The sequence below is a fragment of the Apium graveolens genome, chromosome 1 (assembly GCF_009905375.1).
Source record: "Apium graveolens cultivar Ventura chromosome 1, ASM990537v1, whole genome shotgun sequence".
NCBI lineage: Eukaryota > Viridiplantae > Streptophyta > Magnoliopsida > Apiales > Apiaceae > Apium > Apium graveolens.
Window position 1 is genome coordinate 161919136 of NC_133647.1, and position 144179 is coordinate 162063314.

At 34.5% G+C, this 144179-nt stretch overlaps 5 protein-coding genes across 21 annotated transcripts; 3 read left to right on the forward strand and 2 right to left on the reverse strand.

Annotated features, from left to right (window-relative positions):
- Positions 1–17502: 17502 nt before the first annotated feature.
- Positions 17503–30514, reverse strand: LOC141669276 (uncharacterized). 9 transcript variants are annotated; one of them, XM_074476087.1, is made up of 16 exons: positions 30258–30514; positions 28962–29049; positions 28761–28862; positions 26042–26077; positions 25764–25868; positions 25529–25612; positions 25317–25330; positions 24851–24952; positions 24492–24608; positions 24309–24371; positions 22746–22812; positions 20630–20683; positions 19528–19617; positions 18686–18712; positions 18545–18571; positions 17503–17862 (listed from the first exon to the last, which is right to left on the reverse strand). In XM_074476087.1, the coding sequence occupies exons 2-16, from the start codon at positions 29013–29015 to the stop codon at positions 17731–17733; spliced, it is 1074 nt and encodes a 357-aa protein (XP_074332188.1). In that variant the 5' UTR covers positions 29016–29049; positions 30258–30514; the 3' UTR covers positions 17503–17730. The 9 variants fall into 9 exon arrangements, 8 of the variants coding, with proteins under 8 accessions (XP_074332188.1, XP_074332184.1, XP_074332183.1 ...); XM_074476083.1 differs by having other exon boundaries at positions 19528–19602; positions 25317–25435; XM_074476082.1 differs by having other exon boundaries at positions 25317–25435.
- A 10902-nt stretch (positions 30515–41416) lies between these two features.
- LOC141709030 (uncharacterized) lies at positions 41417–43468 on the forward strand. Its single transcript, XM_074512922.1, has 2 exons — positions 41417–41534; positions 42156–43468. The coding sequence occupies exons 1-2, from the start codon at positions 41417–41419 to the stop codon at positions 43466–43468; spliced, it is 1431 nt and encodes a 476-aa protein (XP_074369023.1).
- Positions 43469–50896: 7428 nt separating this feature from the next.
- Positions 50897–55012, forward strand: LOC141669368 (ATPase 7, plasma membrane-type-like). Of its 6 annotated transcripts, XM_074476091.1 has the most exons (7): positions 50898–51179; positions 51564–51587; positions 52401–52533; positions 53458–53515; positions 53683–53749; positions 54267–54483; positions 54656–55012. In XM_074476091.1, exons 4-7 carry the CDS (start codon positions 53493–53495, stop codon positions 54694–54696), a joined length of 348 nt encoding a protein of 115 aa, XP_074332192.1. In that variant the 5' UTR covers positions 50898–51179; positions 51564–51587; positions 52401–52533; positions 53458–53492; the 3' UTR covers positions 54697–55012. The 6 variants fall into 6 exon arrangements, with proteins under 6 accessions (XP_074332197.1, XP_074332192.1, XP_074332195.1 ...); XM_074476096.1 differs by lacking the exon at positions 51564–51587 and having other exon boundaries at positions 50897–51179; positions 53476–53515; XM_074476094.1 differs by having other exon boundaries at positions 50898–51587; positions 52417–52533.
- A 22373-nt stretch (positions 55013–77385) lies between these two features.
- On the forward strand, positions 77386–79808 carry LOC141721477 (uncharacterized). The gene is made up of 3 exons (XM_074524420.1): positions 77386–78371; positions 78519–79025; positions 79150–79808. The coding sequence occupies exons 1-3, from the start codon at positions 78345–78347 to the stop codon at positions 79333–79335; spliced, it is 720 nt and encodes a 239-aa protein (XP_074380521.1). The 5' UTR covers positions 77386–78344; the 3' UTR covers positions 79336–79808.
- A 24567-nt stretch (positions 79809–104375) lies between these two features.
- LOC141669434 (cysteine synthase-like) lies at positions 104376–110059 on the reverse strand. Of its 4 annotated transcripts, none has more exons than XM_074476097.1 (11): positions 109959–110059; positions 109252–109308; positions 109067–109176; positions 108859–108916; positions 108304–108567; positions 108089–108226; positions 107944–107995; positions 107192–107271; positions 105882–105941; positions 105690–105770; positions 104376–104697 (listed from the first exon to the last, which is right to left on the reverse strand). In XM_074476097.1, exons 2-11 carry the CDS (start codon positions 109288–109290, stop codon positions 104608–104610), a joined length of 972 nt encoding a protein of 323 aa, XP_074332198.1. In that variant the 5' UTR covers positions 109291–109308; positions 109959–110059; the 3' UTR covers positions 104376–104607. The 4 variants fall into 4 exon arrangements, with proteins under 4 accessions (XP_074332198.1, XP_074332201.1, XP_074332200.1 ...); XM_074476100.1 differs by having other exon boundaries at positions 109067–109121; positions 109959–110040; XM_074476099.1 differs by lacking the exon at positions 109959–110059 and adding an exon at positions 109765–109922.
- Positions 110060–144179: the final 34120 nt, after the last annotated feature.

Here is a 144179-nt window from a genome sequence, read left to right on the forward strand (position 1 = left end):
ACTCAGGGGGAGATGCTGAAGGATCATCTAGTAGGACACAACATCACAATGAATTTCAAGGCGAATCATCAAGATCAAATCTTCCAAGACAGACTGTCTGGAATAAAGCTCACCCTTTTGAGTTGATTATTGGTGATCCAGATGTTGGAGTCAGAACTAGACGTGCTACTCAAAATGAGTGTCTGTTCTCAGGATTTCTTTCTGAGATGGAACCTAAGAAGATTGAAGAAGCACTAACTGATCCAGATTGGGTGATTGCTATGCAAGATGAGCTCAATCAGTTTGAAAGTCAACAAGTCTGGAAACTGGTACCTAGACCTACACACAAGAAAGCTGTTGGTACTAGGTGGGTATTCAGGAATAAACTAGATGAAGATGGTGTGGTTACGAGAAACAAGGCAAGACTGGTAGCAAAAGGGTATTCTCAAGCTGAAGGCATTGATTATGATGAAACCTATGCTCCAGTGGCTAGACTTGAGGCCATCAGGATATTTATGGCATTCGCAGCATTCTCAAACTTTAAAGTTTATCAAATGGATGTCAAGAGCGCCTTTCTGAATGGAAAGCTGGATGAAGAGGTATATGTAGAGCAACCTCCTGGTTTTGAAGATCCAGATCATTTGGATTTTGTCTTCTTTCTTTTCAAGGCTATTTATGGGCTAAAACAGTCTCCAAGAAAATGGTATGACACACTCTCTGAATTTCTTATTGAAAATAGCTTTATTAGAGGTGTCATAGACAAAACTCTCTTTTCTAAAAAACATAAGAATGATACTATATTAGTCCAAGTCTATGTGGATGATATAATATTTGGGTCTACTAATGATAATCTCTGTAAGAGATTTGCTAAGTTAATGCACAGCAAGTTTGAAATGAGCATGATGGGAGAGCTAAAGTTCTTTCTTGGATTATAAGTAAATCAAAGGTTAGATGGAACATTTATTTGTCAATCCAAGTATCTCAAGGAACTCCTCAAAAAGTACAATCTAGAGGATTCTGCATCAGCAAGGACTCCATCAACTACAGCTTTCAAGCTTGGACCATGTGAAAACTCCATTAAGGTAGATGTCACAAGCTACAGAGGTATGATTGGCTCGTTACTCTATCTTACTGCAAGTAGACCAGATATTATGTATGCTACATGTTTATGTGCAAGGTTCCAAGCGGATCCTAGAGATATTCATCTCGTTGCTGTTAAACGAATCTTAAGATATCTTAAGGGAACACCAAATCTAGGTATTTGGTACCCTAAAGAATCTGGTTTTAACCTTGTCGGATATACAGATTCAGATTATGCAGGAAGTGTTGTTGATAGGAAAAGCACCTCAGGGAGTTGTCAATTCCTAGGTAGCAGACTAGTCTCATGGTACAGCAAGAAACAACAAACAGTTTCCAACTCAACGGCCGAGGCTGAATATATTGCTGCTGGAAGCTGCTGTGCTCAGATCTTGTGGATTAGGAACCAACTACGAGACTATGGCTCTGTATTGAACAAAATTCCTATTTTATGTGACAATACAAGTGCAATAGCCATCACCAACAACCCTGTGCAGCACTCGAGGACAAAGCACATTGACATCAGGTATCATTTTATTAGAGAGCACGTCATGAATGGTATTGTTGAACTATTTTTTGTTCCAACAGAAGAACAAATAGCAGATATTTTCACTAAACCACTTGACGAATCCACATTTACCAGATTAGTTGGTAAATTGGGCATGTTGAATAGTTTTAGTGATTAATTTAGTTAATATCTGGGATCTGTTCTTGAATGAATTTACAAATGAATTTTTCATTTGCAAATTTATTTTATCATTTTATCATATTTCTTGCTTATTTCTATGTAATTTCTATTATCTTATCTTATTTATTTACTCAACTTGTTAATTTTAATGTCTCAGAATATTTTATTTTCTCTAAAAATATTTTTCTATGAATTTAATTTGTTAAAATTCAAAAGAAATCTATTTTTGGACTGAAAATATTATTATCTCTGAAATATTTTAATTATTTTAATTCTGTAAATATTATAGGTCTGTATTTCAGTTTTACTATTTTGTAATATAATTTCAGTACATATATAGAAGTCTGTACATTTTGACTGTATTTCTACTGAAATGACAATCGGCAAGACAATTGAAATTATCTTGCTGAAAGTCATTTCAGTATATATTTGTCATATTAGTGTTTTTCAGTATAGTTTATACTGGCAAGACAATCGGTATGACTATCAATTGTCTTGCCAGTTATAAACATTATATATATATATTATTTTATTTTATACTGGTATGACAATCGGTATGACTATCAGATTGTCATACCAGTTATATATTATCAGTTGTTTTATTCTTATTGTTTTCGGTTATTTTCTTTCTTTTGCCTGGTATGACAATCGGTATGACAATCCCGGATTGTCGTACCAGCTGTAATATAAAGGCGTTTGTTTGTTTTTTTTTAAAACCATTTCAAAAGTTCATTTCTTTTCATAAGTCGAACAGTTTTCTTCATTTTCTCTCTTCTCTCTCTTCGAACTAAAACAAACGAACTGCTTCTTTCCTTGCTCGAGTTTTTACTCAGCAAACTGAATCTTCACTCCTGTGATATATACTTACATATATATACATACAGGAGTGCTGTCAAAATTTTCAAAATTTGTTTTTTGAATCAGTTTGCCCCTTCAAATTCAATTTGTGTTTGTTGATTTTGAACATTTTTATTTTTATTTTAATTTCTGATTTGTGTCTTTTGGCTTGTTTAATCTGGGTTTGTGAGTTAAGGATTTTAACGAGATACATTCCTGTCTAAATTTTTCGATTATAATTAATTTAATTCGAATTATTGAATTAATTTAATTAATTCGAATTTTCTTAATATTATTCTTAAAATTCTGAAAGTGTGTGTCTTATTATTATTTTAAATGGCTCTCAATTTCCAAATTGTCGCGCATAATCAGGTTGGTTATTTTAATCCGGAAAAATGTGATGTTGAAAAATTTAAGCCTTGGATTAGATTTTTAAATGACCATTCGATTGTTAGCTCTGCTATAAAATCAAATGTGATTTTAAATGTCGATCTTCTTAGACTGATTTGCACAACATCTACTGTGGCCGATGATTCAAAATCTTTTTCATTCACCGTGGCAAACACACAGTATGTAGTTGATGAATCAGTCATTAATCAGGCGTTAAATTTTCCATTGGACAATTTCTGTAATTTACCCTCTGAAAATGAAATCACAAACATTTTCCATGCTATTCACTATCAGGGGGGGATCAATTTAACCAAACTTTCTAAATCCAATTTGGTGTCTGAATGGGATATTTTCTTCGATACACTTTCCAAAGTGTTTGCCAACTACACAAAATCCAATTTTCATAACATCACTTCCACTCTGCAGTATATTGGTCTTGCGGTTGTTTTCAATCAAAGGATCAATTTTGGCAAACTACTTTTTCCCATTCTCTTGAGACGTCTAACTTCTGCTTTACGTGATCATTCTACAAATCGTAGGGTATCATGTTACTATGCTCGTTTTCTCATGCTTATAGCAGATCATCTTCTCACACCTGAACACAAATCCCTTTTTGCTAACTCTGCAGTAACCGAACCCCCTCCAGTTAGCAAAAAGATTTACACTCGCCAAGACACAACCTTCAAATTCATGCAAGTTCCAGTACTTGTATCTGCTTTCATGGCCACTTATATTCCTTTACCTATTTTCAATCTTCCCGGTCATGAACAGCAACCTCAACCTCCAGTGGTTCAAGCCACTCAGGCTCCTCCAACATCAGATGCTCTTCCATTACAGGTAGTAATTCCTCACTCTCACTCCCTTCCTACTTCTGTTGAAAGACCCCCAGTGGTTGATAGGGCTGACCATGAAGTTGTAGAACCACAGCTTCAATCCCAGGTCATAGAGCCAAACACAGAGTCACATTCTATCTCAACCTCTCCCCCACTGTCTAAAATGTTACCCAGAAGATTACTAGGAAGTAGTGCATTGTTAAATATGAGTGAACCCTCAGCTCTGCCTCCTCCTAAGAAAAGAAGAACATATACTGAGGCATCTGAAAGCCCATCCTTGTCCTCCCAACAGGACATGGACTTTGAAATGGCCAATGAACAGTTACTAGAGGCATTCTCTCAACATGATGCATCTATTGAAATTCGCCATAGGGCCATGGCATCTTGTACTGAGTCAAGCACAATTCCATTACTCACAATGGAACCATACACTTCCCCAGATCATACTCAGGACACAGAACGAGGAGTGCACGTAGAGTCGGTTACAGTGCCTGCCATAGTTACGGCAGAAGAGCAGTCACATGCTTCAGAGGGAAAATCTGACTCTCCGCCATCTTTAATAGAGTCATTTTCTCCCCTCCCAGATCCAACACCTCTGGCTCCCTTATGGGATTCTCCACTCGCAGATTTATCTGGAGAAAGTGGAGGGCAACTCAGTCAATCTATCCCTGAAGAAATTCAGACATCTATTTCAAAAGATTTGATGGTATTGACTGAGGATCGGGACTCGCGAATTCCCATTGTACCACCACTGACCTCTCTTGAAGAGGCTAGGGTGATTTTAACTGCAGGTACAGAAGAACAGCAACAGGAAGACTCCTCACGAGCAATTATATTGAGAGAAACACAAGCACGTGAGGTGAGTGAACCAAACACGAGTGAAATTCAGGTGAGAGCACACACAGACACAGATACTCAAAACCTGTTAGCTCAAATTGCTGCTCTAAAAGAAGAACTTGCTAAAAGCCAAGCTGAAGCTCAAGCATTCAAAGCACAAGTGGTTGAACGGTCTTCTTCTTCCACCTGGCAATCATCAGGAATGACATCTCAGATCTCAAGACCACTGTAATACCAAAGCTCAATTCCATTCAGGACACTCCAACTTTATCAGCTGATGACATATCCAACTTCTGCTCTCTACATACAAGAATGACTTCTCTTGAAGACCTCGTTGAGATGAATCATTCACTGGACTCCTCAAGATTTCTAAAGATAGAAACGGGCATGGAACATCTCAATGAAGGGATGAAGCACCTATATTTCATGATCAAGAATTCTCATTGCCCTAATGAAGAACAAAGAGCTTATTTTGAAGGACCGTCTGGTGGAGGATCAGGCTCTGGAGGTGATGGAGGTTCCAAAGGAAGGTCAGAAGAGGATCCCTCAACTAAGGGGGAGAAGAAAGGGAGTAGTGCCAAAGGGAAGGAAAAAGATACCTCTGCTGGAGACAAAGGAAAGGCTGATGATGTCTACTACAGTGGAGAACAGGATGACTTTGATATTTTTAACATTCCCACTGAACCAGTTCAGGAAGATAAAGATGGTTTATTTGAAGCTGAAGAGGAAAGTGATTTTGGAGAATGGGAAGAAGAAGCTCAAGTGGATCCTCTATTTGAGAAAGAATTTCAGAAGGAGCAGTCAGAGATGAAAAGAAAAGAAGCTGAACTCAAGAAGGTCTCTCAGATCATTGACATGAGGAAAGACATTCAAAGAACAGAAACTCTTCAAAAGCAACGTCTTCATGACATTAAGGCTCAAGAAAGGAGAAGAGATGTCAGACTGAAGATTGGTGAAAAATGGGATGAAGCTAGGAGAGTACTTGATATGCCTCAGCTGAGCACTAACAATGATAGGCAGTTCCTACATCTTCTTGACAAGCTGGAAATCTCAAATCCTAACAATGACATGTACATGAATGCTATCAAGACTGAAGTCTCAAGGATCACAGCTGCTTTTGATAGATCCCTAAATGAGATGAGCATTTTTGTATATTGTTAGAGTGAAGGATCTTTCAAGGTGTCACTTCATCTGTTCGAGAATCGTTCTTTGTCAGAGAGTTGGGTTCTTCTCAACAAGGTAAAAAGAAGCTCAGAATTGAATGAAATTCTTCGAGAAAGGCTTAAAGAGTTTGCCAGCAGGGCTAGTCCTCAAGTGGTCAACAATCCTCATCAGGTGAGATTCTTTAAGTCTGATTGTCTTCAAATCTGTCAGCTAGATGTACAATCTCTTAAAGACTACTCAGCTAAGCATCTGGTCTGGATGGAACATCATTTAAGAACTGCTGGATATTCATCCATGTTGAAGACTCAAGCTGCTGATTTGATTCAAGCTTATTGTGAAAAGAATATTAAAAGGTACAATCAGATCAAGAATAAGCTGAAGTCAGTTGGAGTTCAACCAGTCAGACCAGCAAGCTTCACTTCAGAAAAGGATCGTGTCTTTGACAAGGAATTGCTTCAAGATTTAGAAGAAGGTGAAGTCAGAAGAGAAGACAACTGAAGTCAATTAGCTCAAAACTCAATGTAATATGATTAGAGCTTTACGAATCAAGATAGTCTAATGTAGTTATATGTTCAGACTAGAGGAACATCTATCTTGTATTCACTTGTAAATTTCATTTGGAATCTGGAAAATGTTAAATATAATCCAGAACTTTTCTGCTATTTACTTTGCATTACTGTTTATATCTTTTTCTTATTTGTTAGTTGAGTTATCCTCTAGGTATTTGTTGTTATTGTCTAACAAGCAAATAGGGGGAGATTGAAAGGCATACGTCATAGCCTATTCGTTTATTCGAGGATTTAACTCAACTCAAATAAGAATGTAATAAGTAAATAGTGGATCTATCATCAGAGAGATCTCACAAAGTAACATCTGTCAAAGGATAAAGAAACATTGTTCATCTGCAGACTTGAAGATTCACTGGAAGAAGTTCAAGAATTTGATCATGCCTCAGTGATATAAATCAAGATCGTGGATTTAATCAAGTGACAGAGATCTCGTCAGGGTATCATTTATTACAAGGATTTAATCTGAAGAAAATCAGAGTATCAAAGTCAAGACATGAAGAAACGTCACGGAAGTTAGTCACTCATGAACCAGACAGTACATCGAGTGTCAGCATTGAAGTGGCGGAATTGATTCATAAGTCTCAGTGATTTTCAGAAGATTGTCAGAAGAATGGATGCTGCTCAGGGTTAGTATTAATTCTCTATTAACTAATTAAGTCATTTAATTTAATTAAAAAAATAAATTATATCTGCAAAGATTAATTTATTGATTAATTGAATTAAATTGATTAATTAATTTAGAATTAATATTGAGGATTTACAAGATTTTAATTGGTTTAAAATCTGCTTAAATTCAAAACAAGACAATTCATTTGAACTAGTATGACAATCGGTATGACAATTGATAGTCATACCGAAAGTCATGCCAATACATTTAATTGTCTTATTAGAATTTCTGTTTAGATTAAAATCTGTTATTAATTCAGCAAGACAATTTATTTGAACTAATATGACAATCGGTATGACAATCAATAGTCATACCGAAAGTCTTGCTAGTTCATTTTGATTGTCTTGCTAGTTGTAAATATTGTCATACCGAAAGTCTTGCTGGCCAAAGAGATTGTTATGCCAGTACATTTTTCAGTTCGGTGTTTGATAAAAGAAGCAGAAGACTTTTATTGATCAACACTCTTACAGAATCCAATCTAACAGAAAATAGAACACACAAGAGAAAAAGAAGCAGAAAACAAAGGCACAACATTTTATTTTTCATCTACTTTTCTTCAAGATTAAATTTCTAGATTGTAAAGTTAAATCCAATCAACTAGAAATATTTATCTTGTTCTTGTGTATCAATCTAGCGGATTAAAATCCCTAGAACTTAATCTCAAATCGCATTTAGCATTTGATCTTTTAATTACAAAAATAGAAAAAGTTCATGTCGAATTTATTCTAGATTTGTAATAATTGATTTGAGATTAATCCCTTGTAACCGATACCGTAGTTGTAACACCTTTCAAGTTTAATAAAAGTTTTATTTAACTTGAATTTTGTTTCACAATTTTATTCCGCATTTTATTCGATTAAACAGTATTGTTTGCATTCAACCCCCCTTCTACAAACAAATTGGGACCTAACAAAATTGGAACCGGAGTCCAAACAAGGTTCCATCGTTTCGAGAGAATGCTGTTTGAAACAGCATCATGCTTCTGTAAAAGAGAGGATTTCATGAATTAGTTCATCGGTCAAGCCGCTGATTCTGTCTTCTTTATCTTCACATACTCTAACAGCCTTCTTCTAGTCACGAGACACCATTTTAATTGATTAAGTACTTACTATTCTTCAAACAGTATAACCCGGTAACATTACTATTAAACTAAGCTTTTATCATAATCTTGCAGCAATGAAGAAGAAGAAGTTAACAACTTCTAGAGAGAGAAAATAACAGAATGTATATTGAAAATATATTATCAACCACACATTGTTTTTGTTACAGGAATGACTTATATACTATCTTATATTTGCTTAGCTGGACATTAGCTGGACATAACAAACTAATCCTAGCCACACAAATACAATGATGTAATCAGTGATGTGGAGAAGTAGTAGAACTAGTAGTAGTAAATAGTGCAGGAGTAGTGTGACTTGCAGGAGGTGAAGTTGCAGCATCTGTCTTATATTCAATATCCCCCCTCAAGGTGGGAAGTGTAAACATTCCCAGCTTGGAAAGCAAATCAGTGAACTGAGCGGAAGGAGAGACCTTTGTTAGAACATCAGCCAGCTGAGAACGAGTAGGCAAATAGCTGAGTTGAATAAGACCTTCAAGAACTTTGTCACGAGTAAAGTGACAATCAAGCTCGATATGCTTGGTACGTTCGTGAAAGACGGGGTTTTTAGCAATATGCAATGCGGATTGGTTGTCACAATGAAGAATAACGGGTTTAAGATTGGATTCTCCAAGTTCAATAACTAGTCGTACTAACCAAGTGATTTCAGCAGCTGCGGAGGCCATGGCCCTGTATTCGGCCTCTGCAGATGACTTAGACACTGTATGCTGTTTTTTTGATTTCCAAGAAATAGGAGAATCACCAAATAGAACAATATAACCTGTGACAGAACGTCTAGAATCAATGCAAGAGCCCCAGTCTGCATCTGAAAAAGCCTGTAACTTCAGCTGATCTGACCCTTTTAACAGAATGCCTTGATTTATAGTCCCAGCCAAATAACGAATGGTGTGATGTAAAGCAGACAAATGAGTATTCCTTGGAGCATGCATATATTGACTAAGTGTTTGGACAGTGTATGAAAGGTCCGGACGAGTATTGGTAAGATAATTAAGCTTACCAACTAAAGATCTGTAGACCTCAGGATTTGAAATAAGAATACCATCATCATTAGAAAGTTTAAGATGAACAGGGAGAGGTGTGCAAACATGATGAGAAACATCAATGGCTGCTTCAGCAAGTAACTCTTTAGCAAATTTACGTTGACATAAAGCAATACCAGCAGCAGAATACGTCACTTCAATACCAAGAAAATAATGAAGTGTACCCAGATCTTTGATGCCAAAAAGAGTATCCAGATGAGTTTTCAGACAAGTAATAGCTTCAGTATCATTGCCAGTCAATATCACATCATCCACATAAACAGCTGCAATACAAATAAGATCAGCTGATTTCTTGACAAATAAACTATAGTCGTTTCTTGATTGAGTAAAGCCTTGACAGAGTAATTCCTCAACCAATTTCTCATGCCATTCCCGTGAGGCTTATTTTAAACCATATAAAGATTTCTTCAGTAGACAAACGAATTTATGTGGATTAGGAACCCCTTCTGGCACTTGCATATACACCTCTTCCTTCAAGTTACCATGAAGGAAGGCGTTATTCACATCAAGTTGATGTAAAATCCAGTGTTTAGAAGCAGCTAAAGCCAATAAAGTACGAACTGTACTCATCTTAACAACTGGAGAAAATGTTTCAGCATAATCAATACCAAATTTTTTATTATAGCCCTTTGCCACGAGACGTGCCTTGCAACGTTCAAGACTGCCATCAGATTTAAGTTTTACTTTGAACACCCATTTGGAACCTATAGATTTCTTATTTGGAGGAAGTCGAACTAAATCCCACGTGTGATTATCATGTAAAGCTTTGAGTTCAGCCTGCATTGCTTGAACCCAAATAGGTTGTGAAGCTGCCTCTTGATAACAACGGGGTTCAGTAATATGACACTTAGAAGTAGAAGAATCAGGAGGTGCAAGTTGAACAAGATTGCACCAATGTTTAGTAGAGCATTGGTAAGAATCAAGGTATGCAGGAGGACGATGAGTTCGACTAGACTTTCTTACAGGAACATCAACAACAGGCACAAAAGAATTGACTATATCATTAGAAATGTTAATATCCGAGGCACTAAGATCATGTAATTCAGATGGAGAATTATCATGATTGGACAAAGAGTTTGATTGTCCAAAATGACTATCACCAGAATCAGCAGCTGGTGACTCAAAAGAAGAACCATTATGATGATCATCAACAAAATCAAAACAAGAAGTTGTAACAGCTGGAAGGTATATTTGTGAAGGAAAAATAGTGGGATTGTCATGAGAGTGAAATGGAAAATGAGACTCATGAAAGATAACATCACGAGAAATAAACAAATGATGATTAACAAGACTTAACACCTTATAGCCTTTTTGTGATACTGAATAACCCAGAAATGCACATGCTACAGCCCTTTGATCAAATTTTCCTCTATGAGCAGAAACAGTAGATGCAAAACACAAACTACCAAAAACTTTCAAATGATCAAAAGAAGGTTGTGTACCAGTCAATCTATAGTAAGGAGAATCATTTTGGATACTTTGTAGAGGAAGTCTGTTGATCAAATAGGTTGCACATAGCACACTTTCATTCCAATACTGTGGAGGGAGTTTTGATTGAAAGAATAGTGCTCTTGCAGTTTCAAGTAAATACCTATGCTTTCTCTCCACTACCCCATTCTGCTGGGGAGTGTGACTACAACTAGTCTGTTGAAAAATTCCTTTACTTAAAAATAACTCTTTCATCATTCCTTGGCATAAATCAGCAGCATTATCAGATCTAACTTGTTTAACATGTGCCTTGTATTGATTTTCAATATGAGACAAGAAATCAGCCATGACTTTAACACAATCAGTCTTGAATTTAATCATATGCACCCAAGTAAAATGACTGAAATCATCTACTATAGTAAAAAACTGGTTATAACGATTATGAGATTTCACCTTATAAGGTCCCCATACATCAATGTGGAGCAATTCAAAAGGGAATTGAGTCTTGATACAACTATGAGAAAAAGGTAACTTTGTTTGCTTAGCAAGAGGACAAACTTGACAAATGATGTCTGGAGATGTATCCTTTAGATTTGACAAGGCTGGTATGAATTTGAGTCTGTTAAATGGTATATGTCCCAATCTGAGGTGCCATATGCTAGCATCTTCTTTAACACTGAGGAAACTTGATCTGTCAATCTGAACTTGAGAAGAGAGAGTATGATAGAGACCACCTTGATATTTACCAAGAAGAATTGGCTTCCTTTTCTGCAAATGGTCCTGTAATAAGCAATCAGTACCAGTGAAAACAACTGAACACTGCATATCTGCACATAACTTTTGAACTGAAATCAAATTATATTGAAACAAAGGTATATGCAAGACATTATGTAGAATCATATCTTTGACTTTCACTGATCCAATATGCAGAATTTGAATCTTTCTGCCATCAGGTACTATAATGAATTCAGATGCACCAGTGACTGGCTTATATGTAAGAAACATGCTCAAATTTGAACAAATGTGGTCAGTAGCACCACTGTCTACTAACCAAGTTGTGTTACTGACATTATCTGCTAGCATACAAAGCTTACCAGCAAGCATAGCATGATGAGATTGATCTCGGGAGGAAACAAGATTAGTTTGCTTATTGAGGAGTTCAATAAGTTGCTGATATTGAGAATTTGTAATAGGAGAATTTGCAGCAGAATCACCAGATTCAGAAGCTTCTGTACCAGTAGAATTATGAGAGACTGCAGCTATTCTCTTGTCTTTAAGATTTTTGAAGTTTGCAGGGTATCCATGAATCTTGAAGCACCTTTCAAGACTATGTCCAGGAATTTTGCAATGAGTACAGAAGTAATTATTAGACCTTTTGAAACCAGGATTAGCTCCAGCATTATTTCCAGGAACATTAGAATAGTTCCTTCCCATAGCTCCTGATTTTTGAGGATAAGAAACTCCTGGCTTATAACCTCTCTTATTATCAGCTACAAATGCTAAAGCTTCAGTTTGTGATGTTAAGTTTGACAATTCTTGATGCTTTTCTTCTTGAGAAAACATTCTAAAAGCATTTGACAATGTAGGTAATGGTTGCTGCATCAGTATATTTCCTCTAACAGTTGCAAACTTATCAGACAACTTCATCATAAACTGCAACAATCTATGATCCTGTTGCATCTGTAGCACCCTCTGTGTCACATTACATGTGCATTTGTTGCAAGTACAGCAAGGTATGGGACTGATATTACTCATAGCATCCCATAAGGCTTTAATCTCAGTAAAAAACTCTGATACACTTTTAGAACCTTGGTTTAAATCAGCAAGTTGTTGTTCAATAGAAAAAATTTGTGTCATAGATGCATAGCCAAACCTTTCTTCTAAATCCAACCAGATTTCCCTAGCAGTTTTGAAGAACAACACACTGCGAGATATAGATTCATCTAGATTGTTCAACAACCAGGAGCATACCAAATCATTACAGCGTTCCCAGGCCTTAAACTCATTAGTTCCAACATTAGGTTTTACTATCGTGCCATCTATAAAACCTAGTTTATTTTTGGCAGATAAACTCAACATAATCGAACGCTTCCAATTACTATATCATGTTCCATTGAACTTCACTGATACGAGTTGTGTAGTATTTGCATCAGACGGATGGATGTAAAATATACTAGATGAATTTGGTGGCAGATTAGAAACAAGAGGTCTAATCCATGGATTACTAGGTGACGCCATTAAAATGAACAATTATGCAGAACTGAGCTTAATCACAATTCACAGTTCTAATTAAAGCAACAAATCATAACTGAATTCCGATGAGAAAATCACAAAGTTATGATGAAATTGTGACACAGAGTTACGAAGAATGAATCATAGAGAAAACAATTACAGTAATAAGAAAAAAAAAATCAATTCTAAGAGATGAGTAGCGATGAAACACGACATCGATTAATCAACAGCAAACGACGTAATGAACAAGGATATGAATACACTTGAGTTCGTGAAGAAGAAACGAAGAAGAAACACTAAAAACACTGCAATGGAGATAAGTATGTTCCGAGAGATTGAATTGATCGCCATTACTGCTCTGATACCATATTAAACTAAGCTTTTATCATAATCTTGCAGCAATGAAGAAGAAGAAGTTAACAACTTCTAGAGAGAGAAAATAACAGAATGTATATTGAAAATGTATTATCAACCACACATTGTTTTTGTTACAGGAATGACTTATATACTATCTTATATTTGCTTAGCTGGACATTAGCTGGACATAACAAACTAATCCTAGCCACACAAATACAATGATGTAATCAGTGATGTGGAGAAGTAGTAGAACTAGTAGTAGTAAATAGTGCAGGAGTAGTGTGACTTGCAGGAGGTGAAGTTGCAGCATCTGTCTTATATTCAATAATTACTGCCTGCCCCGCTCCAAATACTCCCTCTATCTCATTCATTTATATATACTTTTTGAGATACTATCTCTATTTCATTCATTTTTATACACTTTTTGTGTGGGGATGTCCAATTTATTTATATACATTTCAAAACTAACTAAAAATAGTAAAACATTCATTTTTATACATTTCAAAACTAAACAAAAATAGTAAAACTTTATAATATAAAAATTAACTACACTCACTTACATCCACTACTTTCTTCTACTACATTAATTCTATACATTAAATATTATTTGGTACATCCACTTTTCTTACATTTTTTACAATATTCCAAGTTTTTTTAATATCCGTGCCCAAATCAAATCTGTACATCTCTATTGGACGGAGGATGAGACGGAGGGAGTATACAATAAGACCCAAAATGAGAGGAAGTGGAGATGCCTAAATTTGGCGTATTTTCACTTCAAAAATCTAATAAATGTATATTAACTTTTTTATCATTTAACTTCTTCCTTTTTAAAAATTTAGAGGATGAAAAATCAAAATATCCATCATTTGGGTATAAATGTTCAAAATATCATTTTACACGACTGTCTGCCTTAAATGCTCAATTTTTTTAAAAAATATATAAAGAGTTTCTTTTTAATTTCATTTAGAATACGCATCTTTAAGATACGTATTCCAAGTAAAGTAAAAAGGGAATATGCGTGTTTTTTATATTTTAAAATATAAATACATGTATTAGACATACGTATTTACTGGGTATTTAGGATGAAAACTTGCGTAAAACAATATTTTAAATATTTATGACTGAAAAGTAATATATTTTGGGCGTTATTTCCATTTTAAAAATATAATGAAAAGACAATAAAATGTGAGCAATTTAAGATGCAAGGGATAAAAATCCGTTAATAATGTGTCAAATGTATCATAACCTAATATTATGTAAAATTATCGGGTTAATTATTAAACATGTCACTTATCGTATTCAAATGTATTAAGTAAATCACTGATTACAAAACTGACTCAAATGAGTTACTCATTTAAAAATTTATATAAAAAATATCACTCTATCATTACTCGAAATTCATAAAAGTATTATATATTGAGTTTCGCATATTTTTTATGAATGATATTACATCCAAATGAAAGGTTTCGAGTTCTACTATTTTAGATAATTTTGTTAAATTTTTAAAATTTTATCAACTATTTATTTTTAATTTTATGATTGTTTTATTTGATTTAAATAAAAATAAATAGTAGATAAATTTTTAAAAATTTAAAAATATTATCTAAAATACTAGAACTCGGAATCTTTCATTTGTATATGATATCATTCATAAAAAATGTGTGAAACTCAATATATAATAATTTTAAGAATTTTCAGTAACGATAGAGTGATATTTTTGATACAAATTTTTAAATGAGTGACTCATTTGAATCAGTTTGTTAATCAGTGACTCACTTGATAAATTTGGACGCGGTAAATGACATACTTAATAATTAACCCAAAAATTATATGCGTCAAAGATGTTAAAAGAACATTTAGATTTGAAATTAACCATCACGTATTATCATATTAAAATAATATATTTAATTTATGTCAATTTAAAATAATCACAACATAAAATTTTTATAACATATCGAATCATTATATATAATTCCCGCAGAATAAATAATATATGTTCGACAAATTTTACATATTTCTTTCAAAAGAGCAAATTTTACGTATATATAAAATATATGAAATAATTTTGAGGTGTTTGAGTTTGACAACATCATGACAAAGGTTACAGTTAAGAAAAAATTATTCATGATGTGGAATTTCCTCATTACGAGAATTTTTTTTATTCTGGAAAATTATTAGAATGGTGTTATAATTATACCGATGATGATAAGAGTGAATACAACATTTTGGTGTGTGAAGAATGACTCGGTTAAAAGTAGATGGAGACAACCCAAATCCCAAACATGATTGTTTTAAGATTAATATTGATGCTTGTATTGGGGGATATATGATGGAGGGCTGCTGCAATTTTAAGAAACAAAGAAGGGGAATTTTCACAGAGGTTAATTATAAGTAGTTTTGCATACAAATATATTAAAGTTAATCACTTGTTACAAAACTGACTCTAATGAGTCATTTTTTTAAAAATTTATATCAAAAATATCACTTTTTTGTCGAAATTCTAAAAATATTATATATTAAATTTCGTACATTTTTTATAAATGATATTATATCCAAATAAAGAAATTTTGAGTTATAGTATTTCAGATAATATTTTTAGATTTTCAAAAATTTATCTACTATTTATTTTTATTTAAATCAAATAAAACAATCAAAAAATTAAAAATAAATAGTTTATAAAATTTTAAAAATCTAACAATATTATCTAAAATAATAGAATTCAGGATCATTCATTTGGATGTAATATCATTCATAAAAATGTGTGAAACTCAATATATAATTTTTTTAAGAATTTCAACTAACAACATAGTGATATTTTTTATACATATTTTCAAATGAGTGACTTCGTTTTGTAATCAGTGACTCAATTATACATTTGCTCGCAATAAGTGGCCTACACGATAATTAATCCATTTTCATAGAGTTTTTATTTCGTTGGTGACATAACTTTATAATAAAGGAAGGAATTCTCGTGAGATATCAAATATATACTAGTCTGAAATTTGATTGTGCAAATCCTGTAAGTTTGTTGAATCAGTCCTACTGTGGACATAGGGACCATAATGGATTAGTTAATTACATCAAATTGTTGATCTGTCAAGTAGTTTTTAAGAATTTTATTTATGTAGCTCGATTTGTTAATATTCTTGCTCATTATTTAGTCAAAATAAGCTTGTATTGTGTGGATACGAGTTACGTTTTTTGTTTTTATCAAAATAAGCTAGTATTGTATGGATACGAGTTATGTTTTTTGTTGCAGAGTTGCCAATTCCTTAATATATTTAATTTCTTGAATGAAAGTCTTTAGTTTTAAAAAAATATAGTTTAAATTTAAATTTTCTTGCATGGCTAAATATAGTGACGCATAAAAAAGATGTTTGTGTTTTCTTTATTTTTTTTCTATCGAGAAAAGATGTGTGTTGGGTATGCGAGTTATTATCTTCATACCCTGTTTTCTATCTATTTTTTATGTATTTTTTTTCCTTAATGTTGACTAGCTTAACTAGAATAAAGATCTTAATTTTAAAAAATAAGTATTTATTTTCAAAATGAAGTGTGTGAGTTATCATTTCTAAAAATTAAGCAAATGCAAAACATTGGCAAAAACCAATGATCATATTAGTACAACAAAACAAAACGTAACGGTCACATATGAAAAAGATATTAGTACTTTGGTGTTAACAAAGTAAACATGAAAATTATGAAAATAATTCGGAAAATATGATCACTAACTAACCTAAAACATTCGGGGGTCGTTAAACGGAATGAGTTTGGAATTGCAATTAGTAATCGGGTTAATATGATATATATATATATATATATATATATGAAAGTTAATTTTTGATATTATGTGTTTGGTTTAATACTGGAATGAATTTTAAAAAAAATACTAAAGTTATTAAATAAATAAATTATTAAAATATATAAAAATTGTAAAATATTTTTCTATTATTTGAAACATTTATTTGTATACAAAAAATAATTTTTAATAACTAAAATAACTATTGAATGGAATGAAATAACAATATTGAAATTGATTACTCGTACCCTTGTTCGTATATACCCACCTCCCCATAAGCTATCAAAAACTGGAATCCTTGTTGCTTTGAGGTATGAGTTTGAAAATAAAAAAAATTGATCCAAAATATGAGGTATGAATTTTGTTTATTTTAAACTCAGAAATTACATACTAGCAAATCAAACGACTCCTTATAAAAAAAATACGTTTATGTGAGAATTAAACAATTTCAACGCAGAATAAAATTAAAAATAAGACTATGCTGATGAAAAAAGTATTAATTAAACAAAAAAGTAAAAAACAATCATCTATATGAAAGAGAATTAAAAATGATATCATGAAAACAAAACTATGAGATTCTATGCTTGCAAAAATGCATCTAAGATGCATGTTAATGAACATTATGCAATATCTTTTTTCTAATTGTACTCCCTATGAACAAGCATGTAATGAGAAATATATATGATATCTATATATGTGCAGAATTGGGTTTATCCTGTCATTTTTCTTGGTAGCCCCCAATTTGTCCTTTTATAGGGATCAACCCAGTTCTTGTCCTCCTTCACAGCTTTTTCCCAGCGTTCCTTAAATTTCCGAAACTCTGTCGTGGACTGGTACCTTATCTGCTCAATCAAATTCATTTGGGTGTCATCTCAATTCAAGATATTATTAGACGATTTGAAATTGTTACAAAGCTGAAAGTAACACTAGAATCAACGTCGTTGATCTAACTCAACCAATTCACTATCTAGATTATAAAGTAAAAATACACGAAAAAATATATCTAATTTACTTCCCACATTCTGTTTTCGCTAGCACTGAAGTTGGAAAATATTTATTTGAACTAGTATTATTTATATATCATATGTGATATGTCTAAATGAAGAAATAAAAAATAAATCTCTTCATTTCAAACTAAATGGGACGCCTTCAAGCCAAGGTAAGCAAAGAACTAATATGTAAAAACATGTCTAACAAATGGTTACGGGATTTGGATGATGAAACCGAATAACATAAAAAATTCTATATATTCCGGTCAACATTTAAAAAGAGCGATCCATTGTCATGGATTTAGTACATGGTAATTTTTTTTTAATTAGTAATGGAAGATGGTATAAATTGCCTGGATATTTGTCTCATTAGAATGCGCCTTCTTCCTCTAGCGAGAAGTTGAGGATTAAACACCCACCCCTCTCCATTAAAAAAATGACTTACATTCAAAACATATGTACATATATATTTCCTTTAAAAGTGAATAATAAATGATGAAATGAAAGATGCACAAATCCAGTCCTGTCATCTCACCTGAGAGCGCACATCAATACTATGTCTCTGAAAGCAAAAATAATAAAAAATATGAAATAGCAGAGCAAAGAACTAAAATTCGTTTCAAAATCTATAAAAAATTGTTTTAGAAAAATGAAAGAATAGAAGTCAAATGAATACCTTTAGAAACTCCTTGGTTTTACGACCCTGCATTCAGCAAAAATAAAGTTGGGATTTAGGACTAGCTTGCGAAGAAAATTAAACGTATAAGGCTGGCATTAGAAGTTAAAAGAGTGCATTTATGGAAATTTACATTTAACACTCACATGGCTTCAATATCTGTGTTACCTAAATTTCTATGTAGGTATGCAAAATTTAAAATTCAACCCTCATATGGGGCTTCAATCTCTTTATCACCTAAATTTGTGTAGAAGTCAATACTGTAAACTGCTATGAAAATCCATTTGGAGTTGATATTTATGTTAAATTCACATTGCCTAGGTATCCGATCTTTAAATTTTACATTCATAATAAAATCAACCGGAAAAAAAACCTTCACCGAGTCAAAAGTAAAAAAATTGTAGATGCATCTGGACAAACAAATGTCTAACAAATGTAGCATCTCGTATCAAGTGGGTTTTCTGCAATGAGCTCATTTATATTTTATTTATAAAATAGGAAGTGAGTACATATAAAATGCAATGATGACCATATACAAGTCCACTTCTATCCTTGTATAACTTTTTTATAAATAAGAGACATAAACTTAAATTAATTATTACATCTTAATATGGGATAACGTCAAATATACAATAACAACACTTAAAGTCAAAACGTCAATTAATAACGTGGGAGTTTTTTTTTTTGAGTGTTATATCATGACAAATCATGTTGCATTTAATCTTCACTATAATTATAAAGATAACTCCAAGCCAAGGTGTGAAACAAAAATATTTACAGTAGAAAAGAAGAAAAATCAAAATTACTAAAAATTGAGCCATATATGGTAACTGGTAAGGCACCTTTTTTGCAGATCGTCCACCCAAAGTCGGTATATCCTGATGAACAAGATATTCACTATCAACAACTCCGATGTTCTGTGAACGATCCCCCTAGTGGAAGTCAATATCAATTATACAAATAAGAGGGCTACCTGAAATATATTATGATGAACGCTAAAACATCTCCTGGCACCTAAAATACAATTATTAGATAAATTTATATGTATGTGTGTCAGGAACTTGTAAGTTGCTGACCTAGTTTAAAGCTATTTTTGTTGTTTTTTGTGTTTATAAGCAGTAAAGCAGCTACATATTAGAGAAGAGAGTAGAAATTGGAGAAGATCAGAGAGAAGAGATAGAGTACATAGAATTTAGAGAGACATAGAAGAGAAATTTGGGGAAGAAGATAGAGTTTCACTATATAATAGAAACAATCCCCTTACTATCAGTACTTATACTACATCTCGACTCTAGTAAAACTTACAAGGAGTCATGATTTTTATAGTTCTACAGGATTGGGACCCAGAATGTCAAATAAGCAAGCTCCCTGCGATCTAATCAATGTGAGTAATAAAAAAATTGTGAAGAATATGTTAGAGCCAAAGGAAAAGGGCCATTCATTATCACAGTTAGATACCCTTCAAGAGCATGTCCACATTTTGGTAACCATTTAATCTCTTGCAGAAATAAGAATCCAATAAATATGAAATAAATGGTATGACAGCCAGTGGCCGAGGAGTTGAATTTTTAAAAAATAAAATAGTAACATCACAGAGAACAATTTAGTTAAAAGTACAAGTTAATTGTAATCGTTTTTCTCCAATATTCTTTTACACCGCCACCAAGTCAAAAAATTTTAATTAAAGTTTTTTTTGTGAAAAATTTCTCTATATAAAATAATTAAAACAGTGTTCTAGAAATGAGAAATACAAACAACAATGGGCTCCTGATAACATTTACCTTACTGATAATGGAATTTTTTTAATTATTTATCATGACATCCCATGCTAATGTGATAACCGGACTAGTTCGTCACCTCTTCTGAAGAGCAAAGTCTAATTAATTCTAGATTCCTAGAAAAATTATCATTATATGTTGACCAAACATATAACCATAACCTCACCTGTGCACAATAACCAAGTTTCATGTCCATACCCCATCCATGAACAAGATCATTCTGTCAAAAAATAGAATCAGATTAGGAACCATTAATATTTCAATTCTGCATACAAATTTAAGTAAAAGTGCCTCTAAATGAACTACACGACTATTCTAAAAATCCCCGATGGGTCCTCCGATTAATTGGTAGAAGACCCTTTATCAACTGCTAAGTAAATCATATTATCATTGAATATTTAATGATATCAATTATGTAATTAAAATTTTAAATGGTTCAATACTAGTGTGAACTCATATCACTTGTATACTGTCATAATACATATTAATAAATACTCCCTCCGTCCTTTTGATTTGTTATTAAAAGGATTGGACACGGAGATTAAGAAATATGTATAAATTAATGAAAAAGAGAATGAAAAGTGGGTGAAGTGGTGGGACCCATTGATTTTTAATGTATAAAAGAGAGATAGTGGGGTAAAAGTAGTGTGAAAAGGAAGAAAAAGTGGGGAAATAAGGGGACCCATTGACTATTTTTGGTAAGTTTTGAAATGTAAAGAAATGAATGGTACATCCAAAAAAGGAAAGTATAAAGAAATGAAAAAGACAGAGGGAGTAATAAATAATAAATAATATAAAGTCACCATATAAAAATTCATCTTTCAAGTATACATTCAAATAATTTTAGTAAAATATTAGAATATATCCAACAACAGCTCCAACTAATACACGCTTAAATGATGATTAGCTGGAAATTACCTACCTAAAGCCACCTAGAAATAGAATTTTGGTTAAACCTTAAAAATAAAAATTAGCTAGTTCATATGAAACAGGCCGTCACCGTAAAATATACATGCATATTTTTAATCTAAGTTTGTTTCCTAGAATATGAGTGACTTTAATGTGCAAAAGTTTAACTGTATAAGTAGGAAAAAAGGACAAAAGCAAACAAACATGAAGAAAAATAAAATGCTACAAAATATTATACAAAACCAACTTCTTAAAATCACTTATGTAACTTTGGTAACTAACTATTTATAACACTTTGACTTGTAGACACATGCCAAGCAGATTAGAAATATTTTGCACATAAATAAAAGAACAGAGGATATAGCGGAAAACACAAAAGCAAAAATAAAGTAAAAACTTCGTACTTAAACCTTGTCATGTGGATGATTTCATGAACTTTCTACTATGTCATGTCCCCAATTACATTCACTTCATTATATTCCTTTTCTTGTAATGTAAAGTTATTTTTATCATTTTTTTCCTTTATCTACCAAACCGACAGTTAAAATTGATTAATAATCTGAGCTATGTGCCATAATTGATTACGTAATTGGTAATTAAACTTTTAATCATCTTATGCTCATATATTATACATCCAAAATTTAGGGTTAAACGCCCACAAGATACTCATATAAAAAAATGTGTAAACAAATGTTATACATCTATCATCCAACTTTTAGTTCCATGTGGCATGTTCTTGGGGTCATCCTAAATCATATTCATTTCAAACATATATCTCTCTCAAGGACTCCATCTACATAACGTGAAGTTGAATAATGAATCCAAGGCACCCTAATGTGTCTTGACGGTTATTTAAAGATAATTATAATGAAGAATCCTATAATTATTCTTTTAAAACATCGCTTAAGAAAAACTATAACACTTTTGTTGTTGTTTTAAAGATGAAAAGATTAAAATAAAATGGAGAACAATGGTGCTAATATATATATAAGACTTTTATGCAACGCAAGTATCAAAGCCTATACATGGACAATGATAACTACAAAATAAAACTAATAAAGTTTATAATATTTCTATTTATCCTACAAATTTTTACTTGTTATGCTAACTACTAGATCAAAATATTGATAAAAAATCAATAAAATATCCAACCAAATTTGAATTATGCTTAACACTTTCGGATACATATTTTCAGTATCAGACATGTTAAAAAAAATATGCCCTGTCTACTTGTCCATAATCCACAGACACAAACCTGCGTGGAAGTTCTATTTTTTGGTGCTACTGCTAGATGACCCCTATGTAGTTTAGTAAACCTGAAATTCTGCAGGCTTTAAGCTGAGTAAGGGACGCTCTTGCATAAGAAAACAAACCTGAATAAGATTCCATGTGCAGTGCCAAGCAGATCTCGAAAACACCGGAGCCATTCCTTCAACAAAACTGCAGGTATAGACAAATTTAATCAACGGTAAATATTACCAATGCCCAGAGTATGTATTCCACTGAAATCAATCTTCTTTTATTCATTAGGAAAATGAATTTGATTGTCAATCAACTATTTATACTTTTAGAAACCTACCATTGAACTATGAAGTGTACTTTTCAAGTCACTAACATGACATTTAAATTATTTATTAGCATTCCGTTAAGTTTCCGTTAAAATGAGCGACCAACGTGTGTATTTTTATAACTTGTCTCACTGACGTGAGGTACCTCTACATCAATGTATATAACCCAAATGTTACATAACAATAATGGGTATGATGTTCAAATTGGGGAAAAAAGAAAAACCAGGGTTCAAGGCTTCTATCATTTCATCATCTTCAAATAATGGATTCTAGAATTTCATCCTCTTCGATTCTCAAGCTAAACTGACCGAAGTTTTCGTTGTTCTTTGGAGATCAAGCATCAATTTGGACATCTTCAAAACCTAAAACTAGCGGTAAGAAATTCTATGACTGTCCATTCTACAAAGCCAAAAGACAAGTATTGTAAGTTTCATTTATGGGTTGATGAAAGCACATTAGAGAGGAAATATAGAGTAAAAAAGTCGATTCAAGATTTAGAATTTGAGAAGGCTGCATTTGAAGGAAATGTTCAAGCTTTGGAGGATATAATAGAGTGATCGAAGAACGAAATTTGCAGCTCAAATTTAATGTTGAAATCACTTTGGTTTGTGTTTTTATCATATTTGGTTTTAATATTATTTGTAATTTATGTTAGTCTCTCACTTTTTTTTGTTTTTTTTTGTCTTAATTGCTCCACGGCCACATGTCACCAGCCCCATGTTTTAGTTTGTACATGTGGGATTAAAAATTAACCTTTGTCAACATTTTTTAATGATATGTTTGATTACTGAAAGTTAAACTAGTATGCATCTAATTTAGAGTCATTTCATAGTTTATTGGTAGGTTCCTAAAAGTGAGTAGTTTAGGATAGTAAAATTGATTTCCCTTTATATATCTGATAAAATATGGATACAGGTAGGATTTAACTATTTAAGGTTCCATCATTATCAATTTCTCATTCGAAACAACTTTGAAGGCATAACTTTAATTCTATTACAATATAACAGTTGTTAATATAAAAAATCTCTGATCAATATTCAAGGAAATTAATATAAAATGGAACTCTCCGTAGTGCACTAATAAGAATGATAAAGAAAACTTTCTACATTTTTCTATGATAATGAATATGCTAACAATGACATATATGTTCACATATACACCTTTTTCCACACAAATCTAGCAACAGAATAATAAGAATGATAAAGGAAACTTTCTAAAATTTTCTATAACAATAAATATGTTAACAATGACATATAAGTTAACATGCAACGTCTTTTTCAGAAAGATATCAATATACACCTTTTTCCACAGACAAGAATTGGTCAAATCTAGCAACATAAATAAATAGATATATTAAAACTAACATACCCGGAACATGGTGGACCTTCGGTTTCATTTGAACATCTTGTTCTTCCTCTTCCATATATTCTTCTGAATCAAGTCAGTAATTTTTAAAAGCATCAGACAAATACACATGCATCACTATTAGCAGTGAAATTACACCAAGCTAATAAGTGCTAGATTTGATATTTTGGAAACTGATGTAGTCACCTATGAAATGGTTTGTGTTTACTTCGTACGGTTATCATATGATGTATCCCACTTGAATTTGGGTCTAAAGCTGGTTGAGATATCTCAAATCCTTGAGATTTAACAATATTCAAGTAGCTGAAAACAAAAGATAATTATAAATCCAGATGATGGCAGGAAAAAGAGAGAGCGACACACTTAGACCTTTTACTTAGTCTACCCCCCCCCCTCCCCTCATAGTTCAATGTTCTCCAAAATATAAATATTATTTAATACGCAACAAATTTTCACAATGTACAATAAAAAAGAAGCATCATAAACAAAGCATCATATTGTACATGAAAGGTCAGACCACCACTCACTAGATAAATGAAATATACCTTCTTGGGTCAAAATTCTCAATGCCCAAATCTTCATCCCAGAGAAATATATAGTCATAAGGAGAAACAACTGATGGATGTAGAAAACGTTTTGCAAACCACCTAATCCAAGAAAACATCCAAGAAAACATGATCACAATATCCAGAATCGAACACCTGATGATATTAAAGGCAAATAAACACTAAACTGTTCACTGTCCAACTTATTCCTTTTATCTTACATTGGCATAGATAATAAAACTCAAAAGATTCAAACTAGAACATTGGCCCAGCATTTAATGCGCGACCCCAGAAAACCTCTATGTAAGACACGTAATATATTTACAAAGCTATCTTAATTCCTAAGCCAATTCTCTGGTTACATACATGCAAACCCTTGTGAAGTCTTTTCGCTGTTCACAAACATAAACTTATGTTCAAAAGATCTACTGCGGTTAACAAAGTGAATAACAGAGGTATGTCTTACCACTTTGTTTGGTTCTGAGCAACAATATGAATGGCATGGTTACTCCAATCAAAATTCAACCACTCATCCATTTTGCCGTCATAGTGGAACAAAATAATTGTAAAATTGACAGGAAGAAACTGAATCAAAAGATTTAGTACAAATTTTCAATGCAATTATGAGAAAGATGAATGAACAGAACTGGTTATGCCAAATTTTAAGAGAGTACAAACCTTCTGCACTATATTATCAACATTTTCCTTTTGCTTAATGCCAACAGGAATTGCCAGCAAGTAGCAAGGACTAGAAACATTTGCCTGATTCAATATTAAGATAGGCAACCAACTTTCAAAAATCAAAATCAGAAGGAACAACCAAAAGGACATAAAAAATATGTCATGACTTCTAGGCATAAATCAAATACATTATGCACATTGATGCTAGATCATATTTAACAAGGTATCCAACCTTCGACCTGCTAGTCGACCATAAAGGCTTCAAGTCAAAATCAGAGGTGGCGTGAATGATGCCACGGGGTAAACTTACTAAACTTCTCCCTGCCTCATCCACTTCCTAGACAAATAATGAAAAACACCTTATACATAATGAAAACATAATTAATAAAAAACCTGAGATGAATATAAGATTACTAAATCATTCCATTTGCTTGGAGAAGGAAGATAAATATCAGGAAAAATTACGAGAAACTAGAAACTAGTACAGGATGTAACTAGTGAGCCAGTTACCTGGGATGAGTACATAGGATGCATTTTTAAATCCAGCTGATGATGCAAAAAAAAAAAGGATTTCATTAGCTGACCCAATTGGGACGGGAAAAAAATTAGCACCCTACACCACCTAACGTCCAAAGTTCTAACCCCAATACACCCTACTACAGTGTCTCCCCTTCTAACAGGAAAGTTGGCTACCCTAATCCAATGGCACCACGAACTCCCATCTAAGAAAAGAAATAAATATAGTAAAAGAAGCAGCACTATCCACCCATCAACGAACGATGCGTAAGACAAATGCGTAGACAAACATTTCAAATATAATAATCACAAAAGCGACAAAATAACTGTAGTTCATATCTATCTACCCTAACCATTTCAGCAGATGATGCGATGAAAGTTAGATTGGAGATTTACATCTGTATTTTATAAATTTGTTCCTTGATCTAACTTTTCTGCTGCTCCGCAAGAAAGACAAAATATTAATAGCACTTCAACTTAATAGGCAGTACTAACTCTTTAGTGACTTTAATTTAGAGAACTTTGTCGGATAAAAAAAAAGAGAGCGGGAATTGGCATTTAGCCATTCTATTATAAGAATGTGTGCTGTAGCATGTAATTCAATACGAAGACATTTCTTTTTCACCCTTGAGTTTCATGACCATGAAAGCATCTTGAAAGAAGCACTCTAGGATAAGAAGTGAGGGAATAATGTAATGTATAGGTGAAAAGGACTAAATTAAGGTCCATTAAGGTTTATATGTTGAGGGTACTTACATTCTATGCAGCGAATGGGACAAAGAAAAAGAGGGCTTTTGACTCGTTGACCTATAAACGACGTCATGTATAGGTCAACGAGTCAAAAGCCCTGTTTTTCTTTGTCCCATTCGCTGCATTCTACAGATGACATATTAAGAAAAATGCCGTCAAAATAAACAAATTATACTTGTTGGTTGTGGATATTATTGGTTCTGTTTGGAGAGAATATGTTTTAGAAATATTTAGCAAAAAAATATGTTTTATAAATATGTCTTTATAGATATATTGCAACCCGGCCTTAAACCCATCTGAGTATTGAATTAGTTTATTAGTTTTTATAAAGGTCATGGAATTAAAAACCCTTTTTACCGAGCTCATAAAGAGGATACGGCTAGGTAAAACAAATGTGGGAGAGCAAGCTTCAAAATAGTTCTAGTGCCATCTTTCATCTCCCAGTAGTTTTCTGGTGGTGGTGGTGTGGTTGTGCGATATAGTCTTGAAATTTAAATTCAGCCTATATATCAGTTGTGATCTGTGGCGATTCCAGGAATTTAGAACTGGGGGTACAAATTGCATGAAAAAGAAATTACACAAATACAGTTTAATCAAATTGTCAAATAACACTTATAGTTTTCCCCTACGAGTTTTTATCGACCGAAGACCATGTATTATAACATCGTTACTAATATTAGAGGCTATATCTCTCTCAATAAAAACGCACTAAACAATCATTACGCAACTCATTCCCCATACTATTACGAACACTAGACATGCTTCATTGCCGAAATTAATCTTTCTACACTTGCAGTTGCCACATGAAGAGTCAAATTCAATGCTAACTTCAACAACATTAAGCAAATAACAAGCAACTATAGGTATCAAACAAATAAAAGATTTCCAGATTTACGAAATCACTCATTCAGGCCTTTATCAAAAACATAGAAGTATATGACATTGTATTCAATGGTGTATGAGCAAAAGAGTGTATCCTTACCTTAAGAGAATCCAAACAAGTGATAATCTGATAGAGTGAATCAAGTGATAGACTGATAAATGATTTCTACGATTGTATCTAAGCTGAGAGTCAGAGAGAGTATATAGCAGAGCATTGTTTGTTTTTTAGGTTGTTTTGTGTTGTAGGTGTCAACAGTCAAGGTGTGTGTGTAGTTAGTATACTCTGTTTCTGCCTGCTAGTTATACATGATTTGTAAATTGTAATACTTGTTTTATTAAATAACTATTATGAATTATGATAACTTATTATTTTATTATAACTATTATAATAACTAGTTTTTTTTGTATATATAATTTTAAATAACTTATTAATTTATCAATATCTTATCAATAATTTAGGATTATTAAAATGGGGTACATAAACATAGCACACTTATTTTTTTTAAATAATGGGGGACAATTGTCACCCCAGTGCACACTCTGTAATCGCGTCGGTTACTACTTCTCTACCCCAGAAGTATTTAGTTATCATTTTCAAATATTTATGAAATATTTAGAATGTTTTATTATATTAATCTAGGTAGTATTTTTTTTTTTGAGGTTCATCTATGCTAAACTGTTTATTCTTGTCACTTGAGCGGCTCTTGATGAAGAGGGCGACACGTGAGTCGTGAAGAATTGAAGAATTGACATGCTAGTGATCGTACACAAGGGAATCTGTTATGTTTGTTATAATGAAAACGTGTAAATGTAGTTGATGAAAGGTAAGCATCCAAATTTGTACTGATGAAAACAATTTAGTTTTTAATCAAGAGAATTTAAAATGTAAGATTCGAGTTTGATTCATCTGGATTAGATTTTTGGAGTGTTACAAAGAAAGTTCTTAAAAATATATTGGTAAAAAGCATATTTTATAAGAACTTTGAATGATTCTCTAAATTCCTAAGAAATTCACATACATTCATTAAGCTAACTTGGTGCACGTGAGCATCCTAATATAAACCATAAGTATGTAACACACCTCGGTCCGTTGATACTGTAATTTTGTGGTTTTATACACGACAAACAACATCACCGTGATTACAACTCCCATAAAAGGTTTCATCGTAAATTTGCAAGTGCCCTGCAGTTTACATAACATACCAGTAACAAAATTTAGTTTTTTAACTGTCTGTAAAGCAAGAAATTTCAAAACAGATAGTAAATAGTTTAAAGAATATACCCCGTCCAACAAAACATGTCTTTTTCTAAGTAGCCACCTCCACGATTTCTTCATAAACAAATATGAACATAGATATTTTCATAAGATGCTGCACCCAACAAATCATATAATTATTAAAACAATATAATACCCCAACTTATGTTGTTATTTTGAAAATGTACAGGTATCATAAAATGTAGGACAATGAAAACCAAAGAACTTAAAGAAGATGCACAATTTTAATTTGATAACATTATCCTAAATTTGAAAGCATTTCATAATACTAAAACAAAATCAAACATTGACAAGTCAAATCATCAACTTCTAAGAATGAGAATGATAACCCACCTAAAATATCGGGTTAAATATCAAGTAGGTGACTGATTGCCTCCAAAAAACTCAAGTAGGTCACTTATTGCAAATTTGATGCAAAATGATCATCAATTAACTTAATTTGATCATCCCATTAAAGTCGAAAACTAAAATTAGCCAAAATCGAAAAATGTTAACACGGGAGAGTAGGGGCCGTTCTCGGCTTCAATATGGTTATTAAAATTTATTTTTTGACTCATAAAATCATGATGAAATCTCGTTTTTAATCTTCAAAATCTTGAAAATAACTCAAGTTGGAGAATCAAAGACAAATTTCATCATGATTCTGTGAGCCAAATAGAAAGTTTTTGTAACCATATTGAAGCCCAAAACGAACTATATCATCCTATGTTACCATTTTTCAATTTTGGATAATTTCAATTTTTGACATTCCGATAAAATTTATTTTTTGACTCATAAAATCATGATGAAATCTCGTTTTTAATCTTCAAAATCTTGAAAATAACTCAAGTTGGAGAATCAAAGACAAATTTTATCATGATTCTGTGAGCCAAATAGAAAGTTTTAGTAACCATATTGAAGCCCAAAACGAACTATATCATCCTATGTTACCATTTTTCAATTTTGGATAATTTCAATTTTTGACTTTATCGGAATGATCAAATTAAGTTAATTAATGATCAAATTAGTGACATACAAGAGTTATTTGGCCGCAATCAGTCACCTACTTGATTTTAACCCCTAAAATATCCTAAAATTGATTCCTTAAAGTAGAGAAATCGGATATTAATGGATGAGATAACATTTTGCAAGCCAAGCTATTACACTGTTCTTGTTATATATTATACATAAAACAATAATATCACACGTTAATATATAAATGAAGAATAGTATGACATGTAAATAGTAAATACAATTAAACAAGTGTAAGAAACTATATCAAACGTAAAGCATGGAAAGATCTCGGAGTAATTAGATACAAACCTCTTATGTATGTGAAATGTAATGATCGGAAAGCGATCAATCGGAGCTGAAATTAACGTCGGAGCAAGTTCCGGTGCATAGGAATCAGGCGATAAAACAAACAGGGAAACGCTAAGGTAGCGGATGATTACATGCATCGAAGATATACATAAAGATATATATAGATATAAATATTATATATTAAGATGAGAGAGAGAGGTACGAGGAAGAAGAACATTGACACCTTTGAAGTTCCAACTATGTGTTATGTTTCTGGGTGTTCGGAACTTCGGGTTTGTTATATATTTTATTGATTACGAATATTTGTGCTATTCATAAATTAACTGGATTTTTGATAAAAAAAATTATTAGTTTTTTTCTCAGAAAAAAATATAATTTAAATTACTAAAATTAATTTTGAAAGTGTTTGCTTCCCTACAGAAGAGGTAATAAAGAAATTGAGTGCGGCTATTATTTAAGTTAGATAGTTAGATAATAATTTATAGAATTTGTAGCAATATTAGGTACATGATTTAATTTTTTTAATTTAATATATTTTTTTAACTTTGTTTTGAAAAGTGTTAACGTGTTTCGCTTATAATAGTATAGTATAGATATTCTCCCATTTAGGGATGACTATTTGTACCGAATCGATAGATACTTGATTCGTATCGACTTAATTGTGATTAAGTGAACCGAAATATTTTGGATTTAGATTCGGGTTTGATTTCTAAACCCGAACTATTTTCGGGTCGGTTTTGGATTTAGGGTATATCATTTTGAACGCGACCCGAATAACCCGAAATTCATTCCGTTCTAACCCGAATCCGATCCGAATATTTTGTGTTAATATATAAATTAGGATATAAAGTCGTGATACGCGCGACACCGTGTTTGTTTAAAATGCGTATTTGATTATATTATGTTAGATATAATTGATGATATCAAACAGAAACTATCAGAAATTCTTATCAGGACTTATATAAGTATTTATTGAATAGTGACGTCATCAGTACTTATATCAGTACTTGATGATCAGCAGATGATGTCATCAGGATTTGTCAAATCAATATATATTCGAGAAGGAAAAAGAAAGCAGAAATTCAAGACGGTGAAGGACTTTATCTCATAAGCAATCATACATGGATATGTAATAGGTTTCCTTATTGTAATATAATATGATTTCTTATTGATTGTGTAACTGTGTTCTATATAAAGCACAAATTAGGTTATGCTATATGCATTGTGTACATTGTTATATCATTCGTACAACCTAGAAGCTCTCAAGGATAACTGTTCATGCTTTGAGAGAATACTTTTGTAATCAGTTTTTATCTGTTAATATGAAAACTGTTGATTCTGTTAAAAGCTTTATCGAATTGTTTGCATAAACTGTATTCACCCCTCTTTACAGTTGATTACGGACCTAACAATTAGTATCAGAGTTTTTCATTTGACATACAAACAGTTTAAGATTTGAAAATCAATCTTTAATAGCATAAAAAGTAGCTCCACATAATCCACCACCACCACCCCCGACCTCATCACAGACTAGCAGCAACATGAGTAGGTATGAAGCCATCAAGGTGTCAATCATGAAGATACATGATTATGCAATCTGGAAAGTCAGGATGCCATGTGCTTAGAAGCCACAGATCATGAATATTGTTATGCCCAAAAATTGGTATAAACAATATGCAGATTGAGATTAATAAAATAGGCAAAATCGAAGGAAAAACGCCTAAAATCTAGAAAAAGATAAGATTGACTTTCTATAAAAAAGAAGGCGCGCCCTAAGAACGCGCCCAGCTGAACAACTGATGGAGTTCACTCACGTGTCAGCAGTTGTTCGCTTAGTGATAGTTGTACAAGTATCCTTAGACTTGAGGTCATCATAGTCATCTTGTGTACACTGAACTATGCTTTGGTTTAGTTCTTAGTCTCCAGGGACAATTATTAGGGCTCTTCTGGGTATAGGAATTTGTACACGAAGATAGTGTATGATCAATAAAGGATCTACCCCTTCCAGTGAAGGAAGCGAATGTTCAAGGCTGATCCACTTATGCTAGTTCAGGAATCTCTGGCCAGAGTAAATGAAATTAGAAAGGAGTTTCTAATTTGCATAGAACTACGCATAATAGATGGTAAGCAAGTGATTGAATTATATAGGCTTGACACGAGATCCATGCCTTGTATTTAATCGGGACATTGTAGGGTAGAAGGAGTTTATTGTACGGTAACTATTCACTGACAGGTTCTTGGTATTCTAAGCAGTGAATTCATATTATCCGGATAGTCGCGATATGTTGAGAAGCATCACTCACGATGTAGAATAAATGTGATTAATTAATTAATCATATTTAATAAATTAGAGAATTTATATAAATAATGATAAAATAGTTTTATTATTATTTATTTCTACTACCGGCTTAATATTGAACCTACAGGGTCACACCATAAAAAGAGAATGATTTTATGGTGGAGGAATTAATTAATAATGGTTAATAATTATTTATTTGTGAAATAAATAATTAATTAATTGATTAAATGAGATTTAATTGATTATAAATTAATTAAGAAAAGTTCTTAATATTATTAATTAAGGATTTAATTTTTGGAAATTAAACCAAGAGAGAGAATTAATTCTAAAGTGTTTAGAAAAAGAATTAATAATTAAAAGGTGTTTTAATTATTAATGAGAATAATAAATGGGATAATAATAATATTATTTATGGGAAAATTTCAGCTGAAAATTTTGCCTATAAATACACTATTATAGACCCTATTTTATTCGAACCCTAGAAACCCAAAAGTTTCAGAAAACCAAATTCTCTCCACCTCCTCCTCCTCCTAAAAGTCGTTTTCTTGGTGGATACCGGTGGAGTGCTTCACACTTGAGGAGCAACTGCTAAGGATCTCTGATCGTTGTCTCCGAATTAATTTTAAAAGGTTAGATTCGATCCCTCGAATTTTTATTCACGATTTATATATTTTTATTTGGATTTTGTATGTGTAAAAGTGTTTTGCCATGCCCCGCTGCGTTTAAAAATCCATCAATGGTATCAGAGCATAGGTTGTATGCATATAGATCTGTGGTAAAAATTTCAGAATTTTATGTGCTTGTATGAATTAATTATGATTTTTACAAGTTATATCATGGATTAATTTTGTCTGATGAGAAATCGTTTCTCATAATAATTTTGAATGTTGATATGGGTTCTACAAGTGTTGTAGATCGTCTGGGTATTTTTTTCATAATTTTAGGATGTATAGATTTTTTATTATGAATTTTTGAAGTTCTTACAATTAAATTCGTAATTAAATAAGTAAATATATGTATATATAGTATATATATATGTTTATATACATCTGCTGTGTTTATATTATCTGACTGCTGGTGCACGGAGAAAACAAACAAGACAGACATGTCAGGCGGCTGTCAGGAGATGTCACGCACGTTAATCGAGAAGAATGGCGGCTGCTGAATAAAAAAATATATATATAGGGGTGTAACGCATTCCGGGAATGCGTTACACACCTGTGGCGCATTCACGGAATGCGTTACACCCTTTAATGGCTTAAAAGGGGTGTAACGCATCACCGGAATGCGTTACAGCCCTCTGTTGATTTTAAAATTGATTTTCTGGGAGTTTCGTAACTCCGTTTTGGGCGTGCAATATACCGTTGGATTCGTTTTTCTGAGACGGATCTAATGGAGTGATCAATTTTAGTTTATATAAAAGTTTTGAACTGTTTATATTTCCATGAAGTGTTTTAATGCTTCATGTGATACATAGAGATGTATAATGCTTAGACTAATGTGCTAGATGATGTAAAATGCCTACCTTGATGTTTATTCATGTTGATATATGTGATATATGCTTAGTTTATCATGCGATGATAGATTTAAGTGAACTTAAATGAACATAAGGCGTTTGTTAGACAACCTAGTATAGTGAAATTGTTTCATAACCTTAATAACAATATTATGAATACAATCATGAGATTCTTGTGTTTGTGAAACACGTAATTGAATATGAATTTTCGATATGAGAGAAAGGATGATTCTGTCAACAACAGATTTCTATCTGTAAGAAAGGGTTATTAAGTGACGCCTCTTGACAATGCTCCACCCGATCTGGGAATCATCTGATTATTGATTATTGATTTGAAATATTTAATTTAAAAGGAAGAATCTCTTTATAATATGATTATGATTTTAACGTAATATAATCCCTCTAAAATTAAATAATATCAAGTAGTAATTGGCCAATGATACAACGGGCTTGTGTCGGTCATAGCCTTCCAACATGATAGAAAAGTAGTTCTTATTTTTGAATCATTATCGATTCGTGCTACAGCCGAGGGCTTTGATTTCGAAATAAGAAATACTTGTCTATTACATAGAGATGTGTACATTGAATAAGAATCTAAAGGTCGGTACGTGCTACAGCCGTGGGCCTTTGGGGACTGATTCAACTGTACGGAATGTTGAGTTAGACTTGACTTAGAATATTGAGTTTGTCGTGCTACAGCCGAGACTCAATTATTCAAGAGGCTAAAGTTTGATTAGGGAATAACATGAGATGTAATTGACAAGAGTTGTCTGCCTATTGAACAATACATGGCGGTTCGTGCTACAGCCGGGGTCGTGTAATGGAATGTAGGATCCCTATTCCCACTAGCATTATGAATGCTTAATTTTTCACGTAGGGGGTTGAATAAATTAGGAAAACTAGTGGGAGCCACTTATGAATAAAGACCCGATTCATATAGTGTTTTGAAATGAAATCGAATATTTGCTAAGTGTTGTTATGTGTTTATCATTTACAGATTTACTTTGTACGTTATGTCTTCTGCACTATCACTCAGGAGCATACTGGATGCTCACAAATTGACTGGTCCTAATTATGCTGACTGGCTTCGAAACTTGAGAATTGTTCTCAGGATTGAGAAGCTGGAATACGTGATTGACTCACCTAAGCCTACTGAACCTGCTAGTGATGCACATAATGATGAACACGTTGTGTATCGTAAGTGGATAGATGATGCGAATGTTGCTCAATGCATCATGCTAGCTTCCATGAACATTGAGCTACAGAAGCAACATGAGCATATGGATGCTCACACTATCCTCATGCATCTACAAGAGTTGTATGATGTGGCAGGGAGGACAGCTCGATATGAGATATCAAAGGAGTTGTTCGGGTGTAGGATGTCTGAGGGATCATCTGTGAATGACCATGTACTTAGGATGATCAATTTGATTGAACGTCTTGGACAACTTGGTTTTGCCATGGATGAGGAGCTGAGCCAAGACTTGGTCTTGCAATCGCTTCCGTGTTCGTTCTCGCAGTTTGTTGTGAACTTTCACATGAATAAGTTGGATGTCAGCCTGCCTGAACTCCACAACATGTTGAAGACTGCGGAATCGAATTTTTCCCCTAAGAAGAGTTCTGTTCTTCTAATTGGTGAAGGTTCCAATCCTAAGAAAAGGAAGAGGAATTCTTCCAAGAAGAAGAAAGTAGGTGAGAAAATGTCGGTTCCACCAAAAGCTGAAGACCCCAAGAGCAAAGTTGTTTGCTTTCACTGTAACAAGGTGGGGCACTGGAAGAGGAACTGCAAGGTTTACCTTGCAGAATTGAAGAAGAAGGGTAGTGAGACTACCGCTTCTGATTCAGGTATGTTCATGATAAAAGTGAATATGTCATTTCTACTTGGGTATTAGATACCGCCTGTGGTTCTCATATCTGTAATTTGTTGCAGGGACCAAGGAGAAGTAGGACTCTTGAGGAAGAGGAGGTGATTCTACTGATGGAACTGGAGCAAGAGTTGCTGCTGAAGATGTAGAATCATTTCATTTACATAAGCCTACGGGCAAGACTATTGTTATAAATAATTGTTATTTTGTTCCCTCGATTGTGAGGAATATTATTCCCAAGTTAGACTTGGCTGGATTTTTCATTTATTATTGAGAATAATGAATGTTCTATTCTTAGAGATAATATTCTTTATGGACGTGGTACTTTAAATAATGGTCTGAATATATATGACATAATTTACTTCAGATTGAACAAACTAATAAAAGAAAAGGGATGATGAAAATCTCACTTTATAGTGGCACTGCAGTCTCCATTTAGTGGACATGGAGAGAGGGCTGCAAATTTGCTAGGAATGGTACACACAGATGTATGTGGACCAATGTCTACGCAAGCCATGGGTAAATTTTCATACTTCATTACTTTCATAGATGTTAGATCTGGATTCGGATATGTGTTTGATGAAACACAAGTCTGAGGCCTTTGAAAAGTTCAAAGAATATAAGTATGAAGTGGAGAAACAAACCAAACATAGTATTATAATTCTTCGATTAGATCGAGATGGTGAATACTTTAATGGAGTGTTTCTAGATTATCTCAAAGTAAATAGTATAGTCTCCCAGTGGACTCCTCCAGATTGGTATCTGAAAGGAGAAATCGAACTTTGTTAGACATAGTTCGGTCCATGATGAGCTATGCAAATCTTCCGGTATTCCTATGGGGTTATGCATTGGAAACCTCAGCATATTTACTGAATAAGGTGATTTCCAAAATCTGTTCCTCAAACTTCATATGAGATATGGAAAGAAAGGAAACCGAGTCTTAAACACGTTAAGATTTGGGGATGTCCAGCTTATGTCAAGTAAGTTGACCCAGATAAGCTGGAATATCGATCCGTAAAATGTAGTTTTATGGGATATCCTAAAGAGACTATAGGGTATTTCTTAAACACCGATCATCGGGTGTTTGTCTCCAGACATGTTACCTTCTTGGAAAAGGAGTTTATCCTTGAAGGAAACAGTAGGAGTAAAATTGAACTTGATGAAGTTCAAGAAGCACAAACTACTACAGATCGAGTGGAAACACCTGTTCTGACTAAGCAACCTTTTGTGGAACAGCCCATTCATAGATCAGGGAGAGTGTCTCGCCAACCTGAGAGGTAATATGGCCTTGTCATTGAGAATGACAATGAGTTGTCGATCATTGATGACGACGACCCTGTGACCTATAATGAGGCTATGAGTAGTGTTGACTCAGAGAAATGGCAAAGTGCCATGAAATCCAGAATGGAATCTATGTATACGGTATACAAAAGATAGATTATAACAGATGGCCGGGTGGAGACCTTTAAGGCCAGGCTTTTGGGAAAAGGATTTAAACAAAGGCAATGGATTGACTTTGATGAAACCTTTTACCTGTAGCCCTGTTAAAATCAGTTCGGATTTTGCTTGCGATTAATGTGGTTTAAAGCAAGCTTCTCGTAGATGGAACATCCGTTTTGATGAGACAATCAAAGAGTTTGATTTTATCAAAAACGTGGATGAACCATGCGTCTACAAAAGGGTTAGTGGAAGCGCGGTAACATTTCTTATATTGTATTGAATTAGAGTTGACACACATGACAACATAGCAGACCCACTCACAAAGCTACTTTTTGAAAGTCACTTTGATCGTCATAAAGATGAGATGGGTATTAGATACCAGAGTGATTGGCTTTAGTACAAGTGGGAGATTGAAAAGAATATGTCCTAAGTCCAATCATGTATTAGGATTTAGAAATAACTTTTATATAATCTGTTTTGATTTCATTGATATTAATAAAGACTTGTTTTGTTTTATTACGGGCTTTATCTATTTAAGTGTTTAAATAAGATATACCATAGTTTAGAGTAAAGCTTTTTATGGATTATGATGAGATCATAATAGTGAGACCTAAAAAGATGATAACTCTAAACTTAAATAGTTCCTGGTCATAGGATTACTAACTGGTAATTAATAATCCGCAAAGATCGGTACATACTATGCTTGCTTCATTATGAAGGATGTCTGTTCTCATAGACATTTATGTGGTGACACTATAGCTAGTATGTAGGTGCTTATTATGGAATAAGTTCACTGAACATGACTCGCCCAGCTGAACAACTGATGGAGTTCACTCACGTGTCAGCAGTTGTTCGCTTAGTGATAGTTGTACAAGTATCCTTAGACTTGAGGTCATCATAGTCATCTTGTGTACACTGAACTATGCTTTGGTTTAGTTCTTAGTCTCCAGGGACAATTATTAGGGCTCTTCTGGGTATAGGAATTTGTACACGAAGATAGTGTATGATCAATAAAGGATCTACCCCTTCCAGTGAAGGAAGCGAATGTTCAAGGCTGATCCACTTATGCTAGTTCAGGAATCTCTGGCCAGAGTAAATGAAATTAGAAAGGAGTTTCTAATTTGCATAGAACTACGCATAATAGATGGTAAGCAAGTGATTGAATTAGATAGGCTTGACACGATATCCATGCCTTGTATTTAATTGGGACATTGTAGGGTAGAAGGAGTTTATTGTACGGTAACTATTCACTGACAGGTTCTTGGTATTCTAAGCAGTGAATTCATATTATCCGGATAGTCGCGATATGTTGAGAAGCATCACTCACGATGTAGAATAAATGTGATTAATTAATTAATCATATTTAATAAATTAGAGAATTTATATAAATAATGATAAAATAGTTTTATTATTATTTATTTCTACTACCGGCTTAATATTGAACCTACAGGGTCACACCATAAAAAGAGAATGATTTTATGGTGGAGGAATTAATTAATAATGGCTAATAATTATTTATTTGTGAAATAAATAATTAATTGGCAAATTTAATAATTGATTAAATGAGATTTAATTGATTATAAATTAATTAAGAAAAGTTCTTAATATTATTAATTAAGAATTTAATTTTTGGAAATTAAACCAAGAGAGAGAATTAATTCTAAAGTGTTTAGAAAAAGGATTAATAATTAAAAGGTGTTTTAATTATTAATGAGAATAATAAATGAGATAATAATAATATTATTTATGGGAAAATTTCAGCTGAAAATTTTGCCTATAAATACACTATTATAGACCCTATTTTATTCGAACCCTAGAAACCCAAAAGTTTCAGAAAACCAAATTCTCTCCACCTCCTCCTCCTCCTAAAAGTCGTTTTCTTGGTGGATACCGGTGGAGTGCTTCACACTTGAGGAGCAACTGCTAAGGATCTCTGATCGTTGTCTCCGAATTAATTTTAAAAGGTTAGATTCGATCCCTCGAATTTTTATTCACGATTTATATGCTTTTATTTGGATTTTGTATGTGTAAAAGTGTTTTGCCATGCCCCGCTGTGTTTAAAAATCCATCAAGGGGAACATCAGACGAAGCCCTGAAAAGATTCTTGATCGCAGGATTAAGGGTTGGCTCGGACTTTTAGAAGCACTTGCAAGGGAAAGACCCGGCTACTCTAGCAGATGTCTTCACTTTGGAAGAATCTTTTAAAGCTATAGAACAATCTCTGGCAGAGGTGCAACCGACTTCACAGTCAAGTCAGAGAAGCAAAGGAAGGAAGAGGGATAGGTCTCCAAGCCCAAGGTACAGAAGAAGTAGCCGAAGCCCAGACCGGGTAAATACCACAAGCACGAGGAGGGGATGGAGTCCTCCCTCAAACTATGACTACAGAACAAGCCAGTACACACCCTTGATCGCATCTATCGAGCATATCTTCGAAGTAAACAAAAACAAAGGGTTATTTAGAAAACCTGAAGCTTTATCATCATGGAAAAGCAAAGACAAGAAAAAGTATTGCGAATACCATGAATCATCTGGACATAACACGTATGAGTGCCGACATTTAAAAGATGAAATCGAAGCGCTTTTCAAGGAAGGATACCTTGGTGAATGGGTATTCAAGGAAGTAAGGAAGTACAAGGATGACAGAGCAAAAGAAGAAGAAAGACGAGCCCCGCGCGGGTCGAACAATGATACCCTGGAGGAAAATAAATTTGTGAGGGATGGCAATATCCGAACAATCTACGGGGGAGATCCCGGGATGGAATGCAGTAACGAGCCTTGGCAAGATACGCTAGGGAGGCCCGGTTCAGGCCTCTCACAGACATTCATAGGGTGGAAACTCGGCCGCCCAAAGTATTTAAGGGCGAGTCCACGGATATCACCTTCAGAGAATCAGATGCCCGATGGGTACATCATCCCCACAATGATGCGCTGGTTATTTCCATCCAAATCGGAACCAAAAATGTCCACAGAGCCTTCGTGGCTAATGGAAGCTCGGCAAATATCCTCTACTACAGCACCTTCAAGAAGATGGGACTACCTGATCAGGATATGTCGGGGGAAGACTCGTGGGTCTATGGCTTTTCAGGCGCAGGAGTTAGAGTCATGGGATCGATTCGGTTGCCATGTACTTTGGGGGAAAGCCCGTTGTCGGTAACAAAGATGTTTGAATTTAAGGTCCTGAATCAGGAATCGTCCCACAACGTGTTGTTGGGATGACCTTTTCTACGGGAGATAAGAGTTATCACCTCAATCCACCACCTAACCATCAAATTTCCAACACCAAATGGGGTGGGAAATATAAAGGGTTCTCAGTATGACTCTCGGGAGTGCTACAGGAAAGCTATGAGAGGCTTTAGAAAAGACTCCCATGCCGAAGATACTTCGGACATAGATCAAGAAAAAAGCATTGAGCAACCAATCGAGGAAATCGGAGTCCACTATTATGTTGAACAAGAAGCTGAACATCCCTCCGGGCTGCCCCCAATAATGTTGTACTTGGAAGACACAATCAGAATTGAGATGTTGGAAGAAGAGGAGGCAATGGACACCATAGTCCAAACAGATTTCAATGGGGAATGGTTAGAAGGGAGATTCGATGTCTTGCAAAGCCTCGAACAAGATGATGCCCTTCCCCTGAAGGAGCACCCTTACTCGCAAAACATACCGAGGAAGTTGATGCCCCTGCTATGCAAGGCGTGCCTTCTAAAGAAGTCGATGCTCCTCCTAAAGGGGATGCGCTTTCTCTACAAGACAATGAAATCCGTGATTCACCTGACCTGGATCCCCGGATACCAATGCCGACGGAAAAGATGGGGCCAGCAGAAGATACGATCAAAATCCCTGTCGATGAAAAAGATCCGAGTAAGGTTTTGAGAATAGGATCCCAGTTGGCACCAAGGTTGAAGGAAGGTCTTTCAATATTTCTGTTGGTAAACCTTGATGTATTTGCATGGATCCATTCTGATATGGTAGGAATTGATCCAGAGATAATGTGCCACCGATTGAATATCGACCCCAAGCATAAGGGGGTTCGACAAAAATGAAGGGCCGTAAGCGGAGAGAGAGCTATAGCCCTGGCAGAGGAAGTCGAGAGCCTCCTGGACGTCGGACTAATTCGGGAATCCTTCTACCCAGAATGGCTAGCGAACCCGGTATTGGTAAAAAAGCCCAACGGCAAATAAGAACATGCGTGGATTTCACCGATCTGAATAAGGCATGCCCGAAAGATAATTTTCTCTACTAAGAATTGATCAGTTGGTCGACGCCACGACAAGACATGCCTTGCTCAGCTTCATGGACGCATACTCCAGGTATAACCAAATCCTTATGTATGAGCCTGACCAGGAGCACACCTCTTTCATCATTGATAGATGACTCTACTGCTATATCGGAATGCCATTTGGTCTGATCAACGCCGGTGCCACTTATCAAAGATTGGTAAATAAAATGTTCAAGAAGCAGATTAGGAAGACGATGGAAGTGTATGTGGATGACATACTCGTAAAATCAAAAAGGGCGGAAGACCATATCGCCGACTTAGCTGAAATGTTCCATATTCTGAGAAAATATAAGATGAAACTAAACCCGCAGAAGTGTGTGTTCGGTGTGGAGTCTGGGAAATTCTTGGGATTCATGGTCAACCACCGGGGGATTGAGGCTAACCCGGCAAAAATCAAAGCTATGCTAGACATGAAATCTCCCACCAGCGTCAAATAAGTACAGAGTCTGACAGGAAGGATTGCGACCCTGAATCGATTTGTCTCAAAGTCATCGGATAGGTGCAAAGAATTCTTCAAGGCAATCAAAGGAAGGGGGGAGGATTTTCTGTGGCACTCCTGAGTGTGAAGAAGCTTTTCTGAAAATCAAAGAGCAGTTGGGAAATCCTCCGATGTTGGCCAAGCCAGAAGATGGAGAAACATTGATTCTTTACTTGGCGGTGTCTGAATACTCCGTCAGCGCGGTATTGGTAAAGGAAGAAGCAAGCCACCAGTGGCCCGTATACTATGTGATCAAAAGGTTGTTAGATGCAGAAACCTGGTATACCAACATGGAAAAACTGGTGTACGCACTCATTCTTGCGGCACAAAAGTTAAGACCATACTTTCAGGCTCACCGAATAGAAGTTCGCACCGCTTATCCGCTTCGGCATATTCTACATAAACCTGAATCGTCAAGGAGAATGTTAAAATGGGCAGTAGAGCTAGGACAATTGGATTTGGAGTATTGTCCTCGTACTGCAATTAAGGGACAAGCGCTGGCCGATTTCATACTTGAGTTCGATGCAGAAGTTAATGACAAGGCCATAGTTTTGGCGGAACCGTCCTCGCAAAGAAGTTCTCAGGATGAAAAGAGGCAGGAACTCCCACACCCTTGGTGGATATTACATGTTGACGGGGCCGTGAATAATAATGGATCAGGTGTCGGGATTGTCTTGATCACTCCGGAGGGGCACCGTTTGATGAGTGCTATCCATTTCAAGTTTTATGTTACTAACAATGATGATGAGTATGAAGCCCTGATCAACGGTCTGAAATTAGCTTTGGAGGTAGGGGCCATGAATCTGATAGTTCGGAGCGATTCCGAATTAGTTGTGAACCAGATCAATGGAGGTTTCCAAGCACGGGGACCGCGAACAGAGTTATATATGAGATGTGCACAATGCCTACTGAATTTTTTTTCAAATGCCAGGCTAGAAAGCATTTCGCGAGAAGAAAATAGTAATGCGGATGCCTTGGCCAAGATGGGTTCACAGATGGACAGTGTTCAACTTGGACAAATCCTTTTGGGAATCCAGGAAATCCCAAGTATTCCAGAGGTAGAGGTGCTTCTGACACAAGAAGTCCCGCGAGAAAGCTGGATGACCCCCATTCATAACTATATTCAGACAGGAGCTGTACCAAAAGACAAATTACAGGCTCTACGCCTTCGGTACCAGGCTGCAAAGTATGTGGAATATGACGGGATATTGTACAAGAGAGGATTTAATCAGCCACTGTTACGTTGTGTGGATATGGAAGAAGGAAACTATATTCTCAGAGAAGTGCACGAAGGAATTTGTGGCAACCACTCGGGGGTGGTTCGTTGGCATTAAAAGTTCTCAGACAAGGATACTACTGGCCGACTATGAGAGAAGATGCTTTCAATTTTGTCTGGGCTTGTGATCGTTGCCAGGGATTCGCCAACTATTCCAACGCCCCGGCATCCATCATTACCTCGTTGGCGAGTCCCTGGCCTTTTGCCATGTGGGGAATTGATCTCATTGGAGAGTTGCCCAAAGCAAAGGGGGGGTGTGAAATACGCCGTGGTGGCTGTGGACTACTTTACCAAATGGGCAGAGGCTATGCCACTAGCCACGATCACGACAAAGAAGATAAGGGATTTTGTGTTCAATTCCATAGTATGCAGGTTCGGTATCCCCTACAAACTCATCTCAGACAATGGAAAGCAGTTTGATAGTAAAGAGTTAAGGAAGCTTTGTGAGGACTTGAAAATTAAAAAGGACTTCACCGCGGTTTATCATCCGCAGAGTAATGGTCAGACGGAAGCCATAAACAAAATCATAAAATATACCTTGAAGGCAAAGTTAGAAGAGAAAAAAGTAGATTGGCCAGAAGAGATGCCCATGGTCCTTTGGTCTTACAATACGAACCCTAGATCGACCATAGGAGAAACCCCCATTCTGCTGACTTATGGGTATGAGGCCATGGTTCCCGTGAAGGTAGGAGCTGGATCCCTCCGGAGAGACGTGTTTTTCGAGAAAGATGCAGAAGTTAACCAGAGGCTTCACTTGGATCTGTTAGACGAAGCCCGAACGAACTCTCAATTAAAGCTTGCTGCATATCAGCAGAGGGTCGCAAGGTATTTCAATAAAAGGGTAAAATCCGTACCGTTCAAGGTTGGGGATCTTGTGTTACGAAAGGTTATGCCTAACACTAAGATAGCTCATCACGGGGTGCTTGGAGCTAATTGGGAAGGACCGTACAAGGTTAAAGCTATACTCTGGAAGGGAACCTATCGCTTAGAAGATCTGGATGGTAAACTTATTTCTCGAGCGTGGAATGCAGAACATTTACGGAAGTATTATCAGTAAGGTGTGGCTGTGTCCCCCTTATTTTCTTATTTGATTCTTATGTAATAGACTAGTAGCAAATAAATTCCTCCTAGCCTAGGGGGTAGTACATGTGACTGCGAACCTTGGAACTAGCAGAAGGAAGAAAAATTTTTCAAATAATTTCCCCATAGAGCATAGTAGCCATGGGATTGGTGTAATTTATACACCAGAGCACATTATCGCAAAGGAAGAATAAATGTACGTGGCCAGCAAAATAAGCTAAGGCAAAAGCCTCCCAAACTAAGGCGCACCCTTGGACTGATAAGTAAGTAAAATTTTGCAAAGATATTAATGATAAGAAAAAGTACGATAAAAGGGACGATAACAACTTCGAGATCACATAAAAAGAAAACACCCACAAATGTGCTAAATAAATAAGTTCTGATATCAAAGGGCGCGCCCTGTAGCAACATAAGTCATAATGAACTGACAAGATTTATGGTGATATGAGGGTGCGCCATCGTGAAAGTATGAGTCATGTTTTTATAAATGGCCAAAGAAAAAATCAAAGTGCCTTAACAAATTTTTATGCATACGGGGAAAGATAAAATTAACATTGAGCCATACAGAATGCCATGATGCAAAAGTAAAAGAGTAGCAGAAATATAAGTCATACAACTTTGCACAACATCAAAAGAAGGCTGGCTCCTCAGAAGTATTTGAAATTTAAAAACAAATCAAGGCGCGCCTTGAGACTGGTCTGTTGGAGGAATAGATTGAAGAGGAACAGTGGGATCAGCTTCAGGCGCGTCCTTGGGGACTTCCTCTTGTGGCGCGCCCTCATTTTCTACCTCCTCTAACCCCAGTTCTATCCTCCTTGCCTTGATTTCAGCAGCATGTTCCTTCTTAAATTCCACCATCCCAGCAACCGTCTCTTCCCCAAACTTCTCAAAGGTGTAATCAGGGTCATTGGCCACAAAACCAACCCTGTAGAAGTGGAAGCCATTGTCAAATGCTTTATCAGCCATTTCCCTCTTCTCATCAGGCCATCCTGTTTACTGTTGCTCCTCGAGGTACTCAATCCTCAGGTTGGCTCCACCAAGCTCAGTATGGAGAGAGGTAGCCTTTTTGTTGGCAATCTCCAACTGAGAAGTAAGATTGGCCACCTCATCCATGAGAAAAGAGATCTCAGAGTCCTTAGCTTTAATGTCCTTAGCATGCAGAAAGTCTTTATCTTTGAGGGTGTTCCTCAGAATGTTGTTGTCACCCTGCAGCCTCTCTAGGCGTGCCTCCTCTTCAAGTAGCTTGTCCACCACTCGGGTGGAGTGGATGAACAATTGGAAAGATGCCTTTATAGAAGCATGAACAGCATCTCCCAAATCCATGGCTTGCCACTGTTCCACTTCTTCATCCGAAACGTGAAGGGAACCCATGGGGCCAAGAGCGTTCAAGGCAGCAGAAGAGCCAGAAGGCGCGCCCTCTGCTCTATGCCTCTTAGGTGCGCCCTGTTTATCTGTAAGATCGATCACGGGCCTTTTCAAGACAGGAGTTGTTTGAGGAATAAGAATTGAATTAGGGACGGATGTCGGTGCTGCAGGAGCATCTTTCTTCGGCTTAGGCTTGGATTTGTCACCAGGGCGCGCCCCAAAAGACTTGGGAATTCTTGGAGGAGCCATTTCTGCATAAAATATAGAACATGTCAATTGAGCGTGACAGTTAAGTATGTTGAACAGAGCAATAAATAAAAGCAATTGATAAAGATGACATTGATAAACATGTATAAAATGTTACGCCTAGAGTAAAAGGGCGCGCCCTGAGAGGCGGAAAGATTGATTACATAAACAGGAATTTATATCCAGTATGCTAATACAAAAGTTAACTGAAAAGGAGTTAGGACGCGCCAATTGTAGGAGGGCGCGCCTTTTTAGACTCTACAAATTGTTGAACCTGAGGGATCTTGGCCTTGAAAAGAGCTGTCATCTGCTTCTTCTTCTTCTTCAGCCTCTTCCTCACTATCTAGGTCGATTATACAGGAAACAGGGGCGCCTTTCCTAAACTTTACATATTTACACTTTGTCCCTACTTGGTCAGAAAGGATTCCTACTCGCATCAGATTAGTCCGGGTGACTAAGGTCTTTAGGTTCTACCTGTCAGCAGCCACTCTGAGAAGGGCTTCAGCTCATTTTTTGGGCTCGCCCTTAAGTGGTTTGGCCACTGGTCTGTCTAAAAAAAAGTATAAAGGTGTGAAAAGGAGCAAATAACATAGAAATAATGCAAGGAAAGAAAGAAAGGGCGCGCCCTTACTTGGTGACTTGTTAAATCTTATCCTTATTCTGGGAATGTCATACAAATAAAAGAAGTTTTCCTTCCAGCCTTTTTCATGGCTAAGCTTGCCAGAGGAGAAACCCTTCTTGTTATGTTGCTTGTCTACAACCAAGTAGTAGTACCCATGGTCAGATTTTCTCAGGTTAAAGAAATAAGCAACTTCAGCCATGTAAGGTTGAGGGAAGCCCAGGTCTGTATAGAGAATGAACAGGGCCAAAATAAACTTGTAGCTGTTGGGAGAAAGTTGGAGTGGAGCCACGTCGTAAAGTTCTATTACTTCCCTAAGATAGAGGTGTAAGGGCGCGCCTATACCCAAAGATACCAGCTTTGGGCTGGTTACCATTCTAGGAATCTTAAAGTTCCTCCCATAATTAAAGATATGGGGCCGCATCATGCTTAAAGGGCGCGCCCATATGCCTTCCATATCATAAAATTCCATGAGCCATCCTAGTTGCTCATCTGAACAAGCTGAGGACAGGCCCACACAGAAAAGCTTCCCATGTTCCTTCCTGAAACGTTTCTTCACAGCTTCATTGCATGGTTCGAATTCATCCCAATCAAAGTCTAATTCACTGTCAGAAACTTGCCAGTGTTGGAAGGGGATTGGAGAAGGTTCAGGGGAGGTGGGAAATTGGAAAGAGTCCTCATCAAAGAAATTTTCTTCATCATGTAGAGGTGACACACTTACTTCAGGCGCGCCCTCAGGAACAGGAGAAGTAGGCGTGCCCTCTGTTTGTTGAGGAGATGGGCTTGGGGATACAACCCTGTAGGATACTTTAGAAGGTCCTGCACCTACGTTGACACCCCTCTCAACACCCCTATACCTATCGACATTCAAACTCTCGAACCAGTCATCGTCATCCAGTTCTATCCTATCTGGGGCTGGGGATCTGTCCTTTTGGACCAGCTTCTGCTTCCCGTGTCTACGAGATAAAGGGATGTTGTCCGTAGAAGAACTCTTTGAGGAGTCTGCCATCAAGATACCCTTTTTGGAGTCTTGAACAAGGCGCGCCACCCGATTAAGAAATTCAGGGGTATGGTGAGCGTTTGGAGGCTGAGGATCGAAGTATGTATTTAGAGGCGAATAGATTCCCAAATTTATAAGGAAATCCTTGAAAGGGTGAAAAGGAGAGGACGCGCCCTCGTCTTCCAGCTGTCAAGAAAACCAAAAGAAATGTTGAGGGCGCGCCCAACTCGAAAGGATGAGATACGAAAGTACGAAGGAAACAGAAAAAGTAGGGGTAGATTTAAGGGAATGGTATTTCATATGATATATATTAGCTCCTTTCCAAGACAGGACATACACTAAGAAGGCGCGTCCTATCAATTACAGGCTCTATAAAGGCTGCTATACAATATGAATGTTAAATAATAATGGCATTGCTAAAAATAAACAAGGACGCGCCCTATATGAATGAAAAGGCGCACCTTATTATAAATATATATTTTTAGTTGTAAGGATAAACGGTTGGGCTTCCTAGAAACATAAAATTAAAAGTTAGACCTGATAAATTTGGATCTAAAATAGCAAAAATTGGAATTACACATATATATACACAGATACATACATCATTTTATGCACATCCTTAAGAACAGGAATGAGAGATGAAAAGTTAATGAGACATGCAATGTAATTTACTTGACGAAATTCAGAGATGCAAGAAGTTGTTTGTACCTTTTTTAATGGAGAAGAAGTTGGCTGGAACAGATTTGAGAAATGGCAGCGGAAAAAGCTGATTCCAGGCAGAGCTTCTTTTCACCGGTATGGTAAGTTCTGGAAAAGGGTAAAGTAAGAGAGAGAGTAAAAGTGAAAAGTAAAAAGAAAGGGGGTGACTGGTATTTATAGTTAAAAATGATAGCTGTCAAATCAGTCACATCAATCGCGAATCCCTAATAATAAGGGGAACTCCTTCTAAACCGTTTGAACTTCTAGGACGCGCCCTATTGAAGGCACGCCTTATTTGATTATTATGAAATCATTGAAACTTAAAAAAAAGCACGCTCTGTTCAGGGCGCGCCCTGTAAAAAGTATTGGAAGATTTGTTTATACAGATTTTGATAAAGGTGAAGAAAAATTTCAATCCCATTTTCAATAGCATATGGAATTTGGGGGTAGTTGTTATGCCCAAAAATTGGTATAAACAATATTCAGATTGAGATTAATAAAATAGGCAAAATCGAAGGAGAAATGCCTAAAATCTAGGAAAAGATAAGATTGACTTTCTATATAAAAAAAGGCGCGTCCTAAGAACGCACCCCATTGACTGAATAGCTGATTGACAATTGTGGTTATTATGCCTTAAAGGCGCGCCCTCAAACATGATGGGGAGGCGCGCCCAATTACTGAAAAGGGGGAGAGGAATTCCTTGATTACTTTGACAGACTCATGCCTTGACTTTACTGAACAGAGTTGGGGCAAGCCCTAATGATGAGTAATTTAGGGCGCGCCCTATAATGTAGGATGACAAAAGAAGAGATCAAAGGCCGATGACACAGGACGGCGCCGACATATAGGAATGTTTGGGCGCGCCCTTAACTTCTACTTGGCATATAAATGCAACTTTGACATGCTACTTGGACGAACTCTCTGGAAGATTCAAGAAAGATGGAGAATGTTATTACTAACCTATTTGATGCAGGTACTCTATTGAAGAACTCCTTCCTGTAGCACATCTACAGGAAAGGCGGTGTTCGTGGTCAGAGACCTCCAGGGGTATGCCTGGACTGAAGGCCTCCTCCTATAGTCAATGGGTGTCCTTATTGGGGATGTGGGGTGAAATCTGGTGTGTTCTTTGGGAGCTCTGTCTCTGTAGTCAACGGGTGTCCTCGTTGGGAGACTTCGGAGTATCCTGCACTTTGCACCCAAAAGCTTGGGATCACTTATCCTGTAATCTGGTAGGGGCTCCTTTTCGGGGGACAAGGATGCGTCCAACATTTTGGGTGAACTACGGCTATACCTGCGTCCGTGGACTAGAGAAACAACTGGTAGCGGAGGGTTATCCTTGGCTAGGGAGATGCCTCATCCGTGAAGTCTCGAAGCCGCGGACGAGCCTTGGGCCTTTGTGGTTGGGCCTCATCGGCGGACATTCCTAAAGCTAGTAGAAGACGGTTTCCAGTGGGTTTCCTACTGGGCCTCGGGATAAGAAATCTAAGCCCATTAGGTTTCTTGTTCCCCAATAACTATGTGGGCTTGATCCCCTATAAATAGGGGTACGTAGGCAAATTGTAGGGGGTTAGAAGCGAGAGCGCAAAGGAGCCACCACTAACCCTAAGCAATCTCAGCCCCTAATAATCACCACCACCAAACACTGTTCATCTTTTCTGACGAATACTGTTCATCGGATCCGCCGGTTACTGTTCACGTTTTCGACGAAGAACCGCCATCACATATTTTGTTTCCGGCTACGAACCTCAAGTTTTGTTACTCCCAAATTCCTCCGTCAACAGATATCTAAGTAGGATTTATGATGGTCCTTATCAACCAATGAAGGTGGTTGTTTCTGTTGCATGAGAACCAGAAAAGATGGTTGACAAAGACAAAGAAGGACTACCTACACCATAAATGGCCTACTACAACTTTAAAGTTGATGTTGCCATTGATTTTGTTGGATTTGCCATCCTTAATTTGGTTAATCCAACATTGTCATTTTTCTGTTGCTATAGACATTAAAACTCTGTTGCTAAAGGTTCAAAATATGGTTATATTGCTGTAGCACTAAGAAAGTGTTGCCATATTTTTACATTAAAAAATATTTTTCCTAACGTGGAAAACTAGGGCCCACAAAAATGACGTGGTGCAAGTGCTGATGTGGCATGTGTGGACCCACAAGTGCTGAATTTATATCAGTCAAAACGGTCAAATCTTGATTTTATAAATATAAGAAATATTTTAATAAATTTTTTAATTTATCAAAAATAAGATAAACTATTAATTATTATTTTATATTTAATTGTGAATATTTAATCAATCAAAATATTAAAATATAGTATTTAATAATATAGGTAATGTTGAAAATTGCTTAAAATGGATGAGCGGCAAAAAGACCGCCCAATCCAATTTTGCCGGCCCATTCAATTTTTCACACAAAATTAAACACAAGTTCTATTTTCTCCTTTTGACCTTAGTAAGTTTTTTTCCCACAATCTCCTTCTTTTTTCTACGGTAGTTCTGTCCATTTCATCTCTTCTCTTGTCACACTCACACCCACCTTCTTTTATATGTTCTCTGTACACACAATCTCCTACTCTTCCTAATTATAACACATATTCTATGCACATACAGATGGATTGGTGCTTTTAATTTTAATTTAAATTTTTAGTCGGGTACGATTTGGAGCTTTAGTTGGGTTTGATTTTAAGATTAGGGTTTTAATTTGGGGCTTCATCCGAGTTTAATCGGGTTTACATTTTGGGTTTCGAGTTTAAGGTAGTTCTATCTCTTGTCTATTTGGTATGTGGTTTAATTTTTATGATGCTCGTATTATGTTTTTTGTTAATAGTGTGCCCTTTCCTGCTAATAGTGTTACAAGTTTCTCCGACTATATCATTTCAATGTACTGTATTAAAGTTAAGTTGCATAGAGGGTTCTATTGGTCTTGCCCCGAACATGTTTGATGAAATGCGTGACCCGTTTATTCCCCCCATGTCGAACCAATTTATTGACTTTTCGTCTCTTTGGTATTTTAATCTTTCTCGCTCTTTCTCCCTCTCCCTGCTTAAGGAAACACTTAACTCTACATATTAACGATGACCTTTCTTACACATTTGGTTGCTCTTCGTAATTGCCATGACAACAAATGGGCTTTACCAGCATATTCAGTATCTTCATGTGATGGTACGCTTTCTATATGTATCTAGTACATGTGTATCTAACGCACTTCTCTGAAATTTCTTAGTACTGGTAGCTATATTTGCAAACTGATTTATTAATCTTATGCTTCAAAAAGGGAAACCTTATCCAAACATTATTTGTCAGTGTCTCCCAAGGGAGATTTTGCTTAGGTAGGGAGCTATATGTTCAGTAATATATACGTCCAAGTGTGGACTACATGTATTAAATATGTAAAATTAACTTGAATATTTTTCTATATGTATTGAATAATTTTAAGTCTTCAACCTACAGATCGACCATCAATCTTTTAGTTACTGCCCTATTAGGCCCTCTATAATAGCCTTAATCATGACTAGTATATTGACATGAGTTTATGAACTTGGATAGCTGAAATGCACAACCTTCAGGATTACAAGCTTTAACTTCTAAAAGTAGTAATTTGCACTGTATGTCGGATAGTTGGTACAAAATGATCATTCTATCTTCACGTGCTAAATGCAGACGGTTAAATGAACTGGCACTGGCCAAGCTAGAGCTCATTTAATACATTCCTGGATAAAAAATAGATTTTCTGAAGTCTAAACTTAAACTAATGAAACAAGAATGTCCTAATCGTGTTGGTTTATATGTTTATGTTTAATCGAGTTGTATTTGTGTTTTATTTTTTATGTGGTTCAATTTTTTAAATTAATTCGAGGTGTAAAAGGGCTTTTCTTGAACGTTCCAGAGCTTGTTGCATTGCAATAGCTTGTCATATATCGCATTTCTGCCATGATGAGGTCTTAAATGGATGCTTCGTTCCGGTTATTCATATAGGTGAATGTGTCTCCAGGAAGCTGAAAGAAGCAAATCTGAGGCAACCTGAAGTTGGAAGTCCTTTACGCATTGGTGTTTCTCGATAGGCATAACTTTGTTGCCAGGGATTTATCAAGATCAACTTCACAATGAGGTATGCTAGTCTGCTCCCTGGAACTTTTCATTTGAAGCTCGTTGGCACTGATAGCCTAATTGACAAACTCTAGGATGCATATATGAAGCCGAAACCCTGTTAACAAGATAAAGAATCTGCATCAATGACTAGTAGTATACTAAATATGTTACTAGTCGTACTATGTTGCGAGCAAAATTGAGGGGCTTGAATATATCAAAGAAGTTGTTAAGGCCACTGGACTTGTTATTAATCATGTTTACATATGTTAAACTTCTGCAGATAAAAGTACATAAGCTTACTTAGCAACAAAAAAAGTTCCTGACCTCTCGTAGCCTAAATTATAGACGTGATACGTGATAATAAGTAATAACTGGTATATATATATATATAGAGAGATTTTAGATCACGAGATTATACCTCTTTTTACTGTGGCGGTGAGATGCTGAATTGTGATATTTAAACTGAAAAAGTAGATGAAACATGTGGGCATTACCAATAAGTAAAGTAACTGTGGTTGTTTCTGGAAAAAGGCTGGCGGTTGGTGCCAACAAGTTAACATAAATAGTATCGCAAAGTGGAATCTATGTAGATTGAAGATGTGCCTTTATATTTTTTCTTGGATTTTTATATTCCCTTCTCAACCGTGGAACCTACTAACACCTCACATCTATTTGCGTCTTTTTTTCCTTGCACTAGTGATTTTAGAAATAATAATTCAATTTAGTATGAAAAATGTATTTTTCCCAAATTTTGCATCAGAGGTGGTTGTTCGTTTATCTAGTCGATCTGTCATTTAATTAATATAATGAAGCTATGCGTATATTGAAAATTGTACTGTAGTTAAATTGTATTGTATCTAATTCTTATGCTCCTGATAAACACTTATAGTCTTTTTTCCATACTGATCTTGTGATTTTACGCTTGTGTCAATATCTTGTTCAGGCTATGAATTTTTTGCAGGATTATTACTGCTTCTGATGCCTGAAGAAAATGTATTCTGGTAGGTTTTAATCTTGATTGTGTTTTGCCATCTTCATACTGAAACAAACAAAAGCATCCTGAACATGATGTTAGTGATGCAAATAATGTAGTAATAATTTTGTTACCATGTTACGTATACGAAGAGCTCATATAATATATGTATTCTTAAGTTTGTTATGCTGTCAGGACTTTGATGGGAATCCTTGATGACTACTTTGATGGCTATTTCTCAGAGGAATTGAAAGAATCTGAGGTTGAAATTACCTGCTAACTGGTTTGCGTATCTCTTAGTCAAATCTGGGTTTCCTTTTCTTCATTTCACTTTTTAGTAAAGTTTCTCAGTATTCTGATAATAAAAGCTGAGTGTTGAGTAAGAAGATTATAATGTGACGTGTCATTATGTTTTTAGTTTAATCAGGTTGACCAGCATATTTTTGAGGAGTTGGTGCGAGAGAGATTTTCAATTTTTCATTGTTACCAGTACCACCTGCTCTATTTTTATTTAAAGTTTGGGGTTCTTTACCGAATCCAATCTATTGCAGTCAATCATCTTGATTACCTTGACGTACCAGTGGCATCAATCACTGGACTATGGTTTCTCATAATATTTATGAATATGATGCCATGGGAAAGTGGTCAGCTTTCCTTAAGCACTGTCGCATCGTTCTTTCTTTACCATAAAGCAAATATAATAGAGTTTTTCAAATGATACACATTAAAAAATAGCTTCCAGTCTTATAATATATCTAAGATGACTTCTACCACTGCAGATCATGACTGTCATATTTGCTCTAGTCACATGGGATGTTGCTGGAATTGTCAAGATTATATGGAAATGGGCTGCTATTATTAGGATATACAACATTTTGAGTTACCTCCTGCTTGTTCCGATCAAATTTAGTGTCCGGTATGCACTCGGTGGAAGAGCTTGGGGACTGATATTTGATAACAAAGAAAGTGAAACCGAACTTGTTTACATCACATCATGTACTTTCTCTAAAACTTACATCAATAGTATAAACTTTAACATCCACTAGTAGCTTATATGCTATCTATCCTAGCTTTAGTTCTCGTTTATGGTAATGTTTACCTATGAATTCCACATGAAATAAGCTAAGGTTTCTTATAAACATCTTCCTCTGTTCTTGGTTTTTCCCAGACTGCATTCACCACTTAAAAGGATTTTGGAAGAGAGGCTAGAGGGGAAAAATGGGCAACTGAGCAACAAACACTTCACGGTCTTCAGTCAAGAGAAACAAAGATGTTCGCTGAGAACTGCACTTTCAGGGACATAAACAATATGGCTAATTTTTCTTATGGTGGATTTTGATGTTCTGTTATGGTGGTTTATTGTAGTTTGATTATAATGGTTTGTTGTTGGGTTGAAATTATTATGTAGTTGGTGGATTTATAGTAGTTGATGGATAATTGAAGTTGGTTGAATTCATATTTTCGGTTATATATTGATTTGGTAATGGATTGGATAACTTAAGTACAAGTAATATATTTTTATTTTAGAACAGACAAGTATTGCCATTGCTATTCCAAACTGTTGGAAAAATTGAACAAATTTGCATATTATGTTGCTATTGTCATAAAAAATTATGTTACTATACCTCTGGGTGTTGGATGGCACAAATGAGCCCCACATGTGTTGATAGGAAAAGGTGGGCTCTACATGTACTAATGTGGCAGTGGTGGGTCCCTATATGCTGAGGTGGAAATAGTGGGCCCCACTTGTGCTGACGTGTCAAAGCATCTCCACATATGCTGACGTGGCAAAGGTGAGCCCCACATATGCTGATGTGGCACATGTGACATGGCATAGTTGAAAGCTTACGTGTCATGTAGGACCCGCTAATTTTTTCAGGATGTTTCAATTCAAAGGCAACATATAACTATGTTGTTATAGGATAACAATATTATTGTTGTTGCACTCTGTTTCAACACAAAAATAAATGTTGGCACAGAGAATTATGGTGTTGCTATTGACCCCAAAGGCAACATCGAAAAACCAACACCAGAAAAGTGTTGCCTTTGAATATTTTGGGCCTACAACAACATACAACATATTTTGGACCTATACCAACATTTTTTTAGTTGCAATAGTCTGTTTATGGTGTAGTGTCTCCTGAAGATCTTTCATCTAATATGAAGGATGCAAAAGTCAGACTTGCACAACAATCTTGATAGTGTTATGTCCAATAGGGTTATTGGATGTAAAATAGCAAAGGAGATACGAGATGCTTTAGAAGTAAAATGTCAAGGCACAACTGTTATCAAGAAGAACATGAGGACAATACTTACTCAAGAATATGAGCACTTTAACTCAAGAGATAATGAGTCCTTAACTGAGATCTATGACATATTTCAGAAGTTGTTGAATGAATTATCTCTTGTCAACAAGGAATATAATTAAGAGGACTCAAACTTGAAGTTTCTACTTGCACTCCCTGAAAAGTGGGAATTTAAAGTCACATTAATAAAGTATATTTATGAACTTAATGAAACACCTTTAGATGAGATCTATGGAATACTGAAAACTCATGAACTAGAGATGGAACAAAGAAGCAAAAGAAAAGGATCAAAGTCTAGACAAGTTGCACTCAAAGTTGAAGAGAAGCCAAATGAGAAAGCTAGGAGAAAAGGCTACTCCAAAGGAAAAGCTATGATTGCAAAGTCATATACTGAATCATCAAACTCTGATGATGACTCAAATACTGATAATGAATCAGATACTGACAGTGATCATGAAAACAATGAAGATATGAAACAAATGACTGCTCTACTGGTTAAAAACTTCAAGAAGATGGTCTACAAGAACTTCAAGTAAGGGAGAAGATTTTCCAGAAAAGGTTCCAGTTCCTCAAACTCTGATAAGAGGAATAAACAGAAGAAATACTGACTGGAAGGAATCAAAGTGTGGAAAACTTGACAAGTCAAAGGAAAGATGCTACAAATGTGATGGTATTGGACACTTTGCAGCTGATTGCAGTAAACCCAAAGCCGAGAAGAAACAAGCCTTGATCACAAAGAAGAAAAACTGGGATGATTCATCAGATTCAGATGATGGGGTTAATTATGTTCTCATGGAAAATGCTGATACTGAGGCTGATAATGCTGAATTAAAGGTACCTCAGACCACCCTTGCTTTTGATACTGATGATATCCATGAATTAAGATTGTTTCTTAAGTCTCTGCATGTTAGTTATAGGGATCAAACCTTAGAGAACAATAGAATCAAGAGTGAGAACTTTAAGTTAAAGAAAAGGAATGATCACCTAAAAATTGAGTTGCTTTCCATGCTAGGAATCGAAAAAGAAAGAGAGAATGTTGTTTATGTTAAAGAAAAATTGTTAGAAAAGCATGCTTATCTAGAAAAGGAGTTAGCTAGAGAGAGAGAGAGAGAGAGAGAGAGAGAGAGAGAGAGAGAGAGGTTATTAAGCTTTGGACTAACTCAAGAAAAATAACTCAGGAAATTTTAGAGAATGGATGTTGGGGATCAGGATTAGGATATGCCAATAGATCTAAATATGATAAGAAAATTGGAAAAGAAACTGAGAAGACTAAACCAGTAAATACTGATACTAAGGTCAAACTGAACAAGGTTCAGTTGAAGACCATTAAGTTTAATCCAAGTGTTGATGCTGTTAAATCAGTTAATGAGGTAGGTTCAACCTCAGCACCTAGATCAAATTTAATTACTGATAAGAGTGAACAAGTTCACACAAAATCAGTAAATTTTTGTTTAATGACTCAGAAACAGCTTAAGAAAAAGCTGAAGGATTTACACATGAAAAACAAGGAGAAAAAGCCTAGGAAAAATAGGAATGACAAAGTAGGTGTTAATAAAAATGGTAATTATATAACTGCTCCCAATGTACCTAGAAAAACATGCTTGAACTGTGGTAGTACTAGTCATCTTGTTAATTCTTGTAAGAAGAATAAAGAGATAAATATTGTTCCTCCTAAATTAGAGTTTAGGAATAAATAGTTAGATATAAACCTCAAAGTCCTTGTTTTCATTGTGGTAGTGTTTGGCACTCTATTTATACATGCAAAGAGTATCATAGTTTATATTATGATTATTATGAACTGAAACCCTCTTTAAATAAAGCAAAATTTATTTCTGCATGTGTAAATACTGATAGTAAGAATGTTAACATAAACTCTGATATGAAGTCTTCTGCTTCATATGTTAACAAACTTAAAAAGCCCAAAGGATCCAAGCAAGTCCGGGTCCTTAAAAACACTAATTAATTTCAAATACTAATTTCAAGGTAATAGGTGAAATTCTCTAATCTTGGATAGTGGATGCTTAGGACATATGACTGGTTATAAATCCCTAGTATCAGAATTTGAGGAGAAAGCTGACCCAAATATTTCTTATGGAGATGGCAAAAAAAATCTTGGAATATGGCAAATCAAAATTGGGAATGTCATCATTAAAAATGTAGCTTTGGTTGCAGGATTCAAGTATAATTTGATCAGTGTGTGTCAAATCTGTGACAGAGGTGACCATGTGAACTTTTATGAGGAATATTGTGAAATTGTCAGTAAGTCTGATGGCAAGATTGCAATGACTGGTGTAAGACATGGTAGTTTATATGAAGCCATGGTCTCCATAAATAATGATAAATAAGAAGTTTGTCTACTTACTATAGCATCTGTGAAAGACAGCTAGAACTGGCATAAAAGGCTTTCTCACCTCAACTTCAACAATATCAATTAACTTGTGAGGAAAGATCTTGTGAGAGGATTTCCCAATGCAGTGTTTACTCTTGATGGCTTATGTGATTCATGTCAGAAAGCCAAGCAAAGAAAAATATCTTTCAAGAGTAAAACTGAATCCTCCATTCTTGAACCATATCATCTACTTCATATTGATCTCTTTGGTCCAGTCAATGTTATGTTCATTTCCAAGAAGAGGTATGCACTTGTAGTTGTTGATGAATATACAAGATACACATGAGTGTATTTTCTACACACCAAGGATGAATCTCTATCCATTCTTCTTGATCATGTGAGGGAGATGGAAAAAGGATCAACATATAAAGTGAAGATCATTAGAAGTGATAATGGAATTGAATTCAAGAATAGTTCTATAGAAGAGTTCTGGAAATAAAGGGGATAAAACAAGAATTTCCTGCTCCTGGAACTCTACAACAAAATGGAGTTGTTGAAAGAAAGAATAGAACTCTCATAGAAGCTGCAAGAACCATGCTAGAGGAAGCAAGATTGCCTACCTACTTATAGGCCGAGGCTGTGCAAACTGCTTGTTTCACATAAAATGCAACGCTGATCAACAGGCATGGTAAAGCACCATTTGAGATGGTGAGGGGAAAGAAGCCAAATTTGAAGTACTTTCACATTTTTGGTTACAAGTATTTTATTCTCAAAACTCATCCGGAGCAGCTTACCAAATTTGATCTAAAAGCTGATGAAGGAATTTTTGTGGGATATCGATTGTCTACAAAAGCCTTCAGAGTCTACAACCTAAGAACAAGAACAATCATGTAATCTATACATGTATCTTTTGATGATAAAAAGTATACAGGATTAGAAGATGTAGATGACCATAACCAGTTGAGATTTGAAAATGAAGTACCATATGCTGAACAACTAAATTCTGATATATTAATAAATCCTGATACAGTAAATCCTGATATCACTCCAAGCTCTGATGATCCACATGACAGTGGAAATTCTTCAATTACTGAAGCATATGTTGAGGGGGAGCAACATGATTCAAATCCAAAGTCTTCTACTAGTAATCCAACTCAAGAAACATAAGTAAATAAGTCATCAGACTCCCATTCCTCTCATTCTGATGAGTCAATTACTGATAACAATGGGAACACTGATTCATGGAGAGCATCAGGACATGATAGTGGTACTAGTCAAAGAAATAACAGAGAGCTCATGGATCAAGGGGGAGGTTCTTCATCAAGGAGTCAACTTCCATCTGCAAGAAAATGCTCTATGTCACACACACCTTACTTAATCATTGAAAATCCTGAAAGTGGTGTAAGAACCAAGAAAGCCACTCAAAATGAATGTCTCTACCATTCTTTTCTATCTCAAACTGAACCCAAGAAGGTGTAAGAAGCTCTTTAAAATGCTGATGGGAGAATTGAGTTATTTTTCGGGGATACAAGTAAAGCAGACTGATGAAGGGATCTTCATAAATTAATCTAAATACACCAGGAATTTGCTCAAAAGGTTTGGAATGCAAGACAACTCAACTGCATCAACTCCCATGGCCACTGCAACCAATTTAGATTTAAATACTGGTTCATCAGTAGATATAACTAGCTACAGAGGTATGATTGGCTCACTCATATATTTGACTACTAGTAGACCTGATATCTTGTATGCTACTTGTCTCTGTGCAAGGTTCCAAGCTGATCCAAGGGAACCTCATCTATTAGCCGTGAAAATAATTTTTAAATATCTCAAAGGATGCGAAATAGACAGGTAAAGCACTTCTGGAAGCTTCCAATTTCTTGGCGGTAGATTGGTTTTTTGGTTTAGCAAGAAACAAAAGTCAATTTCCACATCAACTGTGGAAGCTGAATATATTGCTGCAGGAAGCTGTTGTGCTTGGATTCTATGGATGAAGAATCATTTACTGGATTATGGGTTAGATTATTCCGCTATTCCAATATATTGTGATAATCAAAATGCTATTGCAATGACAGGAAATCTAGTGCAGTATTCAATGACTAAACACATCAACATTATGTACCATTTTATAAGGGAACATGTGGAAGAAGGTATAGTAGAATTGATCTTTATTTTAACAGATCAGCAATTAGCAGATATATTCACCAAGCCTCTCTGTGAAGCTACTTTCACAAGATTGGTGAGTGAATTGGGAATGATATCAGGATATTTCTCAAACTCTGATAATTAAGGAATAACTACTGATAGTTAGAGTATGGTATCTTATAATTATGTATCAATACTTTCTAGTTATTGATAATTGTGTTAAATTCTGATGCCATGCAAGCATGCAATTAACTTCTATTAATCTCATCCAATAGCTGCATGTTAGACTCTGATTATGGATATAAGCTCTGACCTTGGTCAAACTTGTTTTGACTGATAGATCCTGACAGTAGTTGTTAAATTCTGATATTGGTCAAACTAGTGTTGACTGATAAATCCTGATAGTTGTGATTAAATACTGATAATGGTCAGACTTTGATTGACTATTATATTCTGATATTGCTTTAATCAGTATTTTAATTACAGGTTTGAAGTTAGTTGCAAGTGGGTAATTTTTCCATGATTACAGTTGTTTACACTATGGCGTGAGGATATGAAACACTTTCAGTTAATGCAAAACTTTATTCTCGAGAACTGTGCATGCAGTAACACACGTTTACATGATTACTTTTACGATCAATCATACACTTCCACGTGTCCCACTAAATTAAATTATTTCTGAATAAGTGGAGTGATGTGTTATACAAAATCAATACTTGATTTCAATGAACACTTTTACTTATCTCTATTACTTTTCTCTCTGCTACTTTACCTTCTCTCACCCGTAAAATCTGAAACCCTAAGTTCTGTTCGAACTTTTTCTTGCAAATTAACCATGACTTCACCTGTTGCTTCTAAACCATTTGATAATGACGGTGCAAAGTTTGTGACTAACAACTATTCAGCTATTCTGAATAACAACAGCGTGAATGTTGATTTTCACATTTTTCAGGACTTTCTAAGATCCAGTGAGATTGGGTTTGCTCTCATAGCTCCACCCACAATCTCTGGTGACCAGGTGCTTGCTATCTGGAGGACTGAAGTCTGTGATGATGAAGGAGCTAATGGGTCTCCAAATCTTGTGTTTGAATTTGATAATAAAACAAGGATTGTAACTCCTCAATCTGTAAGGGATGCATTGCAGTTTTCTACTCATACCTCCTACACTAGATTCATGGGAGATACTGAAATGAGGAGATTCTTCACTGAGATAGGATATGACAAGGATCTAAAGAACCTTGGTCAATTGAAAAGGAATGGAAATTGCATCACAAAGGCCTTCAATAACTAAACCTCTAATTTTGATGACTTGCCCATTATGACACAATAAATAGGGTACTCTCTAATTTATGGTTCAAATTATAATTATGGTAGAGTAGTCTTATCTTTTATAGGTGATAGGATAAATGCTGATTGAAATATAGTATTTTATGTTAGATTATGTCAGTTGATTTTCAATGTTTGTTTCCCTGATATCCCTATCCCCTCTAATCAGATAGTGTCAGTATTTAAATTGACAAAAAAGGCTTTTTCTGACTTAATTTCACAAGATAAAAAGCGGTTGAATTCAGCTCCCTTAAGGTTGCCATTAGTTGCTAGGAACTTGCTCATTGCAAGGCTCCCTGAGACTTATGGTTTGCGTAACAAACAGAGTGTTAAACTGCGGGAAATTACCATTGGGAACCCCTGTAGCTCACCCCAGCACAACACCTCAAACACAAACTCAATCTCCACTACAACAATCACAAACAGAAGCCACCTCAGGTGTTTCCCAAAAGACATTTATTGTAAAAATAAAGAAAGAATTGGCTAAGAGAGCTACAAATCCTGCTGTAGCTAAGTCAAAAGTTGAAGCAACATAAGTTTCTCATTCTTCTAAACCTTCAGAATTTGTCAAGAGGAAACTTGTGCTTGCTGGATTAGAATCCGATTCAGATGAGGACAATGTTACCTTATCTTCCAGATTTCCAAACCTTTCATCTGGTTCTTCTCCAAAACCAGTTGTACTACCCTCTGAAGAGGGCACAGCTCCTGATGCTGGTACAAGCCCAGGGCCAAAGAAACAAAGACTGGTCAAAGCATATTATAATCAGAATTTGCTCAAGATTAAATAGGAAATTGTTGAGGAGACAAAAAGTGCATATACTCCAAATCCTGAGTTCCAGACAACTGCTGAGGCACCTGTGGAACTGTGTGATTCTCCAATAAAGCAATACAGCAAGAGATCAAGAGAAATCTCTCATGAACAAGTTGAAGCTAGTGTCAAGAGGCTACAAGGGAAAGGTCTTTTCCCTGGATCAAGCACACAAGAACCTGTATCTCAAAGGGGTATGACAGTTACATCTCCTGGCCAATCCCACAAGAACCTGCACCTCAAAGTGGTGCAGTAGATTTTGAAGAACAAGAGCCTCTGAATGAAAAGTCTATTCAACAATGGCATGCTGAAGAGCCTGCTCAGGTGTCTATTACTGCAATTATGGTGAAGAATCACAAGAACCTGGGTGTCAAAGTCATTCAGCAACTCCGGATTCTCCAACCACACATGAACCATTGCATCAAAGTTTCAATGAAGGTCTCACTCCTAATGCAGTTACTCTAGTTATAGATGCTGAAGGCAGAATTCATTAGTCTCCACTATCTGCTGATATTTTATCAGTACCTCCACCGAATGTCTGCAAAGAAGCTGAATCTTTAGATTCACAAGGTATAAATAGTGATTTTGCTTTATCAGCATTTACTTCAAATACTGATTTGGTATTTTCAGCATTTATTATGCATGTTATAAATCCTGTTGGTATGATTATTTCTAGACCTGAAATTCTCCCTGTTGTTGCTGAAGATGAAGTAGCACAACAGTCCATTCATAGAGTTCTATCCATTATAGGGTCACCACAACACTCTACAAGAATTGAAGTTCTGGAAGTAAATTTTAAAGCTCTAGTTCATTTATCTATAATTCTTGAAGATGTAGAGTTCAATGGTGATTGTATGGAAGCTTCTGAAGCTGTTGGATCACATACAACACCAATTTCTGATTCCATCTTACATGCTGAAGCTGGAGATGAAGTTCAACAGATAGTTCAAGATCCAGTTGCAAATGAAGAATCTAATAATGGTAAAGAAGCTGATATTTCAAATGTTCTTATAGATCCCGAGGATGATCTTTTCTTCCCTGAAGATATGCCTAATCATGTGAGGTAACAGAAGCTAAATGAGTTGGATGCTAAAAAGAAGCAGGATTATTTTGATGAAATCTGTAGTGATAAATGGAAAGATGCTACATATCCTATTTCTAGAACAAATATTGTTGAACATCTGGAAATAGATGAACAAAGAATTCAAAATCCTGATATGCTGAATCATCTGAAAGCATCTACATTGATTGTCAGATCCTTATATACAGCTCAAGAAGCAACTACTTCTCAAATCAATCAGATCAAAGAATCTTTGCTTGCTTCACGGGTGACTGCTCATCCACTACACCATATTTGACCTATACCAACACTTTTTTTGGTGTTATAAGCAAAAATGTTGCCTTAGAACACTAAAATTTGATATGAGATAACATTTTATTTTTGTGTTGCAGCAGAGGATAAGAAATGTTACCATAGACATTATGATACTGATATTGTAACACAAAAGAGTGTTAGTATTGATATTGTAGTTAGTGTTACCATAGGACTAATGTTTTGGGGGCACTATATTGGCGGGCCAAATTTTGGCAAAATTTTAACCAAATTTTAAGCTGCCCGCTCATTTTATTTTGCATAATAAAATATACACTTAACCAGGCACTCTTATTTCTGCTTACTTCTGCCAAAACAGTCAGAGTCAAAAAAATGCTCTCAAATATTCTAATTCTAATGCTCGAAGGAATTGAGATTTCTTCTCAGTTGGGGTCTCGGGAATTTTAATTAGGGTTCATGTATTTAGGATTTGTAGAAATTGGGGTTTTCTTCTCTAATGAGTTCAACTTGGAGTTTGCAATTTAGGGCTTTCATCTTGTTCGATTCAACATACATCGTCTCTACACATACAAGTATACAGTCATTAATTAAAATATTATAATTGAAAAATGAGTACACAAGCTTCTCACCATAGTAGTTTAGTACAAAAAATTAACCCTAGAAAACCGGCTACTCAATCGGAGAACGACACTGCCGCCACCGCCACTAATGGAAGCTTCTCGAAGCCTCTTTCTCCTGTTCACTCCATGTCAGTTCATTTTATTTTTATTCTATTTAATATTACTTGTATTTGTATATATGTTTGTTTAATTTTGATTATTGTGTTTTAATTTAGTTTAATTGAATAGTTATTAGTTTAATTAGTGGATATAGTTTTGATTGTTATGAATTGTTTTGGTGTTTTTGTGTTGGTAGTGAGAGGACCGTGAAGAAGCTTTGATTGTTATATATCGGAAGGGCCTTCGCTCTCTTTTAAAAAAATGAAGATATTGCTTTTTATCCCTGATAAAGCATGAGATTTTGATAAAGTTCAGGCTTGTCCTGTAAGAGCGTATCCATTAGGGGTCGTTTCCAGTGTTGTCACATGGCTTGTCTGTGTAGTTTACTTGCTTGATTCTCAGGTTGGTTGAATTTTCTCTGTCTGGTCAATTATTCATCTTTCTTTTCCACTCAAGCTCAAATAACTACTTTTGGATATTAGTTCATGACATATGTTGCTAAGTTTATAAGTGGTTGCATGGCTTCACTGTCTGTAATGGTTCAGCTTGAACCGCCTCATGTTAACATCCTTTCCAAGATGGACCTTGTGAGAAATAAAAAGGACATTGAAGAGTACTATGTCTTTGCACAGCTTCTGTAGTTTGTATTTGTGATATGCTCTTTTACTTTGCAATGTATTAATGTTCTGTGTTTATGGGTCTCAGCTACTTGAATCCAGAGCCTCAAATTTTACTGGCAGAGTTAAATCAACGGATGGCTCCTCAGTTTAGAAAGTTGTTCTAAGACCCCTGCAAATTCCACAATCAGTCAAACAGGTCTTAGTAAACTCTGACCCAAACACCTATACTACCATATATCCTGATGTCCAACCATCCCAACCTCCATCAGCACCTACACAACCTACCACTTCTCAACCTTAACCAACTCAACCTACCATCAGAACTTACTTCCAACCAGCTCAATCCAAACAACAACAACCATCTGCTACAACATCAAGATCCAAACCTTTCAGAACAAAATCTGTTCCTAAATCTCAATAAAGGAGAAGAAGGATGATTTTAAGGGATGAATCAGATGAAGAAGAAGCACAGGTTCATGCATCAGAACCTGTGACAAAAGAAGCTGAAGGGTCAACCCATCAGATAAATACTGAAGTTGAGGGTTCTGGTAATTTGAAGAGGAAAAGAACTGTAAGTTCTGATGCAGATCAAGCAACTCCTTCACTATCAAGGATATTAAATAAAATGAGGGCAGGAAGGCACATGGCTAAGCCTCCATCTAAGGATACTACTGAAGCTGAGGAAGGGGATCAGGAATCTTTGATCTCAAAGCCAATTGTGATTGAATCTTTGCCACCTCCAAATCAAGCTGAAGACACTGTTCGGGAAACAGTGATCACACCTCTTGTCTCTCCTCTTCATGACAAAGTTACAGTTGAAGATTCAGGATTAAGTCCTGAAATTGACATCCATAGGCTAAATATTCCTACTGTTCTTTATTTGGAAGCTCCAACAGCAGCTCAGCCATCTACTGTCCATTCTCCTATCTTACAGGCTGAGATACCAACAACTCATATTCTGGAGATAAATTCTGATGCTCAGAATTTAGATAAAGATGGTACAGACTCTCCTTCTGTTAAACACACTCTTGTGTTGTCAGAAGATGATGGATTTTCTGCAAGTTCTGGAGAGTCAGCTCCAGTAAATGCTCCAATTCTTGGAAAGGATACATTAATCCAAAAGTTTGTTGAACGGGATGCTCTTATTCCTTGGGAAGATACTCACAGAGGAGTGGAGTGGACCAAGAAGTGGAATGAAACTGATTTCATTCCAAGCTCTAAAGTTCTGACTAAGCATATTACTAAAGCTGATGAGCTGATGACAAATTCTGATTTCAAGACTCAATTCAAAGTCACGGCTCTAAGTGTCAAGACTCTTCAAGGTCAACACTCTACAACTCATGAAAAGGTTGACAAAATTCTGGAAAAAGCTGACAAGCTGGATATGGAGACCAAGCTTGATAAAAAAAGGTTTATCAGACCTATTTCTGAAAAAGTTGAAGTCATTGAGAAGGTTCAGGAGAAGCAACAGGCCCAAATTACTGAGGTCCTGCAGAATCATGCTTCTCAAAAAGCTCAACTGGATGAAATTCAATCTTCAGTAGAACTTCTCTCTCTCTTACTACCTGATGATGCCAAAAAGGGGGAGAAGGTACTTAAGTCCAAATGCTCACCTACTCAAATACTGAAGAAGAAGGATGACAAAGGTGATGACCAGGAAAACTCTGATAAGAGTAGAGGTCAAGGAAAAGTTCAAGGAAAATCTTCACAGAAAGTAATTTCTGATGTTAGCAAATCTTTTACACAGAACAAGTCAAGTTCTGATGTTGTGAATGCTAAAAGTCTGATATCAAGTTCTGATAAGCAAAGTCTGATGACAAAGCCTGATGTTCAGATTCAAGGTGAAAGTCAAGACTCTCATAAGTTTCTGCAAACTCTGAAGCTAAAGGGAAAGCAGACTATTGTCTATTACACGAATCCCAAGATTCAGACACTTGATGAAGAGATTGCTAGAAGATTATTTCTGAAACATAATCCTGGAATGGATTTAAAAAATCTCAAGGAGGAAGAAGCTAGATTTAAAGCTGAGAAGACAAATTTAAAGTCTAAAGCTTCTGTTGCAAAAAAACCTCCAAGGCCTAAGGAAAAAGGCATTGTGATCAAGGAGAAATCAAATACTGAGGCATCAAAGCCCAAGACTAGATCACAAACTGAGATTGATCCCAAAGATAAAGGGAAAGGAAAAGTTGATGAACCAATAAAGCCACAGGAGATGAAAATTCCTCAAATCCTGATGAAAATAGTGTGCAAAATGGTTCAAGTTCATGATGATATTCTTGCTGAAGATGAATCTGTTCAAACTCTGAATAGAAGGAAGATAACTGAAGAATCCAAGACAACCTCTGACATAGCTCAAGTTGTTCAGAGTGAAGAACAACAAGCTACAGAAGAAACAACAAGTTCTGATAAAGTCATCAAGACATCAACCTATGACAGAGCTCAAGTTGATTTAGACAAGATGAAAGTGGCTGATAAAAAGAAACTTCTATGGAAGAATGTCAAACCATCAGATCCAAAGAAAAGCCAATTACTGTCTGATTTCATGACTATTGGGTTAAATGCTAGAGAACCAAGAGACAGAGCAGGGCTAGGTTCTGATGAAGCTAAGATCAAAACAGGAGTTGAAGTTGCTACAAGAGATCCATTTTTGTTAATTTACAAACCCTTTGAAGATGTTATACAGAAACACCTTGATAAGGTTATCTCTGTTCAAGTGGTACGGGATGCTCATGACAAGCATAATGTTAAAGAAAATCTGATTCTATTTCTTGAAGATGGAAGGACATATCAAATGTTAGAATCAGATGTGTTGAACAAATCCTTGAAAGAACTTCAATTCTTTCATTATCTTTTAGAGATAAAGTCTGATATTAACAGGGGATGGTCAAATTTCATATTGAAGACCATAAAAGATAAAGCAAGAATTTTTGGTTCAAGGGTTACATAATTCATTCCAAACATAGTTGAAGATGATGGAAGTGAAATTCCAATGAAGAAGGATTCTGCTAAACTTGAAGTGATCTTGAAAGAGAAATGTTTGTGCTACAATGAAGATTCTTCTCATCCAAGGGTAATTAGACTTGTTGATGGTTTAGAAAGAAACCATATCTCTGCACTAAGGACTGCAATCTACCAAATTGAAAGTCAAGGTGAAGAATTGAAGCAAGTCAAAGTTACACTATCTCAAGTTCTAAGTAATAAAGAAGAAAAGCTGATATCAAACTTTGTCAAGAATCACTTTGGATTCAGATTGACTCAGTGAGATTGGTAAAAGCTACAAGGACTGTAAGTTGTAGTTAGTTGTCTTATTAAACTCTTATTGCATTTGTACTTAAAAATGTTTTTGACATCATCAAATCTATTAACTTGTATATTTTGCATAATTTACAAGTTGGGGGAGATTGTTAGATATATTTGAGATGTCATGTCTAATATGATTTGTGTTTAGTTTTCAGAACTTAACAACAGGACATATCAGGACTTACTGAAATCAGAACTTACTGAAGTCAGAACTTAAGGTGTCAGAAGATACATATCAGTACTTAAGTGCGGGAAGACTTTCAGATAAGGAATTCGGATGATTTACATGAGAAGATATGGACTAAAATAATAGAAGATATGCATGGAAAGAGTTAGAAGACTTGTAGAAGATATCTGATTGATATATTTTAGGAGACAAAATTATATTCCATATCAATTAGAATATATCTTGTAACTATATACTATATAAACACAACTTAGGGTTTACACTATATGTGTTATCATTATCGAGAAGATTATACATTGTAACCTAGCAGCTCTTAGTGATATTGTTCATCACTGAGAGAGAACAACAGTTCATATTATAACAGAGTTTATTTCAATATACTTGATCTTTGTTACATACTTGTGTTAAAATCGATTTGATTGTATAAACACTATATTCAACCCCCTTCTATAGTGTTGTGTGACCTAACAGTTATTGATCTTGTTGGATAGAAAATGATTTATTTTCTGGAGTCTGGGAGAAAATTAAGGTTGACTTAAGAACAGTTAAGAGGCAAACCATGGGCGGAATTAGAACTTGTTGCTACAGTTCTCAAGGTAACCAATCCTGTAAATGCCAGATGGTCTGCATTTATAAAGAATCTGATATAGTTAAAGCAGAGAGGAATGCCTTATAATTTAACTACATTCCAAAGTACATTGATCAAATTGAATATGCCGTTGATATGCCTATTGGAGGAGCCAAGATAGAAATGAGTCTAGGGACTAAACACTTAACTTCTAATCCTGATGGGAAGAGGATTGGGTTTGTGGAACTGGAGGATCTATCTCGTAGAAATTCAAAGTTACTTGACCTCATGGCTGCTATATATCAGAATGATGAATTAACAGATGAACTGAAAGAACACAAACAGAGTGCAATGGTTTTTGGATGTAATAGAAGAAAATCTGCTGAGGAAGTTTATTGAAGATTTTCCAGACTATATTAGAGTTCAGAGTGAAGAGTAAACTCTGATATTCACAGAAGTAAGAATGAATATGTTTACTTGATTTCTGCATTTAGATAGTTTGGACATCATCAAATGGAACTTGTACATATTTTCATAATGCACAAGTTGGGAGAGATTGTTATATATAATTGATGATATCAGACAGAAACTATCAGAAGTCCTTATCAAGACTTATATCAGTATTTACTGAAGAGTGACGTCATCAGTACTTATATCAATACTTGATGACCAGCAGATGATGCCATCAGGATTTGTCACATCAGTATATATTCGAGAAGGAAAAGGAAAACAGAAATTCAAGGCGGTGAAAGACTTTATCTCAGGAGCAATCATACATGGATATGTAATAGGTTTCCTTATTGTAATACAATAGGATTCCTTATTGATTGTGTAACCGCGTTCTATAAAAAGCACATATTAGGTTTATGTTATATGCATTGCGTACATTGTTATATCATTCGCATAACCTAACAGCTCTCAAGGATAACTGTTCATCCTTTGAGAGAGTACTTTTATAATCAGTTTTTATCTGTTAATATAAAACTGTTGATTCTGTTGAAAGCTTTATCGAATTATTTGCATAAACTGTATTCACCCCCTATATAGTTGATTACGGACCTAACATATTATCAATCGAGATTAATTCTTACGATAAATTGAAAATTGCATGTTATATGATACGTATATTATAATATTTAATTTTATGTTTGACAAAATCTTTTATTTGACAACAAAAAATTGAATATGGGAACGTGTCAAAAATGGTAAATAAAAGTCATAAAATCTATTAATTATTTGGCTTAAATTGTTCATAAATTCGATTATATATTGAAAAGAAATTTTATGAAAACATGTACTTTACTGAGTTTTGCTTCATTTTGTTTGAGCGAATTAATTTCTCTTTTTCTTCATTTTATTACTATTTTACCCTCTTAGTGCAATTTTAATAGATTCTCACAAAAAAGATTTAAAATAATTTCCATGAATCATCATTACTTAAAATAGCAGTTAAAATAACAGTTAAAATATGCACGTAATCTTACATGTAGTCTTTTTAGGTCTTCTAATATTCATTCATTTCGAAACATTACAAGGAAATGATAGGTTTATAATATATATATATATATATTATCGATTTAATCATGTGATAAAAGGATAAGTTTTTATTATGAATAATTAAACTTATATGCATTTCGCGCTGTTTATAATATTTTCCGGTTATTAAAATATTAAAAATTAAATTAAATTATTAAAAAATAATTTGATAATTATTTTAAGAGTTTAAAAGCAATTGATGCAAAACAATTTACATGAATAATTAGTTGCACGGATACTCTAATTATATATCAACATTTTAATAATCATAAAAAATAATAAATAGAAATAATAGAAATAATCGTATGAACGTAATCTTTTCAAACAAAAACTATATATTTTAAAGGGTGAAAACCAAAATACCCACCATTTGGGGAGATTTTCCCAAAATGCCTATTGACGGGATGTTCCGTCCAAAATACCCACTGAATATGCATGTGGGGGATGCGTATTCAATTTTTAAAAATTTAACAAAGGATACGTATGTTCAACATGCGTATTCACATTTTGTTTTTTTGTGAATACGCATGTTGAACATATTCTTTGTAAAAGCAAAAGTGAATACGCATTTTCAACATGCATATTTTTTATTAAATTTTAGAAGGTTGAATACGCATCCCTTAAATGCGTATTCCGTGGGTATTTTGGGCGGAACATCCCGCAAATAGGCATTTTGGGAAAATCTCCCTAAATGGTTGGTATTTTGATTTTTCACCCTTTAAAATATACAGTTTTCACGTGCAATATTATATTTTGGTTTTTCACCCTTTAAATATACAATATTATATTTTGGGCAATAAAATGAAATAAATAATGTAAAAAAAATATTATTTTAACACGTCGAGAGTAAGGTTAGTTAAATTTAATATGGTGGGTCAACTGTCATGTTTTCGCGTGCAAAAGCAAAATTTGCTCATATTGAAAAATCTAAATATTTTCGTAATTTATGATGGTTTGTCCACAATTTTGATAAAGATTTGATCGGAAGTCAATATCGTCTCGCTTACTAAATTTTATTACTTGAAAAAATGGTAGAAAATGATACAATAATGCTTAAAAGGTTCACCAATTTTTCATATAAACAATATAAAGTAGCAAGTAACGTGTTGTGTAGTGGTTGAGCTCGTTTTCCCTTTGCGGGAGGTCACGAGTTCGACTCTTGTCATGTGCGTGTAAGATTAATTATAATGATAAAATAAAATAAATTAATTGAAATATATAATTTAATAGGTATAATTAATGATCATAACCATGCTATTAAATGTCTGAAAATTATTTTAATTAAAAACTCAGAATAATAAGAATTCAAGAAAATAGTTTAAGATATTTTGTAGCTTCTCTAATTCTTTGCTATTATAATATACTAGGATATAAAGCCGTGCTACACGCGACACGAAAATTATTTAGTAATTATGTATTTAATTACGTTGTCGAGCGTGATCAATTATTTGATCGTTGATAGTATAAATTAAAATTTTGTGTGTTATATATTACATAATCATTAATATGATCATGTTTAACGTGACAATACAAAATTTTTGTTATATATCTTTTATGAAATAGTATACAGAAGGGATTATTGTGATATGTAAAAATGGTTCAAAGATAATTGACTTAAAATATTAATGTCATGTTTTGTTTCATATTAACAATTATAATAATTAATATAAAATTAAATCTTAAATATGTAATATTTATAAAAAAAATAAAATGGTGAGTTTAAATAACTTTTTTTGCCCATACGTCTATTGTAAAAGTGTTTAGGCACAGTTTGGATCATAAATTTTAACCAATGAATAAAAATGATATTTTAATAAATATGTATCACATTTATCTCTCATTTGCCGTTAACGGAAATCAAATCTCGCGATACAAATGATCATATTGAGTATGAATTATATTTCGGTGATTACAGTTTAAATCCAAGTACAGGCCGTAATTCATTTCGTGTTTTAGTTTGTTATTTTAGTTGTATAAAGATTCTACATGTAAATCGAAAAATCTAAAAATTTCATTAACTTATCATGGTTCGTTCACTAATACCGAGAAGGGATTTCTCGAAAAATTAAAATCCGGCTAACATATACTTATCTGAAAATAAATATCACTGACAATAAAAATGACACAATATAAATCATTTTATCATCATTTTACCTTAAAATAATCATTATTATATAACTAATTAATAATTTATATTGAAATATTGATTACAATGGCAAAAAGTAACTTTACCAAAGTTTTATATAGGTAAAAAAAATAAAGTAAACATAATACATTATTATTATTATGTGTAATTAATGACTATTAAGATACTATTAAATTCAAGGATTTTTTTTAAATAAAAAAATCATAAAAAATAAGAATTCAGGAAAATAATTTGAAAAGTTTTGATGGTTTTCCGATATACTCCCCTGCTATTATAATATATATAGATATAAAAATAATATTATATTAATACATGTTAATATGATACTAGTCTAAAACCCGTGCGATGAACATATTTTTTTAATATTATATAATTTTTGTAATTAATTTGAAATTTTAAATAGGCACATGCATAATTTAGTGATATTTAAGTTTTGAAAAAAATATTACTGATTAAGATATTGTTTTGTTGATATTTAGAGGTTTGTTTACCAAAATCTAAATTTATTTTAATTAAAAGATAAATTTTAGCTCACATCAATAGTATACGAATAATCTTTAGTTTGGTAAGCCGACCAAATCCATCTAATTATATTCAAATTTATTTTAATTTAATTTGTTCAAATCCAGATCAATGGTAAAAACATTATTTATCAATGGTAAAAATTTATGTTAACACGGATAAAAGTACATATTATTTTAATTTAGGTGATCTAATTGTTTTCTTATTTAATTTTTATTTATCACGAATCAATTATATAATTTTTTAAACCTAATATCATATCTTGATTTATTTTAGTACGACGTAATTATATTGAGTAAGGAATTATCTCTATTTTCGTTTTATTAAAATAGTATGGATATTGTACAAATTTTTTAAAAAAATTGTAATTATATAAACCCAAATATTGTACACACATATCTACTATCAAACTTTTAATATTTCGGCTTTTAGGGTCGGATCTCGGCTATGCCACTCTTCTAAGCCTACACTATACCTATCAACGAATTATGAAGACTTTAAATTTATTTTAACACGAATCAGTAATATTAAGAATTATCTTAGGTTTGAATTTAGTTTTAGTTTTAGCGTAGATCAATAATATAAATCATTTTATTTTAGCCTCAGGTATGTATATCAACATGCTAATTACATTTATTTTGTTTTTATTTTATTTTAGCCCTGGGTGAATTTTATTTTTTTAAACCGAATAGATAATATATTTTGTTTTAGCCTAATAAAATTATGTTTACCAGCTTATTACGTTTCAATTGTTTTAGCCCGGTTCAATAAATTATCTTTTTAGGCAGTAGTATTTACTATTTGGTTTTAACATAGTATGAGGTAGTAAATCTTGGTTTTTGCCTCAAACCCATTATAATATCAACCAAATTCAGCTAATTATATTTAGTTTTTTGTTTAATTTTATTTTAGACCGGGGTGAATATTATTTTAATTCTAGACTGAATTGATAATATATATGATTTTGTTTTAGCTTGATGACATTATATTGACCAAACGAATTTTCTTAAAATTTTATTATATTTTAGCCCGTTTATTATTTTAGGCTAATGACATTATATTGATCAAAAAAAATTTCATTCAAATTTTCATTAGTCTTTATTATTTAGTCTAAGACTACAAATTCAACTAACTGTATATAGTTTATTTTTATTCTTTATTTATGATTGGATCAATATTATAATTTTTTAGCCTGACCCAAGTGAATATTATATATTATTTTGTTCAAAACAGGACCGTTAGATCTATTATAATTCTATTTATATTTATATAATTCTGTTATAAATATTAATCTATTTATTAGATGTAATATCTCGTAATTTTTAGAATTAGATTAATAAAAGAATAATAGAAAAAGGATTGAAATTAGATAAAGACTATGATTTAAAATTGTATTAGACTAATTGGCCTAAAATTTGGATCAGATTTTAATATGGATAACTTGTAGGTTAACATATAGGGTTTTTTAGCATTATACATACACCATATTCGTCTTACTCGTCTTTTGTATTAAAATTCGTAGGTCTTTTTCTCACAAAAAATAGCAGTCTTGTAAAATTCGTATAAAATTCATCGTAAGTTGGAATTTGTTGATCTTGGACTTTTCGGAAAAGTCTTTTCGTTCTCTTCAACTTTCGTGCTTCGTTCTTTCAAATAAATCGTCATTTAGAAGGTCAAAAAGGGGTTATTCAGATTTGGCCAGGTTTGGAGGTAAGATTTCGATTGATTTTGCTATTGTTTTCAAAATTGTATGTTATGCGTTTATATTTAATTATCAAAATTGGGCTAAGTGATGATATATTTGAAAGTATTATGTGTTATAGTATATGTATTGTAGTTTATGTGTTGTGTGTCAACGATAATTTCGAATCTCTGATTTGTGCCATGTTTTTTTTGAAAATATCGAATAAGAACTTAAGATCGCAGTCACCGGTTTGTAGTGACAGTTTTTTGAAAATTTAGGACCGTTATTACCGGGTTGTAGTGATCGTGGCATGATTTATTTATTTTGAATTATTGTTGTTTATGTGTTATGTGTATTGTGTGTATCGAATAAGAATAAGAATAAGAATATGTATCGAAAGTGTTTGTTTCGTATATCGTATCGTATTTTGTTATATGTGTTCATGTTACTTGGCCAACTAGTTGGATCGATTGGTCTCTTGCTGGGCTGTATAGCTCATTTTTACAATTTCAGGTTTCGTCTAAGATTCGAGGTGGATATCATCGGAGTTCGAGAACTTAGGATTTGAGTAGATTGACTTTTGGACTTCCATTAGCTGCGCTTTCGTATAGTCACCTTTATAATAAGATTTTGATCAATAAATTATATTTCATTTTAGTTTCGATTTTAGAATTAATAGTCTGAAATTGCGGGCTGTTATATTAAAGTATTTTATTTTAAATATTACTATATTTAGGATGACCAGACCGACTAACAACCAAACTTTCATTGTTTCGTGTTTAATATAATAGTATAGATAGATAGATATATCATGCTAGAGTATTAATATTAGTATTAAAAACTATTATATTAAAAACGCTCGAATTAGATTTTAGTAATTCTTTATTAGAGTTTGTGGGAATCATGTTGCAATTTGGCAGGAATCTCCTAACCTAAATCCGAAGATACCTGATAGGTTCGGGGACAGATTGGAATTGAATGATTCGGATTTAATTTTGTTAACCCAGTTTTGAGCGACATTACTACTACTATTCCTGAATTAATAACTCACTAGTCTGAAACTTTGAACGAAATTGGAAAAATTATTATTACTCAAACTATATGTCGTATGACTTGTTTAACTAAGGACTTTGATGTGGATAATCTCTCTTTCGGATTTACATTTCACGTTACTGAACCAAACTATCAGCTGCAACTATTTTAATAATTTTGTCCTAATCAAATACTCCCCCCGTCCCGGGGTGGTGACCCTAAATATCACTTTAGGGTTAAAAATGGTTCAAAATATCTTTTTTGAAAAAAATGGCCCTAAATGTCACTTCAAAACGATACATCATGTAACGTTTATGCAACAGATCCAAATCGGTACATCGTGTTCCGTTTTGAGACTTTGATTTTTTTATATATGCAAAACGGTAGATAAAGTAGTGTTTTGGTACTTTGATTTTTTTATATATGCAAAACGGAAGATAAAGTGACGTTTTGGTAGAAAAGCAACTAAAAAAAAAAATTAACCTCAAAACCTTACTTTGTGTGACATTTTTGTACTATTTACAAAACGGTACACGAACTCCCGTTATCAAGTGACATTTTGGGCCTTTATTCTGAAAAGTGATATTTTGGGCATTTTTTGCTTGAATGGTGATATTTTGATCCATTTCTCCCGTCTCGGTGAGTTGTTTACGTTCACTACTTGCACGTATTTCGAGGCTTTTATAAAGTATATTTTCATAATATTTTTTTTGAATAAAGTTTAAACATAAAACTTTTACTCAGAAAAAAAAAATTTAAAAATATTATGAAACTATACTTTAAATGAGTATTAAAAAGCGTGCCGAAAAGTAATGTAAAGAATCCAGTGGGACTGAGGGAGTAGATAATATCCTCCTCCTTGTGCCTTGTTGAGCCTAAATTTCTAATCCTAGTCTAAATAGCCAACCTCTTTAAAAGTAATAATCCCCCTCTATTTATAGTGGAGTCAGTTGGGCTTCTTTAGTATATTGAGCTTCTTTAGTCTATTGGGCCTGGGCCCTAACAATAGTCCCTCCTTGAAGTGAAAAAGCTTTAGATTTTGGGCCTAATTTGTGCGGAGCCCAAAGATGTTTTTGTTGGAGAAGCTTTGCAGAATTAAATTTTTATTTTGCCGCTTTGGCTTTCCTTTCACTGCCTCTTTTTTTTTTTGAATTTCATGCCGCCTTTTCAACCCACATAACTACCCTCTTTTTGGGTACTGTATTCATTTATCCTTGGAAACCCAAAGGTTTCACCTTTGTCTCTTCATCTTCTCTTCATTTGCTGCTGTGATATTTTTTATAAATGGCTGATTAAATTTCTTTTGCAGGGTGTTTGTCGGACGAGCTTGTCTTCCAAGGGTTCTTTTTGTAGGTATCATTATTCTTTCTCTTTTTCTTTCTTGTTCTTATTGTAGATTTGTTTCTTCTTAGTTCGTTCTTTTCTTCTAGTTGAGTTGATAGTAAAAAGGATCTCCAATCAGAATGGTCAGAATATATGTTTAGTGGGTTGGATCTGTTAGGTCATGTGTCGATGCATTTGTCTGGTTCTGGCGAATTCTCTCTGTTTGGGATTGATTGTGAGGATGAAGACTATGAGAAGAGTGAGTTAGTTGGAGATGATTCTAAAGTCGAAGGTGTGGGCGATTCTGTTTCTGGGTTTGATACCGATGTTGGGGCCATGGTGCTGGATACCCATGTTAAATTCTTTATGTCTCAAAGACCTTACAACAGCCTGAGCGTATATCACAAGACTCCTCTTGATCTTGGTGTATTGTCAAGTTATTGTACTTTCTCCGATGGTTTCGCTATTTTTCCTCCTAGTCATGATGATCGAATGTGGCAATCTCCTCGTGAAAGATTTCAAGCGATTCCCGATCTGTGGTTCATCTATGGATTTCGTTTGCCAATGCATCCTTTCATTTTCCGCGTATTAAGGACTTTAAACTGTGGAGTGGGTCAGATATCTCCGAATTTGGTGTTGCAGATAAATGGGATTATTGCTCGGTGTAGTGAACTTGAGATAGAGCCGAGTTTGAATCTTTTTTTTTCTTTGTATCGTCTGAAATCCACTGGTGCTCAGGTTTACTTTGACACGAAGCCCGGCTGTCCGAAGCTTGTTAGTACGCCATCGTTGAACTCTGGCTGACATTCGAGGTGGGCGTGGTATGAGGGTTGTGAGCCTATCGACGTGGCTTCATGGCGTCGTTTGTCTTCAGAAATGTTGAAAGCCTTAAATGATTCTGGTTCTTTGTCAGATTTAGATTTAGTGAAGTTTTGTGGTCATACCTCGCGGTTCAAGTCGTCGTGTTTTTCTAATGTCCGGTTTCTTTGTAATTATAGTCGTAAGATATCTAGTATACTTTTAGGCTTAATATGCTTTTGCTGTTGTCTTATTCTTATTTCGTATACTCTTTGCTTCGATTGTTCTTTAGTACTGCTATTGATGTAAAAAGTCTTTTTTTTTTTGTTTTTTTGTTATACTTTTGCAGTTGCGGGACCCAAGCTTCGTTTGTTGGTTAATAGGCAGAAGAAAATTCCCTCGGAGAGTTTTTTTGAAACTTTTTGCGAAGAAAAAGCTGGGTATTGGTGCCTCTGAAGTTGAAAGTGATGGCGGGGGAGGTAGTGGTGCTAATAGGATTTCAGTTGCTATTCCTGTTGGTGACCCGTTGAAGTGCTCTGAAGTTGAGGTATCAGTTGCAAAGTTGGACTCGACTTTAAAAGAGCGGAAGAGTCATCGTGAATATAGCTTGTCTCGCTCTCATCATCACAAAAAGCATAAAAATTCTGTGAAGGTTGTTATTTTGGAGGATAGCGACAAGGTTTATCTTGACATCTCTTTGTTCAAGAAGGTTGATCCAGTTGCTTGCGATGGTGATTCTGTTGAGAAAGTAACTGGGAAAGGAAAGGAGACCTTTGGTACCGATGTTGCTGTTGTTGAAGCCTCGAAGCCTGCGAGGTTTGGAGTTATTGGTGTTTGTAAAGAGTATGCTACGAAGGTTAGTTCTTTTGGTTCTTCATCATCTTCTTTGCTATTTCGTAACCTTTCTTATTATTTCTCTCTTGTGCGGTAGTTGATGTGTGCTTCTTGTTTTTTTATTATTGTTGTTTGTTTTTTTTAAGATTGTTGCTGAACTTGACAAACTTGATACTGGACTGATAAACTGTGAGGCCAGTGAACTTGAGAAGCTTCAGGAGGAATTTGCGGAGTTGAAGAAGGTTAAGATTGGCTTGGATGCCCAGCTAGCTGAGATGACTCATGACTGTGAGACGAATTCATCGAAGATATCGAGCCTGTTATCTACTTAACCATGAGTTGGGCGTCAGAGAAAATTTCGATGACTTTTACCTCCAGGCTTCGAGCTAATCGGAGACCCACAATGATAGCCTCATATTCTGCCTTATTGTTTGTGGCTTTGAATTGAAATCTAACAGCTTGTCGAATTTCGAATCCTTCGGGGCTTGTGAGGATTATTCCAGCTCCCCCTAGTGTAGAAGTCGAGGAACCATCTGTGAAAAGAGTCCACGAACCTTCGGTACCCCTCGAGAAGGGTTTCTTGTCGTTTGACGGCAGGAAATTGCATTCAACCACAAAATCCGATAAAGCCTGAGACCTTGTTGAAGTTCTTGGAATGAATTCAATGTTGAACTGACTAAGTTCAATGGTTCATGCTGTGACGACTGAGAATTTTGCGTCGTAATTAAGAGAATAAAGAATGTGTTATGTGATGTGATTATAATTATGTGACTAAGTGATGATTATTTGTCTTATTTGTATACTAGAGTTAAGGAGCGTGGATAAAAATGTTCCAATTTAAAGAGTCAGCTTAGAAGATAAGCTGTGGTGTCAGGCCGTCAGGTAGAATGGAACCCGTCCTAATATGGAATTAAATAATATAAAATGTGAATTATGTGTGACTGAATGAAGTGAATGAATAAGTAAATAAAGTATTTCGTCCTAAGTGATGTGTTGATTGGTAAAGATGTTGAGAAGCGTAATCGAAACGCTGAGTGTCGGGCCGTCAGGTTGAACGTGACCAGGTACCCATAAAAGAGGATAAAGATTAAAGAGGGATAAGTTCTATGATCAGACCTGAGTCGTTATATGACTGAACATGTGTGATTGTTTGACTATATGTATGACTATGTGTTCTGTGTCAATTTTGTGGATTTTAAAGGAATTATGTGAATTAAATACAGGTTTAGATAACCTTTGTGAATTTTTATAAAATCATTCGAGTAAGATAAAAACATGGGATTTGTTCTGTTATCTTCGTAATGGTCCTAGAGACTTTTTAAAAATGATGAGTGAATTTAATTGTTGGTCCTTGCATTTTTGAATTGATTTTATATGGAAAATGTATTTATTAAAGCAAGTTTGCGAAATTCATATAGAATCAACCGTTCGCTCAAATTCTTATTATGAGTAATGGATAAAAATCTAATTTCGAGACCTACGTGTTAAAATTGTCATTTTCAATAATTCTCAACTTTCCGAGAGAGAAATATTTTATATTTGAATTTTGTTGCATTCGAGTAAAAAGAGAAAGAGTGTGTGAGTCAAAAAGGAGTTATTAGATTACCATTTTGCCCTTGTTTTGGTGGAGTATAAATCACTCCTTCCTCCCCCATTTTCTTCTTCTTTCCCGTGCACTCACTCTTTTCTCTCTTCTTTTTCTTTCTCTCCTCTCTTTCTCGAACACTCTCTCTCACTCTCTCTCGGCTCTCTCATCTCTCACCTCTCTCACTTGCATGCAACCATTAAAATAAACTCAAACACAGAGATATTGCTACCATTAGTTGTTATTTTCGGTATACACTTCGATTCCTACTTGCATGTAAGTAATTATAAAGGTTTTGTTGAGTAATCACTATTGTGGTGTTCAAGAAAAACCATTTCTTGATGCATAACCATGAGAGTGAATTTAAGCGTGATTGGAGGTCATAAACTCGAGAAGAGATCCGTTATGGGCTCTCTCAAGTTTGACCACCACCGGCCATGATCCAAAGGAGAGCCGGTGGATTTTCCATGGTGTGATCGTTTGATTTTAGTGTTGCATGTCATGATTTCTTGAAAATTTGGAAAAGAGTTTTGCTTCTTTGATGAAATTCAAGTGTGTGCTTGATTAAATGATTCCATTGATTGTGTTAGGAAGTAAATGAATGTGTGCATATGATTGTTGCTTAGAAAATCAAAAATTGAGGATTGCATGTGGATTTTGCTTCGGCTTTTTGTTAAATAAAGAAGAGGAATTCAGTTTTTGTGAGTTAATCTTGTTGAACACTAAGTTTATGTGGCCTAAAAGTGATTGCATGATAGTTTTAAAGAAGATCAATTAGTGCATGTTATTGATTAGTCCTTGAGTTGAAAATTATGTTCTTGCCGAATGAAAATAAGATAAAAAGGGGTTAATTATTGATTAAGTAAATGCATGTTGGTTGAATGAGTTAGGTGTTGCATGATTTGGTGTTTAAGTGAATGGAATGATCTAGTTAAGAACTAAAATAAGTGGGAAATGTGATGTATTGCCTTGCATGTTAAAATCCATTCTTGTATGTTGATTTATGGAAAAACTCGAATGGGTTCTTAGGAATAAAAAGGTGAAATTAAGTGGATTTAATGGCTAAGTGAGATTTTGATTGCATGACAAAGATTATGAAGTGTTATGTTCGAATTTTGGTAATTAAACGGAAGTGTTGATTTCGATCTTTAATGAAAGTAGGATTCAGATTTTTGGTTAAAAAGGGATGAAGTTTAAGTGCTAAATGATCCTTGTGAATTGCATTAGTTGTGTTTGTTTATATGAGGTTGAAATTGAATATATGTGGATGTGTTTTGTATGTAAGGTTCGAATTAAGGAATAAAAGAAAAAGGAAATTAAATCGTTCGTTATTAAGAGCTATAAGTGATAGCTATGGTCGTAAAAGAGTTATGTTAGTATGATTTGAGAAATAGCCAAGGTTAAGCGAGTACACTTTGATTGTTAAGTATATAAGGATATAAAAGCTACGAGAAAAGGGATGTGCTATGTGTTATGTGCTATGTGCTATGTGCTATGTGCTATGTGCTTATATGTATAAGCCATATTTGTATACTCGAGTCAAAGATATAGTCGAGTTATCGTATAGAGTGATCGTTCCGGGAACGAGAGTTCAGAATCTGAGTAAGATTTTGGTTTTATTGTAGATTCGGAGCGTGAGGGAATTCAGGCTAGGAAAGGAAAGGATTTACTAGGTGGCAGTAGTACAACCTTCAGGAAAGCAAATCCAGGCAAGTAACTCTGATTACTTGTGTAAATGATTATAAAGAGAATGTTGTTCATACCATGTAGAGTATTGAACTGTTTAAATATGAAACCCTTGCTTTATGAAACCCTGATATTGATTTGAAGTACCCTTGTTCTTGATATCCTATTATTGATGAGCCTATTGATTTCACCCTTTGGTTATCTGTCTTTTCTGTTCAAGTTACCTATTAAGCCATGGATTGTATTGAACCTTTTGATTATCCTTGTTAACCCTGTTTAATGATACCCTGTTTCTCTTAATCTCCCTATTGATCCCTACACCAATGTTAATCCCTCAAATTTAGTGCTTTGTTATCCCTGATACAGAATTCTTATGAATTGTTCCTTGCGTATTTTTGAATCACTCCCTGAACTTTGTTTCCTTAAAAATCTGATCTAAGAATGAGTTTCGACTTGAAAGAGTCTGAATGATTTCAAATGCTTGGTAATGATAAAATGAATTTTTGAAAACCTACTTGTTTTTCCAACTCAAGGTTTTCAAATGAATTCCTGATGGATTGGATTGGGACGTAAGAGGCTAGTGGGACTAGTCCAGTCATGGTAAGAGGCTAGCGTGGCTAGTCCAGTTTAAGGCTGAAATTATGCCGATTGGTACCTTAAAGACCGGAATGGAGGTCGATACGGGCTGATCACCCGTATATAATGAAATGGAAAGATAAAGTGATCCAATCAAGGGTTCTAAGTGATTATTTAAAAAGGGAACTGAAACTTTTGTTCAGTAAATTGATTTTAAAAATGAAAATGGTTTATATTGCTTTGAAAAGAGTTGATTATGTCATTGTGGAGCTTAAAGCTCGAGAAGCCTGATTCTTGAAATTGTTGATCATATGATTGATTCTATATCTTGAAATACTGTTGCTTACCTCTATCGAAAGATCTATTTTGATCCTATAATGATTTGTGATGAATGTCGGCTTTCGTCCTGTTTCAAGCCTTGTTCCTTGAAAGCCCCATACTATTCTTCAGATACCTTTCCTTATCCCAAAAAGATGAAAATCTGCCACCTAGATTAAATAAAGTAGAATGCCCTAGTTTTGTTAAAGCGTATTATGATTTGATATTGTAGAACTGCTATATAGTTACTTGTTGAGTTTTATACTCATTTGTTTTGTCTTAATCTAACCATGGCAGTTAAGCAAGAAGATGGCCAGACTTAGGCGCACTGCTCGTAAGAGCGTACCTGGTGGTCCCTGAAAGGAATATGTCCTAAGTCCAATCATGTATTAGGATTTAGGAATAACTTTTATGTAATCTGTTTTGATTTCATTGATATTAATAAAAGACTTGTTTTGTTTTTATTACGGGCTCTATCTATTTAAGTGTTTAAATACGATATACCATAATTTAAAGTAAAGCTTTTATGGATTATGATGAGATCATAATAGTGAGACCTAAAAGATGATAACTCTAAACTTAAATAGTTCATGGTCATAGGATTACTAACTGGTATAAAATAATCTGCAAAGATCGGTACATACTATGCTTGCTTCATTTTGAAGGATGTCTATTCTCATAGATATTTGTGTGGTGACACTATAGCTACTATGTAGGTGCTTATTATAGAATAAGTTCACTGAACATGACTCGCACAACTGAACAACTGATGGAGTTCACTCACGTGTCAGCAGTTGTTCACATAGTGATAGTTGTACAAGTATCCTTAGACTTGAGGTCATCATAGTCATCTTGTGTACACTGAACTATGCTTTGGTTTAGTTCTTAGTCTTCACGGACAATTATTAGGGCTCTACTGGGTATAGGAATTTGTACACGAAGATAGTGTATGATCAATAAAGGATTTACCCCGTCCAGTGAAGGAAGCAAATATTCAAGGCTGATCCACTTATGCTAGTTCAGGAATCTCTGGCCAGAGTGAATGAAATTAGAAAGGAGTTTCTAATTTGCATAGAACTAAGCATAGTAAATGGTAAGCAAGTGATTAAATTAGATAGGCTTGACACAAGATCCATGCCTTGTATTTAATCAGGACATTGTAGGGTAGAAGGAGTTTATTGTACGGTAACTATTCACTGAATAGGTTCTTGGTATTCTAAGCAGTGAATTCGTATTATCCGGATAGTCGCGATATGCTGAGAAGTATCCCTCAAGATGTAGAATAAATATGATTAATTAATTAATCATATTTAATAAATTAGAGAATTTATATAAATAATGATAAAATAGTTTTATTATTATTTATTTCTACTACCAGCTTAATATTGAACCTACAGGGTCACACCATAAAAAGAGAATGATTTAATGGTGGAGGAATTAATTAATAATGGCTGATAATTATTTATTTATGAAATAAATAATTAATTGGCAAATTTAATAATTGATTAAATTAGATTTAATTGATTATAAATTAATTAAGAAAAGTTCTTAATATAATTAATTAAGAATTTAATTTTTGGAAATTAAATCAAGAGAGAGAATTATTTCTAAAGTGTTTAGAAAAAAGATTAATAATTAAAAGGTGTTTTAATTTTTAATGAGAATAATAAATGGATTAATAATAATAATATTTTATGAGAAAATTTCAGCTAAAAATTTTGCCTATAAATATATTATTATAAACCCTATTTTTATTCTAACCTGAACCCAAAATTTTTAGAAAAACCTAATTCTCTCCACCTCCTCCTCCTTAACGTTGTTTTCTTGGTGGATACCGGTGGAGTACTTCACGTTTGAGGAGCAACTGCTAAGGATCTCCGATCGTTGTTTTTGGATCGCTATTAAAGGTTAGTAATCGATTCATATGTTTTAATCACGATTTATATGCTTTTATTTGGATTTAATATGTGTAAAAGTGTTTTACCATGCCTCCGCTGTGATTAAAATCCAACAATGGTATCAGAGCATAGGTTGTATGCATATAGATCTGTGGCAAAAATTTCAGAATTTTATGTGCTTGTATGAATTAATTATGATTTTTACAAGTTATATCATGAATTAATTTTGTCTAATAAGAAATCGTTTCTCAGAATAATTTTGAATGTTGATCTGGGTTCTACAAGTGTTGTAGATCGTCTGAGTATTTTTCTTATATTTTTATGATGTAATAATTTTTTATTATGAATTTTTGAAGTTCTTGCTATTAAATTCGTAATTAAATAATCACATATATATATAAATTGTAAGTATATATATATTATGCATCTGCTGCTGTTTGTCTGCTGTTGTTTGTGTGATGCATGGAAAGAAAGAAAAAAAGACAGGCACGGCGTTCGAGAAAAGATGTCAGGCGGCGGCGAATCGCAAGAAGGGTGAAGGACCGCGCGTCTGCAGTGCGCGCGTGGGGTACACGAGCCCGTGTACCACGCGCGGCGCGTGGGGTACACGAGCCCGTGTACCACGCGCGGCGCGTGGCGGACACGCGCTGGTCAACGTGCTGACGTCATCAGATGACGTCATGCTGACGTCAGCTTAGGGTCGTAGGCGTGTGAAGCGCGTGGGGCGCGTGGCCGCGCGTGGGGGACCTTGTTTCGGCGCGTGAGGGCGCGTGCCCGCTCAGAATTGGGTGTTTTTGGTGCCGTTGGATTCGTCTTTTCGAGACGCTTCTAATGGTATATTATATGATATTTTATGAAATTGTTTCAAACTGTTTATAGCTAACAGAAATGTTTTAAAGCTGTTTTTTGACTGTTTTAATTGCTTTTAAATGCTTCATGTGATACATAGAGATGTATAATGCTTAGACCAATATGCTAGATGATGTAACATGCCTACCTTGATGTTTGTTCATGTTGATATATGTGATATATGCTTAGTTTATCATGCGATGATATATTTAGGTGAACTTAAATGAACATAAGGCGTTTGTTAGACAACCTAGTATAGTGAAATTGTTTCATAACCTTAATAATAATATTATGAATACAATCATGAGATTCTTGTGTTTATGAAACACATAATTGAATATGAATTTTCGATATGAGAGAAAGGATGATTCTGTCAACAACAGATTTCTATCTGTAAGAAAGGGTTATTAAGTGACGCCTCTTAACAATGTTCCACCCGATCTGGGAATCATCTGATTATTGATTATTGATTTGAAATATTTAATTTAAAAGGAAGAATCTCTTTATAATATGATTATGATTGTAACGTAATATAATCCCTCTAAAATTAAATAATATCAAGTAGTAATTGGCCAATGATACAACGGGCTTGTGTCGGTCATAGCCTTCCAACATGATAGAAAGTAGTTCTTATTTTTGAATCATTGTCGGTTCGTGCTACAGCCGAGGGCTTTCATTTCGAAATAAGAAATACTTGTCTATTACATAGAGATGTGTACATTGAATAAGAATCTAAAGGTCGGTACGTGCCACAGCCGTGGGCCTTTGGGGACTGATTCAATTGTACGGAATGTTGGGTTAGACTTGACTTAGAATATTGAGTTTGTCGTGCCACAGCCGTGACTCAATTATTCAAGAGGCTAAAGTTTGATTAGGGAATAACATAAGATGTAATTGACAAGAGTTGTCTGCCTATTGAACATTACATGGCGGTTCGTGCTACATCCGGGGTTGTGTAATGGATGTAGGATCCCTATTCCCACTAGCATTATGAATGCTTAATTTTTCACGTAGGGGGTTGAATAAATTAGATAAACTAGTGGGAGCCACTTATGAATAAAGACACGATTCATATAGTGTTTTGAAATGAAATTGAATATTTGCTAAGTGTTGTTATGTGTTTATCATTTACATATTTACTATATACATTATGTCTTCTGCACTATCACTCAGGAGCATACTGGATGCTCACAAGTTGACTGGTCCTAATTATGCTGACTGGCTTCGAAACTTGAGAATTATTCTCAGGATTGAGAAGCTGGAATACGTGATTGACTCACCTAAGGCTACTGAACCTGCTAGTGATGCACATAATGATGAACATGTTGTGTATCGTAAATGGGTACATGATGCAAATGTTGCTCAATGCATCATGCTAGCTTCCATGAACATTGAGCTACAGAAGCAACATGAGCATATGGATGCTCAAACTATCCTCATGCATCTACAAGAGTTGTATGATGTGGCAGGGAGGAAAGCTCGATATGAGATATCGAAGGAGCTGTTCGGTTGTAGAATGTCTGAGGGATCATCTGTGAATGACCATGTACTTAAGATGATCAATTTGATTGAACGTCTTGGACAACTTGGTTTTGTCATGGATGGGGAGCTAAGCCAAGACTTGGTCTTGTTATCGCTTCCGAGTTCGTTCTCGCAGTTTGTTGTGAACTTTCACATGAATAAGTTGGATGTCAGCCTGGCTGAACTCCACAACATTTTGAAGACTGCGGAATCGAATTTTCCCCCTAAGGAGAGTTCTGTTCTTCTAATTGGTGAAGGTTCCAATCCTAAGAAAAGGAAGAGGAACCCTTCCAAGAAGAAGAAAGTAGGTGAGAAAATGCCGGTTCCACCAAAAGCTGAAGACCCCAAGAGCAAAGTTATTTGCTTTTACTGTAACAAGGTGGGGCACTGGAAGAGGAACTGCAAGGTATACCTTGCAGAATTGAAGAAGAAGAAGGGTAGTGAGACTACCGCTTCTGATTCAGGTATGTTAATGATAGAAGTGAATATGTCAATAAATCAAATTTCTACTTGGGTATTAGATACCGCCTGTGGTTCTCATATCTGCAATTTGTTGCAGGGACTAAGGAGAAGTAGGACTCTTGAGGAAGAGGAGGTGATTTTACTGATGAAAAATGGAGCAAGAGTTGCTGCTGAAGATGTAGAATCATTTCATTTACATATGCCTACGGGCAAGACTATTGTTTTAAATAATTGTTATTTTATTCCCTCGATTGTGAGGAATATTATTCCCATGTTAGACTTGGCTGGATTTTCATTTATTATTGAGAATAATGAATGTTCTATTCTTAGAGATAATATTCTTTATGGACATGGTACTTTAAATAATGGTCTGTATAAATGTGACATAATTTACTTCAGATTGAACAAACTAATAAAAGAAAAGGGATGATGAAAATCTCACTTCATTGTGGCACTGCAGTCTCCATTTAGTAGACATGGAGAGAGGGCTGCAAATTTGCTAGGAATGGTACACACAGATGTATGTGGACCAAAGTCTACGCAAGCCATGGGTGGATTTTCATACTTCATTACTTTCATGGATAATAGATCTAGATTCGGATATGTGTTTGATGAAACACAAGTCTGAAGCCTTTGAAAAGTTCAAAGAGTATAAGTATGAAGTGGAGAAACAAACCAAACATAGTATTATAATTCTTCGATTAGATCGAGGTGGTGAATACTTGAATGGAGAGTTTCTGGATTATCTCAAAGTAAATGATATAGTCTCCCAGTGGACGCCTCCAGATTGGTATCTGAAAGGAGAAATCGAACTTTGTTAGACATAGTTCGGTCCATGATGAGCTATGCAAATCTTCCAGTATTCCTATGGGGTTATGCATTGGAAACCTCAGCATATTTACTGAATAAGGTGCCTTCCAAATCTGTTCCTCAAACTCCGTATGAAATATGGAAAGAAAGGAAACCGAGTCTTAAACACGTTAAGATTTGGGGATGTCCAGCTTATGTCAAGTAAGTTGACCCAGATAAGCTGGAATATCGATCCGTAAAATGTAGTTTTGTGGGATATCCTAAAGAGACTTTAGGGTATTACTTTTACACTGATCATCAGGTGTTTGTCTCCAGACATGCTACCTTCTTGGAAAAGGAGTTTATCCTTGAAGGAAACAGTGGGAGAAAAATTGAACTTGATAAAGTTCAAGAAGCACAAACTACTACGGATCAAGTGGAAACACCTGTTCTGACTAAACAACCTTCTTTGGAACAGCCCATTCGTAGGTCAGGGAGAGTGTCTCGCCAACCTGAGAGGTAATATGGCCTTGTCATTGAGAATGACAATGAGTTGTCGATCATTGATGATGACGACCCTGTGACCTATAATGAGGCTATGAGTAGTGTTGACTCAGAGAAATGGTATAGTGCCATGAAATCCGGAATGAAATCTATGTATACGGGATACAAAAGAATTATTAGAGCAGATGGCCAGGTGGAGACCTTTAAGGCCAGGCTTGTGGCAAAAGAATTCAAACAAAGGCAATGGATTGACTTTGATGAAACCTTTTACCTGTAGCCCTGTTAAAATCAGTTCGGATTTTGCTTGCGATTGCTGCTTACTACGACTATGAGATCTGGCAAATAGCCAGATGGTTTTCTTTCCAAGAGAAATGAAAACCTAGTGTGTAAGCTGTTGCGAACCATATGTGGTTTAAAGCAAGCTTCTCGTAGATGGAACATCCGTTTTGATGAGACAATCAAAGAGTTTGGTTTTATGAAAAACGTAGATGAACCATGTGTCTACAAAAGGGTTAGTGGGAGCGCGATAACATTTCTTGTGTTGTATTGAAATAGAGTTGACACACATAACAACATAGCAGACCCACTCACAAAGCTACTTTATGAAAGTCACTTTGATCGTCATAAAGACTTGATGGGTATTAGATACCAGAGTGATTGGCTTTAGTACAAGTGGGAGATTGAAAGGAATATATCCTAAGTCCAATCATGTATTAGGATTTAGGAATAACTTTTATGTAATCTGTTTTGATTTCATTGATATTAATAAAAGACTTGTTTTGTTTTTATTACGGGCTCTATCAATTTAAGTGTTTAAATAAGATATACCATAGTTTAGAGTAAAGCTTTTATGGATTATGATGAGATCATAATAGTGAGACCTAAAGGATGATAACTCTAAACTTAAATAGTTCCTGGTCATAGGATTACTAACTGGTAATTAATAATCCGCAAAGATCGGTACATACTATGCTTGCTTCATTTTGAAGGATGTCTGTTCTCATAGATATTTGTGTGGTGGCACTATAGCTAGTATGTAGGTGCTTATTATAGAATAAGTTCACTGAACATGACTCGCACAGCTGAACAACTGATGAAGTTCACTCACGTGTCAGCAGTTGTTCACATAGTGATAGTTGTACAAGTATCCTTAGACTTGAGGTCATCAAAGTCATCTTGTGTACACTGAACTATGCTTTGGTTTAGTTCTTAGTCTCCAAGGACAATTATTAGGGCTCTACTGGGTATAGGAATTTGTACACGAAGATAGTGTATGATCAATAAAGGATCTACCCCTTCCAGTGAAGGAAGTGAATGTTCAAGGCTGATTCACTTATGCTAGTTCAGGAATCTCTGGCCAGAGTGAATGAAATTAGAAAGGAGTTTCTAATTTGCATAGAACTAAGCATAGTAAATGGTAAGCAAGTGATTAAATTAGATAGGCTTGACACGAGATCCATGCCTTGTATTTAATCAGGACATTGTAGGGTAGAAGGAGTTTATTGTACGTTAACTATTCACTGAATAGATTCTTGGTATTCTAAGCAGTGAATTCGTATTATCCGGATAGTCGCGATATGCTGAGAAATATCCCTCACGATGTAGAATAAATATGATTAATTAATTAATCATATTTAATAAATTAGAGAATTTATATAAATAATGATAAAATAGTTTTATTATTATTTATTTCTACTACCGGCTTAATATTGAACCTACAGGGTCACACCATAAAAAGAGAATGATTTAATGGTGGAGGAATTAATTAATAATGGCTGATAATTATTTATTTATGAAATAAATAATTAATTGGCAAATTTAATAATTGATTAAATTAGATTTAATTGATTATAAATTAATTAAGAAAATTTCTTAATATTATTAATTAAGAATTTAATTTTTGTAAATTAAATCAAGAGAGAGAATTATTTCTAAAGTGTTTAAAAAAAGGATTAATAATTAAAAGGTGTTTTAATTTTTAATGAGAATAATAAATGGATTAATAATAATAATATTTTATGGGAAAATTTCAGCTAAAAATTTTGTCTATAAATATATTATTATAAAACCTATTTTTATCCTAACCCGAACCCAAAATTTTTAGAAAAACCTAATTCTCTCCACCTCCTCCTCCTCCTTAACGTTGTTTTCTTGGTGGATACCGGTGGAGTGCTTCACGTTTGAGGAGCAGCTGCTAAGGATCTCCGATCGTTGTTTTTGGATCGCTATTAAAGGTTAGTAATCGATTCATATGTTTTAATCAGGATTTATATGCTTTTATTTGGATTTAATATGTTTAAAAGTGTTTTACCATGCCTCCGCTGTGATTAAAATCCAACAATAGTATCAGAGCATAGGTTGTATGCATATAGATCTGTGGTAAAAATTTCAGAATTTTATGTGCTTGTATGAATTAATTATGATTTTTACAAGTTATATCATGAATTAATTTTGTCTGATAAGAAATCGTTTCTCAGAATAATTTTGAATGTTGATCTGGGTTCTACAAGTGTTGTAGATCGTCTGAGTATTTTTCTTATATTTTTATGATGTAATGATTTTTTATTATGAATTTTTAAAGTTTTTGCTATTAAATTCGTAATTAAATAATCATATATATATATATATATAAATTGTAAGTATATATATATTATGCATCTGCTGCTGTTTGTCTGCTGTTGTTTGTGTGATGCATGGAAAGAAAGAAAAAAAAGACAGGCACGACGTTCGAGAAAAGATGTCAGGCGGCGGCGAATCGCAAGAAGGGTGAAGGACCGCGCATCTGCAGTGCGCGCGTGGGGTACACGAGCCCGTGTACCACGCGCGGCGCGTGGCGGACACGCGCTGGTCAACGTGCTGACGTCATCAGATGACGTCATGCTGATGTCAGCGTAGGGTCGTAGGCGTGTGAAGCGCGTGGGGCGCGTGGCGCGCGTGGGCGGTGTTCTGACACGCATCTGACAGCGCGTGTGCAGGTGGCCGCGCGTGGGGACCTTGTTTCGGCGCGTGAGGGCGCGTGCCAGCTCAGAATTGGGTGTTTTTGGTGCCGTTGGATTCGTCTTTTTGAGACGCTTCTAATGGTATATTATATGATATTTTATGAAATTGTTTCGAACTGTTTATAGCTAACAGAAGTGTTTTAAAGCTGTGTTTTTGACTGTTTTAATTGCTTTTAAATGCTTCATGTGATACATAGAGATGTATAATGCTTAGACCAATATGCTAGATGATGTAACATGCCTACCTTGATGTTTATTCATGTTGATATATGTGATATATGCTTAGTTTATCATGCGATGATAGATTTAGGTGAACTTAAATGAACATAAGGCGTTTGTTAGACAACCTAGTATAGTGAAATTGTTTCATAACCTTAATAATAATATTATGAATACAATCATGAGATTCTTGTGTTTATGAAACACGTAATTGAATATGAATTTTCGATATGAGAGAAAGGATGATTCTGTCAACAACAGATTTCTATCTGTAAGAAAGGGTTATTAAGTGACGCCTCTTAACAATGTTCCACCCGATCTGGGAATCATCTGATTATTGATTATTGATTTGAAATATTTAATTTAAAAGGAAGAATCTCTTTATAATATGATTATGATTGTAACGTAATATAATCCCTCTAAAATTAAATAATATCAAGTAGTAATTGGCCAATGATACAACGGGCTTGTGTCGGTCATAGCCTTCCAACATGATAGAAAGTAGTTCTTATTTTTGAATCATTGTCGGTTCGTGCTACAGCCGAGGGCTTTCATTTCGAAATAAGAAATACTTGTCTATTACATAGAGATGTGTACATTGAATAAGAATCTAAAGGTCGGTACGTGCCACAGCCGTGGGCCTTTGGGGACTGATTCAATTGTACGGAATGTTGGGTTAGACTTGACTTAGAATATTGAGTTTGTCGTGCCACAGCCGTGACTCAATTATTCAAGAGGCTAAAGTTTGATTAGGGAATAACATAAGATGTAATTGACAAGAGTTGTCTGCCTATTGAACATTACATGGCGGTTCGTGCTACATCCGGGGTTGTGTAATGGAATGTAGGATCCCTATTCCCACTAGCATTATGAATGCTTAATTTTTCACGTAGGGGGTTGAATAAATTAGATAAACTAGTGGGAGCCACTTATGAATAAAGACCCGATTCATATAGTGTTTTGAAATGAAATTGAATATTTGCTAAGTGTTGTTATGTGTTTATCATTTACAGATTTACTATATACATTATGTCTTCTGCACTATCACTCAGGAGCATACTGGATGCTCACAAGTTGACTGGTCCTAATTATACTGACTGGCTTCGAAACTTGAGAATTGTTCTCAGGATTGAGAAGCTGGAATACGTGATTGACTCACCTAAGCCTACTGAACCTGCTAGTGATGCACATAATGATGAACATGTTGTGTATCGTAAATGGGTAGATGATACAAATATTGCTCAATGCATCATGCTAGCTTTCATGAACATTGAGCTACAGAAGCAACATGAGCATATGGATGCTCACACTATCCTTATGCATCTACAAGAGTTGTATGATGTGGCAGGGAGGACAGCTCGATATAAGATATCAAAGGAGCTGTTCGGTTGTAGAATGTCTGAGGGATCATCTGTGAATGACCATGTACTTAAGATGATCAATTTGATTGAACGTCTTGGACAACTTGGTTTTATCATGGATGGGGAGTTGAGCCAAGACTTGGTCTTGCAATCGCTTCCGAGTTGGTTCTCGCAGTTTGTTGTGAACTTTCACATGAATAAGTTGGATGTCAGCCTGCCTGAACTTCACAACATGTTGAAGACTGCGGAATTGAATTTTCCCCCTAAGAAGAGTTCTGTTCTTCTAATTGGTGAAGGTTCCTATCCTAAGAAAAGGAAGAGGAACCCTTCCAAGAAGAAGAAAGTAGGTGAGAAAATGCCGGTTCCACCAAAAGCTAAAGACCCCAAGAGCAAAGTTGTTTGCTTTCACTGTAACAAGGTGGGGCACTGGAAGAGGAACTGCAAGATATACCTTGCAGAATTAAAGAAGAAGAAGGGTAGTGAGACTACCGCTTCTGATTCAGGTATGTTCATGATAGAAATGAATATGTCATTAAATCAAATTTCTACTTGGGTATTAGATACCGCCTGTGGTTCTCATATCTGCAATTTGTTGCAGGGACTAAGGAGAAGTAGGACTCTTGAGGAAGAGGAGGTGATTCTACTGATGGGAAATGGAGCAAGAGTTGCTGCTGAAGATGTAGAATCATTTCATTTACATATGCCCACGGGCAAGACTATTATTTTAAATAATTGTTATTTTGTTCCCTCGATTGTGAGGAATATTATTCCCATGTTAGACTTGGCTGGATTTTCATTTATTATTGAGAATAATGAATGTTCTATTCTTAGAGATAATATTCTTTATGGACATGGTACTCTAAATAATGGTCTGTATAAATGTGACATAATTTACTTCAGATTGAACAAACTAATAAAAGAAAAGGGATGATGAAAATCTCACTTCATTGTGGCACTGCAGTCTCCATTTAGTAGACATGGAGAGAGGGCTGCAAATTTGCTAGGAATGGTACACACAGATGTATGTGGACCAAAGTCTACGCAAGCCATGGGTGGATTTTCATACTTCATTACTTTCATGGATAATAGATCTAGATTCGGATATGTGTTTGATGAAACACAAGTCTGAAGCCTTTGAAAAGTTCAAAGAGTATAAGTATGAAGTGGAGAAACAAACCAAACATAGTATTATAATTCTTCGATTAGATCGAGGTGGTGAATACTTGAATGGAGAGTTTCTGGATTATCTCAAAGTAAATGGTATAGTCTCCCAGTGGACGCCTCCAGATTGGTATCTGAAAGGAGAAATCGAACTTTGTTAGACATAGTTCGGTCCATGATGAGCTATGCAAATCTTCCAGTATTCCTATGGGGTTATGCATTGGAAACCTCAGCATATTTACTGAATAAGGTGCCTTCCAAATCTGTTCCTCAAACTCCGTATGAGATATGGAAAGAAAGGAAACCGAGTCTTAAACACGTTAAGATTTGGGAATGTCCAGCTTATGTCAAGTAAGTTGACCCAGATAAGTTGGAATATCGATCCGTAAAATGTAGTTTTGTGGGATATCCTAATGAGACTTTAGGGTATTACTTTTACATCGATCATCGGATGTTTGTCTCCAGACATGCTACCTTCTTGGAAAAGGAGTTTATCCTTGAAGGAAACAGTGGGAGCAAAATTGAACTTGATGAAGTTCAAGAAGCACAAACTATTACGGATCAAGTGGAAACACCTGTTCTGACTAAACAACCTTCTGTGGAACAGCCCATTCGTAGGTCAGGGAGAGTGTCTTGCCAACCTGAGAGGTAATATGGCCTTGTCATTGAGAATGACAATGAGTTGTCGATCATTGATGATGACGACCCTGTGACCTATAATGAGGCTATGAGTAGTGTTGACTCAGAGAAATGGCATAGTGCCATGAAATCCGGAATGAAATCTATGTATACGGGATACAAAAGAATGATTAGAGCAGATGGCCAGGTGGAGACCTTTAAGGCCAGGCTTGTGGCAAAAGAATTCAAACAAAGCTATGGATTGACTTTGATGAAACCTTTTACCTGTAGCCCTGTTAAAATCAGTTCGGATTTTGCTTGCGATTGCTGCTTACTACGACTATGAGATCTGGCAAATAGCCAGATGGTTTTCTTTCCAAGAGAAATGAAAACCTAGTGTGTAAGCTGTTGCGAACCATATGTGGTTTAAAGCAAGCTTCTTGTAGATGGAACATCCGTTTTGATGAGACAATCAAAGAGTTTGGTTTTATGAAAAACGTAGATGAACCATGTGTCTACAAAAGGGTTAGTGGGAGCGCGATAACATTTCTTGTGTTGTATTGAAATAGAGTTGACACACATAATAACATACCAGACCCACTCACAAAGCTACTTTATGAAAGTCACTTTGATCGTCATAAAGACGTGATGGGTATTAGATACCAGAGTGATTGGCTTTAGTACAAGTGGGAGATTGAAAGGAATATGTTCTAAGTCCAATCATGTATTAGGATTTAGGAATAACTTTTATGTAATATGTTTTGATTTCATTGATATTAATAAAAGACTTGTTTTGTTTTTATTACGGGCTCTATCTATTTAAGTGTTTAAATAAGATATACCATAGTTTAGAGTAAAGCTTTTATGGATTAAGATGAGATCATAATAGTGAGACCTAAAAGATGATAACTCTAAACTTAAATAGTTCCTGGTCATAGGATTACTAACTGGTAATTAATAATCCACAAAGATCGGTACATACTATGTTTGCTTCATTTTGAAGGATGTCTGTTCTCATAGATATTTGTGTGGTGACACTATAGCTAGTATGTAGGTGCTTATTATAGAATAAGTTCACTGAACATGACTCGCACAGCTGAACAACTGATGGAGTTCACTCACGTGTCAGTAGTTGTTCACATAGTGATAGTTGTACAAGTATCCTTAGACTTGAGGTCATCATAGTCATCTTGTGTACACTGAACTATGCTTTGGTTTAGTTCTTAGTCTCCAGGGACAATTATTAGGGCTCTACTGGGTATAGGAATTTGTACACGAAGATAGTGTATGATCAATAAAGGATCTACCCCTTCCAGTGAAGGAAGCGAATGTTCAAGGCTGATCCACTTATGCTAGTTCAGGAATCTCTGGCCAGAGTGAATGAAATTAGAAAGGAGTTTCTAATTTGCATAGAACTAAGCATAGTAAATGGTAAGCAAGTGATTAAATTAGATAGGCTTGACACGAGATCCATGCCTTGTATTTAATCAGGACATTGTAGGGTAGAAGGAGTTTATTGTACGGTAACTATTCACTGAATAGGTTCTTGGTATTCTAAGCAGTGAATTCGTATTATCCGGATAGTCGCGATATGCTGAGAAGTATCCCTCACGATGTAGAATAAGTATGATTAATTAATTAATCATATTTAATAAATTAGAGAATTTATATAAATAATGATAAAATAGTTTTATTATTATTTATTTCTACTACCGGCTTAATATTGAACCTACAGGGTCACACCATAAAAAGAGAATGATTTAATGGTGGAGGAATTAATTAATAATGGCTGATAATTATTTATTTATGAAATAAATAATTAATTGGAAAATTTAATAATTGATTAAATTAGATTTAATTGATTATAAATTAATTAAGAAAATTTCTTAATATTATTAATTAAGAATTTAATTTTTGAAAATTAAATCAAGAGAGAGAATTATTTCTAAAGTGTTTAGAAAAAGGATTAATAATGAAAAGGTGTTTTAATTATTAATGAGAATAATAAATGGGTTAATAATAATAATATTTTATGGGAAAATTTCAGCTGAAAATTTTGTCTATAAATATACTATTATAAACCCTATTTTTATTCTAACCCGAACCCAAAATTTTTAGAAAAACCTAATTCTCTCCACCTCCTCCTCCTTAACGTTGTTTTCTTGGTGGATACCGGTTGAGTGCTTCACGTTTGAGGAGCAGCTGCTAAGGATCTCCGATCGTTGTTTTTGGATCGCTATTAAAGGTTAGTAATCGATTCATATGTTTTAATCACGATTTATATGCTTTTATTTGGATTTTATATGTGTAAAAGTGTTTTACCATGCCTCCGCTGCGATTAAAATCCAACAGTCCCTACCGTGTTGAGGGCTTCCGGTTGCCAGAGCAGGTAGTGGTTTTTATGAGTGAGCTCGCGCCTAGAAAGAAGTGTATAAAGATATAATGGGTTATCTGTCGGTTCCCAGCCGGGATCGATATTGTTTATTTAATAATATTTTGGGTTTGTAAGTTATATTTTGTGATTGGTAGTTGTGATCTTGTCTCATACTTTATCGTGTTTATCCTGTTAGTAGTTAATCCGGGTTTATGCATATTTAATTGATAGATTAGAGGTGTGTGAGTCCTCATTTCCTAATCCCGAGATTGATGGCGTCACACATGCTGCCATTCTTCATGACATGTCGAGTATGTGAAGGATCTTACGAAGCGGTTGGTCAGTCATTACGCTGATCAATCGCCCCTAAAAGTAGTGTCGCAATTTTCGACTGTAGATGATCAAGGCGGAGATAAGTTTTCGATTTTTGAATACGAAGTTCCACATCTTTTAGCATATGACTGACGAAGTAGGCGGAGATGCAGTATCTATTTTTTATGCTTAATTTTTTCTTCCAGAAGTCTTCGTTCTTTTTCTAACATTCTCAGCTCGTCGTCCTCGTCTTGGACAAGTACTTCTTTATCATCTTCCCCTTTGTTCTTATGGCGTTGTTTTCTGTCGAGATGAAGGCGCATATCACTGGACATGAATTTTTGTCCCGTCGAGGCTTCGATTCGAGTTATGTCACGACCTTTTGGTCATTTTTTCCGATAAACCGGGTATGATTGAGTCGGTCTCTCCACCGAAATAACATCCTCTTGGTCGAAGAGCAAGGTATGAGGTTGCAGCACCGATTTGGACTTGAGATCTGCTTTTTTATGCATGCTTTTCACCTCATTTGTTGGCGAAGCTTGATTTTCCGGTGAGAGCCTTTTTGCCTCCTTCCAACTCTGGTGACTTGGACTGATTTCTTCCATAAAAAACTACTGAAGATCAGTCCCCTCCTTCTAGCGCCACTGTTAAGCCTAAATATCTAATCCTAGTCTAAATAGCCAACCTTGATTTTCTGGTGAGAGCCCTTTTGCCTCCTTCCAACTTTGGTGACTTGGACTGATTTCTTCCATAAAAAACTACTGAAGATCAGTCCCCTCCTTCTAGCGCCACTGTTGAGCCTAAATATCTAATCCTAGTCTAAATAGCCAACCTCTTTACAAGTAATAGTCCCCCTCTATTTATAGTGGAGTCAGTTGGGCTTCTTTAGTATATGGGGCATCTTTAGTCTATTGGGCCTGGTCTTGGGCCTGGGCCCTAACATGCCTATTTACCTTCAAACACCAACAAATTCCTAAAACAACCAGATAGACCAAAATGTCGAGGGCAATGTAACGATCCAACAATGCTTTTTCAAGACACCACAATTCGGCGGTAAAAAGATTAAATACTATTATTATTATTATTATTATTATTATTATTATTATTATTATTATTATTATTATTATTATTATTATTATTATTATTATTATTATTTATGCAATTATTGCTCCAACTAGATGGTCTCATTGAGTCAAAAGAAAATAAGCACTTTTTTTATGTAAACGCAACTCAAAATCTCATTGAATTCTTTGTGAAAGGCTAATTTCTATTGTTCTTGAAGAGCATCGAACATTTCAAGACTAAGATTTCAAGAGATTTATTGTTAACGACTGATTTTTCTCAGGAAATATTTAAATTTAATAATTAATGGTGTCATGTAGATCATTTCGAGTATGAATTACTTGAGGAGAAAAACTGATTGTAATATCCTGTAATTTTTAGAATTATATTAGTAATAAAATATTATAAAAAGGATTAAAATTAGAGAAAGACTAGATTTTAAAATTAGATTAAATTAATGGGTCTAAAATTTGGATTAGATTTTAATATTCATAACTTGTAATTTAAAAACATGTTTTTTTAACGTTATAAATACATCACATTCGTCTTCCTCATTTTTAGTTGTCAAAATTCGCAGGCCTTTTATACACAAAAATCATCAATTTTGTAAAATATCTACAATTTTGTAAAATTCATAAAAAAATCATCGTAAGTCAGAATTCGTTAATTCTAGACTTTTCGGAAAGGCTTTTTTGTTCTCTACAACTTTCGTAGTTCGTCTTTTTCAATAAAATATCATTTAGATGGTTAAAAAGGTTAAAAAAAGATCTCGGCATAGTTGGAATTGTGAAGATATTCGAGATTTGAGTTGTGCAGTTATTGATGAGTTACTAATGATTGAATATGTGTTCTGATGTGAATCATCTGTTTGCTTGATTGAGATAAGTAACTTTCCGTTACTCTGTATTATTTGTTTGCTTACGTATTTTGTAAGTAACTTATAATCATTGCTCCGTATTACTTATTTGCTTACGTGTTCTATAAGTGATTATACGTTATTCCTTATTATTGTGTAACGTTTATTTAATTACGTGTTCTTAATTATTTAGTGTCTAACTATTTGATGTTCTGTATTATTGTGTAGCTTTGTCATGTGTTGTGTGATAAGATGTTCTATGATATTTGTTTGTTTATTATAATTTATAAGTGTGATATCAATATTTGATTAATAAGATAACAATTATCGAAAATCCCCAATCTTAATCATGTATAAGAATTAGATATTGATCACTGGATAGTGTGATACATAGAACTTAGAACTAGTTTGCGCAAGTTCCGTAACACATGTGTTAATACCTTGTCAAGCTTGACGAAGGACGTAAACTAGCCCCTCTCGAATAAGAATAACAACTCGATCATTGGGGAAGTGTGACAGAAAATATAAGATGCCAGTTACTTGTAAAGTGTGACATAAGATGTGATTTAGGACTGGGTGACAAAAATAAGAATTTGAATATAAGATTTATTTATCGAATAAGAATAAGAGAATTTTGATTATGTGAATTATAATATGTGAGTGCATGTGTTTGATATATTGTGTGCATCTTTGACATAATTGTTATTATCGAATATATATGTGATTCTCTCTTATGTTGTTTATGTGTTATATGCCTAAAGGGGGGTGTTTTATAAAAAGATAAAATATTATTTTGAGTTGAAAAACAGTATTTGCTTGCTGGGCTTTGTAACTCATTATTTACAATTTTCAGGTCTCGTATAAGATCAAATTGGATAGCACTGAAGTTTTGAGGACCTTAAATTCAGAGTAAATAGACTTTTGGACTTCCGATAGCTGCGTTTTTGTAATAGTCAACCTTTGTAATAGGATTTTTGATCGATAAATTGAATTTTGTATTAGTTTCGAATTAAATTAAATAGTCCGGAAGTGCGGACTGTTACACTGATAAACTGGAAAAGGCAAGAAGCTGTTAATTTAATGTGGTACAAATGACCGAATGAGAGTGAAGATAAAAAAAATACCTTCCTTTTCATCAATTTAAAAAATTCCCTGCTATTATTATAGAATTTTCGATGTTTGGGGACCATTCCTAATTTGGGCCATAGGCCGGTTGCCGTCTAAACTATCAGGACCGGGCCTCACAGTGTAAGATTGCTTTCGAGATAAGAATGCATCATTTGTAGATCAAAGCAATATTGTATCATGAAATACCGATTTTAGGAGACCCTTAGAGCTAGGGCTGTTCACGGACCGAGCTGTTCGTGAACAAGCTCGAGCTCGGCTCGTTAAGAGCTCATTCGGCTCGGCTTGTTAACGAACTTGAGTCCGAACAGACAAATGTGTTCGTTAGGCAAAACGAGCTCGTGCCGAGCTTTGGGTTGTTCGGATCGAGCTCGAACTCGGCTCAGCTCGGCTCGAGCTCGATCGTTAAAGCTCAAAAAAATTCTAATATATCCTGAATATTTTTATATAAGTATAATTTTTTTAAAAAAATCCGATTTCATTATATTTTTTTTCATTTTTCAACGATCATTTTGCATGCCATATGTGATAAATTTTGACATGATTTAGAATTTTTTTAATTTAGTTTCTAATTTTAAAATCTGGCTTCACAATTATATTTTAGTTAAGATTTGTTTTTAAAATATTTTTTCATCGATCCAACCATATGGATGACATAAAATATACTACCTCGGTCCCGGTAGGTAGTATACATTACTATTTACACGTACTTCGATACTTCTATAAATTATAATTTCATAATATTTTTTTTTAAATTTTTTTTGAATAAAAGTTTAGACATTAACTTTTATTCAGAAAAGAAAATTAAAAAAAAATATTAGGGAGTTATGCTTTAAAGTAGTATTGAAAAACGTGCCAAAAAATAATGTATAGAATTCAATGGAACATAGGGAGTATATTTTAATGATATAACCAAAGTTTCACTTCAAAATAATTTTTTTTGATTTTCTATTTTAATGGTCAAGCATTAGTTTGACTAGTAAAGCTTATTAGTGTTTAGTCCGAATTTGTTGTTTTGATTATTTTAAAAATACTTTATATCGATCCAACAGTATGGATGTCATTAAAAATTATATTTTATTGATATAACCAAAGTTTCAGATCAAAATAATTTTATTTGGTTTGCTATTTTAACAGTTAAACTAATGTTGGACTAGTACTAGTAACTAGTGTTTAGTCCTATATTGGTGTCTCGACTTATTTAAAATTATTTCCAATTGATCCAATCGTATGAATGTCAAAATAAATATATTTTAATGATATAACCAAAGTTTCAAATCAAGATAATTTTATTTGATTTGTAATTTTAACAGTCAAGCATTAGTTTGACTATTACCACTAACTAGTATTTAGTCATGATTTATTGTTTTGATTATTTTAAAAATAGTTTATATCGATCCAACCGTATAGATGTCATAAAATATATATTTTATATATATAACCAAAGTTTCAGATCAAAATAATTTTATTTGGTTTGCTATTTTAACAGTCTAACATTAGTTTGACTAGTACTAATATCTAGTGTTTAGTCATGTATTGGGGTCTCGAGTTATTTAAAATTATTTCTAATTGATCTAACTGTATTGATATCAAAATAAATATATTTTAATGATATAACCAAAATTTCAAATCAAGATAATTTTATTCGGTTTGTTATTTTAACAGTCAAGCATTAGTTTGACTATTACCCCTAACTAGTGTTTAGTCCTGATTTGTTGTTTTGATTATTTTAAAAAAAAAACATTAGTTTGACTATTACCCCTAACTAGTGTTTTGTCCTGATTTGTTATTTTGATTATTTTAACAAATATTTTTATCGATCCAACCGTATGGATGTCAAGATTTATATATTTTGGTGATATAACCAAAGTTACAGATCAAAATAATTTTATTTGATTTGTTATTTTAACAGTCAAACATTAGTTTGACTAGTAGTAATTAATGTTTAGTCCAGTATTGGTGTCTCGACTTATTTAAAATTATTTCTAATTGATCTAACCGTGTGGATGTCAAAATAAATATATTTTAATGATATAACCAAAGTTTCAAATCAAGATAATTTTATTTGGTTTGTTATTTTAACAGTCAAACATTAGTTTGACTATTACCGCGAACTACTGTTTAATCCTGATTTGTTGTTTTGATTATTTAAAAATACGTTATATCGATCCAACCGTATGGATGTCATAATATATATTTTATTGATATAACCAAAGTTACATATCAAAATAATTTTATTTGGTTTGCTATTTTAACAGTCAAACATTAGTTTGACTAGTCAAACATTAGTTTGACTAGTACTAGTAATTAATGTTTAGTCATGTATTGGTGTCTCGACTTATTTAAAATTATTTCTAATTGATCCCCCCGTATGGATGTCAAAACAAATATATTTTAATGATATAACCAAAGTTTTAAATCAAGATAATTTTATTTAATTTATTATTTTAACAGTCAAGTATTAGTTTGACTATTACCGCTAACTAGTGTTTAGTCATTAATTGGTGTTTTGATTTTTTTAAAAAATAATTTTCATCGATCCAACCGTATGAATGTCAAGATATATATATATATTTTAGTGATATAATCAAAGTTTCAAAAAAAATTTATTTATTTGATAAGTTATTTTTACGGTCAAACAACGGTTGACCTAAATTTTTTCTGGCTCGGCTCGTTTATGTTCGCGAACAAGCTCTTGTTCGGCTTAACGAGCCGAACACGATTTTTGTTCGATAAGAAAGCTTCGCTCGGCTCGGTTCGTCAGGAAAAAAAATTAAAACTCGACTCTGTTCGATCAACACCCAACTCGGTTCATCAGAAAAAAAATTAAAGGTCACTCAGTGTTTCGGGAACATGTACTTTCAAAAAGATTTTGTCTACTATATTAAATGCATGCATTATCAAAAGTTTCTTAGAAATAGTGAGTAAAACTGATTTGTAACTGTTGACAAGATGAAGGCGTTACTAGCACAGCTGAGTGAAGTATACTTTTTGTTTGATCACAGTGTTAGTGTTGTTCTTCCATTTGAGCATAACTTTTGCGCCTTCTGGAGATAACATTAAGCAAACAAGTGACAGAACTCTTGCACTCATAACATAGCAATACTGGATAATAAATTACGGAAAAGACTCGTCATGACAGTTACAAAGTCCTCAAATCATCTCCTTTAAAATTACAAGTAGACTAAATTTTTTTACACTTTTAAACCTTTTTTGAAATCTGCAGTGTTTTCTTAGAGGTCTTACTCGTGTCGGAAGAGATTTTACGGATTTCACATACAATTAGATTAAATAGGTATGTATCAATTTCTAGATACCAGTACTAGCTGTCATTCAACTGCCATATTTTCTACCTCATGCCTCACAGAATCAAACATTGTAGTAGACAGATAACGCTCTCCAGAACTGGGGAAAATAACCTGAGAAAAATAGTTAATTGACATCATTATACAAAAGGGTTACAAGATGAATTGAAGTAACAAAACTAAAAAGAAACCCTTTTAAAAGTTACTAGCGCTTAGAAAAAAACCGAAAAACGAACCAAAACCGGGGATACTGAAACCGAATAGAACAGATCCAAAACTGAAACCGGAAAATTATAAACCGAACCGATTTGAAAGGTTCAATTTCGGTTTTACATTCCAAAAGAACCGATAAGAACCGAACCGATAATTAATAAAATAAATACTTTTATTATATTTAAATAATTTATTTGAACTTTTTAAAATTTATAAACATTTTAAATCTATTTCAAGATTAAGCAATTCGTAAATAGTGCCTACTCTGAGTCCTAAGGCCATTAGAATGTAATTTTTGGTCGAATCCAATATGCACTATTTTGAATGCTGAGATAAGTCTGAAACAATAGATTTGCATATAAATGGTGTTATCCCCCTCCTGCTTGAAACAAATTATGGTTTACTATATTTTATGCAGGCCTGTTTGTTTATCCTGTAACATTAAAGTTTTGTAATCTTGCTATCCAATATCTACTGTCCAACTGACAAAGAAAAACTGTCCATGTAATCAGATCATGAAGTTATGGAATGATTGCCATAGAAAAACTCAGCATGTTTTTTTTGACAAGATATTTTGACCCCTAATGTAATTTTACGCTACAATGTTTGTTTGCTTATTTACTGAGCATGAACAGAATGTAACAGGTGGTGGGAGAGTTTGTAAGATTTCAGCTCCAACCACATATATGATGTCATAGTAATCCCAAAGACTTGCACGGATTGGTTTGTAAATATTCACTAATGGATGCAGTCTCTGCATGCATACATATTCTAATTTTCAAGGCATAATTGCAGAAGTGCAACTAGAGAAGTTAAATCGTAAGCTACTATAAAAACCGATATTAACTTCAAGTATATAATAATTCTAAGAGGACTTATATTTTCAGACTTACGACAATGAGTTTTCCAGCATATTCTGGTTGCTTTGCTAGTTTTATTGCAGCTGCTGCTGCGGCCCCCGATGAAATGCCCACCTAGGAAATTTTAAAAATGTATGCAGATGAGATCATAAATTAGTAGCAGAAACCTATATTGTTACTGAAGTGTTATATGGACAGCATAATTAGACATAAATTGCAACATACCAGCAAACCTTCTTTCAGCGCAAGAAGTCTTGCAGTTTCAATAGCTTCTTCAGTGGATATCTAAACATTCACATAACGACAGCAGTAATCACTACTTTAGCAAGAAAAAGACCCATATACAATTGCATACATCACTGGATCATGCTTTGACGAACTGTATTACAAGGGAACCTAATAATTATGATTTGCCAAAAAAGTACTCAAGTGTAGCTCAATGATAGATGTTAACAATAAGTCATGGCAGATAATATATGTAAAATTAATCAAAGACAAAATGAAAATATTATCACTAAATCATATATAATAAAAACACCATGACGTCAACATAAAATAAATTAGTCATATTAAAGACATTAAGCAATATCTTGAACTTGCTGACGTTTAGAATACATGGTAGCAAGGCAAGAAGGCTAATATTGTAATCAATTCCTCGTTCCTTCGATAATGTTAGTTGTGAAGGTACAATAATTTAATGGGTCTTATCCTTATATATGAGATGCACCCATCCTAAATTTTTGATCTGACAAAATATTTATTCTGTTGTGTGGGAATTGTTCATTACATGACACACTAACTCCTACATGTCTTTGAATAAAGAGAGTTTGCTGGTCTAACTGGGAGTACAAAATTGAGATGTAGTAGGTTCAAATCTCATTTAATCAAAAAAATTTAATTCATTAAGGATCAAATCAGGTTTCCTTACTTTGAATTAGCTTCTAAAAATTAACAGTTCAAACTATTGTTCAACTTTCAAATTTCTGAAAAGAAAAAATTAAATTAAATGACATTGGTTTGGGTGAAAAGGAAAAGAGAGAAAAAGATGAAGAATCCAATACGGAAATACGCTTATACCTATGCTAAACTCTCAGGAACTTTAAACTGATACTGCAGAAATGTAAATGTTTTTGTGTTTTTAAGGTAGATAACAGTAGATATAAGCTAGAATAGAAGAGAATAGCAGAGATTAACTAGGTTTAAGAGAAGAAGTGAGCAGAGAAATAGCTTGAAGAAGAAGCAAATCAGTTATAGAGAGAGAAGCTAGAGAGAGAGGACCTTGATGGAAAAGATATTCCATTTTCGGATAATAGTTCAAACATAATGAAAAATACAGACTCAAATCCTATTTATACTAGTCCTGCAACTACTTCCGGTAATAGACTAATATACCCTCACTAACTACTTTCTACTAACATTTCCCTTTCCTGACATAAACACGTCTATTTGAATTTTCGGAAGTAAGAAGTTATTATCAGCTTATAAAGTTAAATTAACAAAATCCTGAATCTGAATGTTGTCAACAAAAGGCTTACTTGAATCACTTCGTCAAGAATGTTCACGTCCAAAACATCAGGGATAAAACCAGCACCAATACCTTGGATTCCATGTGGCCCTTCATGAAGCGTACAAGAATAAAAAGAGAAGCACTTTATCTGACAAGTGGAGGTAAAACTATGAACTAATGTGCTTGTGTGTGTGTAACATCCAATAACAACTAACAACAGAAACAAGGGTTTATAGTATGGGATGAAGGCGGTGAACACATCAAATGAAAAGAAGTCGTCAAAGGCATAAGGTTAATAGAATATAGAGCACATTGCAGCAGCTGAGGATCCTATCCAGGGATGGCCATGTGAGTAGTTATAAAAAATTAAACTAGCACAAGTAAATTTAGATCGAACACAAAACCATCATGACTTGCAGAAAGAAATAAACTATGTTTAAAATTTAGATAATAATATACATTAGATGATAATAATAAGTATATTCTCTTACCGATGATTAGTGACTGCTTTTTTGATGTAAAAATATAATTGGCTGTTTACTACACAGTCTATAGGCTATAGCCAAAACCCAATTTTTTACATGACTGCCCAACTTTACCAAGCGCATTCAAACTGTTTGTAAGTTGAGGGCCCAAACTCATTTCTTGTTAGCACCTGCTAACTTATTAAGATATTCGATCCGCTAGCAATCTACTCAAATGAATGTCTGATAGCAGGTTGACACAGATTTCTGCAAGCATGTAAGAATTACATAGACAATCATAAGACACTGAACATACCAGGTTTTCCTCCATTAAGGATAGCACTTTCAACTGGTTCAATACCATATACCTACATAAATGGATGAAAGCTATATAACATGCACAAAACAAGACATTTCTTTGTGTCATTGGTTAAAAATAAATTATGTGGGAAAGCTCTCACCTTTATGTTTGAATTCTTTTCCTTTAAGAATTTCCCAACACCAGTTACAGTACCTCCGGTGCCTATTCCGGCAACAAAGGCATCAACTTTACCTTCAGATCCAATCCATATCTCTGGACCAGTAGTGTCATAGTGAATCTATACAGTTGAAAAAAATTTGAAAGTTATACCCTGCTAATGTCACTTCAGGTGATATAATATTGGTGTAGGCAAACCTTCGGATTTGCAGGATTCATGAATTGCTTAAGAAAGTGACCATTTGGCGTCCTTTCAAGTATCTCTTCAGCTTTTTGCAAAACTCCAGCAACACCCTTGGATTTATCAGTTAGGTACAGCTCTGCTCCTAAAGCTAGTAAAATAATTCTTCTCTCAATGCTATAACTTTCTGGCATAACCAGAATAAGTTTGTAACCCTTTGATGCAGCAATGAATGCTAATCCTATACCAGTATTACCACTGGTAACCTCTATGAGCACTGTCTTTGGCAACAAAATTTTGAGCAAATTAAGAAAATAACAAAAAAAATTAGCTCAGTGAACGGAAAATTAATATTACTCATAAACATATCTATTTGACATAAAGATCAGTTTTTATTGACCACTAGGAATGGTCCAAAATTTGACCAATCACAGTACTGCCTCACATATATTTGGTCCGGCTAAATAGAACATAAATGAAATAATGTTTTAGAGCATATGTACTATCTTACTGCAATATATAACGGACTTCAAGTTGTGACAACTAAAGTTAGCATATGTTTTTTAACAGACCTTTCCGGGGATAATTAGGCCTTTCTCCTCTGCATCTTTAATCATACTATACCCAAGCCTGCAGGTTCAATAAATGCAGAGTTAAATCACATTCATACATAATGGTCAGATGATGAACACCACATCGTACAAAAATGAACCTCTAAATCCAAATCACACATTGTGTAACAACTAACAATATCAATCGCATAGAAAACAACATACAAACCTGTCTTTTACACTAGAACAGGGTTCCATCATCTCTAACTTGGCAGCAACACGGGCTACACAGCCATCCACAACTTTGTTAAGATATACCATAGGAGTGTTTCCTACTAGCTGTACATTGTGTCAAAGAAACATTAACTTTAAGAACTCAATTCAACAGTAACAAGATTTGGGTACAGAAGTTACTTCAGTAACGTCCTTTGCTATCTCAGACTTGATTTCCATGTTCTTGCTTTGAAATTACTGCACAGTAGTAAGAGTCTAAGACATGGAAGATTTTGAAGAAACTGCGACATCTATTTAAAGCCATATATACGTTCCAAATAAAATTTATCCTTAAAAAACAATGATCTTCAAATTCATACTGAACAAGGTCAGATGACTTCAAAAAATACGGTGACAAATCCCTTGGTCAACAGATAATGTTGGACGACTACAATATAAGTTCAGTACCTGGTAACATCAACTAAACTTTCGCAGCATGTTCTAATAATTAATTTAATAAAAGACAATCAACTACTTAGGTGAATGGATGTATGCCCTTGATTTTTTAAACCTTATTAAAGTAAATTATGCAAACTATCCTGATTGGGTGCAGCTAGCTGTTGCTTCACCAAAATGACTGTAACTTTTTTTTGCCCGAGTGATCTAGACATCAGTGGTTATAACATAGTATAAGAAATTTAACCTTACAATCACCTATTCAAAGTTGCCCCTCTTTTCTGACCGAGTATTGTTTTGCTCATTTTGGCTAACATTTCCTTTAAGAGCAACTCCAGAATTCAAAAGACGGATTTTACTGGAGTTTTTTGTGACATGGGATAAATGAGACCTTAATAATCCGTTGATAGAGAGAGAGAGAGAGAGAGAGAGAGAGAGAGAGGCAAAAGTACCTGATTAACAAGTCTCCCCTTTGTTTTGTTCTTGCTGCTTCCTTTCCTTCTTTTGTGTACGACTGCCCTTGGACCAAACCACACCAGTTAATCGGTGTCAGTAGGTTGTTGGATAAATCATATACTCGTTCGTATTATTTTATCCATTTTTTTTAAAAACATATTTTTCTTAAAAAAACATATTTTTTTCTTAATTTTAATTCACAAATCAAATATTCCCTCTATTTTTTATATGTCGTTTGATTTTCCTACACATAATTGTAAGTCCTTTAACCGTATAGATAAAATAATATTTTTAAAATTTTCTTTTTCTAAATTAAAATTTTATTTATATATTTTTATTTTAAAAAAAATTATTATTATAACTATGTCGTCAAAGCACTTGCATAAAATTTAAATATTATATAATAAAAAACAACGGGAGTATATAAAATTCAACAGGTAGGAGTAGGGTGCATGTCAAGTGGCACGGGTATGTCAAGATGAGGATACCATGACGTCGCCATCGCCGGACATGCCTTTTCATGATTCAGCATGCTTTTTTACTATTTTTTTATTTTTTTAATAATTATTTTAATATTATAAATATTCAGAAATAACAAATATAATTTTAAAATATTTACATATATTTTAATATCTAAAAAGTTACTAATTTAAATGAGTATTATGATAATATTTGATTATTACTGTCAACTAACTTTAATTTTATATTTAAATTCATTGTATATTAATATAACAACTATTTACTAAATTTTATGAAATTTAATTGATAAATGACATGCTATTTAAGCTTTTTTGACAAAAAATATGCCTATAAATATGCTTCGCAGTACGACGAGGGAGTATTCTGTCTCGAATAAAAAAGCAGCAGTACAACAACAATTACTCAAGTCACAGTGGACCCGATTTTCTAGTTTCTCACGGCCGGCTGTATGTATCTAATCATATAGGATAGTACACCTGTCTTTCTGTCAACCATCGATATTTTGATGCTCTCTCCTTAGTTGCCCTGTTTTTTATGGTTAAATTGATTTGTTATATACTAAATTTAACTAGAATTTTTTTTTAAAAAAAAAAGATATTTTAAAAATATTTTCATTTTTAAATTTATTTTCAAAAATTAACTTTTCATGTTTTATTTTTAAAAATATAATTTGCAACTTCTGTAATTTATTATGTAACTTTTGTTTTTATTTTTTAAAAGTTAATTTTAATGTTACAGATATTGTAAACTTTAAATACAATAAATGCAACATTAGAAAATAAGTTGTATAACGGGTGTTTGCAGATATTGTAAATCGTATTTTTGAAAATGAAACTTAAAAAGTTGTATTTTTGAAAATAATTTTAAAAATGTTATTATTTTTGTAAATAAGTTTAAAATTTAGTATTTTAAATAATTTCCCTTTAAATTATTTTTAAATAAATTATCATTAAAGTTTTGGAATTTTTTAAAAAAAATTCAAGTTGCAGAAAATATTTTCAAAAATAATGAGCAATCTTATATTTAAAATGAAATTTTCATGAAACATTTGCAACCTCATATACATGCAAGTTTGAGTTACCTATTATGTAACGACCGAGAAAATTATGTTTGTATTATATTTTAATAAAGATAATTATGTGTATTATTATGTAATTAAAATATGTTGAGTCGTAAAACCCTAATTGCTATGTGCTAGGTGTTTGTTTTGATCAGAATGTGATTAGGATATTTATTGAGTGTTTTATTGTAAGTTATATGTTTTATATCAAAACCCGTACAGCTCAAACAGTGTTTCAAAAGCCCGTATTTCAAATAAAATTATTCCTCCTATTTTGTCAAGAACGGCCTATACCATATCGCTATTCTGAACCCCTAAACGTTTTACAAATTTACCTTTTTCGCGAAAAACGACTTTTTCCAGACCCCTTCGGGAGTCAAAAACCCCACAAAAATCACATTTTATTTTTATATGATCATGAAATTATCAAATATCATTTTTCTTTGCATTTTTGTAATATTCATAATTTTTTAGAATTTTTGACATTTATTTTGTATTTATTGGATATTTAAAAATTCATAATTAATACCCAAAAATTTTAAAAATTGGGGCCAAATATTATTATTAGATGTATAATTAGCCCCTTAATTTACTTAGGAGTATTATTTTCAGTAGTATAAATACCTATTTTACTATTAATTAATTAGTTAATTATTATTAAAAAAATCAGAAAATAATCAAGAACAAGAGTGTTGGTGAATAACAGGGCATAAATCAAATCAGATTTTGAAGGTGTTTCTCTTCACCAAATCAAGCATGTAAGTAACCGTTTTGAAACTTGTGAATCGTAGTTTATCATTCTGTAATCGTTTGTGTTGTTTGATTACTCGATTTTAATTTTATATTTTCGGGTTTAATTTATGAATTCGGGTTTCGATTTTGGCTAGTTGTTTGATGATTCTGTTGTTAGAGGAGTTTAGATCGTCGAATTTAGGATTGAACGGCACCGGGTTTGCGTGATTTTGAGTTCGGTTTGGGCCTCGTCGGAGAACCGCCGCTGAGGCGTTGTTCTTCGTTGTCCGACGTCGGGGACGATGAAAGGAGAAGGAGGAAGGTGGGGAACTGTTGTGGTTGGTTGTGGGACGAAGACCCCGTGAAAGCAAGCTCGGAATCGCCGTGTTCAGCCGTTTTTACTTGCCGGAAAACCCACCGGAACGACGCAGGTAGGCTGTTCTTCATAACCCGAGTCGACCCGGTTTCGACCCGGGAAACGACCCGGGTTTGATCCCCCAAAACCTAAAATTAGTTCCTGTTTTCTGTTAGTGTAATTTTAACTATTTATTTATATTTTATAAAAGTAAAAATCAGTTTTATAAATTCTAAAAATTAAATAAAAATTAATTTCAAATCCTGAAAAATATTATTAATAATTTCTAAATTATTTTTATTAATTTAGAAATTCGAATTTACTTATTTATTCAATTACTTATTTATTTATTTATTTATTTATTATTTAATAATTAAGTAATTAATTAATAAATAAGGTTAAAAATATATCGAATAATATGATTAATAATTCGATAACTATTCGAATAATGCGAGTAACGCTTATTTATACGAGTAGTTGATCGTTGAGTTGGATTATTATTCGAGCGATAATTTATTTATTCGAAGAATGTCGTAATAATTATTCGTATCAATTATTTATTTGTAAATAGTCGATCTAATCGCATAATTGATAATAATTTGTGAATAATTGTAATAAATTGTAATTAATTCTAATAATTAGGGATTAATTATTTTAAAATATAATAATTCTTAAATAATTATTTAAAAAATATAATTAAGGTTTATTTAATTATGTTTAGTTATTTATAATTGATTTATAATTAATTAAATCTTGTTTATTGCGTAGTAATTAAACCGTTAGCCCGATTGGAGTGAAACGAAGACCCTTAGACTAAGAAAAATGACCCGATTCCATTAAAATAATTATAAATCATAAATTCTTCCGAAAGCGAGTCGTCTTGTGATAGTTAATGGTTTAGAGGCTCTATTAGGGGTATAATCGAGCCTAATAAATTCTGAAAAATTATAAGTCGAACCAGATAGTGATTGTTAGTGCAAATATAAGTCTGGTATCGATTTAAAAAATAATTATAAGTCTAAAATTAATTATGTGCCTTATGTGCTATGTGCTTTACGTGATTATGTGAACCTTATGTGTTATAAAATTATATATTTATATATGCAAAACTGATAGAATCGAATGGGTAGACTATTAGGGCAACGTGGTACCAATTCGAGATACGCGTATAAAGTAAGTTATCTAAACGAATATCTTTCCATGATAGATTCTATATCCGCAAGGCGAATCAAGCAGGAGACGGAAATCGGTGAGTCATACGAGGTTAAGTGCACACCAGGCAAGTTTTTCCCCTATTCTAAGTTCAGAATAGTGAAATATACCCCACTTTCCATATCAATTAGACCTTGATAATTCTTGTTCATATACACTGCTACACAATTATTGATTCTTGTTTCTATTTCATTTCGATTCTTGATTTCTCCCAACTTATTGAATCCTCTATTCATATTCCAATACTTTTACCCTTTTTATATATACTCTGATATATCCTGATGTTGGGATACATCAAAAACATTCCGATTATTTCGGATGCTAAGCTATGGATTGGATGGTTACGATACGGGCTGAGTATTAACCAGACCCTTGATTATTAGGCCATAATGCCTAGGTACCCCTTATGTTGGTTGGGTCTATGCAATTGGGTATAGATCCGCACTATATCCTGACTGATCAGCAGTTTATAGTGCATAGGTTAGTTCTTATTTTCAGTCTTATTCATTTGGCACTCGTCAGTAATGGCAAATTATTATTCTATACAGATACAAATGGTTGTTCAAACCAGCAAATTATCGGTTCGTTTATTCTTCTCTCTTTACACTGTATATATATTATTGCAGGCTTGTTGAGCAATTTTGTCTCACCCCCTTTTATTGTTATTCATATTGTTTTTCAGTTAAGGTAGAGAATGAAACCCATCAGAACCCGAGTAGTCAGGAAGCGAGTCAAGCAGCGGGACCCTCTTATACCAAGGGTGTTTGTCCCCGTCCCAGAAGAGAGTTTTGAGTTACCAGATCATGTGTAGCAGGATAAGTATTAGAGATGGTTTGAATAAAAGTTGTTTAGTGTGAAATGTAAATAGAATAAAGTTTTGTAACAAAGAGAGTTCTTGAGTTAGATTGTTTAAAACTGATTTGTAATAAAGTTGGTTTGTCGTTCTTGTTTTCAATCCTTAACCTTGAAAAGATCCTGAGTAGTAGTAGTTCGGGGTAGTAATTTTATTTATATTATGCTTGTACATGTTTAATGGGTAGTTAGTGTTAGTAATGCCCCAAATCTATACCCCAGATTTAGAGGGTGTTACAGTTGGCATCAGAGCTTAGGTTTTGGCCCTTGAAAACAAGAACATTAGAGTTAAGATAAGATAGGAAGATCACATGAGATATAAATAATGGTATTAGGGTTGTTTGTTTATTAGATTAGGAGTTTGTGAGTTCTAGGGTTGTGATTTGATTCTCTTGTGTTATGGTTATTATGTTAGATGGCTTCTTCAGCGTCATCCTCGGAGCGGACCGAGTCAGACCCAGTGGAAACACCAGCACCAGCACTAGCACCAGCGTCACTTCAGGCATTTCCTCCATTACCACCACCATTACCCCAGGAACCCGCACCAGAGCAGTTGCCGGTACCCTTTGCACCAGAATGGGAGGAGTTGGAGCCACAGATTCCAACACCACAGCCAGAGATTCCACAGTTTCAGCTAGAGCCACCTGTGTATGCAACCCAGGAGCAGCCTATACTATTTTCAGCACCATTGGCTATTTATGCCCCTGTGTCTGGGATATATTACTTCCCTCAGCAGGAGTTCATGGATGAGGTAGTTGTCAACCAGCAGTTCCAGAGTGAGAGAGAAGAGAGGCTGAGATGGCAGGACCAGTGCCGAGAGGTACTTGGGTATGTTACCCTACTTTTCATGTGGTTTTAAAGAAAAATGCAATTGAGTCTTGTGAGAACTTCGTGTAAGAGAGGCTAAGTGAGTTTTGGCACGATTTAAATTAGAATTAAGTAGTAGGACGAGCTCCACGCTGAAGGTAACGAGTTGATTGAAGCTGACAAAGAGCCAACATCGCGAGTTGAAGGCACCATTGTGGCAAAAAGCTTCTTATCATTTTTCGGGTGCCGCACAAGGAATGATATCTACCTTATTAGATATACTGAAGATTTACAAGAATATACGACCTTATATACGGACATAACGTTGAGTTGCGTCAATCGATTGCAACTACAACATCAAGGACGATGATGAAAATATCAAAGATAGTACTAGATGTTAACATTGGAGTGAGAGTTACGGAAGAAGTAATATGCAGTGGTAAATGAAGTTCTCGGTGACTAGCGAAGGCAAAATGGATTCAATAAAAGCAGAACCGATATTAAAGTGAATGAACCCTTAGGTGGTCATTTTCTCAAATAGGTATCTTGTTGTGGTGGAAGAAAACCGCAACCGAACTCATATAGTAAGGACGACCAGATGTTTGACTTTCCAAATTCTAAAACTAGTTTTCAAAGAAGATTTTCTTAACAGAATTTCTGAAAGATCTTTATACAAAAGGAGTTTTAAAATTTTGGGTTGTCAAATTACTACTTGAGTTCTTGTTGTTATAAGTATTAGATTACCCGAAAGAATATGTGATCGAATTCAGTATCGATAAATCAGAGGGCCATGCAGAGCCGCTAACACGGAGAAGTTTAAAAATTTTCTCGAAAGAAGAGTGCAAATCTTGTTTAATAGTATCAACCATCGAATCAACATGCGGAAATATTATTTATTCAATTTATGAAATTATTAAAGTTTAAAATAGGTTTGTTGACCCAAAAGAATCTCAAGGATGATTGAAGAAAATGGAGGAATCTTCCAGACGATTGAAGAAGAATAATAATTCTATCGACGGAGTCGAGGTATTGCAGGATTAATGGTTACGCTACGCGGCATAGAAGAAATTAGAGATTATGATTATAAATTCTGAAAAAATGCGAATATGGTCGAATAATTAAAGTATCAAACATGGAAGCATGACGCTAAAAATATAAGACTTACATGGCAGGGATGAAGCAAGAAGTTATGACAACAAATTTAACGAGAAGACCATAATGCTTAGATTGTTAAAATGTTAAAGGTATTTCCAGAAGATATTCTGAATCTATGATCTAACGTGGATCTGGAATCTGTTACTCGAACGAGCCCTGAAAGTATGCATAAGCGAAACGTAGATAGTAACCAACGATGTCATTCTTTCTATAATTGCGTATACTCTTCTTGATTCATGAATATGTGTGAGCTTCTATCAGTGACAAATATATGAGATAAGAAGGAAAGAAAATTTATTATATCCCTTTCAAATTATTTCTCTTCTCAAAATATTTCTTTTTGATCGAGACAAGCAGTGTTATGGTGTGACGCTTTGTCAAAATGACAAAAGTCTGGTGGGACGCCACCTAATCATGTGCTGTGTGACATATGGTATGATAGACTGACCATCTTGAGTACTAATATGGTTGTCTCATTTCTATTTAAATCATTATTCATTCTTTCTTCCTCACTCCTGATTTATTTATTCATGAATCCTTCTGATTGTTTTCTTGTACTTTTATCCCTTATGAAAAGTTTCCAATCCGAATTATATATTCAAATTCCTTCTTGTGTAAGGTCTATCCTTTGAATATTTTAAAAAGAAAGTAAAACTGCATGTATCAGATAAGGCAACTCATCGATTGGACAATGAAGACGAATGAAGAAACCCTTAATAATAACCAGATAATCGATTAACACGTTATGAAAATGAAGCATACCTTAATTATGTGGGAGATACTTGTCATAAAGATTCAAGATCGAATAAATTCAAGTTATGAATAAACTTTGAGTGCGTTTGTCAAGAAATGATTGGGCTTTCACATTCAAGTAAATGAGTTGTGGTAAAATTAATGCTTGTAGCTGGGTCGGCAACGAAGGTTCAAAGTGGAAAGTCATAAGAGGAAATGAAGGTATGGTGGTTTGACTGCAACAATCTTTAAGATGTGAAGCTTTAAAACTAAATGAACTCATTCGCAAGATTATAAGAGGATTGGTTGAGACCAGGTGTTGGTCATCAGAAGTTGAACAAGTTAATTAATAAGAACAAGTGTATATTGCCAAGAATGGACGAATTGTTAAATAGAGAGTTTGATTTGAAACATGAACTAGAAGAATTCTAGAATATATTATAATTATACTCAGTATTAATATTCTGTTATAATCAGAAGATATGAGAAAGATCATGGTATCATCAGAATTATCGCTATAATCCTAAGTTGAACTAAAATACGGGTTGTGCTGGTTAGTATCATGTGCGGTGGTGACATAATAAGCTTAGAAGGTGGCAGTGAATTGGTATATTTGAAGGTTGATTGTTGTTTGTCTGAGTGACTGTTGGTTTCTTGATTAATTGTTGGTGTCGGCTTGAGCCTGACTGGTAGTCAATAATATAAATGAGATGCTGCCCAAATTTTCAGAAATTACCCTACTTTTGAAGATAGAAAGTATACTTCCGTGTTTTATTGATATTCATGTTGATACTCCAAACAACTGTGATCTCGGTTCTTGAAAGAGATTGTTACAGCCAATCTGACTATATATAATTGGTCTTTGATTTCGTTTAGCTAGTCATCACTTGGTGCAATTGATCAATTAAGTAAGTTAATTGGTTAATTTTTACAATTAATGGTTAGTTAGATGGAAATTGATTCCAATTAGATTAATTCATATTTTGATGTGACTTTCTAATTCGAAATCAAAGCAATGAGGAATTTAAAAAACGTATGAACACCAATAGAATTCAGAAGTTGTCGCAAGTGCATGAGGCTTTACTTGGATGAATATGCCTTTGTAATAGACAAAAGAAATAAAAAGTTATTTGTATGAACAAGTGAGAAAAATGTTTTCAAGAACTAAAGATTGAAGATAGAGCAAAGGGAAGGAAGGAAAGGAAGAAGGGAGGCGGACTAAAGAGGAGATTAATAATCATACCAATATGGATTTTATTAGACAGTCAAAGAGATTTTATCATCTGCAACAAAGTTTTATCAAAGAATGTCTTGTTTCTAAATTTTTTTGATAGTCACACAATAAATGATTTGTCAAGTATTTATGTTTTGGATAAAGTGTGAGATACATTTTTAATTCAGTTTTCGATTGATATTGATACTTAGGTTGTTGTTAAATATCAAAAGTGGTATTAATATAGATGATTGATGTTTACTTCAGAATGGGATGTTGTGAGCATCAAAGTTCGTATTAATATCTAATTTGATATGACAGCAAAATGAGTATTAATGTCAAGAGTTCGGTTTAGAAGGAGCTATGAGAATGAAGAACGAAAATAGGAAAGGAAGTGGAATCAAAAAGGGTGATAAAGAAACTTTATAAGATGCCAGGATTACCTCCGGATCGAGAAATCGAATTCACTATTGATTTGGAACCAGTGTTGTTCGTAAAGAAGAAAGACGGTAGAAGGCGACTATGTATCGATTATCGTGAGCTGAATAAGTTAACTATCAAGGACAAATATCCTTTTCCCCGAATCGATGACTTATTTGATAAACTGAAAGGAGCGACATGGTTTTCGAAAATCATTTACGATCAGGTTATCATCAATTGAAGATCAAGGAAGAAGATATTCCAAAGACTGCGTTCCGAACGAGATATGGATATTATGAATTTCTTGTGATGGCGGTTGGATTAAATAATACACCAGCAACATTCATGGATTTGATGAATCGAATATTCAAGAAGTACCTGGATAAGTTTATCATTATATTTATTGATGACATCTTGATCTATTCAAAGACTGAAGAAGAACATGCAGAGCACCTAAGAATGACATTGGAAACATTGAGAAAGGAACAACTTTATGTGAAATTTTCGAAATGCGAAATTTAGATGAAAGAAGTGCAATTTCTAGGACATATCATCAGTATTGAAGGAATTCAAGTTGATCCAGTGAAGATTGAAGCTATTTTAAACTGGGAGAGACCAAAGACTCCAACAGAAATCAGAAGTTTATTGGGATTAGCAGGTTATTACAGAAGATTTGTTAAAGATTTTGCAAAGATAGTCACGCCATCGACAAAATTGACCCGGAAGAATGAAAAGTTTGAATAGAACGAGAAATGCGAAGAAAGTTTCCAAGAATTAAAGAATCGGTTGGTGACCGCGCCTATACTTGTTTTACCTGACGATCAAGGAGACTTTGTCATTTACAGCGACGAATCTTATCGAGGACTTGGATGTGTTTTGATGCAACATGGAAACGTAATCGCATACGCTTCTAGACAGCTAAAGCCTCATGAACAAAAATATCCGATGCATGATCTCGAACTAGTAGCAATTGTATTCGCACTGAAGCTCTAGAGACACTATCTATATGGTAAAAGATGTGAGATTTACACGGATCATAAAAGTTTGAAGTATATTTTCACTTAGAAAGAACTCAACATGAGACAACGACGTTGGCTAGAGCTAATTAAAGATTAAAATATATCCATCAATTATCATCCAGACAAAGCGAATGTTGTAGCAGATGCACTGAATCGAAAGATAAAATTTAACTTGTTAACATCTTCAGAGAACTTGATTAAAGAATTCGATAAATTAAAAATTGTGGTGCGTCATGGAGTACCTGTGTCCATTGTATCGGATCGAGATTCCCGTTTTAATTCGAGATTTTGGAGACAATTCCAGGAATGTCTAGGAACCAAGTTAAACATGAGCACCGCTTATCATCCACAGACGGACGGGCAAAGTGAAAGGACTATTCAGACAATTAAATATATGTTACGTGTTTGCGCAATAGATTTTGAAGGCAATTGGGACGAGCACTTACCGCTAGTGGAATTCTCGTACAACAACAGCTATCATGCGAATATCGGGATGCCACCTTATGAAGCTTTTATATGGGAGAAAATGTAGATCACCTACATGTTGGGGTGAAGTTGGAGAGCGCAAAATTCTAGGTCCAGAACTGATTCAGCAGACCAAGGAAAAAGTAGAACTTATTCAAAAGTGACTCGAAGCAGCGCAAAATTGACAATGTAAATATGTAGATCCAGCCAGAAAGGATGTGGACTATCAAGAAGGAGAGCATGTATTGTTAAAGGTCTCGCCATGGAAGGGATTGATTAGATTTGGAAACAAGGGCAAGGTAAAGCCTCGTTACGTCGGTCCATTTAAAATTCTGAAGAGAGTCAGAAAAGTTGCGTACGAATTAGCTTTACCGCCACATATGCAGTATATTCATAATGTATTTCATGTGTCCATGCTTAAAAAGTATAATCCTGATACAAGGCATGTAATAGAATATGAGCCAATAGAACTTCAGGCAGATTTGTCGTATGTAGAGCAGCCGATAAGAATTTTAGATCGGCAAGAGAGAGTATTAAGAAATAAGTCTTTACCATTAGTAAGAGTTTTGTGGAGAAATCCCGTGGTTGAAGAATCAACCGGGGAGCTTGAGAGTGATATGTTAGAAAGGTATCCTCAGTTATGTTCAGAGGGTGATTCTGAGGACAAAATCCTATTAAGGGGGGAGAATGTAACGACCGAGAAAATTATGTTTGTATTATATTTTAATAAGATAATTATGTGTATTATTATGCAATTAAATGTGATTGAGTCGTAAAACCCTAATTGCTATGTGCTACGTGTTGTTTGTTTTGATCAGAATGTGATTCACATATTTATTGAGTGTTTTATCGTAAGTTATATATTTTATATCAAAACCCGTACAGCTCAAACAGTGTTTTAAAATCCCGTATTTCAAATAAAATTATTGGTCCTATTTTGTCAAGTACGGCCTATACCATATTGCTATTCTGAACCCCTAGACGTTTTACAAATTTACCTTTTTCGTGAAGAACGACTTTTTTCGGACCCCTTCGGGAGTCAAAAACCCCACAAAAATCATATTTTTATTTTTATATGATCATGAAATTATCAAATATCATTTTTCTTTGCATTTTTGTAATATTCATAATTTTTGGGAATTTTTGACATTTATTTTGTATTTATTGGATATTTAAAAATTCATAATTAATACCCAAAAAGTTTAAAAATTGGGGCCAAATATTTTTATTAGATGTGTAATTAGCCCCTTAATTTTATTTAGGGGTATTATTTTCAATAGTATAAATACCTATTTTATTATTAATTAATTAGTTAATTATTATTAAAAAAATCAGAAAATAATCAAGAACAAGAGTGTTGGTGAAGAACAGGGCAGGAATCAAATCAGATTTTGAAGGTGTTTCTCTTCACCAAATCAAGCATGTAAGTAACCATTTTGAAGCTTGTGAATTGTAGTTTATGATTCTGTAATCGCTTGTGTTGTTTGATTACTCGATTTTAATTTTATATTTTCGGGTTTAATTTATGAATTCGAGTTTCGATTTTGGCTAGTTGTTTGATGATTCTGTTGTTAGAGGAGTGTAGATCGTCGAATTTAGGATTGAACGGCACCGGATTTGTGTGATTTTGAGTTCGGTTTGGGCCTCGTCGGAGAACCGCCGCGGCGACGTTCTTCGTTCTCCGGCGTCGGGGACGATGAAAGGAGAAGGAGGAAGATGGGGAACTGTTGTGGTTGGTTGTGGGACGAAGACCTGTGAAAGCAAGCTCAGAATCGCCGTGTTCAGCCGTTTTTACTCGCCGGAAAACCCACCGGAATGACGCCGGTGGGCTGTTCTTCATAAACCGAGTCGACCTGGTTTCGACCCGGGAAACGACCCGGGTTTGATCCCCCAAAACCCAAAATCAATTCCTGTTTTCTGTTTGTGTAATTTTAACTATTTATTTATATTTTGTAAAAGTAAAAATCAGTTTTATAAATTCTAAAAATCAAATAAAAATTAGTTTTAAATTCTGAAAAATATTATTAATAATTTTTAAATTATTTTATTAATTTAGAAATTTGAATTTACTTATTTATTTATTTATTTATTTAATAATTTATTTATGTATTTATTATTTAATAATTAAGTAATTAATTAATAAATAAGGTTAAAAATATATCGAATAATATGATTAATAATTCGATAATTATTTGAATAATGCGAGTAACTCGTATTTATACGAGTAGTTGATCGTTGAGTTGGATTATTATTCAAGCGATAATTTATTTATTCGAAGAATGTCGTAATAATTATTCGTATCGATTATTTATTTGTAAATAGTCGATCTAATCACATAATTGATAATAATTTGTAAATAATTGTAATAAATTGTAATTACTTCTAATTATTAGGGATTAATTATTTTAAAATATAATAATTCTTAAATAATTATTTAAAAAAATATAATTTAGGTTTATTTAATTATGATTTGTTATTTATAATTGATTTATATTTAATTAAATCTTGTTTATTGCGTAGTAATTAAACCGTTAGCCATTTTGGAGTGAAACGAAGACCCTTAGACCCAGAAAAATGACACGATTCCATTTAAAATAATTATAAATCATAACTTCTTCCAAAAGTGATTCGTCTTGTGATAGTTGATGGTTTATAGGCCCTATTAGGGGTATAATCGAGCCTAATAAATTCCGAAAAATTATAAGTCGAACCAGATAGTGATTGTTAGTGCAAATATAAGTCTGGTATCGATTTTAAAAATAATTATGAGTCCAAAATCAATTATGTGCCTTATGTGCTATGTGATTTACGTGATTATGTGAACCTTTTGTGTTATATAATTATATATTTATATATGCGAGTCTGATAGAATCGAATGGGTAGACTATTAGGGCAACGTGGTATCAATTCGAGATACGCATGTAAAGTAAGTTATCTAAATGAATATTTTTCCATGATAGATTCTATATCCGCAAGGAGAATCAAGCAGGAGACGGAAAGCAGTGAGTCATACGAGGTTAAGTGCACACCAGACAAGTTTTTGCCCTATTCTAAGTTCAGAATAGTGAAATATACCCCACTTTCCATATCAATTACACCCTGGTAATTCTTGTTCATATACACTGCTACACAATTATTGATTCTTATTTCTATTTCATTTCGATTCTTGATTTCTCCCAATTTATTGAATCCTCTATTCATATTCCAATACTTTTACCCTTGTTATATATACTCTAATATATCCTGATGTTGGGATACATCAAAAGCATTCCGATTATTCCGGATGCTAAGCTATGGATTGGATGGTTACGATACGGGATGGGTATTAACCCGACTCTTGATTATTAGGCCATAATGCCTGGGTATCCCTTATGTTGGTTGGGTCTATGCAGTTGGGTATAGATCCGCACTGTATCCTGACTGATCAGCAGGTTATAGTGCATAGGTTCATTTTTGTTTCCAGTCTTATTCATTTGGCACTCGCCAGTAATGGCAAATTATTATTCTATACAGATACAAATGGTTGTTCAATCCAGTAAATTATCGGTTCATTTATTCTTCTCTCTTTACACTGTATATATATTGTTGCAGGCTTGTTGAGCAATTTTGGCTCACCGCCCTTTTTATTGTTATTCATATTGTTTTTCAATTAAGGTAGAGAATGAAACTCATCAGAACCCGAGTAGTCAAGAAGCGGTTCAAGCAGCGGGACACTCTTATACCAAGGGTGTTTGTTCTCGTCCTAGAAGAGAGCTTTGAGTTACCAGATCAGGTGTAGCGGGATAAGTATTAGAGATGATTTGAATAAAAGTTGTTTAGTGTGAAATGTAAATAGAATACCAAGGGTGTTTATTCCCGTCCTAGAAGAGAGCTTTGAGTTACCGTGTGATGCTTGCCAGAAGGGAAAGCAAATTAAAGCATCATTCAGAAAGAAGCTTGATTCAACAATTGAAGAACCTTTACAACTGCTACACATGGATTTGTTTGGACCAGTCAATGTGTTGTCCATCTCAAGGAAAAGATTTTTCCTAGTAATTGTAGATGATTTCTCAAAGTTCTCTTGGACATATTTCCTAAAGTCTAAAGATGGGGCTAGTGAAATCATTATCAATCACATAAGGCAAGTCAATAATCATCCTGATTTCAAAGTTAGAAGAATCAGGAGTGACAATGGAACTGAGTTCAAGAATTCTGTCATGAGAGCATTTTGTGAAGAAAATGGGATTTTACATGAGTTTTCAGCAACAAGAACTCCACAATAAAATGGAGTAATAGAAAGGAAGAACATATCACTTATTGAAGCTGCAAGGACAATGCTTGAAGAGTTTAAGTTACCAACATATTTCTGGGCTGAAGCTATAAATACTGCATGTTACACTCAGAATATTTCTCTGGTCAATCAAGCAAAATGCATGACTCCCTATCTAATTTTCAATATTTATTAAAATAAAAAATGAATGAGTTTTAATTTTTGGTTAAAACTTGGTCAATTTAATTACTGAAAAGTCAAATTTGCCAATAAATACGGATGGAAGGAGTATCCTATTACAAATATAAGAAAAACTAGCTTTGCATCATGCAGTCTTCATGATATTTTTTATTTATTATTTTGTACCGATTATAATTTTAATAAAATTTTAATGTAAGGAAAAATAATTAAAACTAATTACCGTAAAATTATAATTTATTTAAGAAAATTTTAATTTGAATAATCAAAAGCATAAAATAGTATATGTTTATTTATAACTTATAAATTCTTGTGGTCGGTGGGATTCAAATTTGAAAATTTATTTGTATATTTATAAATATAATTAATAATTTAAATGTTTGTTATTGTCGTATTCGAACCTAGTAAGTGTATATATAAACATTTGTTGTTCGGGACCGTGGAGCTTTACTAATGTATTCTTTTAATATTTAGATCTAATTTTCCTCACTATTTGATTAAAAAATATTTGATTATTCGTCGTAATTAAAGTGATTACCAAATCAATTAAACAAAAATAAGGAGTAGAACATTCCGGTTATTATAACTTAATACAGATTTGAGATATAAGATAGATGATTTAAAAAATTTACATTATATAAAAATAGATTATAGGGTTGCACCTTACCGCATAATAGAATGTTGATGAAAGTGATTTTATTTTACTATAAAATTTCATCAATAATTAAAATATTAATTTTAACAAAACATAAAATTTGATTCAATTGTTAAATAGATCATATTATAGAAAATTTATAAAAATAAGGGAAATTATCTAAAATTCTATGTTTTTAAACTTATTTACAATAATAATAATATTTTTAAAGTTATTTTCAAAAATACAATTTTTTAAGTTTTAATTTTAAAAATATGATTTGTAACCTCAACAACCTCTTATGCAACTTATTTTTTAAATTTGAAAAGATTGATTTCAAGGTTACATTTGTTACATTTTAAGTTTGCAACCTCCGCAACCTTAAAATCAACCAAAAGTTGCAGAAAATGTTGCAGAGGTTGCAAATCGTATTTTTCAAAATGAAACTTAAAAAGGTATATTTTTGAAAATATATTTAAAAATGACAGTATTTTCAAAATATTTTTTAAAAAGTTATAGCATTTTTGAAAAAATTCCTAAAATAAGTAACAATAAACTTGAAAACAAAATTGATTTTAAATTTGATTCTACCATTTATGTTTAGAAGATAATCTACCTATACTACTATATTAAAACCGAATTCAAGATAAATTGTAGGTCATTATTATAAGCTCAACAAACTTACTTAATATAAAAGAATTTATTAACTATTAAGAATTAACTGATGATGTGCGTTATTAGGACTTATTGAGACCACGAACTTTGTGAAAATTCTAATTTGAAAAAATTTGGAGGAGTCGAAGGGTTACATATTTCATTTTTAGGAAAATTATCTAAAATACTATGTTTTTAAATTATTTACAAAAATACCAACATTTTTAAGTTATTATTAAAATTATAATTTTTTAAGTTTCATTTTCAAAAATACGGTTTGCAACAATCTGTTATGCAACTTAATTTCCAATTTTGAAAAAGTTGATTCCATGGTTGCATTTGTTGCGTTTTAAGTTTGCAACCTCCAAAACCTTAAAATCAACTTTGAAAAAAAAAGTTGCATATAATAGGTTGCAGAGGTTGCACATCGTATTTTGAAAATGAAACTTAAAAAATGTATTTTTGAAAATAAGTTTAAAAATGACAGTATTTTCGAAATATTTCTTAAAAAATACTGTATTTTTAAAATATATGCCTTCTTTTTATTATTTAATATTAACCAATTAATCAAATTAAACAATTATTTAGCTTATAATAGTTAATTATTACTCTTTACGTATCAAGTTGAACTAAATATGTGCATTTGGGGAACAACTTCACTACTCTGAAACTAATAACTACTGGGGTGAACGAGTTTAGCCTATTTTTATATAAAATTAATAAAAATGATCAATTTCTGAAAAATTGGCAAATTTTAGCCCATGAGATACCTAATTGTTAGTGGAGTATTCACTTTATATGAGATACCCCATTGTTAGTGGAGTAACCCATATATGAAATACCGAACTAGCAGTGGAGTATCTTATTCGATTTGGGATACCCAACTGACAGTGGAATATTCAATCGGCTAAAATTGACCATTTTTTCAGAATGATTAATTTTGTAATTTTTTTTTAAAAATTTGTTGTGGATATGTTGTGAACTCGATGATTTCATTAACAAAACACCTTAGTAGATTTTACTTGGTGAAAAATGTAGCACTCGACGGATAAGGAATATAGTCCCAACGGATGACTCAATATAGTCCCGACGGATGATGATCAATTATCCATCGAGTGAGTAGCTTGTGTAATAATGAGTCTGTAGCACATTTCTGCATACACCTTGTTTAGATTCTGTAGTAGCACTCAAGTCATGTTGACTTTAATTAGATATGCAGAATAGGTTGATTAATTGTACATATATGATATCTTGTAATTTTGTATAAATGAAATAAAGTCAAGTGCCAGATAGCTACCCGACGGATAAACAACAATGCCACTCGACGAATGATCAACAAGGCAACCCGACAGATGATCATGTACCCAACGGATAATCAATTCAAACATCAGTTGATAGTGACAACACATTCACATGCATCGAGTGTATGCAAAAGGAATGTGGAAGCCTATTCAACTGGGTTTTAGAGAACAAAGAAGCATTGTCATTTCCATGCTATTATAAAGATATTTAAAGATGCTGGAATAGAGTAATGAAGCAGCATAGTATTAGACTTGATAGGTTTTGTTTTATTATCTTGTCTTATTACTTTGTAATCTTGGTGATATATAAATCAAGAAGTAGCAAATAGAACAACAAGAACACTAAGCAAGAAAATTCTCAGAGAAACATTTGTAAGCTATATTCTTAGCATTTCTCTGTAAACTTAGTTGTTCATATTTATAAGCAGCTGTGAGCAAATCTTGCTACACAGAGTTCTCTTGATATAATATACATCTCTGGTGGATACATTCAAATCCACCAGAAAGTTTTTAAAGACTTATGTTTTTAATTACTTGTGTTTTGATTTTACTAACTTCTTATTCTGCACTTTGCAAATCAAACACTTATATATTATTAAGATAGAACATTTTATAATTTGTGAAAAAGGTTCAAGAATTCCATTCAACCCCCCTTATGTAATTCTTGTTGCATTGTTAGGGACTAACAATTGGTATCAGAGCAAGCTCTTGATAAACAAAGAGTTTAAAGATCACAACAAAACAGCAAGATGAACAAGAAGGATGTTGGAGTCAAGATTCCTTTTCTGGACAAAGATAATTACCATCACTGGAAGGTAAAGATGCATCTTCATTTACTTTCTCAAGATAAGGCCTATGTAGATTGTATAGAAAGAGGCCCTCATGTACCAATGTGAGCTGTAACTAGAAATGAGCCATCTGTCCCCAAGCCAAGGCATGAATGGTCTGATCCTGATATTGAACAAGTCAGGAAAGATAAGAAGGCCATGAATATCCTGTTCAATGGGGTTGATGGTGACATGTTTGACAACATCATCAATTACAAAACTGCCAAGGAAGTTTGGTATACAATACAAATTATCTGTGATGGCACTGATCAAGTTAGAGAAAACAAGATGCAGCTACTAATTCAGCAATATGAGCATTTTCATAGTGAAGATAGTGAATCTCTCACTGACATTTTTAGTAGATTTCAAAAACTACTAAATGCCCTGAAGTTCCATGGAAGGGTCTATCAGACAAAATACTCCAATCTTAAATTCCTTAGATCTCTTCCAAAGGAATGGAAACCTATGACATTCTCATTGAGAAACTCTCAAGATTACAAGGAGTTTACTTCAGAGAGACTGTATGGCATCCTAAAAACTTATGAACTTGAAATAGAGCAAGATGAGAGGATGGAGAGAGGAAAGAAGAAAGGAGGATCCATTGTACTAGTTGCTGAGTTAGAGAAAGAGAAGGAGATGAGGATGAAAGTTATTGGATCAACTTCAAAGGTTTGTGAAAACAAGGGCAAGGGGCTGGTAGCAGAAAATGAAGATTTTTTGAGCCAAGATGACATGGAAGATATTAATGAACATCTAGCATTTCTTTCCAGAAGATTTGCCAAGCTCAAGTTCAAGAAGAACTTTGGAGCAGCTAAGCCAAATAGAAACATGGTGGATAAATCAAAATTCAAATGTTTCAAATGTGGCTTAGCAGGGCACTTTGCCAGTGAGTGTAGAAAGTTAGATTCCAGCAAAAAGAAGTTTGAGCCTGTGGATTATAAATAGAAATACTTTGAGTTGCTCAAACAAAAGGAAAGGGCTTTTATTTCACAAGAAAATGACTGGGCAGCAGATGGTCTGGATGAGGATGAGGATGTCAGCTATGTCAATCTAGCCCTAATGGCCAAGTCTGATGAAACAGAGACAAGTTCTTCAAGTAATCAGGTAATCACCACTAACCTTGCACATTTATCTAAAACTGAGTGTAATGATGCAATAAATGACATGTCTACATAATTATATCATTTGCGTGTTACACTTAAGTCTCTTACTAAGGAAAATGCTAAAATCAAAGAAAACAATTTGTTTTTAAGTGAGAGGAATAATGTGCTAGAGTCTTAGTTCATTAAATTTGAAAAATTAAGAATTGAGTGTAAAATTGCTAAGGATGAATTAACTGAGTCCTTGAAGAAAGAAGAGATCTTGAAGAAGCAGTTTGAACGAGAACAGGAGGTGATTAAGGCATGGAAAACATCTAGAGATGTTCATGCTCAAATCACCAAAGTTCAAGGTATTGAGTCCTTTTGTGATGCAGCCTGGAAGAAGAATAAGGAGAAGCTGGAATCCAATTTGGTTGAAGGATTGCTAACAGATGTAGACTTGACGGATGATGAGGGTCATCCGTCGGATAACAAAAAGGGTTATCCGTCGAGTGATATAAATCCTCATCCGTTGACTGTGAGCAAACCTGTGAGTAAAGCCAAACTTGTCAAGTTAAATGAGAAATATGGATCAGTTTCCAAGAATTTTGTTCCAAGAGAATCCAGTCAAGTGAAGAAGGAGAAAAAGGCTAATGTTGGTCATATGACTGTCAAGCAATTGAGTGACAGACTGGAAAAGATTGAGGTTAAAATAGAGGCTAAAAAGAAAAATAATAGAAATGGTAAAGTAGGAATTAACAAGCATAAAAACTACACACCTGATAAATATGCTCCTAGAGAAATATGTATCAAGTGTGGCAGTGTAAATCATTTGTCTGTTAATTGCAAAACTGCCATGCCTACCTCCATATCTGTGCCACCTCATTTTCCCAACATAAACGCCATGCCTTCTATGCCTATGAATGCTATATCTACACAGAATATTAATACACAGTTTGCTAATATGCCATTTGCACCTAATCCTTATTATGCTGCATTTAGTATGCCACAAATGCCATTTAGCATGCCTTACTGGAATAACATGTTCACTAGTAGCATACCATTCCCTGTTAATCAAAATATGCATGATAATTCTGTTGTAATGAATGGTTTCAAAGGTCCAACTCAAATAACTAAGGATGAATCTGATATCCCCAAGTCAAATGAGATCAAAGCTAAGAAACAGAAAAAAGCTAACAAGGCAGGACCCAAGGAAACTTGGGTACCAAAATCAACTTGATTTGATTTTGATGTGTGCAGGGAAACAGAAAGAATCTATGGTACTTGGATAGTGGTTGTTCAAGACACATGACTGGTGATTCTACCCTGCTCATAGAGTTCAAGGAGAGAGCTGACCCAAGTATTACTTTTGGAGATGACAACAAGGGTTATACTGTGCAATATGGCTTGATTTCAAAAGACAATGTTGTCTCAAGCATAATCTGTTGAGTATCAGCCAACTTTATGATAAAGGCAATTCAGTAACCTTTAACTCAGAAGCCTGTGTTGTGACTAACAAGAGGAGCAACAAAGTGGTTCTCACTGGTGTGAAAAAAGGAAATATGTACCTAGCTGACTTTAACTCATCAAATGCAGGATCTGTTACTTGTCTTCTCAGCAAAGTAAGTAAAGATGGAAGTTAGTTATGGCACAAGAAGCTATCCCATCTGAACTTCAAGACCATGAATGAACTAGTAAAGAAAAAACTGGTTAGAGGTATTCCCCAAGTGGAGTTTTCTAAGGATGGACCGTGTGATGCTTGCCAGAAGGGAAAGCAAATTAAAGCATCATTCAGAAAGAAGCTTGATTCAACAATTGAAGAACCTTTACAACTGCTACACATGGATTTGTTTGGACCAGTCAATGTGTTGTCCATCTCAAGGAAAAGATTTTTCCTAGTAATTGTAGATGATTTCTCAAAGTTCTCTTGGATATATTTCCTAAAGTCTAAAGATGAGGCTAGTGAAATCATTATCAATCACATAAGGCAAGTCAATAATCATCCTGATTTCAAAGTTAGAAGAATCAGGAGTGACAATGGAACTGAGTTCAAGAATTCTGTCATGAGAGCATTTTGTGAAGAAAATGGGATTTTACATGAGTTTTCAGCAACAAGAACTCCACAATAAAATGGAGTAGTAGAAAGGAAGAACATATCACTTATTGAAGCTGCAAGGACAATGCTTGAAGAGTTTAAGTTACCAACATATTTCTGTGCTGAAGCTATAAATACTGCATGTTACACTCAGAATATTTCTCTGGTCAATCAAGCAAAATGCATGACTCCCTATCAATTGTTCAAGAACAAGAAGCCAACTCTAAATTTTCTTCATGTCTTTGGCTGCAAATATTATATTTTGAGAAATCAAACTGATCAGAATGGGAAGTTTGATGCTAAAGCAGATGAAGGAATTTTTGTTGGATATGCTGTTGGTAAAGCATATAGAGTCTACAATCTAAGAACCAACATTGTTGTGGAATCAATACATGTTGTGTTGATGATAAAAAGATTGAAGGACTTCAAGATGGAGATTACCATGAGAGCCTCATATTTGACAATATGGAGATGGTTAGTGATGACAGTGATGATGAAAGTGATCAAGAAACAGTATCAAAGGATAATGCAGAAAAATCCACTACAAATGAAGCACAAAATTCAACATCTGTCGAGTTGCATAATGCTTCATCCGTCGGGAGGCAATCTGCGTTATCCGTCGGTAGGCAACCAGCTTCATCCGTCGGAACTCAAAATTCACCATCTGCCGGGTTATCAAAAGAAGCTTGAAATCAGAATAGATCACCTATAGAAAGTTCCCCTTTCTCAAATCAAAGATCCACAAACTCAGGGGGAGTTTCTAATAATCAAAACTCAATCACACATCAAGACAACAATGAGGCCTCTTCATCTAGAGCTAATCTATCTCAACAAAGGAAATGGACAAAGGATCACCCCTTTGAGCTCATCATTGGTTATGTTTCTTCTAGAGTTCAAACCAGAAGAGCAACTCAAGAAGAATGTCTATACATCGGCTTTCTTTCCAAGGAAGAACCAAAGAAGGTAGAGGAAGCTTTGTTGGATCCTGATTGGATTTTAGCTATGCAGGAGGAGCTAAACCAATTTAAGAGGAATAATGTATGGAAGCCGGTGCCCAAGCCTAAAGGAAAGAATCCAATAGACACCAAATGGGTATTCAGAAACAAGATGGATAAAAATGGCGTAGTAGTCAGGAACAAAGCTAGATTGGTTGCTAAGGGCTATAGTCAATAAGAAGGAATAGATTTTGATGAAACATTTGCTCCTGTTGCAAGACTTGAAGCCATCAGAATCTTCTTAGCCTATACAGCCCATGCCAATTTCAAGGTCTATCAAATGGATGTCAAAAGTGCCTTTCTGAATGGAGATTTGGAGGAGGAAGTATATGTCAGTCAACCTCCTGGTTTTGAAGATCCAAATTTTCCAGAATATGTTTACTATCTTTTGAAAGCACTTTATGGACCGAAGCAAGCACCTAGAGCCTGGTATGACACTTTGTCAAAGTTTCTTTTAGAGAATCACTTCACTAGAGGTACTGTAGACAAAACTCTTTTCTTTAGAAATGTTAATGGCTCTAGTATACTTGTTCAAATTTATGTAGATGATATTATTTTTGGCTCCACAGATGAAAAATTTTGCAAAAAGTTTGCCAAATTGATGCAAAGTAAGTATGAAATGAGTATGATGGGAGAACTAACTTACTTTCTTGGTTTGCAAGTTAAGCAAGTTAGTGATGGAATATTCATTAGTCAAATTGTTAGTCCCTTAACAATTCAACAAGAATTACAGAAGGGGGGTTGAATGGAATTCTTGAAACTTTTTCTTAAATAAAACTGTTCTAACTTAAATATATATATATATATATATATATATATATATATATATATATATATATATCAGTATGAATTGATTTGCAGAGTGCGGAATAATAACTTCAAATGAATCAAAACACAAGTAATTAAAAACATAAGTCTTTAAAAACTTTCTGGTGGATTTGAATGTATCCACCAGAGATATATAATATATATCGAGAGAACTCTGTGTAGCAGAAAGCTCACAACTGCTTACAAATGTTGAACAACTAAGAATGCAGAGAAATACTAAGAATACAGCTTACAAATGTTTCTCTCTTGGTTGCTTAGTTAGTTATTCTATTTGCTGCTTCTTGGTTTATATATCACCAATATTACAAAGTAATAAGACAAGATAATAAAACAAAAACTATCAAGTCTAATATTATGCTTCTTCTTTACTCTATTCCAGCATATTTGAATATCTTCATAATAGCATGAAAATGGCAATGCTTCTTTGTTCTCGAAAACCCAGTTAAATAGGCTTCCACATTCCATTTACATACACTCAACGCATGTGACTGTGTTGCCACTGTCAACAGATGTTTGAATTCTTTATCCGTCGGGTTCATAATCATCCGTCGAGTTCATGATCATCCGTCGGGTTGTCTAGTTGATCATCCGTCGAATGGCATTGTTGTTTATCCGTCGGGTAGCAATCTGGCACTTGACTTTATTTCATTTATGTAGGATTACAAGACATCATCTATGTATAATTAATCAACCTATTCTACATATCTAGCTAAAGTCAACATGACTTGAGTACTACTTACAGAATCTAAACAATGTGTCTGCAAAAATGTGCTACAGACTTATTGTTACATAAGCTACTCACTCGATGGATAATAAATCATCATCCGTCGGGACTATATTGAGTCATCCATCGGGACTATAATCCTTATCCGTCGAGTGCTACATTTTTCACTAAGTAAAATCTACCAAGGTGTTTTGTTAATGAAATCATCAAGTACACAACATATACACAACAATCTCCCCCAATTTATGTCTACTGGAATTGTAGCCATAAATTAAGAGAAACTTGATGATAACAAAACACCCAAAAAATACAACTTTAATAGAAAGTAGATAATACTGTAAAGTGCTTCAATTAACAAAATGTACAAAGTTTAGCTCACAGTCATTTTCAAGGTGCTCCTCTAGCCTGAGCAGATTTATCTAGTTCCTTGAAGGTCTGGATCTCTTTCCAAGCTTTCTGTTGTTTTCATCTATCTGATTTTGGAGCTGTCTGTGGAATTCCAGTTCATCAGATTCTGAGAGATTTAGCTTTTCTTGCATCTCCAAGAGAGTCTCATTGCTAGAGATGCTCAATTGGTCTTCTAGTCTGAAAAATCTTCTAACCCCTTTGTCATCCATGAACTCCATCAGCCAGTAGGGCCTTAGATGCACTCTTTTCCCTGTGTAAGGAATAATTAGAGTCTTTGGGAGTGCATCTTTAGCTCTAAAACTCTCCAGTTCTTCAATCTTCTTTAGAACCATTCTTCTTGCATTTACATTGAACCCAAAGTTCTTTTTGAAAGATGAATAAACTTTAATCAGTACAGCTTGGCTTTCCTGAAGAATCCTGTGAAGTGGCCATTGAATCTCCTTTCCTCCCTTGTACTTGAAAACTAACCTTTCAGGTAGATTTCTGTATGCATCAATTCCTCTCACTTCTTCTAGTTCATCCAGATAGAGATTTAGATCAGAGAATTCCTTGATATCACACAAGTACATGTAATCTCCCTTGTTGACTTTAGATTGAGCTTGGACTAGAGATTTAGATTTGAGAGGTGACAACTTCACTTTCTTGACTGCCCTTGACTTTGTTCTCTTTGGCTTGCTAAGGATTGGAAAATGGAAGTCAGGAATTGGTAGGTTCTCCTAGTCTATTGGTTCATCCTTAGGCACAATAGGTTCACCATGAATGTTCCTGTAAGGATCCACCACCTTGATGTCTTCAAATACCACAGAGGGTTTTGATGCTTGAGTTGTAGTTGGAGTGGATTCCTTGGGAAACTGATCCTCCAATTCCTTACCAACAAAGTTCAATTTCCTTTTGGTTCTTTTGGCCAATTCCTTATGTCTCTGAGATTTCTTCTGTTCTGATTCAACCTTCTTCTTTGGATCTTGAGATTCAGTAATTCTAGATGGCTGAGAAGGAATCTGTTGTGTTGGTTTCACAGCTTGTAGCTTGGCCAAGATAACAGTTTGCTCTTTCTTTTGCTTAGCCTTTTTGGCATCTAGAATAGCTTGCTTCTTTTCCTGCTTCAATCTTGCCTTTTCTTCTCTCTTTGCTTGAGCAAATTGAGGATGTCCAGCCACCACACAAATTTCTTTCCCATTCCGGAAAACTTTAGCAATTCTTCTCTTTAAAGCTGAATCAGCTGGATCCTTGTAGAAGGCAATTGACCTTGACAGAAGCTTTTTCTCATCAGGTTTAGGTGTCTCATACACTGTATCCAAAGGGTTCTTTAATGATGATCTTGGATAGTTTACCCTTGGCTTTAGAATAATTTCAGCTTTTGGAGATTTGATGCAGGATGGCTGTCCTCTTTCCAGATAGTTCATGCTCATTTCATTCATAGAGATCTGTTTGACTTCAGAGTGATGAATGGCTGACTTTACTGGATCCTTTACTAGCCCAAATTTCCTTTGTATGTCCTCATCAATTTTCTCCCAGTTGATTGGCTTCAACTGCTCCTTTTCAGCTGCTCTTATGTTGGCTGCTGCTGCATTGATCAGATCTATACTATCTGTTACTGGTGGCTTGGTGAAAGTAATTGTGGGCACAATTACTTTACTGATTTGAATTTAAAGCTTCTCCCCCTCACTTGGTCCTTTCTCCCCCTTTTTGTTATCATCAAGTTGAGTATAGGAGGAGGTTTGAGCAGCCACCAGTTTCTGAAGTAAATCTGTCTGTTGGGCTTGATGAAGATGAATGGCTGTTAGAGATGCTTCCATGACTGACATTCTTTTATCAAAAGCATCTATCTTTGTTGCAAGATCCGAATTTTTCCTTAGTTGCCTCTTGATGTCAAGCATTGTAGCTTCTGGAAGTTTAGAATCCATTTTATCTGAAATGGCCTTCTTCATCTCATCAATATCACCCTTGATGGTGTTAACATCTCTAGCATGTTAGAAGCCTTGAATCTGTTGAAGTTGCAGAGAAGCAAGATGTGCTTGAATGAGCTTCTTGGTATTGGCATTTGTAGTACTTTGAAGGGCAGAATTTGTCTGATTGATTAGTTGGATTAGGGTTGTCTTGAAGTAATGCTCATCACAGTGCTTTGAAAATGCCAATGATGGCATGCCTGATCTTGAACTGGAACCTACTTCTCCCCTATGTCCAATGCCTCTTCTTCACTATTTCCACCTTCATCACCAAAGAAATCTGCTAAACCACCAGTCTCATAATCCACATCACCAGCTATAGAAGGCAAAGCTGTTATGGCATCCTTGGCTCTTAGCATTGACTGAGTGGAATGCACCAAATTGAGCATCCTTTCTGCATTGTCATTGCCCTGTTCAGCTAGAAGTTGATAAGCTGGAATAGGATGAGTAAATGCCTCAGCATCAAGGGAGGTGGAATCTATTACAGCTTGAGGTTACTGAGATAGTCCCTCCCTGTCTGCATCCTGGACAATCATTGACTCACTAGCAATGACATCCATCCTTATAGCTCCTGTACCTGTATTTCTCTCGTGTTCTCTCTTTTGTTGCATCAGGGTCTCACCCTGGCTCCCCACCCTCACACCCTCACCTTCACCATATAAGGTGGGACTCCTCTCACTCTCTTTTGCCAATCCTGTAGAAATGGATTGCATATTTTCACTCTTTTGCTCTCCTTTTTCCTGGGAACAACCCAGACTCTCACTCATAGCACTCTCTACCCTCAATCCTAAGGGTGACTGTACAACCACTAATTCTTCTGCACTAGAAATATGTGCAGAGACACTCGACGGATGAGTAATATCCATCGGGTTAGTGATTTTGCTAACCGACGGATAGCTGCTGTTAAGCTTATCCGTCGGGATACAGTCACTACTCGACGGATGAGCAATATCCATCGAGAGAGTAGAAATGAATGAACTTGGAATAGAAACTATTGTGGACTCTGTGCTGATTGATGATATTTTGGGCACAGATGATTCAACAGTTCCTGAAAGAATTGGCAAGTGAGCCAACAAATCATCTAAAAGATGATGCTCACTTGCATTAGATTTTGGCTTCCCCAACAAAGTTAAAGAAGGGGAATCAAGAATTGATGTGTTGATCATATCCACATCCAGAGAATTTGTGGGAGAATTTGGTGTATGAGGTGCTTCTATTACTAGAGATTTTGGCTGTGAATCCACATTTATTGGAGCCACATCAAGCTGAATTTAAGAAGGTGCAGTGACTGTGTCTTTAGCACCAGTTTACACGATATGTGTACCTTGTGCATCCCCAAGGGTTTTGGATTTCTTCTTTCTGGCATAAGTTTGGGGTGAGCTTGTGTCCCTTACCCTCTTGGCCTGTGCTCTTGGTTGAGAAGTTTGTTCAATAGTTACATCCTTTTGGGAGGATGCAACTAGAAATGAGCTTTTATCCTTTTTAAGCACTGCAGTTTGTAGGGAAACTGCAGTGTGGCTAGGCTGGGAACCACTCAACTCTCCATCCTTATCCTTAGGGTTTCTTTTATGTTCACCCTTTCCCTCACCTACCTTGCCCACCTTCACACTCCCCTCTTTGGTTTTGGTGGATTTTGCAACTGGCATCTTTTGAGAGATACCAGAGGGGGCTTTCTTTGATTTGGATTTTGAAATTTTTGTTGATTTGGCAGCTTGGGTAGGCAACTGTTGGGTCATTGACACAGTTGCCATAGCTACATTATGTTGGATTTTATCTATTACGGAATCATGGTAAAATAATTTTACATATATGAAATCCATATAATATGCATACAGATCGTAAATAAAATCGAGGGATCGATTTCTAACCTTTAAAAGCGATCCAAGAACAACGAGCGGAGATCCTTAGCAGCTGCTCCTCAAGTATGAAGCACTCCACCGGTATCCACCAAGAAAACGATGTAATGAAGGAGGAGGAGGTGGAGAGAATTAGGGTTTTGTCAATCTTTTGGGTTTAGGCAAAAATAGGGTTTATAATAGTATATTTAATGGCAAAATTTTCAGCTGAAAATTTCCCATAAAATATTATTATTATTAACCCTTTATTATTCTCACTAATAATTAAAACACCTTTTAATTATTAATCCTTTTTCTAAACACTTTAGAAATAATTCTCTCACTTGATTTAATTTCCAAAAATTAAATTCTTAATTATTAATATTAAGAACTTTTTCTTAATTAATTTATAATCAATTAAATCTCATTTAATCAATTATTAAATTTGCCAATTAATTATTTATTTCATAAATAAATAATTATCATACATTATTAATTAATTTCTCCACCATTAAATCATTCTCTTTTATGGTGTGACCCTGTAGGTTCAATATTAAGCCGGTAGTAGAAATAAATAATAATAAAACTAATTTATCATTATTTATATAAATTCTTTAATTCATTAAATATGATTAATTAATTAATCATATTTATTCTACATCGTGAGGGATACTTCTCAGCATATCGCGATTATCCGGATAATACGAATTCACTGCTTAGAATACCAAGAACCTATTTAGTGAGTAGTTACCGTACAATCAATTCCTTCTACCCTGCAATGTCACGATTAAATACAAGGCATGGAACTTGTGTCAAGCCTATCTTATTTAATCACTTGCTTTCCCATTCACTATGCTTAGTTCTATTTAATGTAAATTAGAAACTTCTTTCTAATTTCATTCACTCTGGCCAGAGATTCCTGAACTAGCATAAGTGGATCAGCATTGAACATTCTCTTCCTTCACTGGAAGGGGTAGATCCTCTATTGATCATACACTATCTTTGTGTACAAATTCCTATACCCAGTAGAGCCCTTATAATTGTTCCTAGAGACTAAGAACTAAACCAAAGCATAGTTCAGTGTACACAAGATGACTATGATGACCTCAAGTCTAAGAATACTTGTACAACTATCACTATGTGAACAACTGCTAACACGTGAGTGAACTCCATCAGTTGTTCAGCTGTGTGAGTCATGTTCAGTGAACTTATTCTATAATAAGCACCTACATACTAGTTATAGTGTCATCACACAAATGTCTATGAGAACATACATCCTTCATAATGAAGCAAGCATAGTATGTACCGATCTTTGCGGATTATTAATTACCAGTTAGTAATCCTACGACCAGGAACTATTTAAGTTTAGAGTTATCATCTTTTAGGTCTCATTATTATGATCTCATCACAATCCATAAAAAGCTTTACTCTAAACTGTGGTATATCTTATTTAAACACTTAAAATAGATAGAGCCCGGAATAAAAAACAAAACAAGTCTTTTATTAATATCAATGAAATCAAAACAGATTATATAAAAGTTATTCCTAAATCCTCATACAAGATTGGACTTAGGACATATCTCTTTCACACTAGAACTCAAAGAAACTAGTGAGGTTGGAATAGTAGTAGGGATATATGAACTTACCTCACTTACCTAGGTGCATCCATTACAGGGAAATAGAAAAGTGGTACTTCTCTGTGATGATTTGTCCTGTTCAAATCTGTAATTATTCTTCTCTCTTGAACCCAACAATCTCACTTATTGTTTGGGTTCTCAAGCACAATTCCCTCAGAGAGGTGGTTAGCTAACATCATGAAAAATCTAGCATAATAAACATTTTTGCCTCTCTTATTTAGCTCTCCTAATTTAAATTCCAACTCAAATAAAATAAGGTCACTAAAATTAAAGTACTTATCTGTAACTAGCATGTAGAGCATGTTAAGTATTGAAATATTAACTGAATCAAAATTACTGATTTTCCCAGAAAAGACCTTGGTCACTATATCACACAAGAAACTCCACTTCCTAAATCCTCATACATGATTGGACTTAGGACATATCTCTTTCAATCTCCCATTTGTACTAAAGCCAATCACTCTGGTATCTAATACCCATCTTGTCTTTATGAGGATCAAAGTGACTTTGAGAAAATGGCTTTGTTAAAGGGCCTGCTATGTTGTTATGTGTGTCAACTCTCTCGACGTTGACATCTCTTCTTTTAACAATCTCCCTAATCAGATGAAAGCGCCGCAGGACATGTTCGGAACTTTTATGAGACCTAGGTTCCTTGGCTTGTGCTATTGCTGCGTTTTATCATAATACAACACAATAGGCTCTTCCACGCTAGGAACAACTCCCAACTCAGAAACAAATTTCCTCATCCAAACGGCTTCTTTTGCAGCCTCACTTGCAGCTATATATTCTGCTTCTGCTGTGGAGTCAGCCGTTGTAGACTGTTTGGAACTCTTCCAACTTATCGCACCACCATTCAGAGTAAACACGTACCCTGACATGGATTTGCAATCACTTTCTGATTGAAAACTAGAGTCAGTATAACCCTCTATTTTCAACTCATATTCACAACCAAAAACAAGAAAAATGTCCTGAGTCCTTCGCAAGTACTTAAGGATGTTTTTTACTGCTTTCCAGTGGTCTTCACCTGGATTGGACTGATATCTGCTCGTCACACTAATTGAATAAGCAACATCAGGCCTTGTACATAACATCACGTACATGATAGATCCTATTGCTGAAGCATAAGGAATCTTACTCATACGCTCTCTTTCCTCAGGTGTCTTAGGAGACATTTTTTCGGAAAGGGACACTCCATGGCTCATCGGTATGAGACCCCTTTTGGAGTTTTCCATGCTAAACCTTTTAAGCACTTTCTGGATGTATGTACCCTGGGTAAGACCTATCATTCTTCTAGATCTATCTCTATAGATCTTCATACCAAGAATGTAGGATGCTTCTCCCAAGTCCTTCATGGTGAAGTTCTTTGATAGCCATACTTTGACTGATTGTAGTATCGGTATATCATTTCCTATAAAAAGTATGTCATCCACATACAATACAAGAAATGTTACCGCGCTCCCACTAACCTTCTTGTAGACACATGGTTCATCTATGTTTTTGATAAAACCAAACTCTTTGATTGTCTCATCAAAATGGATGTTCCATCTACGAGAAGCTTGCCTTAAACCATATATGGTTCGCAGCAGCTTACACACTAGGTGTTCCTTTCCCTTGGAAAGAAAGCCCTCTGGTTATGTCATATACACTTCCTCCTCAAGTTCCCCATTGAGGAAGGCCGTTTTCACGTCCATTTGCCAGATCTCATAGTCGTAGTAAGCAGCAATCGCAAGCAAAATCCGAATTGATTTTAACAGGGCTACAGGTGAAAAAGTTTCATCAAAGTCAATCCCTTGCCTTTGTTTGAATCCTTTTGCCACGAGCCTGGCCTTATAGGTCTCCACCTGGCCATCTGCTCCAATCTTTCTCTTGTATACCCACTTGCACCCAATAGGCTTAACACCTTCAGGCGCCTCAACCAGAGTCCATACTTGGTTGGTATACATAGATTCCATTTCGGATTTCATGGCACTATGCCATTTCTCTGAGTCAACACTACTCATAGCCTCATTATAGGTCACAGGGTCGTCATCATCAATGATTGGCAACTCATTTCCATTCTCAATGACAAGGCCATAATATCTCTCAGGTTGGCGAGACACTCTCCCTGTCCTACGAATGGGCTGTTCCACAGAAGGTTGTTCAGTCTGAACAGGTGTTTCCACTTGATCCGTAGTAGTTTGTGCTTCTTGAACTTCATCAAGTTCAATTTTGCTCCCACTGTTTCCTTCAAGAATAAACTCCTTTTCCAAGAAGGTAGCATGTATGGAGACAAACACCCGATGATCGGTATAAAAGTAATACCCCAAAGCCTCTTTAGGATATCCCACAAAATTACATTTTACGGATCGAGATTCCAGCTTATCTGGGTCAACTTTCTTGAAATAAGATGGACATCCCCAAATCTTAACGTGTTTAAGACTCGGTTTCCTTTCTTTCCATATCTCATATGGAGCTTGAGGAACAAATTTGGAAGACACCTTATTCAGTAAATATGTTGAGGTTTCCGATGCATAACCCTATAGGAATACTGGAAGATTCGCATTGCTCATCATGGACCGAACCATGTCTAACAAAGTTCGATTTCTCCTTTCAGATACCCCATTTAACTGTGGAGTATATGGAGGAGTCCACTGGGAGACTATACCATTTTCTTTGAGATAATCTAGAAACTCTCCATTCAAGTATTCACCACCTCGATCTGATCGAAGAGTTATAATACTGTGTTTGGTTTGTTTCTCCACTTCATGTTTATATTCTTTGAACTTTTCAAAGGCTTCAGACTTGTGTTTCATCAAATACACATATTCGAATCTAGATCTATCATCAATGAAAGTAATGAAGTACGAAAATCCACCCAATGTCTCCTAGCAAATCTGCAGCCCTCTCTCCATGTCCACTAAATGGAGATTTGGTCATTTTACCCAATAGACAAGACTCGCATGTAGGATATGATTCAAAATCAAAGGGGTCAAGTAACCCTTTCTTATGCAATGTCCGTAGTCTATTTTCACTAATATGACCTAGCCTATAGTGCCATAAATAGGTCATATTTTCATCATCTCGTTTTCTTTTAGTTTGTTCAATCTGAAGTAAATCATGCTCTACGTCACATACATACAGACCATTATTTAAAATACCACGTCCATAAAGAACATTATCTCTAAGGATAGAACATTCATTATTCTTAATAATAAATGAAAAACCATCCAAATCCAACATAGGAATAGAAACAATATTCCTCACAATAGAGGGAACGTAATAACAATTATTCAAGATAATAGTCTTGCCTGTAGGCATATGTAAACTAAATGATCCTACATATATGGCCGCAACCCTTGCTTCATTTCCCATACGTAGAATCACCTCATCTTTTTCAAGAGTCCTACTTCCCTTTAGTCCTTGCAACGAATTGCAAATATGAGAACCACAGGCGGTATCTAATACCCAAGTAGAAATTTGACCTAGTGACATATTAACTTCGATTATAAACATGCCTGAATTAGAAGCGATAGTCTTACTACCCTTCTTCTTCTTCTTCTTCAATTCTGCAAGGTAAACCTTGCAGTTCCTCTTCCAGTGCCCCAACTTGTTACAGTGAAAACAAACAGCTAAATTAGGACCAGTCAACTTGTGAGCATCTAGTATGCTCTGGAGTGATAGTGCAAAAGACATGACGAATATAGTAAATCTGTAAATGATAAACACATAACAACACTTAGCAAATATTCAATTTCATTTCAAAACACTATATGAATCGGGTCTTTATTCATAAGTGTCGCCCACTAGTTTATCTAATTTATTCAACCCCCAAAGTGAAAATTAAGCATTCATAATGCTAGTGGGAATAGGGATCCTACATTCCATCACACAACCTCGGCTGTAGCACGAAACGTCATGTGATGTTCAATAGGCAGAAAACTCTTGTCAATTACATCTTATGTTATTCCCTAATATAACTTTAGCCTCTTGAATAATTGAGTCACGACTGTGGCACGACAAACTCAATATTCTAAGTCAAGTCTAACCCAACATTTCGTACAATTGAATCAGTCTCCAACGGCCCACGGCTATAGCACGTAACGACCTTTAGATTCTAATTCAATGTACACATCTCTATGTAATATACAAGTGTTAGGAATGTATGTGCATTAGTTTGATGATATGTTTAACAAAATACTTAAGTAGAAATTTAGTGTCTGTAGCCTCAACGGATAAGACCACTTTGGCTATCCGTTGATGGTGTAGCTTTACTTAGAAATAAGTCTAGTGTTGTAGCATATTTCAGTCTCTGTATTTAAAATGTAA

Coding starts and splice junctions, on each gene's coding strand:
- LOC141669276 (XM_074476082.1), bottom strand. CDS start 29,015: ATGAAGAAATCGTGGAGGTGGCTACTTAGAAAAAGACATGTTTTGTTG. Junction 25,869..26,041: donor ATCCTATGTACTCATCCCAG/GTAACTGGCTCA, acceptor TTATTTGTCTAG/GAAGTGGATGAGGCAGGGAG. Junction 25,436..25,528: donor TTGATAATATAGTGCAGAAG/GTTTGTACTCTC, acceptor CTTTTGATTCAG/TTTCTTCCTGTCAATTTTAC.
- LOC141709030 (XM_074512922.1), top strand. CDS start 41,417: ATGAAGGGCCGTAAGCGGAGAGAGAGCTATAGCCCTGGCAGAGGAAGT. Junction 41,535..42,155: donor GGCTAGCGAACCCGGTATTG/GTAAAAAAGCCC, acceptor GTCATCGGATAG/GTGCAAAGAATTCTTCAAGG.
- LOC141669368 (XM_074476096.1), top strand. CDS start 53,493: ATGCCTGAAGAAAATGTATTCTG. Junction 53,516..53,682: donor CCTGAAGAAAATGTATTCTG/GTAGGTTTTAAT, acceptor TTATGCTGTCAG/GACTTTGATGGGAATCCTTG. Junction 53,750..54,266: donor AGGAATTGAAAGAATCTGAG/GTTGAAATTACC, acceptor CTACCACTGCAG/ATCATGACTGTCATATTTGC.
- LOC141721477 (XM_074524420.1), top strand. CDS start 78,345: ATGTCCGGTTTCTTTGTAATTATAGTC. Junction 78,372..78,518: donor GTTTCTTTGTAATTATAGTC/GTAAGATATCTA, acceptor ATACTTTTGCAG/TTGCGGGACCCAAGCTTCGT. Junction 79,026..79,149: donor GTAAAGAGTATGCTACGAAG/GTTAGTTCTTTT, acceptor GTTTTTTTTAAG/ATTGTTGCTGAACTTGACAA.
- LOC141669434 (XM_074476097.1), bottom strand. CDS start 109,290: ATGGAAATCAAGTCTGAGATAGCAAAGGACGTTACTGAA. Junction 108,227..108,303: donor TGAATCCTGCAAATCCGAAG/GTTTGCCTACAC, acceptor TCAACTGTATAG/ATTCACTATGACACTACTGG. Junction 105,942..107,191: donor TTCTTGACGAAGTGATTCAA/GTAAGCCTTTTG, acceptor GTGAATGTTTAG/ATATCCACTGAAGAAGCTAT.